The 144179-nt window shown below is 39.5% G+C and overlaps 11 protein-coding genes and 2 pseudogenes across 13 annotated transcripts in view; 8 read left to right on the top strand and 5 right to left on the bottom strand.

Moving 5' to 3' along the window:
- The window catches only part of LOC127635668 (GTPase IMAP family member 7-like), a 16212-nt gene extending 6354 nt beyond the window's left edge, over positions 1-9858 (top strand). Inside the window, exon 3 of the mRNA XM_052115855.1 lies at positions 8924-9858. The gene's annotated coding sequence lies outside the window, so the exon portion shown is untranslated. The remainder of the gene's footprint in view (positions 1-8923) is intronic.
- On the top strand, positions 6956-8959 carry LOC127635667 (GTPase IMAP family member 7-like). Its single transcript, XM_052115853.1, has 2 exons — positions 6956-7136; positions 8098-8959. Exons 1-2 carry the CDS (start codon positions 7076-7078, stop codon positions 8880-8882), a joined length of 846 nt encoding a protein of 281 aa, XP_051971813.1. The 5' UTR covers positions 6956-7075; the 3' UTR covers positions 8883-8959.
- A 16185-nt stretch (positions 9859-26043) lies between the features above and the next one.
- Positions 26044-27041, top strand: LOC127635762 (trace amine-associated receptor 13c-like; annotated as a pseudogene).
- An 11337-nt stretch (positions 27042-38378) lies between these two features.
- Positions 38379-39416, bottom strand: LOC127635672 (trace amine-associated receptor 13c-like). The gene has a single exon (XM_052115860.1). It carries the CDS (start codon positions 39396-39398, stop codon positions 38379-38381), a length of 1020 nt encoding a protein of 339 aa, XP_051971820.1. The 5' UTR covers positions 39399-39416.
- Positions 39417-44802: 5386 nt separating this feature from the next.
- On the top strand, positions 44803-45503 carry LOC127635761 (trace amine-associated receptor 13c-like; annotated as a pseudogene).
- Positions 45504-47459: 1956 nt separating this feature from the next.
- On the bottom strand, positions 47460-49148 carry LOC127635664 (trace amine-associated receptor 13c-like). Its single transcript, XM_052115851.1, has one exon. It carries the CDS (start codon positions 49045-49047, stop codon positions 48052-48054), a length of 996 nt encoding a protein of 331 aa, XP_051971811.1. The 5' UTR covers positions 49048-49148; the 3' UTR covers positions 47460-48051.
- A 5735-nt stretch (positions 49149-54883) lies between these two features.
- On the top strand, positions 54884-59586 carry LOC127635760 (trace amine-associated receptor 13c-like). The gene is made up of 4 exons (XM_052115986.1): positions 54884-54947; positions 55963-56117; positions 56577-56656; positions 58605-59586. Exons 1-4 carry the CDS (start codon positions 54884-54886, stop codon positions 59584-59586), a joined length of 1281 nt encoding a protein of 426 aa, XP_051971946.1.
- Positions 59587-68774: 9188 nt separating this feature from the next.
- Positions 68775-69749, top strand: LOC127635666 (trace amine-associated receptor 13c-like). The gene has a single exon (XM_052115852.1). The coding sequence runs from the start codon at positions 68775-68777 to the stop codon at positions 69747-69749; it is 975 nt and encodes a 324-aa protein (XP_051971812.1).
- A 10929-nt stretch (positions 69750-80678) lies between these two features.
- LOC127635663 (trace amine-associated receptor 6-like) lies at positions 80679-81677 on the bottom strand. The gene has a single exon (XM_052115850.1). It carries the CDS (start codon positions 81675-81677, stop codon positions 80679-80681), a length of 999 nt encoding a protein of 332 aa, XP_051971810.1.
- A 9313-nt stretch (positions 81678-90990) lies between these two features.
- LOC127635671 (trace amine-associated receptor 13c-like) lies at positions 90991-92045 on the top strand. The gene has a single exon (XM_052115859.1). It carries the CDS (start codon positions 90996-90998, stop codon positions 92043-92045), a length of 1050 nt encoding a protein of 349 aa, XP_051971819.1. The 5' UTR covers positions 90991-90995.
- A 5056-nt stretch (positions 92046-97101) lies between these two features.
- LOC127635759 (trace amine-associated receptor 13c-like) lies at positions 97102-101429 on the top strand. Its single transcript, XM_052115985.1, has 2 exons — positions 97102-97114; positions 100375-101429. The coding sequence occupies exon 2, from the start codon at positions 100416-100418 to the stop codon at positions 101427-101429; it is 1014 nt and encodes a 337-aa protein (XP_051971945.1). The 5' UTR covers positions 97102-97114; positions 100375-100415.
- Positions 101430-104170: 2741 nt separating this feature from the next.
- LOC127635650 (ARF GTPase-activating protein GIT2-like) lies at positions 104171-126077 on the bottom strand. 3 transcript variants are annotated; one of them, XM_052115835.1, is made up of 21 exons: positions 125909-126042; positions 124764-124859; positions 124289-124422; positions 123648-123760; positions 123448-123553; positions 123207-123293; positions 122781-122911; positions 119230-119324; positions 119101-119146; positions 118849-118900; positions 118608-118680; positions 117040-117137; positions 116816-116927; positions 116142-116284; positions 115583-115735; positions 114237-114446; positions 113351-113440; positions 112331-112413; positions 110843-111016; positions 106150-106213; positions 104171-106010 (listed from the first exon to the last, which is right to left on the bottom strand). In XM_052115835.1, exons 4-21 carry the CDS (start codon positions 123758-123760, stop codon positions 105831-105833), a joined length of 2010 nt encoding a protein of 669 aa, XP_051971795.1. In that variant the 5' UTR covers positions 124289-124422; positions 124764-124859; positions 125909-126042; the 3' UTR covers positions 104171-105830. The 3 variants fall into 3 exon arrangements, with proteins under 3 accessions (XP_051971795.1, XP_051971793.1, XP_051971794.1); XM_052115833.1 differs by lacking the exon at positions 124764-124859 and having other exon boundaries at positions 125909-126077; XM_052115834.1 differs by lacking the exons at positions 113351-113440; positions 124764-124859 and having other exon boundaries at positions 125909-126077.
- A 4513-nt stretch (positions 126078-130590) lies between these two features.
- Positions 130591-144179, bottom strand: part of LOC127635649 (protein Aster-B-like) — a 62722-nt gene continuing 49133 nt past the window's right edge. The window contains exons 14-21 of the mRNA XM_052115832.1: positions 143789-143907; positions 143267-143409; positions 143008-143111; positions 142414-142617; positions 142057-142147; positions 139131-139238; positions 137189-137309; positions 130591-137073 (exon numbers count right to left, since the gene is read on the bottom strand). Of these exons, the coding sequence (XP_051971792.1) occupies positions 136987-137073; positions 137189-137309; positions 139131-139238; positions 142057-142147; positions 142414-142617; positions 143008-143111; positions 143267-143409; positions 143789-143907 (977 nt within the window). The 3' untranslated portion in view covers positions 130591-136986. The remainder of the gene's footprint in view (positions 137074-137188; positions 137310-139130; positions 139239-142056; positions 142148-142413; positions 142618-143007; positions 143112-143266; positions 143410-143788; positions 143908-144179) is intronic.

The following is a 144179-nucleotide window of genomic DNA, read 5'->3' as shown; positions in this document are numbered from 1 at the left end:
AGTCAACCAAGTGGGCACAGTTATTGGCAGATGCATTTACATTTATGCATTTGGCAGACGCTTTGATCCAAAGCAACTTACAGTGCAATTATTACAGGGACAATCCCCCAGAACAACCTGGAGTTAAGTGCCTTGCTCAAGGACACCATGGTGGTGGCCGTGGGGTTAGAACCTGTGACCTTCTGATTAACAGCCCTATGCCACCACCATACATACAATACAATGCATAATCACTATAAAAAATAAATAAATAAAAAAAAGCATTAAGTAATGGAAAGAACAGGAAAAATTTGTGCATAATGTTGCTCAGAAGGAAGAAATTCTTTAATATGTTTCTCAGAAGAAAGATGTTATTTGATTATAGGCTCATTACTGCTTACATTCTCTTGTCATGACACACATCAAAAAGTATGTATCCTTGTAAGACCACATTTTCCAGATTGCTATGCTTACAACATGAAAATGACATTTTGATATGCAAATGATATCATTTTTTTAAGTAATTATATACTTCATAAATATACAATTTGATTGTTTAACAATGTTTTTGTTTTCTTTGTTTACTTCTGATGAAATGAATTAAATTAACATGTGATTTTTTTTTTCAAGAAAACACAAACTCTTAAAATGTACTTCATAGTTTCCCCTGAGGAAGGGGCCTTCTTTCTCAGGGACGGGGCACCCTCTGGTATCCACGCCCAGACCTTTGGAACCTCCACGTCTGGCCCTTGGACAGGATGCGGAAGATCTAAGTGGTGTACCTCTCCTTGAAGACGGCCCTCCTGATTGCACTCACTTCCATCAAGAGGGTCGGGGACCTGCAAGCGTTCTCTGTCAGCGACACTTGCCTGGAGTTCGGTCTGGCAGATTCTCACATCATCCTGAGACCCTGACCGGGCTATGTGCTATGTATATACTAAATTGATTGTAGCAAATTAATATATTTTTTAAACTGCAGGTAGAGGACAAAATTCAATAAATCAGCTTTGAACATGGCACTATTATCACAGTAATATGCCAAAATATACTAGATTCTGCTATTGCAATCTCATTTCTCTGATACCTTTTTATTTGGGTAATTTTCTATGATTTTTTTCTCTTTATTTAAAAAAATCATCTTTTTAATTCAACTAATGCATTCAATGACATTATGTGTACAGTGCACTAAATTTTATGCAGTGTACTGTAGTTTCATGCATTTAAATGCACACAATTCACCCACAAAAATATGGTGTAACAGTAGATGTAAAAGTATTTTGTTTTATTTTACCATTCTTTCTCCCTGATATACAAATTAAATCATGCACATTAACAGTTCAACATATTCATTTTAAACATATGATCAGTCACACTGGGGATATACCATGCGTAATTTGTAAAGTAGGGAACAACAGATTTGTCACATTCACAGTTGTCTTTTGTTTGTTTACTTTTATTTTGAAATTCTTGTTAAAGTTCCTGTTCCCCAGTCATGTGATTTCCTTTTTTCCCTCCGTGTTCATGTGTCTTGCTTTCATTGGTTCATTGCTTCATTACTTTGTTATCAGTTCTAGTTTATAATTGGTTTTAGTTAATTGTCTTGTTATTTTGTTTAGAGTTATGTTTGTTCATTGGCTTTTGTTACCCATGTCTGTGTATTTAAGCCCTCATGTTTGCCATTGTCTTTTGTCGATGGGTGTAATGCCACTGGGAATGAGAAGGATTAAGTTAAGAATGAGATACTGGGCAAACATAAAAGGTCAATCGGAAAATCATCCAGTTAAGAATGTTTTAAGTGATTGTTGGGAATATAACTATAAAAAACTAACAAGTTTTGGATGGTTTATTAATGAGGAGGCAAGAGAAGTAATTAAAGATGTTATTATTGCCAATTGTGTGGTTCTGCCAGCAATTCCTCCTTGGTTTTTTACAATACCTTCTATAGATATTCAGTTACATAAAGACAAACATAATGAGGAGAATATCCTGGATAGAGTAAAGGTACAAGATTACATAGATCAAATATATTATAGTGCCATCCAGATATATACTGATGGCTCAAAAGATCCAGATTCTGGTATAACATCTGCAGCAGTATTCATACCGCAATTTAAAGTTAACATTTTGAAAAGAACTTCAGATCACATCTCAGTATTTACATCAGAATTAATAGCAATTATTTTAGCATTACAGTGGGTCGAAGAAGTTCAGCCAATCAGATCAGTTATATGCACTGACTCTTTATCTGCAATTGAAAGTCTAGCAAGTGGTACTTTGTAGAATCAGACACTTGAGAATCATTATTCAGTTTCTTTGGATACCAGCTCATATGGAGGTGGCAGGAAATGAAGAGGTGGATAGTTTAGCCAAACAGGCCATAAAATTTCAAGAAGTTGATATTAAAATTGCATTGAGTATGAAGAAAAGGAAATTATGAAGAAATGGCAGAAGGAGTGGGATAGTGGAAATATGGGTCGACATTTATACAAAATTCAAGAAACAGTTGGTTTAGAAAGGAAACATTTTGGAAATAGGAGGAAGGATGTTATAATTTCAAGAATGCGCATTGGCCATTGTCTACTAAATCAAAGTATGGTCAGGATTGGGAAACACCAGACTGGGTATTGTGACAAATGTAGTTCCGAAAATATGGAAACAGTAGAACATGTATAATTAAAATGTGAGGCTTATGCAAGAGAAAGATTTAAATTATTTCAAGCATTAAGAAAAATGGAAATAGAAGTTTTTTCTATCCAAGCATTATTAGGTAATGGCCCAAAGCAATTTAAAATATATGAAGAAGTATTTAAATTTTTAATAGACACTCATTTAAGTAACAGGATTTAGGTCAATACTACCATAACGTTATCCATACTCCAATCCAGTAGGTGGCGGGAATGCACCATTAAAATTTGGTTTGCCAACCGCCATTAAACGTGAAAGAAGAAGAAGAAGATTGTCTTTTGTCAGGTATTGTACATGTAACCTTGTTGTTTTGCCAAAGTGTAGTCTAGCCAGTGTGCATGTAACGTTTTTGTTTTGTTTTTGTTTTGTTTTTACCTTAGTCTAGCCTTGTCATGTTTAGTTAGGTCCATGGTTTCTTGTTTTTGTTTCACTTTCATTTAGTTAGGGATACTGGTTTCCACGTTTGAAGAATAAACTGCACTTGGGTTCATCTTAACTTCATCATCATCATCGCCTCTGCCACTGGAGCCTTCCATGGCTCTGCCCCCCGGAGCCTCCCATGGCTCCGCCTGCCTCTATTCTGCCCCCGGAGCCTGCCTCTGCTCTGCCCCCGGAGTCTTCCACGGCTCCGCCCCAGAGACCTTTCCTCACGCGGCTCCGCCCGCTCCCCCAGAGGCCATTCCTCCCATAGCACCTTCTGACCGGGTCCCTGTCCTGTGGCCTCCTCCTGACCCAGTCCCTGTCCTGTGGACTCCTCCCTGGCCTCCTAACCCAGTCCCTGTCCTGTGGCCACATCCCAGGCCCCCTGACCCAGTCCCTGTCCTACAGCCGCCTTCCAGGCCCCCTGACCCAGTCTCGGCCCTGCGGCTGCCTCCCTGACCTCCCGTTCCCCACCTTGAGGCCATTCCCTTGGTCTCCTGGCTGCCCATCTGGTTTGTTCTAGTCTCCTGGCCGTCCCCCGGATCTGCTCTTGTCCCCTTGGTCTCCTAGCCACCCGTCTAATCAGCTCTGGTTTCCTTAATCTCCTGGCCGCCCGCCTGATCTGCTCTGGTCTCCTGGCCACCCGCCTGATCTGCTAAGTTCTCCCTGACCTTGCCTTGTTTCTCTGCTCCCCTTGTGACCCCTTGAACTGCCTGTTTGCCCCTGGTGCCCCCTTGAACTGCCTGTTTGCCCCTTGTGCCTCCCTGAACCACATCTGTTCCCCTACAATTTGCCTTTTTATTGTATTTTTATTTTTATGGAGCGTCTGGTATCCGCTCCTTTAAGGGGGGGCTCCTGTCACATTCACAGTTGTCTTTAGTTTGTGTACTTTTATTTTGAAATTCTTGTTAAATTTCCTGTTCCCCAGTCATGTTATTTCCTTTTTTCCCTCTGTTCATGTGTCTTGCGTTCATTGGTTCATTGCTTTATTGCTTTGTTATCAGTTCTAGTTTATCATTGGTTTTAGTTAATTGTCTTGTTATCATCTTTAGAGTTCTGTTTGGCCATTTATCTTTTGTCAGGTATTGTACATGTAACCTTTGTTCAGTGTATCCAGTGTAAATGTAACCTTGTTGTCTAGTCTAGCCATAGTCATGTCAAGTTTAGTTTTGTAATGTTTAGTTAGGTCCATGGTTTCTTGTTTTTGTTTCACTCACATTTGTAGTTAGGATACTGGTTTCCACGTTTGAAGAATAAACTGCACTTGGGTTCATCTTAACTTCATCATCATCTCTGCCTGTATGTCAGCAACGTTACAAGATTCTTATATCACTGAGCTAAAATGTGTTAAAAGGCATTTTAACCCATTTAACATTAAATGGGTTGTGGGGGGTTACCCCCCCACAAAATGTTACTTTACATCTGATTGTCAACATACACTGCTAAATTTTCCTGATCCATGAGATCATGGCATGTATCTAAAGTTTGATTTTGAGGTCATTTGATCTAATTGTTGATCAAATATTTTACTGATGCAAATTGATGTAACAATGAAAATCCCTACAAATATTGCATGACAAAAAAATACTTATTTGTAATTTTCAGATTTATTTAAGGTGATTAAGGTTTTTCCCATAAAAAGGTCCCCATAAAACACATTGTTTTCTTAAGTGGGACGAATAGATTTATTATGGAACATGTTCAAATTGGGCTCACAAAAACCAATCTAAACACAATGGAGAGGAATTTGTTTATAAAAAATACAGATGTTATGAAATGGCAAATTTCATTGAAATGAACAGAAAATGAATGAAAAGCATTGTGCTGTCTCAAAAGTATTTGTGGAAGTTGACAACTTTGCCCTATAACTATTGTCAATATATATATATTCAATCTTGATACACTGTGTTCAGAAAAAAAAAGCAAATGTTCCTTAAGGTGTGCCTTTAGCCCTGTTGTACCCTATTTGGAACAATTACATTTTATAATAATTTTCTATTAGATCTATATAATTTGTTTTTTTTTTCTAACATGCTTTGTGATGGTCTATAAGATTCTGCAGTCTTCGTTCTTGTTTATCTTTTTATCACGGCAAATTTTGTTATTGAAATGTTTCTGTCTCTCTGCATGTCCAAAATTAGGGGCATACGTTTTTTCACCTGATGATGGCTTTTGTCGTTGTTGTTAAATGCATGACATTTTGATTTACAGACTTTTATCAGCTCTTGAAGCTCTGGGTTTGTTTTACTGATGTAATCATCTAAAGTCATGTCCTTCAGCTTCTCTTTACAAGTGAAAAGAATCAAAGTGTTCACAAGTACATCCTCACCAAACTCTCTTTTCAAGTGTGGGAGAATCTCTCTCTCTCCATCTGTGAATCGGCCGAGCTGCATGACCAGCAAATACACAACAGGCCCTGTCAGAGTGAGCACTTTACATATCTTAATCTGTTTATTCTGGTTTTTATGTCTTTATTAAAGAAATATGTGGTGTCTGCACGACCTCCTGATCTTCCACACAGAGTTAAAGCTGACTTTGAAGAGAGGACTTCTCATGGGTGTGTGAACCGTAGAGAGTAGAGAGCTTTCTCGGGACATCAATTCCCGAGCTTCCTTGGGCCTCACAAGGCATGGACCTGGCAGTCAGCGGAGCGACCAGACCAAGCACGTGCAGCTAGAAGAGAGGAAGTACATCTCCAATATTGTGCTCAAAGTGCTGGTGTATTAATTAAATAATTTGGGTAATCCAATAGCAAATCGATGTAAACTCAAAGAAGGATAAATATTTTGTTTCTTGTTGTGAACACAAATTCTCTTTCAACACTCATTCAGAACCAATTTGAAGTTCTCATCAGCTTGATCATATTGCTGTATTTTTTCTCTTCATTGTTAACAAGCACAACAATTGTGTTTTCTACCATTTCTCTTCCAAATCTCTGTTTGAGTTGGGTGAACATCTCCATTTCTTCCTGTGAGATCTTGTTATCCTGCAGAACCAGGAGGAACACACGTGTTTCTGGGTATGATGGATTCAGCTCCTCTATATTATTAACTTCTTGATCTGGGCTTGGTGTTTGGAAAAGGCCTGGAGTGTTAATAATACAGAACACCTGACCAGCTTCTTTTCCCTCAGCCTTCTCAAAAGTGACCTTTTCTGATTGAAAGTGATTGTTCCTGATAAGTGCGTTCCCAATCAGACACTTGTCCTTGCTGTTCTTTCCCAGCAGCACCACAGTGATCATGTTGTGATCTTCACTAAATTGCTTTATTATTGCACTTCCCACTATAAAAAAAATTAATAAATGACAGTGATAATTCAGTCATATGAAAACTGAGCTTTACATTTTGATGGCCGAGGGTTTACGCATAGTTTTTTCATGATGAAAATGCCAAACCACAAATATTTTAGAAAGAATCTCCTCTGTCATCTTGCCATTATTGATACCATTACCATGAGCAACTTATTGTAAATCATAAGAAAAAATGAAAAACTTAAATTAATGCAATTCATTGATGCATTGATGTTGCTCATGCAGTCATTTCCAGATGGCTAGACATTCACACTCTCCCCTAAGAAAAATTAAATATAAGAATTAAAATGACTATAATCCATTATTAGGCAAACCTACAAGTCAATATAAATTCAAAATGAAACTCTTTCTTAAACATTCCTGGTCTTATTGTGCACAAATCAATACATAGGCTACAAATCTCCTCAAGCAGGAAGGTATTCGCATCTACGGAAAGATCTGAAGTGTTGTCATAAAACCAAATTAAGAGTTAAAGTTTAACTTGGCATGTTCAAATTCCAGTTTATTCACCAGGTTACAAGAAACACCTCTGATCTATCTGTTAGGCAGGTAAGTAAAAATGAAAGTAAAACAAGATTTGTAAAAAACTGAGCAGGGGTGTCGCATGAAAAGCTGGTACTCGTACAGTCACACAACCAAATTCACAGTTCAGATACCGCTGTTGAGGTAATCACGAGCAAAATGGCCTGTCTAAGAAGGTGCTGTTGTTCGTGTTGTTCCCGCTGTGGTTCTACTCAACAAGGTAAGTTTTCACTTTGACTGGTTGTCTAGCAAGATTTATAATAAACTGCATTCATTAAACCTCATGACTTAATTACTTGAAATTTTCTGCTGATACAGCAAAAGTTTCATACTATAAAAAGCCAAAATTGACAAAAGTTCAGATTACTTTTTCAGAACTTTTATTTTTTCTAATCCTTGAAAAAGTCAGTATATATATTTAATTGTTTTATTATGTGGTTAGTTCTGGTTTGGTGCTGGTCTAGCTGGTGGTCTAGCAGGGACATACAAAATGTAACAAGTGAAGCTAGTCAGTATGGGTTTTCTGGAAGTTTTGCATGTTAAGCTAGTCATAAAAGCCTTTTATGCTGCACGCTCAGTGAGGTTCATGCTTGAAACATATTTATTGAGTCATAAATTCAAAGGAAATGTGAAATACATACATGTATATATAAGTAAAATGATCTCAAATCTTCTCCTAAATAGTGTAATAGAATTTGAGCAAACATGTTAAGATTTTACAAGTTCCCAGCATGCATTGATTCGGAGATCTTTATGTTATTTTTCTCCATTAATCAACATCTTATGGAGTTTTGAGTTCCTTGCCACAGTCGCCTTCAGCTTGCACACTGGGGTTATTAATACAATTATTATTGAATTACTTATTTTTAAACACAATTAACAATCGTATTTTATCTAATTACACAATGATGATTCATCGACATTATAGACATTACAGTTTTATCGTCTGTTAATGCCTGATCTTCTGTAAAGCTGCTTTGAAGCGACGTGTGTTGTGAAAGGCGCTATACAAATAACATTGACTTGACTTGTTTTGTGACTTTATGCTGTTTTTACTGTACTGTTAACATGTTCAGTTCAGGGTCTGTGTTTCTTGTTGAATGCAGATGATGTACAGTATGTTATGCCTTTTAAGAGACAAATGCCTTGTTGAGATACACTATGTTTTGTTGTTTTAATAGGCCGAACGCTTCGCATAGTAATGATTGGAAAAACTGGAGTTGGAAAAAGCGCTGTGGGAAACACCATCCTTGGTAAAGAGGTTTTTGAATCAGCCCCTGATGCAAACTCTGTCACTCGCAAGTGCCAAAAAAACATGGTTCATGACCAAAGAGACATTTATGTGATTGACACACCTGGAATCTTGGACACTAACTTGGATGAAAGAGAGAAAATCAAAAAAGAAATTGTGAGATGCATTCAGGTTTCAGCACCAGGCCCTCATGTGTTCCTGCTGGTGATGCAGATTGGCCGTTTCACACCTGAGGAGCATAATTCAGTCAAAGCCCTGCAAGAGATCTTCGGTGACGAAGCTTCTAAATACATGATAGTAGTCTTTACCCATGTAGATTCCCTCAAGAGTCAAACAATAGAAGACTATGTTGAAAAAGGTCACAAAGAACTCCGTAAAGTAATCCAGAGTTGCGGTTCTCGATATGTTGCCTTTGATAACAATAAAATAAAAAATCGAGCTCAAGTGAAGAAATTAATTGAGAAGATTGATGAAATGGTGGCAGCCAATGGGGGAGATTGCTTCACACAGGATATGTACAAAGAAGCTGAAGAGAAAATTCAGCAACAGGACATGGAGAGAGAGGAGGCAGAGCTTCTGGATTATGACTTTACATTTGTCAGACATCTCGATCAGAAAGTCATTTTGTTTCAACAAATACTGATGGAAGGTCTTGAAAAGGATGCTAAAAATAATGGCATTTATGCTCAGAAACAGAGAATACACCGTTCATGAGCATCTTAATTCAGATATCACGGATACAATCTAAGGAAGAGATTTTTTTTTCTAACTTTATTTACTCATTTATGTGATTTTTTTTGACAGTATAAACATTTATTAAATATATCACTACAGCAACAGAACATGGAAAGCGAGATGACAAAGCTTCTGAAATATGAATTTATCTTGCTTCAGATCCTTTATGATAAAACTTCTTTTTTTGTTCTTAAAACCTGCTGATTGGAAACTTTATCTAGTTTGAAGTAGAGTTTGAATGTTATCATGGAAATGTTATGAAATCCAGCCTACAGTATATACTGTGTAATTAAAAAGGAGCTGCTTAGATTGTGTAAATAATAACATACCTTAAGGGAGTGTGCAGCCAAAGTATGTTTGAAATAATTTATATTCTTTTTTTAATGGAGCATAATTCTAAAAATAGACGTTTACATTTATTTTTCAACTATAGACAATTTATCTTAGTGACATGTTGCTTTTAACATTAACCTATTGACAAATTACTCCTGTAGTCGTGGAACAAAATCTTATTTAAAATGTTTTCATTTGATTTTGCAACACATAGCAGAGTGAGAAAATAATGGAAATGTCATTTTTTTTCTGAAGGCACTGTAATTATGTAGCACATGTTTTCTTGTAGTTTGTTATTTTCAGATCATTTGATTTCACTAATGCATTAAGTCATGCAATTTTGCACTAAATATGTCATTTTATGTCCCAATTTGATGTCATATTTATCCACTAGGATAAGCTGTCTATAGTTTAATAACAAATGTAAATATCTATTTCTTTACCATTCTTTATCCCTCAAGGCCACACACTCCAAAAATAAATTATGTAGATTTACAGTTCACCACAATCATTTTAAAATTATGATCAGACACAGTGGGAACATACCATGTGTACTTTGTAAATTAGAAAGAAGCGAATTCGTATATCACCACTATCTTCTGAGCTATTAGAGATTTTATCCTATACAGATCAGTTTATATTCTAATGCAAAGTAAAAAATTAAAGTGCAAATAAGATTGCCTGCATGTGTTTTCTTTATCTATTTAAATTTTACATAATTTTCTAAAATAGTTTTCAGGTATCATTTTACAAAGAAAACTATGTACTGTGTCTGTGTCACTTTCGTCTTACTGTCTTTTAACAGGGCAAAGCAAAATATTATCTTCTGAGTTATCTGCTACAGATTTTGTCTGTTTCAAGTAAGCTTATAATTTAAATGCAAAGTAAAATTAAAGTACAAATATGCTCTGAAAATAAGATGTTGGCATGCGTTGTTTTAATCTAATCTGTACTCAGATTTGACCCTTACTTATTGACAAGCTGACTACATTTGTCTTAATATCTATTAAAAGAACAAATCACAAACCACATCCCTAATTAAATAATTATTTAGATTTAGAGTATTATTTTTTTTAATGGCTTATGACAATAGGGAGGCAGATAACCAATATTTACATAATTCAATTTATAGTAAATTAGACAAATTGCTAAAAATCAAACGAATGCTTCTTTTATAGAATAGTGTAGCATTCAAAACACAACATACTGTTTTGTTTTTTGTTTTTCAGGAGGGTGAAGGAAGCTCAAAGAAAGAATAAATTTGGCAAGTTCCGAACAAATCCCAGTTACCATTACCAATTTATGTGGGGAAAACAAGAAATGTGTTGACTGGTGATTTATAAATAATAATAAAAATAAAATAAAGAAAAAGGATTGCATCAGCATTGGTGCTGATTTGTATCCACACGTTTGCACTGCCTATTTGGTTTACCTGTTTACACGTTCATAACGTGCGTTTTGTCCGACTCAAATCGCACGTATTCGACTCCCATTTTGTTAGGATAAACATTGTTACATGTTTTCGGTGACCCCAAACCGCACGTCGAGAATGCGCGTGTTTTAATGGTAAATCACTCGTCCAGGACGCACGTTTTGCTGTCAAAGCGAGCGCACGCTCATGAAGGGTCAGTGTGCAATCAGACGCCCCATCATCAGTGTTTGATGGCTGATGGTGAAGCAGATATAGAGAGCATGGTGCAACTGACTAATTTATACATACCTTTTAATTACAGTAAATTAGATGTACATAAATTGCTGAAAGAACAAGAATACTTGTTTAGAACAATATTTTCTCAAAATCTAAAATGGTTTTCATGACAAGCTCTTGGTAGATTCTGGAACTGTTAGCCTACAAGCGGATCTGTACTGTTAATCAGCCAAGTTGGCATAGTAAAATTCTAAAATATCTCCTGATGAATTGGCCTGGCTGATGTGCCATTTACTGTTCTACATACAATGCAATGCACACAATTTACACTTTTACAAAAAAATTAAAAAAAATTATAATAATTAAAAACAAAATTGGTTCTGCATAATGTTTCTCACAAGGAAGACATTCTTAAATCGTTTCTCAGAAGGAAGAAATTCTTAAAATATTTCTCAGAAGGAAGAAATTCTTAAAATTTTTCTCAGAAGGAAGAAACTATTTAATTATAAGCTCATTACTGCTTAGATTATCACGCTATGAAACATGGTAGGCTACAAGGCATGATGTAATGGTGTAGCTTTTGACAACGCTATGCCACTACCATGTCAAAAATACAGCTTAAATACTGAAAAGCTTCTTGATTTAATAACTAGCAATGCTACCGTGTCACTACTCAGAAACGTAGTTAGGCTATTAGCTTCGCTATTTGTAAAATATGGCTGTATGGTACCGATACTTCACAGAGTCTAAATGGATATTTTTTATTGACAATGAGCTGACATGATACAATGGTCCGAGGTTCCCTTATGAGAGGTTCTCTCGTATTGCGTAAGCTAGCTTACGCTACGGGAAAGATTAATCTTTTTTGAGATATTGAAGCCAAAAAATTAGCCTTAATTTTTGTATCCATTATCAACGCAGTGCGGCAGCTGCAGACCTTGAGCGGGCTAGCTAGCGAGCTCATAGGTTGCTCTGCGGCAACTGCTGCAGCCTATAGACGAGCTTGGGCGAACTCGCATCCAATGAGAGACGTCCGTGCGCTCACTGCATCAAAGCCCGCCAAAATGGGCGTGACTTGAGTGCACATAAGCGTAGTTCGTAGGCTGGAACCCTGATTTTCATCTTTTCAGCGAAGCTCTTCGCATCGCTGACCTGGAAGCCGCGTCGCCGTTCGAGGGGCATCAAGCAAGCGTGGACAGCGCTAGAAGAAGCCGGCCGTCTCAGCCACCTTCAGCCATCCTGCGAGCTACGCAATCCGATGACGTATCCTTTTATTCAGCAAGCTAGTTCTCACAAACTATTCACAAAAGAGTACGAGCGTCTTTTTCAAGATGCCTCGCTCCACTTGCGCCTCATGTCGCGCCCTTCTCAGCACAGGAGACCGCCACATCATCTGCGCTCTCTGCCTGGGACTGGGGCACGCAGAGCTCGCCCTCACTGAGGGCGGATGCGATTTCTGCGAGGAGCTACCGATGTCGACCCTGCGGGCTCGACTCGAAGTGCTCAAAGCAGAAACCGCCGTGCCGCCTTACCTTCAGCCACGCAGGAAGAAGCGCCGCTCACAAAGGCTGCCGGAAACTGTGGTTGAAGCGACTGCCTCGCCGGAGCCTCTCCCTCGAGAATCGCTTTCACCCTCCCCGCCCCCCGGGACACGCAGTTGCCGCCGAGCGGCCGCACTGCTGCCATCTCGGATGACGAGGCGGAGGATAAGGGCCGCTGTTCCATCATGGCTTCGGACAGCGAGGAGTGGTCAGGCTCCCAAGCCTCCTCCTCGGCCCAGGAATCCAGCAGGACCCGCGCCGGAGTCAAAGGGGAGTTAACACGCCTCCTCACACAGGCCGTCGACCGCCTCAGGCTCGAGTGGTCACCGCCCCCTGAGCAGGCACCCAACAGACTCGACGGCTGCTTTCTTCAAAGCCATCGCCGCTCTACACCCGCGGCCCGGGCCGCTCCCTTCCTGCCGGAATTACACACGGAGCTTGCAAAGTCGTGGAACGCTCCTTTATCAGCCAGGTCCCGTTCCCACGTCTCCACCTCTCTCGCGTCGGTGGACGGCGCCACTGAGAGAGGCTACTCCTCCATCCCCCCGGTCGAGGACTCGGTAGCAGCACACCTTTGTCCGCCCTCCGCGAGATGGCATTCCAAGCCTGTGCTCCCGTCTAAGGCCTGCAGAGCGACTTCCGCCTATGTTGGCCGCGCCTATTCTGCCGCCGGCCAAGCCGCATCTGCTCTGCACTCAATGGCCGTTTTACAGATCCTACAAGCAGACCTTCTTCGGGAGTGGGATGAGAAAGGCAGGCACCCAGAGGCTGTTACTGATCTACGGCGCTGACAGACCTCGCCCTTCAGGCTACCAAAGCTGCAGCCCAAGCTCTAGGGAAGTGCATGGCCTCGCTGACTGTGACCGAGAGACACTTATGGCTAACACTAGCCGACATGGGAGAAGCAGAGCGCTCCACGTTCCTCAACGCACCGCTCTCTCCGACCGGTCTCTTCGGCTCCGCGGTGAGTGGCATTGTTGACCGCTTCTCAGAAGTCCAGAAAGCCACCCAAGCCATGAACCTCTTCCTGCCGCGTCGCGCTAGCTCCTCTGCAGGCCGCTCACATGATCAGCCTCCTGCACGAGCCTCTTCACAGCGCCCAGTTCAACAAACTCAGACTTCTCAGCGTCGACAGGGCGACCGCCCTCGATCGCGCTCAGACAGCCGCCGCAGACCGCCGCCCCCCCCGCGGGCCTCGATCTAAGGTAATGCTGAAACCCGAGCAGCCGAAGTCTTCCTAACTGTGTTGAACAAACGACAGCTCAGTCCCGGCGCGGCCGGACCATCTTCAAAGCTTCGCCCCCTGTCAGTCCCCTTCTCTCAGGCTACTGCAGTGGTGAATTTAGCAGCCAACAAGCCGGTGACACTGCCCGCTTGCCTGCACTCAAACGCCGTTTTCACGGCGACCCAAATAAATCTTGTAAAGAGCAAACATGTCTTATGTGTAGAAAATGTGCCCACAACCCAGTGTTCACCCCTACACACAAGCATAACACATCCCGTGCCCCTATCAGAGCACGCTCTCATAAAGAGGTTACGAACCGCTCGAGCGCTAGAGTCAATAAAGGTGCCCACGAATACGTGCGCGCGCCCATTCTCTGCCCGCTCTGTTACACGGCCAGCAAACATTCCTCTGTGTGTAAGTCACGTGCCCATGATAATGCTTGTGCATCACGTAACAGATGTGACTCTTTTCCCATTCATTCCAATCGGGAAGTCACTCACAAAACAGCCTGTTCATGCTGTCTGCGAGCAATCATGCATAAACACACTAAACTCGCTCACACATTTTGTTCAGCGCTCTGTGTGCGGCAATCAGAGCGAATTGGCCATTCACCCTCTAGCGTTACGCTTCAAAGCGTGGGAAACTATTCCAGGGATATCCAAGTGGGTGTTAAGCACAATACAACGGGGCTATTTGCTACAGTTCGATCGCCGCCCTCCTCGCTTCAGAGCGTGGCTCGAAACCACTGTGAACACGGAAGCAGCATGCATGCTTCGTTCAGAAATAGCAAGCCTTCTGTGCAAAAGGGCCACAGAGAAAGTGCCACCCTCTCTGATTGAGTCGGGGCTTTACAGCCGTTATTTTCTTGTTCCCAAGAAAGACAGCGGCCTCAGACCCATATTAGATCTCAGGGTTTTGAACAAGGTGCTTGCAAAAAGACCGTTCAAAATGCGTACAATCAGGAAACTCCTCGCGCATGTGCGCCAGGTGGACTGGTTTGATGCATACTTTCAGATTCAGATAAATCCCCGTCACAGGCCATTCTTGAGATTCGCCTTCGACGGCCAGGTTTATCAATACACCGTCCTTCCGTTCGGCCTGTCCTTAGCACCCCGTACTTTCACGAAGTGCATGGATGCGGCGCTCGCACCCCTGCGGAGTCAGGGTTTGCGAATTTTGAACTATTTGGACGACTGGCTGATTATGGCACAGTCACATATGGAGCTTCTGTCTCACAGAGCAGTTCTCCTCAGCCATCTGAACAGTTTGGGTCTTGCAGTCAATTGGACCAAGAGCTCACTACAGCCCAGTCAGACAATTTCCTTCCTTGGAATAGAACTAGACTCCGTGGCAATGACGGCTCGCTTATCTACACAGCCGAAAAATCATCTCGACAGATGCGTCCAACACGGGTTGGGGCGCGGTCTGCGAGGGCTCTCCGGTTTTCGGCCTATGGTCAGTTCAGGAAAAGCTCCTTCACATAAATTGTCTGGAAATGATAGCGGTCGAGTACGCGCTCGTGCGCTTTCTCCCGGTCATTCAGGGTCACCACGTCCTGGTCCGTTTGGACAACAGATCTGTGGTATCCTACCTAAACCGTCAGGGCGTTGTCAGATCCAGGAACCTATTCCATCTGACGAAACGCATACTGAGTTGGTCCCAGTGCCACCTGCGTTCGCTGAGGGCGACGTACGTGCCAGGCCACCTGAACGACGGCCCGGACAGACTGTCCAGAGACAATATTCTCCCAGGCGAATGGTCCCTGCATGCTCAAACAGTCCAGACGTTATGGCACCTATTCGGCAGAGCAGAGATAGACCTCTTTGCGTCCAAAGAGAACTCTCACTGCCCAATATTTTTCTAGAAAAGAGAGGGACTCGCTGGCCCAGGACTGGCCCAGACGCCACTTTACGCCTTTCCTCCCGTCTCGCTATTGCCACAGGTAATGCAGAGGATCAGGGAAACGCGTTACTTGGTGCTCCTCATAGCCCCGCATTGGGAGAATCAGACATGGTTCCCGGAGCTTACGTAGCTGTCACTGACAGCGCCGTGGCCCATCCCAGTGAGAGCAGATCTCCTCTCTCAAGCTCGCGGCACAATCTGGCATCCCCACCCAGAGCTGGGGCTGCATGCGTGGGTGATCAACGACTACCCGTCGCTCTGCCAGAAGGAGTAATAAACACCATCATGCACGCTAGAGCCCCTTCCACGAGAAGACTCTATGCGTCAAAATGGTCTGTGTTCTCAAAATGGTGCACCGACAGAGACCTGGACCCTCGGACATGTGGGGTGTCGTCGCTGCTCGTACTTCTACAAGAGCTGCTGGATAAGGGCAGATCCCCATCCACGTTCAAAGTGTATGTGGCGGCCGTTGTGGCGTTCGCTGAACCCCTGCACGGCCAGTCATGGGGTAAAAACGAGCTGGTCATCCGCCTCCTCAGGGGAGCTAGAAGGATGAACCCCCCGCGCCCCCCATCGGTTCCTATCTGGGATCTTTATATAGTTCTCGAAACTATGAAAGCCCCCCCTTTCGAACCACTTCAATCCGTGGATTTGAAATACCTTTCACTCAAAACCGTTTTTCTAACTGCCCTGTCATCAGTCAAACGTGTGGGAGACCTTCACGCGCTGTCTGTCAGCGCTGTGTGTCTTGAGTTTGGACCAAGTGACTCCAAGGTCATTTTAAAGCCTAGACACGGCTATGTTCCCAAGGTGATCGGTACTCCTTTCAGAGCACAGGTCATTTCCCTATCGGCGCTGCCAGCACCCGATAGCGAACGCGATGCCAATCTCCTTTGCCCGGTCAGAGCACTGAGATTGTATACTGCGCGCTCCGCCGCGTTCAGACGCTCTGAGCAGCTTTTCGTTTCGTTCGGAGGGTGCACCAAAGGTCTCGCCTCCTCGAAACAGACACTATCTAGATGGATAGTGGACACTATTGCTGCTGCATACGCGTCAAAAGACCTGCCATGCCCGTTGGGCATTAGGGCTCACTCCACTAGAGGCATGGCATCCTCGTGGGCATGGTCCAGCGGGATTTCCATTCACGACATATGTGTGGCAGCGGGATGGACTTCCCCCTCCACCTTTGTCAGATTTTACAATATGGAAGTGCCCGCTCTGCAGGCAAAACTACTAGCGGTTTAATACGCTACAGCTCCCCTGGTGAGCTGCACTGATGGGACACATTCCACACAGACCTGCACCGCCGCTCTGTCGTTCCCTTCCCACTATGTGCTTATGTATTACACAATCAATGACCCGCATTCTTGCCGGCCAAATATTATTTCCCCACTCATAAGGGCTCCCCGGGTCCCCCTTAATTCCCTGGGGCTCATACAGTGGATGCTTGGCGCGCACGGCGTTGACAATGGGTTCCCGTAGCGTAAGCTAGCTTATGCAATACGAGAGAACCTCTCGTAAGAGAACGTATCGGTTACCTAACGTAACCTCGGTTCTCTCTAGATGAGGGAACGAGTATTGCGTAGCTGGCCGTGCTCGCTCCACGAGCGACTTTTCGCTTCAGTCAATGAAAACCAGGGTTCCAGCCTACGAACTACGCTTATATGCACTCAAGTCACGCCCATTTTGGCAGGCTTTGATGCAGTGAGCGCGCGGACGCCTCTCATTGGATGCGAGTTCGCCCAAGCTCGTCTATAGGCTGCAGCAGTTGCCGCAGAGCAACCTATGAGCTCGCTAGCTAGCCCGCTCAAGGTCTGCAGCTGCCGCACTGCGTTGACAATGGATACAAAAATTAAGGATAATTTTTTGGCTTCAATATCTCAGAAAAGATTAATCTTTCCCGTAGCGTAAGCTAGCTTATGCAATACTCGTTCCCTCATCTAGAGAGAACCGAGGTTACGTTAGGTAACCGATACGTTAGCTACTGTTGTTATGTTGTGGCGGCCAACAACAGCACAAGTTGAGCCGGAAATTAATTTTTACTCCAAGAAAACGTAAATGGTTGTTGCTCTCCGTCTGTAGGCCTATCGCTCGTTTTGGTAGTTTTTGCCTTGCCTCTCCAGACCAGAAATGGAAAAAAGGCAATTATAATCATCATGGCGCTGTCCAGTGGTTACTCGGGATAGGCAAATGCATTTCAAATACCGGTAGACTAATCAAGAGTCCAAACTACTCACAATTAGCCTAATTTAAAAGAAATTATGCGATACCGAAATGTTTTGCAAGCATTTATTTATTTTCAAATTTAAATGTTATAAATAATTCTGTAGATGGAACTAAAGGGAAAGACAAGGGAACATTTTGTTGTGATGCTGTAAACTCCAGTGTTGACTAGTTTTCTAGATACATTAATTTAAATGAAATAAGCATGAAACATAAAGAAAACGTTCGCTAAGATTTACTATGCTAAACTAAAAGAGAAATATAAGAAGGCTACTGTAAAGAATAACAGCTTTTTCTAGGCCACTGATATAACTGGAGTGTTCCTATTATATGTATTGTAATACATTTTTTAAACGTGTTTTAAACTTTTTTTTTAAGTACTATTAATTTCCTAATATTTCAAAATGTTTTAACAATGGAAAAATATTTTGGGCACCTTTAACTCATCAGCTTAATTTGTTGATTAGTTAAGTCTGTCTGGGCGGAGCGCTCGCGACAGTTTACCTCGAGAGCAACATCCCTGATGGAAAAATCACCCCAGCGCTTGATTGACTAACAATCTTCCATGGTAAAACACACAGTTCTTTTGAACATGTTTACAATGTCTTATGAATAAATGGTAGTGAATTTTGGACATTTACGTTGAATTGTTTCATTTAAAGCCATCAGACAGACTGTTAAAGCTCTTCTAACTCTATGAAGAGTCCCTGCACCTCAGGTAGAACTCCGTATGCAAATATGTTTAACATTCAATTCATTTTTTAAATCTTAAGGTTCATTTATTTACATTTTCACTAGTATATTTGCATATTCAAGCTGGGGAATATGAAGCTGTGTTGGAGTGTTTATAAGTTAAAGGTATATTAACAGTTAATATAATACTATAATGAGAGAAATATACTAGTTACCTGTTTAAACAGGAATTGAAATAAAAACAACATTCCATACACATACACCTTTGCCTAATCAAGAACATATTTATTGTTGTATATTTATAGATTATTTTTTTGTGTGCATTATTGAAATTCTGGTTGAGGGTCTGTCTGATTTATTAATATTGTGGTGCTTTTTTTTTCTGTTTTAGGGGTGGAACAAAAGCCCTTGGTCACATTGTCTTTGGAAAAAAAGCTTCAAGATGACATGACACAGGTCTTGAGTAATGTCACAACACAGAAGGCCTGTGAGTGAGACTCCAGTGAGTGATCCACCACCACACCTACCAAAGAACCAAGTAAGAGCAAAGTAAATTTTTTTATATGTAAGGTGATGTATGTAACGACTGTTCCACTTGTGACTCCATAAGTATTGTCTCCTAGCATATTTATAATCACTCCTACTTCACCCTTCAGGCACATCCTCCATCTTTCATTTTGTTTTGGACAAACTGGTAGTCCCATTCTTAACTTGGAGTACTGAGTAGAGACTCTGACACCATGCTAAAACCTTTTCCTTCTTTCTTTTTCATTTTTTTGAGTTGTTGTAATATTCAGCATTGTCCAAGAATGTTAATTTCTATGAACTTTAACTTGTAGCTTTGCACCTGCCTTCCTTTTAGATGTGCGTATATTACCTCTAAACCATTTTTAACTCAGGCTATTGGTTGAGCCACAGTGTTTGTTCTCTTTGGTAACTTTATTATCTCTGTACAATAAACTCATAAAAAGGAACATATTTTAACTTTTTTTTTTTTTTTTTAATTACACCATCTTTAATATGCATGTTGTGTTTGGAGTACCCTACCTAAGTAAAAAAAGGTCATATAAACCTACAAGTTCTTCATCATCATGAGGAAACTCCTTGAATTAACCAAAACATTTAATTCAACAAGTATATGTTTAAAGGGGAAATAAAAGAGAGAGATTCAAAGTTCAGTTTAGTCACCAGTGTCCTTTACGCTTTGCAAATGATGCAATTTTGTGTTAAACTCTTTTGTGACCAATCAACACTTTCACCATGTTATTTAACTCTCCAGAGTGTCTGTTAGCACTTTGGCATATGGGAATGATGTCTCATTAAACTTGCTGTTGAATCAAAGTTGTTAGACAAACAGACTTGTGCTGATGCAACCAGAGCTGTTGGATCCATTTCCCTTGGGAGTGGGTTAATCATCATTACTCCAAAACACTTCAAACTTCACAAAACTTTGCATGAAACAAACAAATGCATTGCTTTAATACAAATGATTTGTAGACAGATATTCTATATTTCTAATTGACGCATGTAGAGTTTCTATGGTCACTAACATATTGTGATAACTGATATATGCATAATAAATAAGATTAGATTAGATTCAACTTTATTGTCATTGGGCAGAGTACAAGTACAAAGACAAAGAAATGCAGTTTGCGTCCAACCAGAAGTGCAAAAAAGCAGAAAAGTGCAATGTGATAATCAAGTATAGACAGGTGGTGCATAGGCAGGACAAGAAACATAGCCATATTTATTCTGCTCAGTGTTATAAGAGCAGAATAAATATGGCTATGTAATATGAGCAGTGTATGAACATGTACAGATATGTTCATGAACAATAAATACATGAACAGCCATTCAAGGCAGTAGTTTCAGACAGTTCCTGCTGCAAGTAGTAAATGTAATGTCTATTAAGCAAAATATTTTTAGTATTAAACCACTGATTTTAATTATTTCTTTTAATTATTTCTTTTATTTGGAGAGTATCACTAATTATCTTCCAGTTAGCTGGTCAGATAATGCTGGTTGCTGCAATATTTGACCAGTACTGTATGCTTTCTGTTTTCAATATGCCTCTATGTGTCTGTGTTTGTTGTCTGCTTATGCGCCTGCCATTGACAGTACTAAAGGCGTATCACAAAGTGGTCAGTCACACAGGCCCATATGGATTTGTGGTCAAAAGAGTATTCTTTAAAAAGCTGTGTGCTCGACTCTGCATGGGACGCAACAGCATGCAGTAAAATATTAAATATACCCTAGCCTTTAATGTCTGCTTCTCTGGCAGATCATCTATCCATTGTCTGTCAAATTGGTGACTGTTGCAGTTGCAGTTTTTCTCTCAAGCAGCTATATGCATACAGGAGAGAGTGTGTTGAGCATGCTTCTCTGGCCTGAGCTCCTTGTTACTGTCAGTGCTCTTAACCACCATCATCCTGATAGTCTGCTAATTTCAACCTTTGGGTTGGTGCCAAATTAGATGAGTGCATTGAGTGGTCTGCTGGAACCAATTCTGCAGCTGGTACAGCAGGGCCCTATAAATTCCATTTTATTTTTTCCCAAATTCCGTTTTTTCCGTTTTAATTTTTGCGAATTCAGTTTTTTTACCCTTTTACTGTTATTTCAGTCGTAAAAAGAGTGTGCTTTTAATGTTAATGATTAAAATGTACACAAATAAAACAGGAATGACCTTAAATTTATTGAGGTAACAAACATCACATTTACTCAGTACTTTTACTGCATGATGCAACATAACACTGCACTCTAAGTACTAACAAAATATTAATGGTTATGAACCAATGGTTATAAATAAAAGTGCTCCATTAGCTTTTTCTTTCAAGTAAAAAAATAGGACCTCTCAATTTCAGAATTATAAAGTATTTCATAAAGAATCATCTGTTCTAATCTTGCACTCAGGCCTCTCCAGTAGTTTGCAAGCTCCATATCAGTTGGCGGGGGGTCCCTGGAAACACATTGCTGATAGCAAACCTGTACTCAGGGCTTAGCGTCGTGTTTCTCAACTTTTTCGCCGAAAGCGGAGCTGTGGAGAGCCGCTTCGCCATTTTTTCATTGTTTTGATGGGGGGAGGGTGAGGGGGAGCTGAAATGACGGCGCGGGAGGGGTTGTGTCGCCCAGATTTGCGTCCCCCGGTGTGCATTTCCCCCAGACGTACGTTCTTCTCCCACACAAAAACAGAATTTCATTTCAAATGTAGAAATGCCGCGTTTACACCGGATTCCGCGTTAATTTGCCAATTCCGCCCGCGATTCCGTGATCGCGGAAATTATAGGGCCCTAGAACAGCCACCCCACACTGAGTACTTCAGATGTTGACTTTCATGGGATTCCATGTATGTGTTTCTGTGCATTTAAAAAAACAATGCACTTTTAAATAAACTCAACTAAAAAGAAACTTCCTCTCACTTTCAACTGCTTTTATATTCAGCAAACTTGTGTTAATATTTGTATGAACATAAAAATATTCAACAACTTGGACATAAACTGAACAAGTTTCACAGACATGTGACTAACTGAAATAGAATAATGTGTCTCTGAACAAAAGGGGGGTCAGTATCTGGTGTGGCCACCAGCTGCATTATGTACTGCAGTGCATCTCCTTCTCATGGACTGCACCAGATTTGCCAGTTCTTGCTGTGAGATGTTACCCCTCTCTTCCACCAAGGCACTTGCAATTTCCTGGACATTTTTGGGGGGAATGACCCTAGCCCTCACCCACCGATCCAACAGGTCCCAGATGTGCTAAATGGGATTGAGATCTGGGCTCTTCACTGGCCATGGCATAACACTGACGTGGTGTAACGCTCATTCACGGTGTAATAATTGTCAATAAATGGCCCTGGTGAGACAAAAACCGCGACTAATCAGTGAAGAGCACTTTTTGCCAGTCCTGTCTGGTCCAGCGAAGGTGAGTTTGTGCCATTGTTTCTGGTGATATCTGGTAAGGACCTGCCTTACAACAGGTCTACAAGCCCTCAGTCCAGCATCTCTTAGCCAATTGCGGACAGTCTGAGCACTGATGGAATGATTGTGCGTTCCTGGTGTAACTCAGACAGTTGTTGTTGCCATCCTGTTCCTGTCCTGCAGGTGTGATATTTGGATGTACCGATCCTGTGCAGGTGTTGTTGCTCGTGGTCTGCCACTGCGAGGACGATCAGCTGTCCTTCCTGTCTCCCTGTAACGCTGTCTTAAGCGTCTCACAGTACGGATTTGCAATTTATTGCCCTGGCCACATCTGCAGTCCTCATGCCCTCGCTACGCAGGTCACCACGTTCTGGACCCCAGATTGATTCAATCTTGACTGCAAGACATCATGACAACGGTTACGCCCTCTCATCGTCACTAGTGAGCAGCACGACAAAACAACAGTGCCGGTTACATCATATCTGATCTTTCTGAACCGTATTCTTGAATATTTTTCTCTAGCACTGAAACACGCTTCACTGTTGCTGCTTCCTCTTTTCCCCACATGTGAGTAAACATGAGGTGCGTGTTTCCAGAGCACCTTTAGACCATAACGTTTTTTCTTTCTAAATTTAGTTTTATTAATCAGCATGTTCCAAGCCTTTAATAATAAACAAATAGATTTCAGTTCTAATTTTGTGAAATTATTCAGATTTCATCATCTCTGACAAGGATCAAAGACAACACAATTACAAGTTTGTAGCCTAGCCTTTCTCACTTTAATGAAAATAGAAAAATGGTCCATTCAGACTTTTACATTTTCAAAGTTTTCTCTCTGGAGATACCCCTGAACCCCTATACAGTATCATTCTTCAGTCAAAAGGGATTCTATGCTCCCATACTTGGATATCTGTATATGGAGTGGTGGTGGTGGTGTAGTGGTCTAAAGCACATAACTGGTAATCAGAAGGTTGTAGGTTTGATCCCCACAGCCACCACTATTGTGTCCTTGAGCAAGGCACTTAACTCCAGGTTGCTCCGGGGGGATTGTCCCTGTAATAAGGGCACTGTAAGTCGCTTTGTATAAAAGTGTCTGCCAAATACATAAATGTAAATGTAAAATGTATGTAAAGAAATATGAAAATAATTTTAATGTAAAAAAAAATATATATATATAGATATTATATACCTTCATTATGATTCAAAATGAACAGATCATCTTATAACATTCATATCCAACTGCACTCAATTGATAAACTATCAAATATTTTAATATTTTCATAGAAGCTCCCTCAGACACCACTGCATTGGCTGTGTCTGGGCCCCCAATGCAGTTTTATAAAGACTATTTAGACTGTTTAGGATTTTGTTTTCTGTTCTTTTTTGGAAATTAAAAAAATGTGCAATGCGCAAATGTGATTGAATATTGTTATAAATATCGGTATCGAATGATATGCAAAAATATCATGATAATATTTTTTGCCATATTGCCCAGCCCTACGTATTAGTGTGTACATGGCCTTAACATGAGAAAGTTAACTGGCTACATGCAGAGATGACACATACTCTCATGGGCCGCTTGAATCTGAACTCCCACCTAGTATCAGCTTTGACTGAGTACTACATACTACTACTACTACAGATTACTACTATAATTTATTTTTGTGTATCTGCTAGGTGACCAACGCATATCATTAGGGACTTTAAGCAACAACTGTTGAGAGGTTGGCTATGGCGGTCTGTTGTGTTACCATCTACTACAGGAGAATTATTACTTTGCCGTAGTTAATATTATGTCACAGGTGAGTAAATGTAATGAGATGATGCAACAGAACGTAGCCTAAACATTCTCTTCAAATCTGTATGTTGAATTTTTTACCCACAGTTAGGGCTGGGCGAAAAAACAATATCGATATATATCACGATAAAGAAAATCCACGATAAGCTTATCGATATTTACTGCGTGTCGCTAAAACGCAAGCAGTTCGGCTTTCTCAGGCTGCGTTTCTACTGGGGCGGACGAAATCCACTCAAAGGCTCTCACAGCACTAGGAGAGAGCTTGCTCCGCACCGCTGCCGATCCTACGATCCACCTTGCAAGCATGACGCTCGGCTTTCATAGGAATTAATTGAAAACGCTCTCGGCTTTGCTCACAATGTGCCAGCGGTAACGTAGGGTCAGACTGGATGAACTTGATAATGCTAGCTGCCTTGCTAACAATTAAGTTACGTTGGACACCAGATTGATTCCATCCGCACCACAAGACTTCATGACAATGGTTGCGCCCTCTCGTCATCTCTAGTGAAGAGCGCGACAGAACAACAGTGATCTGGACAACAGCTCTGATCTTTCTGTGCTGTAATCTTGAATATTGTTCACTAGCAACAAAAATGCATAATTTCTGCCCTGTCCCACTCCACACTCGTTGCCTCTTTTCCCTGCATGTGTTTAGACATGACGCGCCATGAGTTAACGTGGTTTCAAAGCACCTTTTAGACCATAATGTTTTTCCCTTCTAAATGTATCTTTATTAATCGGCTAATTAATTTATTAATGTTACGAGCCTTTAATAATAAACAAATCGAATAAACAAATCGATTTCTGTTCTAATTTTGTGAAAATGAATTCGATGTCTGGAATGGATAAGGAAAGACTAAAATTACTAGTTGGTAGACTAGTCTCTCACTTTAATGAAAATATACAAACGTTTTCTAAATTTCTCTCGGGACACCCCTGAACCCACATTCAGCATCATTCCACAGTCACAAGGGCTTCTATGCCCCATACTTGGGTATCTGAGTCTAAAGAAATATAACAAATATTTCATTTTAATGTAAAAATATTCCAACATACACTGGACTGCTGTCACTATGCTTTAGAACAAACAGATGATCTTTTAACAAAAATTTTCAATTGATAAACGGTAAAAGACGGTCGCTATTGCCTTTCATATTTTATTTTAGCCCGCTGTCTCAGCAACCATCTGAAACTTCCTTTTGATACCCTGCCTACTTGTGACATGCACTGTTCTCACAGGTGTAATGTACTGCAGTCTGTTGGTATTTTGTCTTCTGCAGTTTGTTTGTTTGTGGCGACTATAATTTAGTATTTTTTTCTGCCTCAGTAAATTTCATGTTTAATTTACAGCAAATATAATTTTTAAAGACTTGTTGGCTAGACCTATAGTGGTAATGTAATTAAATAGTTTAAATAAATTCAGCTTCCAGCTTTGCATTTTATTGTATATTTACACGTATAACTGAATAGAATGGATGAAAGTGGATTTGAGTAATTGTTCTAATTGCGCTCTACTTTTGATAAATATACTACATCGCTACACGTTATGTAATGTTAAAAATGTAGGAAAAGTGTAAAAGAAGCTCTGAGCCATACTCTTATGAAAGGTTTTTTGGATTCACTTATTCACTCGAGTGTAGATCAGAATAATCAAGTCTATGACTATTTAGCTAGTGGGTGGGTTGAAAGCTGAATTATCGAATTGCTTGTTGAGTGGGGTGGTCCTTGCTCTCTCTGCAAGTATAAAACTGAGCCATCTCAGTAACGAGAACTAGGAGGCCAAAAAGAAAGGCATCCTCACACAAATTAAGAAAAGTTCTCTGAAGCACAGAGTTTGCTCTTCAAGATCGATTCATTGTGGAAATGTTTAACTGGGGAGTGACGGATGCATATAATCAAACAATCCAATACTGCTTTCCAAACAATAATTTGTCATGTACCAAAAATGCTAAGCCTGGAGTTGAGTACATTATTGTGTACGTTTTCATTTCTGCTGTGTCCATGTTCACTGTGTTTCTAAACTTGCTTGTGATCATCTCAATCTCTCATTTCAAGCAGCTCCACACTCCTACCAATGCGCTGATCTTCTCTCTGGCAGTGGCTGATCTGATTGTGGGATTGATTCTTATGCCAGTACAGGGCATCAAATTAATTGAGCCATGCTGGTACTTTGGAGAAATATTTTGCTCAATATTTCCTCTGATTTTCTATGTGGTTGTCACAGCATCTCTTGGTAATTTGACTATTATATCGGTTGATCGGTACATTGCTGTGAATGACCCTTTGCGATATCCAATGAGGGTCAATAATAACGGAGCTGTTTTATCTATTGTTGTGAACTGGTTGTTTTCCTGCATATATTCTTTTATTATCTTGTATGATTCCTTATTCTATCCAGAGGGAAAACCCGCATGTATTGGAGAATGTAAACTTTTTATTAAGTTGGGATATATAATAACAGATGTCTTAGTTACTTTAGTGACCCCTTGTTGTGTAATTGTTTCTTTATATTTGAAAATATGCTTTGTGGCAAAACATCAAGCTAAACATTTAAATTCAGTCACAGACAAAAGGCTAGATCAGAAAAAAAGGCTGCAAGAACCTTAGGGGTTGTGGTAATCGTTTATCTTCTTTGTTGGATACCGTACTATATAGCTGCTCTTACTCTTGGTCAAGACTCTGGTGACTCTCTTATAATTAATATAATGTATTGGATTTTATGCTTGAATTCCTGCATGAATCCACTCATCTATGCAATGTTTTATCGATGGTTCAGGATATCAGCAAAATACATTTTGACTCTGAAAATATTTGAACCTTCATCAGAATACTTTAATCTGTTTCCAGAAGACAAATTATGACTTAATGCAATTGCATGACTGCAAAGCCTCTGAAAACGCACACATTTAATAAAAATCTGTCTCCAAATGTAGTTGTACAGTTTATTGTGTTAAATACTACTTTGTAATATTGTAATAATATATAATCCTGATGTTGACATACACTACTTTTAATGTTTTTCTATATGCAGAAATTATAATTAACCAACATTTAATAAATGCTGTTAAAGTATTTTCATTGTTTGTTCATGTTACCTTTTGCATTACATAATGTTAAGACATTCAGCCTTATTGCAAAGAGTAACCTAAATATAATCTTACTGACGTCTCTGTAACAATTACATTTATATGTTTAATTATTGTTTATAATGACTAGATCTGTTCACAGTGGAGCATTATGAGTGACACTATGTCCACCTCAATTTGATCTCTTAAAGACCTTAAATGTCTAACATCATTAGATCAACTTAAGGCTAAATCATACTGAAAAACTGATGTTATTGGGATTCTCACTTTCAGCTACATTTCCAGTTACAAAAGTTTGGTTTGGTCAGGTGGTCTTGAACCTGCAAACATAGCATAACAAATGAGAAAAAAAAATTCTTCACTGATGGAGGACAAAGGTTGAGTCATGTTAGTACTATTTCAGAGATGATCATTGATCTGAAGTGAAAGAAGTTTCTTTAGTAAAAAAATAAAAACTAGACCTGGGCTAATGGCATTAGTGATGCGTGTGTGTGTGTGTGTGTGTGTATATATATATATATATATATATATATATATATATATATATATATATATATATATATATATATATATATTAGTCAGACGTTTACATACCAAAATACATTTAAAACTCCATTTTTTAGAGAGGAAACATGATGCCGCAGTACCTTGGGAAGGTGACTGACATGAGCATACCACAAGTGAGTGACCATGTTGTGCCAGGAGGGGAATACTCACAATGAATAAATGAACTATAGTAATACAGTATAAATTAACCCATTTACGAACCCTGTCAGGATGGAAGTTATTTATAATGAAAATGGTTGTGACTTTATGGTAAATTACAACAGCCTGATGCTTGGTGCTTAGTGTGCTCCATTCAGGGGCCACACATGCAGGTTCTACAGCTTGTGCTGGGGATGCCAGATTGTGCCTTGTGTCTGAGAGAAGAGATCCCTCCTCAGCGGTATTTCCCATGATGATCTGTATAACATCTCTACTCTCTTCCGAAAACCATGGCTGATTGGGCCATTTCAGTGCAATTAACAGAAATGTTTCCATGTCCATCTGAACTTGCGTTTGACAAAATGGAGGCGCACTGAGGGAAGCGCATACTTGTGTTTCGCTGACCATACATGGGCCAGCATGTTATGGCAACATATATATATATAATATATATATGCCACTACTGTTGTTTTGTCCAAATGAATCAGAATATGGTGATTCACAATATCGGAATGAAAAGCTCTCAAAGCTAGAAAGACAGTAGCGCTAGGCGGTTGACATATCACGGCCGTTTCACAATGGTTTCCAGGTGTTGAAAGTCGGGCGTCCATTACACACCGTGCCCCAACCTGTGTTGGATGCATTTGTGGTCAGCATTGTGCACGCAACACTGGCATATGGTTTGGTCAGACCACAGATTGTGCTCGATTGTTGTATAAACCAGCTCTGACACGTCCCTGAGGACAGCAGGAGGACAGCAGGCTTATTAATTCATGCAACTTCTATCGTGTTCTTTGAGGGAAGATTGTGTATTTAAGCTCTTAACACTGGGCCGTCTTCGGACAGTATGTGGAAGAACACTGTTGAAACGGGGCCGCTAGTGTGCAAATTGAATCCGTATCACCATGTTTGATAGTTTTTTAGCACCTAGAGCTCAGTGGCGGCTGCTGGTCTTTCAAAGAGGGGAAGCTCATTTTCGGCCTACATTATAAACTTATTTAAAAGTAAATTCTGCCCTACGTTCCTTTTCGAGAAAATGCACTGTGACTCTGTCACGAACGAACGAACGAACGCTCTAAAACAAAATATATTAAACTTGGTAAAACTGAAACAAGGAATGTGGTGTATAATTGTGTGAAATGTATTATGCAAATTGACTAGCAATTTCGCCAAACAAATATAAAGAAATAGGTTGCAGCAGTTTGTCTTTCGACTACACTTGAGAAATCCGCGATGGGACTGAGCGCAAAATAGCTTCAGTGACTTCTTATAGTACAGATTCGCTGTCAATCAAAAGGAGATGCAGTCTTTCGACAGATCCTCCAATCATCACGCGGAAGCACGGAGTCCGGGCCAGCCCACTCCTCATTCACCCCCAGAGACGCTGAGCGTCCGTGGGCGGGACATAATCGCAGCATTTATCCAATGACCGTCTATTTTCGGAGCACTGAATAAAAACTGTTCAGAGCAGCCCCATTGAAGTCAATGGACGCTGGGCTTCAACAGGGAAATGCACTGGCGCTTCACGGGAATGTATGAGAAGTAAATCGAGTCAGCCGACCTGCTATATGTAATGTAGCTGATTCTGAACGAACTCGTCTTCGAGATGAACGTGTTCTAACGCATTTTTAGTCAATAAATTGTTTACACAATAGTACATATTTGACCATTATTTTTTTGACATTATAGGGGAAGCTGAGCTTCCCTTGCAGTCTTAAAGAAATCCCCACTGCTAGAGCTGTATGTGTCTGCATAACGGGACAGAGGGCAATTTGGTATATTCATGACATGATATAACGCTCACCATTCTGTTGTGCATAATGTGAGGCTTTGAAGTGGGAAAGCCCTTTATTGGGAGCATCTCGTGCAAGTGCTGTACCCTTTACAATCTTTGTATTTATTTAATAAATTATATAATGCGCTGCTCACCATCAATAGTATCCAGCTGCAGACCCGCAGCACCACCAGTTTCAGAACCCCAGCGCCAGAACCCCAGCGCCAGAACCGGAAGTGAGGGGCGGAGATTACGTTCTAAACCGAGTAGCGCCACCTAACGTTTTGGAGAGTAGGCTACACCACCAGTTTCAGAACCCCAGCGCCAGAACCTGAAGTGAGGGGCGGAGCTTACGTTCGAAACCGAGTAGCGCCACCTAACGTTTTGGAGAGTACTTTGCTTTTATTACAAATGAAACATCATACGTATAAAGTATGTTATAATGATTCTTTAAGGTACAGTACAATAAGCATTTTAAAACATTGATCTTGTGTAATATAATTGTATATAGTTATCCGTTTCATTGTATTATGAGAGTTACTTCCTGATCATGATGGTGAAAAATAATGCTTGAAACTTATGGGCATTTTATATAAAATATACTTTATTTCACAAGAACATGTGCAGCATGCATTTTTCTTTATGTAAAATAAAACATGTCAAAAAACTAAAAAAGAGAGAAAATTAAGCATCATTTTAAAAGAAACAATAAAAATATATACAACAAATGACCAATTCACCCCTAGGCCCATTTTATCATGACAATCCTGTAGAAATTAAACTTAAAATGTATCAAATGAGGCATTCACTCTCAGGCCCATTTTGTCCTTACATTCTTGTAAAAATAACTCCATGTCATCCCTGAACACAAAATGAAATAGAAAGGGCTCTCTGGAAGCTTCTGACTGTTCCAGGAGATTGTTATGGGCCTTTTCCTTGTCGTCTTCATTCATTCGAATGAAAAGAGGCGCTCCACTGGACCCCTGAGCAGATGGCTGTTGGAATGGAGCCATTTCACAGCTTCTTTCATGTGCCGGATTATTGGGAGCTCCTTCATTACAGAATATTAAAGGAAAATGTAACTTTATAAATGTGACATATAAATTTATTATATGTTATTAGATTATATATATATATACAGTGAGGAAAATAAGTATTTGAACACCCTGCTATTTTGCAAGTTCTCCCACTTGGAAATCATGGAGGGGTCTGAAATTGTCATCGTAGGTTCATGTCCACTGTGAGAGACATAATCTAAAAAAAAAAATCCAGAAATCACAATGTATGATTTTTTTAACTATTTATTTGTATGATACAGCTGCAAATAAGTATTTGAACACCTGTCTATCAGCTAGAATTCTGACCCTCAAAGAACTGTTAGTCTGCCTTTAAAATGTCCACCTCCACTCCATTTATTATCCTAAATTAGATGCACCTGTTTGAGGCCGTTAGCTGCATAAAGACACCTGTCCACCCCATACAATCAGTAAGAATCCAACTACTAACATGGCCAAGACCAAAGAGCTGTCCAAAGACACTAGAGACAAAATTGTACACCTCCACAAGGCTGGAAAGGGCTATGGGGTAATTGCCAAGCAGCTTGGTGAAAAAAGGTCCACTGTTGGAGCAATCATTAGAAAATGGAAGAAGCTAAACATGACTGTCAATCTCCCTCGGACTGGGGCTCCATGCAAGATCTCACCTCGTGGGGTCTCAATGATCCTAAGAAAGGTGAGAAATCAGCCCAGAACTACACGGGAGGAGCTGGTCAATGACCTGAAAAGAGCTGGGACCACCGTTTCCAAGGTTACTGTTGGTAATACACTAAGACGTCATGGTTTGAAATCATGCATGGCACGGAAGGTTCCCCTGCTTAAACCAGCACATGTCAAGGCCCGTCTTAAGTTTGCCAATGACCATTTGGATGATCCAGAGGAGTCATGGGAGAAAGTCATGTGGTCAGATGAGACCAAAATAGAAGTTTTTGGACATAATTCCACTAACCGTGTTTGGAGGAAGAAGAATGATGAGTACCATCCCAAGAACACCATCCCTACTGTGAAGCATGGGGGTGGTAGCATCATGCTTTGGGGGTGTTTTTCTGCACATGGGACAGGGCTGACTGCACTGTATTAAGGAGAGGATGACCGGGGCCATGTATTGCGAGATTTTGGGGAACAACCTCCTTCCCTCAGTTAGAGCATTGAAGATGGGTCGAGGCTGGGTCTTCCAACATGACAATGACCCGAAGCACACAGCCAGGATAACCAAGGAGTGGCTCTGTAAGAAGCATATCAAGGTTCTGGCGTGGCCTAGCCAGTCTCCAGACCTAAACCCAATAGAGAATCTTTGGAGGGAGCTCAAACTCCGTGTTTCTCAGCGACAGCCCAGAAACCTGACTGATCTAGAGAAGATCTGTGTGGAGGAGTGGGCCAAAATCCCTCCTGCAGTGTGTGCAAACCTGGCTGAAAAACTACAGGAAACGTTTGACCTCTGTAATTGCAAACAAAGGCTACTGTACCAAATATTAACATTGATTTTCTCAGGTGTTCAAATACTTATTTGCAGCTGTATCATACAAATAAATAGTTAAAAAATCATACATTGTGATTTCTGGATTTTTTTTTTAGATTATGTCTCTCACAGTGGACATGAACCTACGATGACAATTTCAGACCCCTCCATGATTTCTAAGTGGGAGAACTTGCAAAATAGCAGGGTGTTCAAATACTTATTTTCCTCACTGTATATATATATATATATATATATATATATATATATATATATATATACACACACACCGCCTCACTGCTGCTAAGCGTAGCTTGTTCTTCACATGGAAGGGACTCTTGTAGGGTTTCTGCACTGGAATATATATATCTTGGTTAATTTAAAATTAATCAGAAGAGGGTGCAAATGTAACGGTGGGCTGGAGTAAATGTCCAGTATCTACCTTTCAGAGAAAACCCCAAAGTTCTCCAGAAGAATAAGAGTCCACCATCTCCGTATGTTTGGAAAGTCGCACTGGAAGACAAAAATAGAGAAATCTTGATATTTCAACTGCTACAACATCATAAAGGTCAATTACTTGAACTGGTAATTACTTACAGATGTAAAATCAAAGGGTGCTCCCAAGACAAGATGTAGAGCATACTGGAAAACAGCAAAAATTAAGGAACATTATCTCTGTAAACGTCAAATTAAAAAAAATCTTCCTTGTTCCGTATTTAACAACTTAAAAAATTAAAATAAAAACACCACCACACCAATCATTGGTTTAATTATATCAAAACAATGTCTCACCATCAACATGAAGACTCCACAGTCTACATCACCAATCTGTTGGGGGATATCCTAAAAAAAAAAAAAAAGCACGAGTTTATTAAGGGTTTGACACTTCAGCACTCCCAACTTTAGCAGACTTCTTTATAACAACCTTGTTTTTCAGTAGCATCCATGTGCCAGGTGCAATTTTGGCTGTCATCTTTCTGCAACAAAAATACAAAAATAATAAAACAGATTTGTTAATATGAAGTTACATTGTGCAGCACACAGTTTGAAGCTCTGAATCCATGCAAAAACACAGTCAACAGTATTTGGGTCTTTCTTGTAAAAACTGTCACAGCATGCAAAATCAGAACATCATGCAAGTTTATTAAACTCTTGAACGGCAAAACTTGAACACACACATTGAATTTTTCACCACATGATGTCAAAAACTTTAGACAACGTTACACAACTCACCATGCTCTCCGCCATGCTTGTCTCATTGTCAATAACTCCGCCCCTCACTTCAGGTTCTGGCGCTGGCGTTCTGAAACTGGGGTTCTGAAACTGGTGGTGCTGCGGGTCTGCAGCTGGATATGTCTCCTCACCATTGGGAAGCAGTTCTGCAAAATGTGCACCTTAATTGTGAGACATAGAAAACAACATGTTGAACAACATTTCAAACAACAATATTCCTTTCCCAACAAACAGTAGTGGGGAAAAAGGGAACAGTGTTATGTGTCGGGAGCGCTTTGCTGGGGGGGTTGTCTTGCGTGGCTTTACCAGTGGCTAAACCATTTTCTTTTCCGTGATCCACATTAGAGAGGATGTAATCGATGAGTGGATAAACTGAATGGGGTGCACATCAGGATTTTGACACTTCTTTATGAACTTCAGGGAAGAACGGGGCAGATCTACGAGAGGCGGTTGTTGATTGTGTTCGGACTGCAGGAACCATTCATCATGGCGAGATTGTGTAGGTTCCTCTGGAGGAGACCACTCGATAGCAAGCTCTTTGACTGCCCTTGAAAGTATGTGAAGCATCTCCTTAACAGTGGCATGTATACACTCATCACTCTCGCTGGGGGGAGGGGCGGTAGCATCCACTGACCACTCGCCTGATGCAGTGAGACATGACATCGTTATCATCCCCAGGGTCAGAACTGCCGAACGAGACAAGGCCGAGCGTAGAACCTTGAAACATTGCTATTCTATTTTCCGGGATGGCTACAAATCCCTCCCCCGCCCACCATTTGGCAAATCAGACCACTCTTCCGTTCTGCTTCTGCCCGCTTCAGGCAGAAACTGAAACCCACCCTCAGAATGATCCAGTGCTGGTCGGACCAATCAGACTCTATACTACAAGACTGGTTTGATCATACGGACTGGGAGATGTTCCTCTCTGCCTCTGATGACGACTTCGAGGTTAATGCTGATAGCGTAACGTGTTTCATCAGGAAGTGCGTAGAGGACATTCTTCCGACCAAAACAATACAGATCTACCCCAAACAGAAACCATGGGTTAACAGCGACGTTTGCGCGGAACTTAATACGCGGACCTTCGCTTTTAATTCCAGGAACGCGGAGGAGCATAAACAAGCCAGTTATAACATTATCAGAGCAGCCAAACGCCAGTACAGGCACAAAATTGAAGGACAGTTAAACATCATCAACTCTAGAAGTATGTGGCAGGAAATTAACATCACAGACTACAAAGGGAATCAAATCTCGGCCCTGAACACCGCTGCCTCACTCCCAGATGAGCTTAATACATTTTATGCTCGTTTCGAGGAAAAAAACACCACCCTCGCGGAGAGAGCACTTGCGGTCAACGCTACAGAGGATAGTTCACTCTCCGTCTCTGTTGCGGATGTAACCCGATCCTTCCTACTGGTCAACATCCGTAAAGCCACGGGTCCAGACGGCATTCCGGGCTGCGTCATCAGAGCGTGCACGAACCAACTGGCTGGTGATTTTACGGACATTTTCAACCTGTCCCTCTCCTTGTCTGTAGTCCCCACATGCTTCAAAACATCCACCATTGTGCCTGTACAAAGCAATCAAAAATCACTTGTTTAAATGACTGGTGTCCTGTTTTCTGACCCCCATCATCAGCAAATGCTTTGAGAGGCTATTCAGAGATCACATCTGCTCTGTGCTGCCCACCTCACTGGACCCATTGCAGTTTGCCTACTGCAACAACCGCTCCACTGATGATGCCATTGCATCTACAATACACACTGTTCTCTCCCACCTGGAAAAAAGGAACACATATGTGAGAATGCTGTTTGTAGACTACAGCTCAAGCTTGATGTGAAACTCTGGGCTTACAGCTCACTGTGCAGCTGGATCCTGGACTTCCTGTCAGGCAGGCGTCAGGAGGTTAGAATGGGCAGCAACATCTCATCACTGACCCTCAACACTGGAGCCCCGCAGGGCTGTGTTCTCAGCCCACTCCTGTATTCCCTATACACACACATGACTGTGTGGCAACACATAGCTCCAATGCCATCATTAAGTTTGCTGACGATACGACGGTGGTAGGTCTGATCACTGACAATGATGAAACGCCCTACAGAGAGGAGGTGCACACTCTGACAAACTGGTGTCAGAAGCACAACCTCTCCCTCAACGTCAGTAAGACCAAGGAGCTTGTAGTGGACTTCAGGAGGAAAGACAGAGTACACAGCCCCATCACCATTAATGGAGTACCGGTGGAGAGAGTCAGCAGCATCAAGTTCCTTGGTTTCCACATCACTGAGGCAATTGAGAAGAAGAATCACCAGCACCTCTTCTTCCTGAGATGGCTGAGAAAGTTTGGAATGAACCACCACATCCTCACACGGTTCTACACCAGCACTGTAGAGAGCATCCTGACTGGCTGCATCACCGCCTGGTACGGCAATAGCACCACCACAACCGCAAAGCCCTGCAAAGAGTGGAACTGCCAGACACAACATCGGAGGTGAGCTTCCCTCCCTCCAGGACCTCTAAAACAGGCGGTGTGTGAAAAAAGCTTGGAGGATCATCAGAGACTCCAGCCACCCGAGCCGTGGGCTGCTCTCATTGCTACCCTCAGGCAGGTGGTATCGCAGCATCAGAACCCGCACCAGCCGACTACATGACAGCTTCTTCCCCCAAGCAATCTGACTTTTGAACACTTGATCTCTCACGATCAATATACATCAGCACTGCACTTTATTAATCTTACTATCTCACACTGGACTGTCATAATTATATTCTCCACAATACAACTACAGTATATATATATTTTTATATACTTTTTATTTGTATTGTATATGCATTCTATATTGTGTTTACTGTACATTGTATATTATTATTGTGTTGTGTAATTATGTGTACATTTTACATGTAAATTGTGTTGTGTAAATATGTTGTTTATTGTAAATTGGTATAGGTCTCGTCACTGTCATGATTGCTATGTTGCTCAGAACTGCACACAAGATTTTCACTCACTGTTGGACTTGTGTATATGGTCGTGTGACAAAGTGATTTGATTTGATTTTGATTGTGTATCACATAGGGCTGCACAATTAATCGAAATAAAATCGAAACCGCGATATGACCTTGTGCGGTTATTAAACTGGAAGGGCTGCGATTTATTAAATGAATAAATATTCTGCTCTATGTAAAGTTTATTTTGGCTGCAGTCTATATTAAGTTAGAGCATTGTTGGTGTTTTCAGAGCGGTTCTGCACTCCACAACTCCCTCTCATGCTTGGAGTAACAGAAGTGCTCAGAGTTCAGTTCCATTTGCTTACGTGCGCTAAACATATGAAGGCATTATTGGGGCAAATCAAATGAGTGCCTGTGACAGTGTTATTTGTAGTTGTAGAGATTAGCCACACATGTGTATCAGTGAATTTGAAGTCACAGAGAAATTTATTTTAAGAGTTGCAAGCTTGTAGATTTTTTCTCTCTCCCACAAACACAACACAACAATTACACCTTCTCAAATTCTTCATTGCAGGTGCACAAATCCTTTTCTACGAATCACAAATTAAGAAACTCATACGCTCACATTTTTGCTACAGTTGTTCCAGTAAATATGGTGCAAAACACATTCACAAACCTGCATCAAAAAATTGAAGTCACAGACAGATTTTGCTCATCCGCAAATCAGTATGTGAATTCACCCAACGAGAGTTGCACACTTGTAGAATATTTTCGGACAAATTATTTTATTTTTATTTTTTTTCTCTCGCACAAACAAGGACACAATGGTTGTGACTGTGGGGATCGAACCAGCGACCTTCTGATTAACAGTTAACAGTTATGTGCTTTAGCCCACTACGCCACCACCACTCCATATGTGTGTGTATGTGTATATATATAAAAATATATATTTGACATTTAAATTACTATATTGCAAGTTCAAATGGGTTATTGATTACAACAGACCAAAATATTTTTATTTATATATTTTTTTTAAACAAAATCTTTTTATCTTTTACAAATTAGGTATCTGTCTTGATGCTTTGGATCTTCCTTTTACACTGCAAATTATGGATTTCTTAAATAGCAGAAAGGCTGTTTTCTGCCCTCTTGTTAGGACACTGGCTATGGTTCACCTGCACCAGCTCTCTTGATTTTCATTAGGAAGTGAAGGCCCTGTTTTGTCAAGGTTGATGTTTATGATGACAATATAAAGCATCATCATACCATGAATACTGGAGTCTACAAACAGCTTGTGGACTGATGTCAGAACAATTATCTTATTTTTCTTACATTGAAGGAGACGTTGTCTTTGAGGAAGGCCTGAAGAGTTTCCCCTCAACAGTTGTGCACCCAATGTTGTTTTGCATATGATAAATTACCTCATATATTCCCACAAAAGCCATTTCTATATCCTGTATTATAAGGTCTTAGCCCCCTTTATTAACGTGAAATGTTGTGACTCAGATAAATATTTATTGCTGTAGCGGATCTTGTTTGGATAAATTTCATAAACATTTCCCCAACATTATTGTTTTGGACTGAATTGTTTTGAGTGTCACTCTCCAGCTTGGCTTAAATATAATATTGCTTTTTTTTTTAATAAGGCTTAGAAATGCTTATGTCTTGTTAAAAATGTGTATTCCTTTAGTTTCCAGTGATAATAACACTCACAGTTCTCTGTTTGCTGTGACAGTTACATTTACAGTAAATCAAGGGAGCTGTGATGTTTAATATTAGTTTTTTCTTAAGTCATTAATCTCCACTGGAAAGAGTGGATGGACAACAAAACATCAACATACACTGTTAAAAATGGATCTGAATTACAAAAAAATCAAAACAATTGTCAAACACTATTTATAGTGTCTCTCACATCTGGAATTAAACTATCAACCCCACCCTCACAACAATTATGAATGATAATCTGTAAAAACGTCCACCAGAGAAGATGCTGGTTGAAATATTTTAAGAGTTAGAATATGTTTAACTGACATTTTAAACCAGGGGTAAAAGAAAGCATAGATAAGAGGATTCAGAGCGGAGTTAACATACAATAGCCATACAATAATGGTTGTGGTTGAAGAAATTTCTACATTTTCTGTGTTTTCTGATAGAGACAAAAGAAAATATGGAATCCAACAAAGCAGATAAACGGTCACAATGAGACCTAAGGTTAGAGTAACCTTGCTTTCAGATTTCCTCCTCACAGAACCTTCATTTATAACTTTTCCTGTCTTCGCCAAAGAATTTATGATTTTGATTTGCTTTCGTGCAACATAGAATATCCTCAAATATAAAGTTATCATCACAGTACATGGAAACAGTAAGGAAAAGCACATATCAGTGACTTTCCAGGCAAAACTAATCACCAATGTGCACTTTCCATAACACACATCTATTCTGCGTGAGTCAAAATATGTCCTGCTGCCCGCAAGAGCAGTATTGTAAGCTGAAGAGCAAAACCAGCAGAGACAGATACTCGCTAGAGTTCTAGTTGTTGTTATTTTCTGTGGGTACTGTAAAGGGTAGCACACAGCCATATAACGATCAATAGCAATTAATACTAAATTACTAAGAGATGCTGAAAGGAGCAGCCCCAAGATAAGTAAAAACAGTCTACAGAAAGTGTCTCCAAAGTACCAGCACATGTCAGTTAGGTTGATGGCCTCCAAGGGCATGACAATAAGTCCAATAAGTAGGTCAGCCACTGACAGAGAGAGAATGAGCATGTTGGTTGGAGTGTGGAGCTTCTTGAAGTGAGAGATGGAGATGATCACAAGCAGGTTCAGAAACACAGTAGATACTGACAGCAATGAAAAAAACACATACATGATATTATATTCATATTTAGAGCGCCTTCCCTTGAGACACGATGTGTTAATGGCAGGAAAGCAGAATTGAGTCTCATGATCCTCTGTCTCATAGGCCATGATTAAGTCTCTTCTTTTTCCTGTCCTTTCATTTATATAGTGTCTTGCCAACCCATCTACTGCCCTTTCTGATGCAACATGTTGCATCATATAATACATTTTAAATTTGTTACAGCATTTTGCCAAAAAAAACTATTGGCAAACCGGAGGCAATTTAAACTTACATTTCAACTGAAATTTAGAACAAGAGTTGCCCAAACCTCACATTATGTGTGACTTACGTACTTCTGTGGAACATAATGAATATTAAATGAATATTTAATTCAAATGGCAGTGGAAAATGTGGGGAAATCCTCATTTGTTCTTTATACATTTAGTAATTATCATGTAATGATCTTGACACATTTTCTGTGGAAGGCCAAATTACTCAAAATTAAATCAATATTAATAAATAAATCATAGTGAATTAATTTAATGCTTATTTTAATAAATATTTAAACATTTAAGTTAAATAAATAATGAAAACATAGTGAATTAATTACATGCCAAATTAAATGATTAAATATTTTAAATATATCTTTATACTAGGGCTGCATCTAACGATTATTTTTGTTGTTGATTAATCTATCGATTATTTCTTCGATTAGTCGACTAATCTAACGATTATTTTTCCGATTAATCTAATGCATATTTTTGGGATTAGCCGATTTATCCATTGGCAAACTTTCCAATAAATAATAAGTACAACTTCTACATTAGTATTTCAAACTTTTATTAATTCATTTTCTGAAATTTTTTTTGTATCTGTCCCTATTCAAATAAACAATAAATAAATAAATACACTAGATTACAGCATAGGCTACTGTTAATATGTAAATATAACATTATTGTTTGTTTTTAAAGTCTACATTAGAGACATGCACGGGACGGATTTCTCCCTTAATAATTCCTAAAAAGCGGACATCTCTGTTATTATCAATGAAACTGACTGCACAATGAATCTTTCATTATATCGATTTGCCAGTATGCAGAATTCAGCACTGAACAAAAGTCCATTTTGAGCGGTGAGGAGATTCCATCTTAAATGCTTCTGATTGGCCATTGCGTTCAAGAAATCAACACATATGTCTGTGATTGGCTACATTGTTAAACGCTGCAACATGTTATACATAGAAGCGATTTACAGGCCAGGGTCTATCTATTTCGTTTTAGTTGTTCTTGTTGCTTTTGTGCAACAGATGAATGACAATTTATTTGTTTTGAGATGTTCAATTTATAGATTTCTATTTTGCGGGAGTCCCGTGAATCGTTTTATTCTCCGCAACCAGCACACACACGAGTGCATTACGCCGCGTGCCCGGCCATCAGATCCCGTGCCGCACTCTGTTGTGTTGGGTCCGCGGGAGTGCATGTCTCTAGTCTACATGTGCATACACAACTTTTAAAAGCGGGCAATTTAAATGCACTGAAGGCTTCGTTGACAGATTTAAGTTGAAGTTATAAATGAAAGTCCATTTTATTGTCGCCGAATGGGCCAATAAATTACATCTGCACCGTTAGCAATTAACACTATTAACTAGCACACAAGCTGTAATAGCTGAAAAAAGAAGGTATGACCGCAACAACAACTCCAAAAACTCACTGTAATAAAGCCTACTACTACCCAGCTGGCTCGTCGTTTTGAGTTCGCAGAGTCACAAGATGTTTCCTTTTAAGATGCTCGTTCATAGCAGTTGTGCTGCCATGGTATGACATTTCCGCTTTGCATAGTGAACAAAGCACCTTTCTGTTCGGCTGTAGTTTAAAGTATTCCCATACTTTGGATGATCGTGGTCTGGCTTTATGTGATAAAGCCAGATTGTCATTTTCACCATGAGCTGGAGCAGAAGCCGCCATTACTCGATATTTAAACGTAAATAATGAATGTGACGCGTCGACGCATTTCATTCGTGTCGACGTATTTTCATAGTCGACGTAATCGATGACGTCGACGCGTCGTTGCGGCCCTACTTTATACATAATAAAATTGTAAAAAAAAACATTGTAACAACTATACAAATATTATGTTAATGATTTAATTGTTAAATAAATCTATAAATGTCCCTTATATTTTAATATGGAACTTTTTTGTGTCAATGTTTACACATTTACACATTAGCTGCCTGTCTTTTTAATTTTAAGGGTTATTTCATCTGCACGTCACTCAGTGGACACCCACTTTTGAAAATCGTTTTCTTTTGACTTTCTGGCTAGTTTAGACTAACTTTTCTTCACACTACAACTATGAGATTTCTTGTTGACTCTTGCATATGAAGTTGCTAACAAAAAAGTTGAGAATGATAGCTTCTGTCACTGTTTCTGTCACTCTCTAATACTTTGGACTGCTGACATTGTGAGCAGGAGTGATTTAAATAATTATTTGTTTAATGATGCAATTTAATTTAATTTTGAGAACTTAGGCCCTCTATAATTTTCAGGTAATAATTATAATTGTATTGCTGCTGTAGATGATTGGCCATTTTACCTGACATCACCCAAATGTAGGTTGAGCAGGTGCAAACATTCATGTGTTGGGTTATTAAAAAATAATTGTAATCATTTTTTTATTTTTTTATTTTTATTTATTTATTTATATGATTATCAAATTGTCTTCAATTTTGCTGTGGTTACAATAGTGAATTTGTGAAGGGTAAATATTTTAAGATGCCAAATTGCAATAAAGAAAGTGATCACTACACATAAATTTTTTTTTTTTTTACAATACAATTGAAGCATCTGGACCAATCAGACACACAATTCATTATTTAATTAATAATCCATCAGATGTCTCAAGACTGTAACAAGCAAAGGTCCAAGTAGGCCAGAGCAGACTGTGAGATGTCCCTTTGCTGACCCTGTTCCAGCAACTAGTGGACCTCAGAGACATCCCAGGTGGGGGAGGGTAGCCACAAGGTACTTGGGGAGAGTAATTCACTCCATTCCCCCAGAGGAAAGACACACAAAGCCCATTAAACAGACTTCATAAATTTTTAGACAAACTGCTCTATAAATGAACATGCATTTTCCCAGGATGTTTGACTCTGTATGATTATTACTGTCTGGTATAGTGTCTTTTGTACTGTAAACTATTTTATGCATGCTTTATGACAGAACCGTTAGATAATGTAAAATGATAGGTATCATGCTTCCTATCAAATTAATCCTTGTGTGATGCCCTGCACATTGGTGTATATCAACTCCTTATATCATGCATTGTATGCTTGTTATATTAATCAGAGCATAAAGGGTCATAAACTGCCAGCTTACTCCAATCATACAAATGGGTCAGCATCCAAACAAAGGAACTTTTCCCTCTGGAAAATTGCACCTTTCTCACTGGTCAAGCCAAACTCGAGAGGAGTGACCACCCTCAGGATTTAAAGGGAACTGTCGGATTGACCCCCCTCTCTCCTCTCTTCCTCCTCCTGATCATGTGGGACAGGAAACACCTGGTCCGACCGTGAGGTCACTGGCCGGCAAGCCTCAACACAACTAGCCATGTGTAACCTCCTCGACCATAATGGAGTCAAACTAACACAGCAAGTTCATCATAATTTCTTCATTCAACGTGAAAGAAATTGATTGCAAATTCAACACCATCGACTCCAGGAACAATCAAGACTTTCTCCTGAGACTACATCCAGGCGCTCTCTCAACATCCAAGGCATTGCAAGTATTGTACAATTAACTAACTAAACAGAGGTTTTGTATAATATGTGAACCCCTTTGTTAACAAAGGTGCTTTGAAGCAAGAAACTGATGGTTCTTTCAGATGGTTAAATGACTCTTCATGAAATGACGCTTCATTTCCCTTCTCTTTTCCGGTTTCATTAACTTTTCCATTTCCCATGCATGCGTGATTTGTGTGAATGTGTTTTGTTTATATTAGTTATGTGTTCATGATTTAGTTAAAGCTTTTGTGTACATTCTTGTGAGTTGATGCCTAAATATATGTAATATTAGTTTCAATAAGCCATGAGAATAATATTACTCCAATAAGAGAATTAATAATAATTCCCTTATTAAAGTTAATTCCTTACAATAGAAATTGTGAGCGAATACAACAAGATGTTGTATTACGATTTTAATGGTGGATAATTTTTATTCAGACAAATAATCTATTTATTTGTCATTTATCTAATTTATAATGTTTGTCGAATGCTACTAATTCCATAATATATTTCCTTACATAATAATGTATAATAAGGACAGTTTTAATTCCGAGCTCACACATACTGTTTCCCTACATATAATGGTGGAGGTATGCTGGTACTTTAACCCATTCCGTGTACATTTATACTTCCAAATTATTCCGAGTTATTTGTTGTTTTATACACAGTCATTCTTTTCTTTGAATCCAGAAACAGAACAGAGAAACGTCCTGGTTACTTTCGAAGATAATGAGTCTACAAGATGTTGTGTCGATGTAGTTACACTAGGGGTTGTCCTTGGGAGCCCCAAACACATCTGATCTTTGAGATAAGGCCAATGGGAATTGGCGAGTGGAATTTTCATCCCACTCTGTCGGACATACGGGTATAAAAGGAGCTGGCTTGCAACCACTCATTCAGGTTTTGTGCTGAGGAGCTGAGACAAGGTCCCAGCCATTTCAGCGGGTAGATCAGTGTTGTGGTAGGAGGGACACAATGTCTCATTCCCTCCATCAGGGAATGGAGGTTACGATAGTAACTGAGACGTTCCCCTTCTGTCACTCACTCGACATAGTGTCGATTTAGTGACACTAGGGGTCCCTATACAAAACACCACGACTAACGATGTGAGATGGGCAGAACTACCCTTGTGCAGTTCTCTCAGCACCTCGGCTTGGTGCACTTGCAGGAGAGCTGTGGCGTGCAGGGTGGAGGTGGCCTGTCCAGCGGCACCATAGGCCTCAGCCGCCAGTAATGACATAAGCCCACAGGGGGACGGGAGTCTTGGACGGGTCCACCAGGTGGCGGCGCTCTGTGGGCACAGTTGCACTGCATCCGCCTGATCCACTTAGGGAATCACCGAATACACCCTGGCAGGCCCACCATCAAGGGTAGTGAGCGGAGAATCTGGTCCGGGCAGTAAAAGTGCCCGCCATGATCTCTTGAGCTCGTCATGCACCTCTGGGAAGAAAGGAACTGGGGCGAGGCCCAGGAGGGTTCCACTCCAGCCTGACGCTCGCAGCCGCCTGGGCAAGCATGGCCGTCAGACTGAACCAGCCCGCTCTTCGATGCTGTAATTGAAAGCTCATCCACTTCGCGAGCCGCGAATGAAATCGCCCTGAAACAAGCCGGCAGTTCCATCGCAGAACTCGCTGGGGCAAACAAGCGTGCTGGGGAAGGGTGGTCCATGGGGGGGCTACCCGGCGGAGCGGCTCCCATTGATATCCCCAAGTCGCTCCCAGTGCTAACCGACACGGCCTCAAACCCATAGGTAGATGGACCGCGGCGGTGATCCGCTGGGATCACCCCTCTGGGGAAAGCCACGAACGCAACGTTGCCATAATCATGCTCTCGCAGTGAGAACATGGCCCATCAACAGATGCCGTCCCGACGTAGTTATCGTGACAGGCCTACTCCACACTCCAACCAGCCTGCTCATTCTATCTCTGGCTGTGAGCGACCTGCTTATTAATGTAATACCTGTGGAAGGCATCAGTCTAATTAAGATGTGCTAGTACTTTGGAAATTATTTTTGTGGACTTTTTACAGTCACCCTTATGTGCTCATCTCAACATCTCTCAGTAATTTAGTTTTCATTTCTGTCGATCGTTATACGGCTGTTTGTCACCCTTAACTGTACACACAGACAATAACCATGGCAAAAAGTTCAATAATTATCTTTCTCTGCTGGTTCTGTTCTTTATTTTACAATATTTATGTGAGTAGCAATGGACATTTTGACAAAACAGTTCTGTGTGTTGGACAGTGCTACTCAATTATGAGTTTTGCCTGGAGAGTGACAGATCTGTTTTTGACCTTCCTGTTTCGTTGTACTCTTACCATAACTTTATATATGAAGATATTCTATGTTGTACAACAACAAGTAAAAGGTATAAACTCTCTAAATTGTGTAAATTGTGAGACGGAAGGTTCTGTGAGGAGAAAACTTGAGAGAAAGATTGCTCTCACTCAATAATTTTGACAGCTTGGCTGGATTCTGTCCCTCATCTCAAACTGATAAAGCACAAAGGCAATCCCTGATGTAATGTCCTATAGCCCTTATTGCATATGGCCAATATGAGAAACAACATTTTCATGAACTGACATTATATTTCACATTATTTTTATTGTGAAAATATTTTTAATTTAAATCTTTGAACACACTATGGCATTTATATCTCAAGATGGAAACAATCAAATAATAATAAAAAAAAAAAAGATTAAAACGAAATTACTGATAGATGCTGAGAAGAGCAGCAAATCCGTGTTCTTATTACAGTAAATCATGTTTATAAATGTTATATGTTTATTGTAATAATATCATGTTTATTCATAAAAAGCCATTCAATATTATTTAAAATACTGACTCCTTTTTAGTAATTAAAATAATGTAGACTTTTATTGGACTTCCTCCTTGTACACACAGCAGGCACTGAATGAAGCATTACATAACTCTTTCAAATGAAAAATATTTCTGGTTATTTTATGTAAAATTCATTCATCTGTCTATCTGAATTACACTTTGTCTGCAATAAAGAAAACTGATGTAGGTTCAGCACACGGCGGGGAGCACAAATTGTCCGCCTTGACGGCTCTCTTTTCAACTCCTCCCCTGACTGCAACTGGCAAATCTCGCCAATCGCTAAAACAAGATGCAGTTCAAGTTGAACACACATATTCATAACAGTAGGCATTTACTGTCAAGTCTTAAAGGAGAAGCCTCACCAAAACTTAGTGTATATGATAGAGGGCCAGAATGAGGGTGGAAAATGATCATGTTTTACAAATAAATGATTATATTATAAGGGAACCTCAAGGGACAATTTTTTTAAAAGGTACATTTTTTATGTAAATCATGTTTTTAAATTTTCAACAACTTCAGATGCAGCCTGCATCTGTGGCAGTGCCCATAATATTGAAAAATTATGGTCTATTTATTTAAAATTAATTTAAAATACTTCATCTAAACAGACCCACATCACCTTCCAGTCATTAATCAGAGATGAAGAAAGGAAGAAAAACTGTTTATAAAATTAAATGCTATAGATGCTATAGATTTTAAAGTGAAGTACATTTTTGAGTTGGCAGCATTTCTCAGAATATAACTATGATTTTTTTTTTTAATCCAAGTAAATAGTAAAAACTAAAGCACACATTGGACATTAAAGAGCATTATAACTAGACGGGTCACAAATAAAACCAAAAAAAAACCTTACATTATGATTAAATATGTACAGAGTAAGATCAAGGATCACATTGATTTTATGTCCTTTTCAATATAATCCCTAGGTATGTTAAATGATCCATTTAAAAATGTTAAAATAATAGAATACTTCTATTCCAGAGTCCGATTACAGACAATAGCTGGTTTAATCGTTTTAAACATTGACTAATATCCTCCCAGTTTGAATGTGATGATGGAGTAAGCATTCACTGGTGATCACATATGTACAGCAAGTAGTCAGATTTGAATACAATGTAAATATGTTTAAAAAAAAAAAAGGGATGAAAATATCACGTGTCAACTGCATTATATTAATAATATAAATGGGAGATCAACATTGAAAACAATAACATTATAAGCAATATCTCTTCAGACTTGAGTTGAACACATTAAACCTCTGGGATAAGCCTGAACAGTGTGCAGGTCCTCGTGATCTGGGAAAACTTTGCCCTGATAATCGCCTAAGATACTATTGTACACTACAATGGAAGATGGCACACACAGTAAAATGCTGTCAAGCTAAAGAAACATTTTAAACTGTTATTGTCAAGTGAATCTACATTAGTTTAATTGATCAAAACTGACAATCATCCAATATAGAACTGTAGGCAGAGATTTGATAACGCTAATATTCAGAACTGGATGTAAAGACACGCAGATTGTGATAAAGCATGCTCTATGGGACTGCTGTTTTTGTGACTGAGTAAATCCACCTGAATGTCTGAGACATGTTAGTTGAGGCATTTATTAAATGCAACACAGAGACAACCCTGTTACATTGGTACTGGTAATTGTTTAGCATTTGTTTTGCTCTCTGTGTTTTCATTTATGTCCTGCTGCCTTATCCATTAAATGCCCGTTCTGATGTACTTTAATTCAGCAAATATTTAATTATTATTTTCTCAAGTATTCCACTCAACTCAAGTATTCCACTGCCAATGGTTCAGTCTGTCTCAACTCTCCCACGTCATCACCTTCAACTAATAAATCATTTATTTTAAAGTACTTTTTTTTTTTTTACTCATTACAACAGTGTGGGCCTCTCAGAAAGAAATATCAGGTGGACTGTTTTGTCATAGATGCAGTGACAAGTGTGTTTGTTCATTTGACCTCTTTTTCTGTACTAACAGAATCAGAAAGAAATACACAGTCTGATCCATCGATTACATAACATTTTGAAGTTAAATTATAGTCATTTTTTAATTTATTTTGGATATGTACACTTGGGGATCCTATTAATATCTGTGCAGCATGCAGACTTACCCATTTGTGATTAAACAATGGCAGTAATTCCAAAACCCTAATTGTTATTATAGGCAAGTCCAACAAATGATGCTGTCTTAAATATTCTAAGAGTTAGAATATGTTTAACAGACATTTTAAACCATGGGTAAAATAAAGCATAGATAAGAGGATTCAGACCTGAATTAATATACAAAAGCCATAATAGAGCATAGGCCGTAGTGGAAGCCATTTCTGTTTGCTGTGTAAGAGACAAAATAAAGAATGGGATCCAACAAAACAGATAAACTATCACAATGATTCCTAATGTTAGAGCAGCCTTGCTCTCAGATTTTCTACAGACAGAACCTTCTGTTACACATTTTCCAGCCTTCACCAGAGAGTTTATAACTTTCACTTGTTGAAGTGCAACATAGAATATCCTCAAATATAACGTTATTATCACGGTACAGGGAAACAAGAAAGAAAAGAAAAGATCAGTGACTGCCCAGGCAAAAGTAATGATAATTGTACATTCTCCATAACATGCAAATTTCCTGTTTGACATACTGAAAACAATTGCAATGTTATAAGCTGAAGAGCAAAACCAGCAAACACAGATGGTAATTAATGTTCTAGTTGTGGTGATTTTCTGTGGGTACAGTAAAGGGTAGCACACAGCCACAAAACGATCAATGGCAATTAAAACCAAGTTACTTAGAGATGCTGAAAAGAGCAGCCCCATTATTAATAAAAACAGTCTACAGAAAGTGTCTCCAAAATACCAACATGTCTCAATGAGCCTGATCACCTCAAGGGGCATGACAACAAGTCCAACAAGCAGGTCGGCCACAGCCAGAGAGAGAATGAGCATGTTGGTTGGAGTGTGGAGCATCTTGAAGTGAGAGATGGAGATGATCACCAGCAGGTTCAGAAACACAGTCCATGCTGACAGCAATGAAAAAAACATATACATGATATTATATTCATGTATGGAGCGTTTTCCCTTGATACATGATGAGTTAATGGCAGGAAAGCAGTATTGAGTATCCTGATCGTCCGTCTCATAGGCCATGAGTAAGTCTCCTTCTGTTAGGAGTTTGTTCTGCTCTCATTCTTGTCCTTTCATTTATAAAGTCTCTGGCCCACCCATGTACTACCCACTCTGATGTTGAATAATGGCATACATTTTCTTTTCTTCCTCCTCTTCTTTTTTTGCATTCATGTCTTTCTTGCTTGCTTATTATCAGTTGAGACTGACCTGAAACTGTTATTTTACTGTCATTTACCGTGTGTATAGGTGGACTACTCGCACTGTTAATTCGGTGATAGGAGGGCAAAAGTTTTGCAGGTCAAATTGGACTTTGCTTACCGATATTCTAACCACTGCACCAGTATCCAAATTTGGAAGTGTTGTTGACCCTTTACCAGGTAAATTGTCCACAGAAGTTATACAGTAATACAGTCAACAGGAATGCATATGATTAACTTTTATGGACTCTAGCCCCAAACACAAACCTCAACCCTAAAATAACTGTCAGTGCTGTGAAAATTAAATTTTTGTCTGAAAATGCAACCTCTGAATCTCATCCACCATTGTTTTTTTGTCTTGGTGACTGCTTTCACAACATACTGTTGGTAGCGCCACAGGGAAAGGTGAACATATCTGAATAACTACTGTATGTCATTGCATTTCAGTTGTTGAGGTAGCAGTAAAATATGACCTCATGATGTCTGTCCTGCATCTGCCACATGTCCAGATGGCTTGAGAAGATTTTAATGGAATTAGTTAATGGTAATAGGCCTTTATCTCACTTCCACAGTTTCACAACATGTTAAAGCTGAAGTATGTAACTTTTTCTGTGTTAAAATACTTTCTCTTATCCCAGTTTAACATGTAGAGACAACTATATGGAAGCCATTTGTAGGTTAATTTTCTCAAAAACTGTAAACACTGGCTACATTCACACAGTCAGCGTTTGGGATTAACAACCATATTTACTTACATGTGAGTCTTGAAATGCCTGTGATACAACAGCTTGCCATAGCAGTTTGAATGTTGTCTGTATGAATGGACAACCAAAGTCACAACCATATTCTAACAGCTGTAACCATAGTGACAGTGACTAAAAGATGGCGGCGTCCATAACTACGGCATGTCTTATCACAATTGCTGCCAACAATTATGTATAAAACTGTGTATAAATTTGAAATAGAATGATAATAAATAAACATGTAACAAAAAGAGATGAAAATGTTGCAGTGTCAACAACTACATTATATATTATATTATGTAGTGAAAACAATAACTTTACAAGCAAGATTGGTTTCAGTGCTGTCTCTTCAGACTTGAGCCTGAACATTGTGCTCCTCCCCATGAATGGGGAAAACTTTGCCCTGATAATAGACTCACTCGGATACTGTTGTACATTTAAAATGGAAAATTACACAGTGAAGTGTTGTGTCTAAAGCAGATGGCTCATTCACTTTCTACTCTCCCTCACATAGGTGTTGCTAGACCCTATTTAGGGGGCTTCAGCAATCAGCATGCACATCTGAAATTGGCCATTGTGAGCTCCACTTTGAAGTTCGAGACTGCTTTTGTTAATTTTCTTGCCTGTAAAGACTGACTTTAGTGGGATCCAATAGCATTCAAGTGAGGTCTGTAAAGGAGCATGTAATTGGTTTGACACTGAACAAATACGTCCCTTAATTTTAGTGAAAAATTGTGGATCAGGATCTGTTGACTGACTGAAGGAGAGGAGGAATAGCATTTGTTTAGTTTGGTTATCTTGTTTAACTAGGAGAGAAAGAGGCTGGATGAATTATCAGTAACTGAAGACATTACAATGACTTCAGGATGTAATTGACTCACTTATAATTATTTGTTGGCTAATATTGTTGTCTTCCTGTATATACATGCATAGCAGTTCACAAAATGATGAAAACATACTTTTTAGTAATTTGTGGGGACAACGCTTATGATTCTTTAAATGTTTCTTCTTTCGTCTGCTCCTATTAGGGATCCCCACAGTGTGAAGTGTGAAGTTGTGAAATGGTTGATTCATGTTCTGTAAGTTTTGTTAATAATTGGAGAATGAAAACAAAATGTCATGAAAGTTTAAGCATGCCAAGTGCCTCAAAAACACCCAAATGTAGGCAGAAAGGAATAATAACAATTAATGTTTTACAATGGCAACATTATTTAATATATCAAATATCCATTGACAATTTTACATCAGCAGTGCCTTGACATTATTCTAAAGAATTTTGAGGCAATTAATTTAAACAAAATAGGGCTTTTTCAAAGTCTGTTGAAAGTGCCATACTTCCTGCTGCCAGTTGGTGGCACCATGACCATGACCCATAATAGCCGCATCCATTTGCTCAGCCACCATTGCCAAAAATTCAGCTGAATTTTTATCAAAATCACACAAATGCACACAGAAGCCAGTCACATGAATCTCCTACGAGGAGTATTTAAAAGTTCAGAGCCTGCAATTTTCAGAAAATCCAAAATGTCAGACTTTCTGCATGCTAATGTCTGTAAGTATGAAAGTTTTCGGTTTTATGAGAACTACATATTTACCAATTTTGGTCACTGTAGGTGAAAATGTGGGTGCTACAGAGCCCCCCTTACATGCCCATTTTCAAGGGGGTGCTACAGAGCCCCCCTGCAATAAACACAACTGCTTTCAGTGCTTGGGCCCTGATGATGATGATGATAATAATAATAATAATAATAATAATAATCAAAATAATAATCCTTAGAAGAACTATAGGGCTTCTGCACATTCAGTGCTTCAGCCCTAAATAATAACAATCCTTAGAACATTAGGGCATCTGCATTTTCAGTGCTTGGGCCCTAATAATAATAATCCTTAGAAGAACAAGAGGGCCGCTGCACTTTCAGTGCTTTTGCCCTAATAATAATAATCCTTAGAAGAACAAGAGGGCCTCCGCACTTTCAGTGCTTGGGCCCTAATAAAAATGCTTAGAACAATGATAGGGTCTCTGCACTTTCAGTGTTTGGGCACTAATTATATAAGATAAAGAGCAAAGCCAGCAATACATATAATAATTAAGGTTCTAGTTGTGTTTATTGTCTTTGGGTATAGTAACGGGTAACACACAGCCATATAAAGATCAACAGAAGTTAAAACTAAATAACTGAGAGATGCTGAGAAGCATACTAAAAAGATTGTTGAAATCACTCTACAGAAAGTGTTTCCAAAATACCAACGTGTCTCAAACAGCCTGATGGCCTCTAGTGTATTTTGTTACTTTCTTTTGCTTTCTTCCTGTGAAAAGATCACTCCTTCCTTCCTTGTGCTGCTCCTTTCGAAATTACAGAGAGGTGTAGAGTTAATCTCTGGTTTGTTCTGTCATTGGGATCTGATGTAATGCCCAATAACCTTTATTCATTTATTCTATGATTCTTTTAGTTTCAGTTATTATGTCACTGCATTGCAGTTATTACGGTAGCTGTGAAAGTCACCTGACTTCATGACCACTGGCCTTCATTTACCACATTTGCAGATGGCCTTCCTGTAAGATCTGCCCATTGGCAGATATTTCCTGTAAATGCATATGAACCTATCTATGCTTCAAGAATACATTATCAGATCACCTGTGTCCTCAATGCTGCTGCATGAACAAGGTGCTCATGATTTCAAGCAGGGGTCTGTAAGATTTTTGACAATAACCGCTTTTTCACCATTGAGCCAAACTGTTATGTACATTTGACCGATTTCACTGCACCACAGTGGAAATAGAAAGCGCAACTGCATCAACCAGTCCAGATCGGCATGGAGCGTTATGGTTTTGCGACAAGATCTGTTCGACCCAATGGTTAAAAAGCAGCTATTGTGCTGCGTGGCCATTACTGATTCACACATCAGTAGGTCACGGAAGTAAACTGATCTACTCTAAGCTGTCCAGTGGGTCATGCTGCATGGTTCAGTTGGGTTTTGTGTCATCAAACTTGGAGTGCTTGGCCTTCTCATATATCTCAAAACTAAATAAAACTGCCTAGGAAGGATTACTACAAGTTGTGCAGGTTCATAGAATGTCATAATTTCTGAAATGAATAAATAAAGCATTTAATATTCCTCTCTATTTGTTATCGCTCAGTGTCAATGATATCCCTTCTTTGTGCCAGTGGTACGTTTTTAAGAAATAACTTTAATCTTAAATATAGCCTGGGGTTAAAACCATTTAATCAACCAGGGTTTTCATCTTGTTATGTGTGATTGAACAAAGATCAGTCAAATTCTTTACCATTAGGCTACAAAATTAGGCTACATTAGTGATACTTTGATGTAAATGCAATGGGCTTTGCTAATGACAGCATGTAACTTTGATTTGTTATAGATGCAGTGACAAGTGTGTTAGTTGTTTATTTTCTCCTATCAGACAGAAATGAACCATCGGAGAAATCAAAACAGTAAACTCTGAAGTCCAATTATAGACATTATGCTTTGTTATTTAGGAAAAATGCACCTGAGGGTCCTGTTAACACATATGCAGCATGCACAGATGATCCTCCAATGAACCGTTCATTAGAGGTGTGAAACAAACAAAGGCAAGCACACACAATACACTGATGCAAAAACTGCAAATTTTTACTTAGGGTAACGTACTGCTTTATTTTTATGTCTTTTGAAGAATACATCATTTAATACATTAATTTATCCATCCATTAATCCAAAGGTCAAATGCAATGCAACATTCTCTAGGAACATCAAACCTGCTGACTGAGACAAGAGACTAACATTAGCCATGCTATGTCCACATTGTGCTCTGTTAAAATTGCTCATCTGATAATCTGTGACACCCTTTGAGATACACAAAGGTCACAAATAATAAAGTAATTTTTGTTTAATTATGAACTGACTATGTTCAACCACATATTCTGTCATCACCTTATCCAATACTTTGTTCTATCCAGAGACACAAGACGGATGTTACAGAGACTGTAACTCTTGACTCCCTTTGACTCCCCTTCTGTCACTCATTTGACTTTCATTTGTCGATGTAGTGAGAGCCTTGAGAGCCCCAAAATACCTCATATATTTAAAAATATATATACTCTCCCCTGGATATATGAGCTGGAATGCAGAGTTCATTCAGATGTTTTCTTTGGAGCTGAGCAGTTGTGTATCAGTGAGCTGAATTCCACTGCTGTTCCATTCACCTCCTTCAAGAAGCATTTGCTGTTGGATATTCGGCGCTTTCCAGCGGCTTTCTCTCCATCTGCACGCTCAGGGCAGAGTACATCCCTCGGTGCTTTGACAGCGCTTAAAGAGTGTATTTCTCCTCTAAAAAGTATATTTCCTCTATTAGAGCAAACACATTGACGTTGAACATCTTTTTAAAGATGACTTTCCGTCTCTGTGTAATTCCTGGGTGCAGTTGTTACCTCTCCGCCTCTGACGGTTCTCACTGTGAGAACATGACCATGGTAACATTGCGGTTGCGGCTTACCTATGGCTATGACACCACCACGGTTGATGCTGAAGGCAATTCGGGGACTTCAATGGATACGGTTCCGCCGGATAATCCCCCACAGACCCCTCATTTCCTGACATGCTCGTTTGCTCCCATCCATCCTCTTGGCCCCGGCATATAGCCCCACACAGGAAAGCGATGCCCCCCTGCCTCTCGACCCGCTCTAAGACCCAAAGAGGGCTCCTAAGCGCCCCTGAGATGGGTGACCCAAGGAAGGAGATGACTGCTGGAACAAGGGAGCTGGTGAACAGACCACTTCGTCCCCCAGTAGAGGGCTGGGAGGAGAATCAAGACATGTGTCTTGTGCTTTCAAAGCCGTCCGCTGGTTGGCCAGAACCATCCGACTCGGCTATGTTATTCAATTCGCCAGGCGACCGCCCTGGTTCTGCGCTGTTCACTTCATGGCGGTGAAGGGCGAGACCGGCACCGTCCTACGTGCAGAGATCGCATTCCTTCTGCAGAAGGGTGCGATAGAGCCTGTCCCTTACTTACTTCATCGTTCCGAAGAAGGGCGGTGGGTTGCGGCTAATCCTGGACCATACCTTACACAGACTCCCGTTCAAGATGCTGACGCAGAAGCACATTTTGACCTGCATCCGGCATCAAGATTGGTTTGCGGCGATAGATCTGAAGGACGCGTACTTTTGTGCGGTTTGTGTTCGACGGTCTGGAGTATCCTCCCCTTTGGACTGTCCCTGTCCCCTTGCATCTTCACGAAGGTCGCTGAGGTAGCCATTGCCCCATTAAGAGAAGTGAGCATTCGCATACTCAAATACCTCAGCGACTTGCTGATTTTGGCGCACCCTCGAGAGTTTCTGTGTGCACAAAGGTACCTGGTGCTCACACACCTCAGCCATTTAGGGCTTTGGGTCAACTGAGAAAAGAGCAAGCTTTCCCCAGTTCCAAGCATCTCTCTTCTTGGCATGAAATTAGACTGTTCTCAATGTCAGCGCACCTTGCGAGCACACGCAGTCAGTGCTGAACTGCCTGAATTTATCCAGGCGGAGAACGGCAGTCTCGCTGAAATAATTTCAGAGGCTTCTGGGGAATATGGCATGCTCAGCGGGTTGATTACATACGAGACCGCTACAGCACTAGCTTCAGACTCGAGTCCCAAGGTACGCATGGCGCTGCAGCACATTTTGAATGGCTATCACGCCGGCCTGTCACCGCCTCTTCAGCCCTTGGACAGACCATGCATTCTTGGGGGCCGCAGTCTCCCTACAGCAAGTGACCATGAGTGTCATGGTTATGACAGACGAATCCAACTCTGGCTGGGGCTCCGTTTGCTATGGGCAAGCAGCTGCCGGTTCCTGGACAGGACCCCGTTTGTGTTGGCACATCAACTGCCTCGAGGTGCTGGCAGTACATCTAGCCCTTAGGAGGCTCTTGCCATTGATCCAGGGCAAGCATGTTTTGGTCCAAATGGCCAAGGCGGTTTAAGCTCTCATTGCAACTCGCCTGTCACCACCTCCTCTAGAGTCAACGGTGACTCAGACCACTGCATGCCATTCAATCCCCGGCAACCTCAACGCCACAGCAGATGCACTGTCGTGGCAGGAGATGCTCAGGGGAGAGTGGAGACTCCACCCACAGGTGCTCCAGCTGATCTGGAGTCGATTTGGCAGGGCAAAGGTAGACCTGTTCGCCTCCCGAGAATCCCCCCACTGCCCGCTCTGGTATGCTCTGACGGGAGCCCCCTCGGCACATACGCCCTGGCACACAGCTGGCCCCGGGGGCTGCGCAAATACACGTTCCCCCCACTGAGCCTACTTGCACAGACCCTGTGCAAGATCAGGGATGCCAAGGAACAAGTCACCCTTGTGGCGCCCTATTTACCCACCCAGACATGGTTCTTGGACCTCACGCTCCCTGGAAAATTCCCCTCAGGAAGGACCTTCTCTCTCAGGGACGGGGCACCATCTGGCACCCAATCCCAGACCTCTGGAACCTCCATGTCTGGTCTCTGGACGAGAAATGGTCTACCACCCACAGTGGTTAACACGATCACTCAGGCCAGGGCTTCTTCCACAATGCAGCTGTATTCCCTGAAGTGGCGTGTGTTCGCTAAGTGGTGTTCTTCCTGTATTGAAGACTCCCAGAGATAAGCAGTCGGGTCAGTGCTTTCCTTCCTACAAGAGAAGCTGGAGGGGCGGATGTCGTTGCTGTGTCTGGTGCGTGCTTTGAGCATCTACTTGGATCACACGCAGAGCTTTAGACACTCTGAGCAGCTCTTTGTCTGCTTTGGTGGGCAGCGGAAAGGGAATGCTGTCTCCAAACAGAGGATTGCCCACTGGACCGTGGACGCTATTGTATTGGCCTACCAGAACCCACTTGCCAGTTAGAGCACACTCTACAAGGAGTGTGGAATCCTTGTGTGCACTGGCCAATCCTTTCATTTATGCACTGTTTTTATAGATGCTCTATAAAATCAGCTAAACACATTCTGACTCTAAAATTATTTAAACCATCATCAGAATACTTAAACCTGTTTCCAGAGGATCAATGAGCAGTTTATAATTCAAATAAAATATAATCAATTTGTGTCCATTTGTTTAATCACTGAACAAAGAGTCACCACTGGGAACACATGTTTTCATTTGCAGTCACTCTTAAAGGCAGTTTGACCACTTGTGTACACTGTAGTTCCTAAGAACATATTCTGGTGAGTCTGTCATGGATAATCTAGGGCAGTTGTTCTCAACCCTGTTCCTGTTGTTATTATTCCTTTCTTCCTATATTTCGGTGTTTTGAGGCACTTGGAATGCTCAATTTCATGAAATGTTACACACACATCAGAGTCATCGGCTATTTGGGCTGGGTAAAAGTTGGGGTTGGGGGGGGCTCTGTAGCGCTCCCTTGAAAATGGGCATGTAAGATTCCTGAGTCTGTCACATAATTTTGGCAACATTATGCCAAGACACTGAAGATGCTAAATTGTGAACAGTTTTTGATATATCGAACACCGTTGCCATGGCGAGGTATTAAATTAATGGCGAAAAATGGGACACAGGAAGTGTCTCATATCTTCTGTATGCAATATCTGATTTAGATCAAACTGGAGATGTATGTTTAGTCTTGGGGGCTAATCACATTGATGTGACTATTTTAGGTCACAGTTATAGTCATAGCGCCACCACATGGCAGCAGTTAGTGTGGCTTTTACAACAGACTTTAAAATAGTCCCCAAATTGCTTCAAATTTTTTTAGAATAATTTAAAATGCCAAATGCATGTGTCCACCTTGCATTTTTTTCCGAAAGCCACTGAGTTGAAATGGACCAGTTGTGCTTGGGGCCCATCATCGCTGCTTGCAGCTATATTTTATTTTATAATTATTTTTTTTTTTACCAGACGAAGCTAAATATGTAGGCTATATAAACTGTGGATTATGCTGTTAACTATTGATTCTCCTTGTATTTCTGATCATTGTTTTGGCTCAAACTGAATTTTGATTTATACAGTGTATTTTAAATTAAAATACAAATATGAGATGAGAATAAATTAATAGCCTACAAACAGCTAAACGCAAAGTCGATGGAGTCAAGTCTGCGGCCATCTGCTTTGAAATCACACTGTGCACCTTTTCATTTATAAAGTTTACACTTTGGCTTTACAGACTCATTATTTTCTTCTACATTTTGGATATGTTTATTTAAAGTATCACTTTATCCTTATGCTTCTTGGATAAACAGTCTAAATCATATTTTTTCTATTATTCGGTTTATTTCATTATTAATTTTGAAGTCATTATTCGTGTCTTTCAGATTTAGGCACTTCGCCACTTTTATCGATTGGTTGGCGACAAAAACAGATGTGATTACATCAATTACATTATTTTAGTACATATATATATATATATATATATACACACACACACACACACACACTCATGACTGTTACATTGCACATCATTTTATTAAATATGTAAATTGTGGGTGGGTTTAATGTAATGTATTCAAACTTCACACTGAATGGGATGAACTATATTTTCAGTAGATATAAAAATCAGAGTCTAGTCAGTCAAGGAAGGCATAAAGCCAAACTGAAAACTTGAACATTAAACACATGGAGTGAACAACATGGACAGACTACATATAAAGATATAATCGACTGTAAAAAGTTTGAGAATGGAGGACAACAGCCGAGAAATCCATTACTGCTTTCCAAACAACAATTTGTCATGTATCAGACAATTTAAACCTAAAGTGGAGTACATTGTTTTGTACATTTTTGTTTTTTCACTCTCAGCGTTCACTGTGTTTCTGAACCTGCTGGTGATCATCTCCATCTCTCACTTCAAGCAGCTCCACACTCCAACCAACATGCTCATTCTCTCTCTGGCTGTTGCTGATCTGATTGTGGGACTGATTGTTATACCACTAATGGGCGTCAGATTCATAGAATCATGCTGGTACTTTGGAGAGGCCTTTTGTCTTGTATATTCATTTCTTGTTTTTACGGTTGTTCAAGCTTCTCTTGGTACTTTAGTTTTTATATCTGTAGATCGTTACATTGCTGTGACAGACCCTTTGAGATACACAGTAAGGGTCACAAATAATAAAGTTATTTTTTGTTTAATTATAAACTGGCTATGTTCAACCACATATACTGTCATTATTTTTTGTGATGCTTTGTTCTATCCAGAGACACAAGACAGATGTTATGGAGAATGTACACTTACTTTCAAGTATGAATATGCCATCACAGATCTCATTGTCACTTTAGTTGCCCCCTGTTCTGTAATCATGTCTTTATATGTGAAAATCTTCTGTGTTGCGAAATATCAGGCCAAGTTTGTAAATTCTGTTACTGGAGTCAGCAGGTCACAAAGAAAGGCAGCAAAAACTTTGGGGATTGTGGTAGTGGTTTTCTTTATGTGTTGGATACCGTACTACATTGTGATCCTGTTGGAAGGGTACCAGTCAACAGAATCGGTTGAATTTAATATAACATGTTGGATTGTGTACATGAATTCCTGTATGAATCCTCTCATTTATGCACTATTTTATAGATGGTTTAGAAAATCAGCTAAACACATTCTGACTCTAAAAATATTTAAACCATCATCAGAATACTTAAATCTGTTTCCAGAGGAAAACTGATCAGTTTATAATTAAAATAAAATGTTATGAAATTCTGTCCATTTGATTAATCAGTAAACAGTGTCACCACTTGGAAAACAAATTTTCATTTGCAGTAACTCTTTAAGCATATTTGCCATTTTACCATTTATGTTCACTGTTGTTCAGAACATATTCTGGTGAATCCATCATGGTTCATCTAGGGCATGAATAACCAATTATTTCTATAAAACAATTTTTTTTAAATAAATGTTGAAACTATACAATTTTCATTTAGTAACCTGTGATATTTTTTAGTAAGTGTGATGATGTACTTTAAAAATTTGATGTGATTGACATTGGCATTTGGCCAATTTTCTATTTTCATCGTTAGTGCTGTTGAGAATGGGCCAGGGCTCTTCAACTACTATATTTACTAGGGGGCCAGATTATTCAGATAATCTCGAAGGGGACTAAAAATACTTTTATGTATTTATCTTAGCTAGCGCTTCCAACAAAACTAAAACCCTAATTACTGTGCATTCATTTACATTAGAATAGTCAAGGATATTGTCAGTTAACAATTTTAAATGTTTGGCTGTTTATTTCTTCTAAAGGTCTGGCTGAAGAACAAACATGACTTCACTCCCTCAACTAACAAATAGGTTTTGATCAACTTGCAGGCTCAGTAGCACTTTAAGCAAGCACTTTTTATGCAAATGCAGACCCTGAACAGATGAGACAAATGTTTCTTAACTTTTTTCTCTTCTATGTTAGGTTTTCATCATCGATTTATCATTTATTTGCCAAGATGTGCATTTGAGCTGACACCACTCCTGTAACAGCTGTGGTGATGGTATATTTTGTAATTTCTGTCAATTTTAACACACTCCAAGCTAATCTATTTGCATAAATACATTGGCAGCCAAAGGTTTGGAATTGGTACCTTAATTCACCAAAATGGCATTCAATCAGAGGTGGACAAAGTTCACAACTCCATTACTTGAGTGAAATTACAGATACAACTGGTCAAATAATACTCCATTACAAGTGAAAGTTGTAAAGACAGATATTTCTTAAGTAAAAGTACTGAAGTACTTGGTTTTAAAAGTACTTAAGTATCAAAAGTAAATTTCCTTTTTTAATGTCAACGCATTGTTTTATTATTTTTGCATTGTATGTAATACTTACAATACCTTATGCCTCAAAGTAACCTACTGAATACACTGACTAGCTTGTGGAATAAAGAGCTTTTAGAATGTTACAAAAACTATTGAAATGAAACAACTGAAAAGACAGCTGACAAAAAAGTCTGCCATAATCATCTTCATTTTTTATTTATCACTCCTACCCACCCCAACAAAAGCAGCATGGTAGTGTTCTCACACAGCTCTGGCAGTGTGCACACATCTATGTACAATATATACATTCATCCACATTTGAATCAAGCAGACTATGAAATTGCTGTAAATACAGACATGACCACGCACATTGGCTGTAAATACAGGACTAGAAAAGACTCTTTATGAAGCTGTTTCATACCTAGTCATTATAACTGCTCTCTCTGGCTCAGCAGCAGCACCAAAGCAGATTTGAATGCTTCAGTATGATTTTTGACAAAGGTTTAAGGCATTTCGTTATTCTACCCGCTCAACACCAGTTTCATGTACAACAGTAAATAGAAGACTCACAGGTGCAGGCCTTATGGGAAGAATTGCAAAGAAAAAGCTACTTTTGAAACAGAAGGGGGAAAAAAGGTTAGCGTGGGTAAAGAAACACAAACATTGGACAACAGATAATTGGAAGAATGCGTTATGGATCTTAACTCCATTGAGCTTTTGTAGCCCGACAAGACAGCCACACCTATGGTAAGTTCTACAGGAAGAGTGGGGTGAAATGTCACCTGAGTATCTGGACAAACTGACAACTAGAATGCCAAGGATCTGCAAAGCTGTCATTGCTTCCATTTGAGGATTTTTTTTAGGAGAAGTCTTTGAAGTAGTTTAAGAAGTTCTGATTGTAATAGTAATTATCCAAATTTTAATGACCTGACTATATGTTGTGATCAGTTGAATGCCACTTTGGTGAATAAAAGTACCAATTTCTATCTATAAGAGCAAAATCTGTACATTTATTCCAAACCAGTGTACATGTGTTTGAATAAGATGCAATCAAATGCTCACCTACTTACATGGCCTGGTCAATGTTTTACAAAGCAGTGTAACTGAACTATGGACAGAAAAAACCTAAATGTGTGCTTTGGTCAGTCCACACCACTGAATGCTGTTGCACACCCCACTTAGTGTTCTTGAACTCAGCGCTGAATGCAGTTTTGTGTGCCTCCTGAATATTGTTAAACTCACCATTGACATTTGCACAGAATGTGCTCTGGTGTTGCAGCCTGCAAGGTGATATCAAAATCAGTCAGACTGAGGGCCAGATAAAGATGATTGGCTGGCTGTATTTGTCCCACGAGCTGCCAGTTGACTAGCTCTGATCTAGGTGTTTGGGATGTTTGAATTCATAGTGCTTTAAAGCACAAAATTAGCAGTAGAATTAAATTGGGTCACATACGTTTTGAGGTATCCTTCGAGATATTGAGGTAAGCCCATTTGATTTGCAAAAGAACCATGTTCTTTTCATAAAGAGAAGGGAAATGAGGTTCGGCCATAACAGTGGCTTGATTCAGTGTCATGGCCGGCAGGACACAACGTCTCGTTCCCTCCATCAGGGAATGGAGGTTACAATAGTAATCTAGACATTCCCTGTCTGTCGCGCACTTCAACGTTGTGTCGAAGAAGTGACACTAGGGGTCCGTATTTAATTATGGCATGCACTGAACAGTGTACGTGTGCTGCTGGCGCAGGTACCGGCAGGCATTTGCGTGCCAAAGCGTCAGGCCGTGTCAGACTGCACGTACCCTTCCCCGATGCCCCATAAAATTGTCATAACCTTCTGATTCCCTACACCCTGAAGGGGGGAACACGGCAACGTGCCAAGTACCGGTAGTGTTGTTACGGTACCAAAATTTCAGTAGTCGGTACCAATACCAGTGAAATTTCACGGTACTCAATACCATTTTCGGTACCAAAGCAAAAACAGGTTACTAAACAACACTCTTTTATTAACAAAGTCTACAAAACATTAGCAGCAGAACTAAGAACAAAAATATGCCATTGAGCAACACTTTAATTGAAATATATAATTTTTTAATTATAAAAAAAACTGAACAATGTATGCTTAAAGTATTTTTGAACACTTATATAAGATTTGCATAACTTTTGCAACTTTTAATTTAAGTTTTTACCAAGTACTAAAAAAAGGCCTAAATAAACAAGCATACAATAGAATTAATAAAAAACGATTTCCAAACTAATGTGCAAAGTGCTCCCTTATTAATAAAGCTGCATATTGTAAATTTTCTTCATGATAAGAAAACATATATTATGTTTAAATAAGTCGCAAGCAATCGCGTTCTAATTTAGCTGCATTTAGCGTGCGCGGGATGAGTTCCCCGAGGTAGAGTCTCTCTCAGCTATGGCAAGCGTTTGAACTTTTATTAATTTCCATGATATGAATCCTTGATATCAACAATTCAGTTTTCACTAGTTAAAATGATAGTTATTGATATCAGGAATTCGATATCTACTAGTAACAAGGGCAATTTTTGATATCAGAAATTACATTTCCACTAGTAACAACGCTAATTCTTGATATCAACAATTACATTTTTACTAGTTAACATGCTCATTCTAGATATCAAGAATTGTATTTCAACTAGTAAGAACTATAATTGATATCTGTAATTGTATTTTCACTAGTGAAATATCACCATAGGCTGCCATTCAAAATCAGTTGTTGATATCAAGAATAGACATTTCAGCTAGTGACAATTGAATTCTTGATATCAAAAATAAAGGTTTTTACTAGTATGAATTGTATTTCTGATATGTGAAATTGGAATTTCAACAAGAAATCAATTCTTAATATCAACAATTGATTTTGAATGGCAGCCTATGGTGACAATTCAAATATGGTGAAAATACAATTACAGATATCAAGAATTATAGTTTTTACTAGTTGAAATACAATTCTTGATATCTAGAATGAGCATTTTAACTAGTAAAAATGTAATTGTTGATATCAAGAATTAGCATTGTTTCTAGTGGAAATGTAATTTCTGATATCAAAAATTGCCATTGTTACTAGTAGATATTGAATTCCTGATATCAATAACTATCATTTTAACTAGTGAAAATTGAATTGTTGATATCAAGAATTCATATCCTGGAAATGAATAAAAGTTAAAACGGCTTGCCATACTCAGCCGGGTGAAGTTTCAATATCTCCCCCTTAGATCAGGACATTCGCGCAACTCATAGAAGAGGCACCGAACACACAGAGAAATGCCAGTTTCTGACTTTATGACCTGCTGCTGTGTTATTTGAACTTTAATAAAGAAATTTTACAGCATTTAAGATGTTACGCCAGGATGCTTCCTTAAAGAGCTCCGCCTCCGCTTAGGCTATTCCACAATGGTACATGCTTCTGAATTTTTATTTTTTTTTAATCATTCCCTAATACTTTGGGATCTACATAAAATAAACTGTGAAAGTTTGGAGTGCATCTGGACTGATCTGTGTAATTCTTCCTCCATCAGACGTGAACTGCTGCTCTCACGCGATATCGTTAAAGTTTAATGTGATTTCATGTTATGTTAAATGAGATCAAATGACTATTCGACAAGATAATTTTTCTCATCAATTTAGTTTTTTCGACAATGTCGATAATGTCGACTAAACGTTTCAGCCCTAGTGCAAATGATAATATGCTTTTCAACTCACCTGCTTTATTTGCTTGAATAAATCCGTGTGTCTGTCTTTATTAAGTTTGACGTGTTTCCTCCTTTCGTCAGAAAATTGCGAAAGCAGCGTTTACAAACAGGTTTTTGCTGATCTATGATGTTTCCCTTTTCATCAGCCTCAAATGCAAATAATTTCCAAACCTGGCTTTTTCCACTTTTCATTTCGACGTGATTTGCCGCAATCTTTTGCTTGTTGTGAGCGTTCGAAAGTTCCCGCCTCTGCGTGGGTACCGGGTAGACCCAGTACTCGGTACCTTTAGAAATTCTGGTATCGTAAATAGCCACGCCTTTTCTCTCTCTATGTTTCTCGCATAGTTTAAAGTGGCTAGGGCCATCTTAATGCTATCACACCCATTGGGGAAGGCGTTCTTTTCCAATTCCTATTCTTTCAGGCTAGGGGAGGTAAAGAGTGGTGAAATATATCACTTGGGGTTTCAGGCCATGTGGAGAATGGTACGGTGGTAGATCCTACCTATTGAGAGGGAGGAGTTGCTACAAACACTGAGACCGGGGGACAGCGGGGACTGTCCAAGGGAGACGCAGGTCCGCTCGCAAGGGGACCATACTGCAGAAAGTCCACACGGGGGGGCCCATCCTGTGGAGCACCTATTCCAGTAGAGGGGAAAGGCGCTAGATGCAAGCGGTACACCCGGTCAGTTGTTTCTGCGTTTACTGAGTTCTACTGGCTCGGAACTGAAGAACACGGGATGAAGCCGACTCAACCCTGAGATTGTAAAATCTTGTAAAGTTGAGTGTTGCCCAACCCGCTGCTCTGCATATGTCTGCTAGGGAGGTGCCATTGGCCAGTGCCCACGAGGATGCCACACTTCTCGTTGAGTGTGCTCGAACCTGCAATATCTAATTGGCCTACCACCTGCCGTCGTAGACAAGATCAACCAAGCCAGAACTTCCTCTACCAGGCAAATTGGTGTTCTTCCCGGTCTGAAGACCCGCAGAGATGCGCAGTTCATTCAGTGCTTTCATCCCTGCAAAAGAGGTTGGAGGGGAGGCTGTCCCCCTCCACCTTGAAGGTGTATGTAGCCACTATCAAAGCCCACCACGACGCAGTGGATGGCAAGTCCTTAGAGGCGCCGGAGGTTGAATCCTCCCTGGCAAAGCCTGTTCCACTCCTGTGATCTCTCAGTGGTCCTCTCGGCCTTTAGAGACCCCCATTCGAGCCGCTTGACTCATATGCCCCAGGAGCCTCTGGAAATGTTTTTATAGGAATTGCCGTGCCTGGCTTGAACAATGTGAGGCATTTCAGCACTGAATGCGCACGCTCGTTGGTGAGGCGTGCTGCCATTGAGACTGAGTCTAACTCCATGCCAAGAAAAGAGATGCTCTGTACCCTAGGCGGCTGAGGTGCCTGAGCACCTGGTCCCCGTGGGTGCATATTAACTCACGGGAGTGGGCCAGGATGAGCCAGTCGTCGAGGTAGTCGAGAATGCAGATGCCCACTTCCCCTGGTGGGGCAAGGGCTGCCTCTGCGACCTTCGTGAGGACGTGAGGGGACAAGGACATGCCAAAGGGGATGACCTTGTACTGATGCACCTGGCCGTCGACGCGAACTGTAGAAAGGGTCGGTGTCGAGGCAAGGTAGAGACATGGATGTACGTGTCCTTCAGGTCTTCCGCTACAAACCAATCTTGATGCCAGACACAAGTTAAAATGTGTCTTTGCGTGAGCATTTTGAATGGGAGTTTGTGCAAGGCCCGGTAGAAAACCCACAAGTCCAAGATCGGTCGTAAGCCGCCGTCTTTCTCAGGTATGATGAAGTAAGGGCTGTAGAGACCCTTCTTCATCTCGGCTGGAGGGACCGGCTCTAATTCGATGGACGGCTGGGGGGCAGTGGTCTTAGGTCCGGAGGCAGGGGGTCTGCGTCTGGTGTACCGGGACTGCTGAAGTCTGGCACCGGATTGTCGTGAGGACAGCATTTGCGGGCCAGGTGACCCAGGGAGAGAGGAAATTGCTCTATTATTGAGAATGTGAGAACCACAGCCCGAAGGGGGTGTAGCAAAGAAAATTGCTTTAACTGAAGGTTCTCCTCCCGGCTCTCCACCGAGGGACAGAGTGGTCTGCTTACCAGCTCCAGAGAAAACGCCTCATTCCCTGTGTCATCCGTCTCAGGAATGCTAGCTTTCCGGGCCCTCGAGGACATTCGGGAGATGGGGGCGTGCACTTCCCGCGGGGCGCTCAACGCTGCCGGCTGGGCATGATGTGGCCCCCATCGGTTTCTTCGCCGCTGAGAACTACTGGGCAAAGTCGTCAATGGTGTCGCCGAATAGACCGAGCTGGGTGACGGGGGTGTTTGAGGAAGCATGCTTTGTCTACCTCCCGTATCTCCACCAGGTCCAGCCATAGATGATGCTCCTGTACCACAAGGGTGGCCATCAACCGTCCGAGTGCTGGCGCTGTGACCTTCGTGGCCCGGGGGGCATGATCGGTCATCGAGCGCAGTTCCTGAAGCACATCATGAACAGGACTACCCAAGTGCAGATCTTCAAGTGCCTTGACCTGGTGGATTGCAGGGGGGGCATGGCATGCAGGACAGAGACAGAGTGTTTGGAGCTGCTCCATCGTCAAGGGTAGTGAGAGCAGAGGAGCGAGGAAGACAGTTTTGGGTAGTAAAAGGTGCCCTCTATGGCTTTGTCAACTCGTCATGCACCTCCGGGAAGAAAGGAACCGGGGGGACCCGGGAACCAATCCTTTAGCCGTGAGTGGTGGGGGGGATGGAGGGTTCCAGTCCTTCCCCACGCTCATGGCGGTCCGGGCAAGCATAGCGGACATCTGTGCATCAGGCTCACACTGGAAGTGCAGACCTGGAGGTGGCAGCCCAGTCGAGTCATCGGCATCAGACGCCGCTGTGACGCTCTCAGATGCAGCAGCAAAATCATCATCCATCTTGCAGGGCCTGAGGGAGTAAACAGACTAGCAGTGAATCGAGCCGCTCTCACCTCGAGCCCGGAAGGAAGCAAGCGAGCGTGCTGGGGAGCGGGTGGTTCGTGGGGTTCGTGGTTCTGTACGCCCCAAATCGCCTTCATCGGCAGCTGCGCTGGCCCCAATCCCATAGGAAGGAGGGGCTGAAGTGGCTTTCTCTCATGAGGAAAGAAAGCCGCAACCACAATGCCATGGCTATGTTCTCGCATGGAGAACATGAACCATTCATAAAACGCTACCTGCGTGTGATCGCAGCCCAGGCACACAAGGCAGCTCTTATGACCATCTTTATAGGAAGGGCATCTTTATAAAGACGCATCCTGAAATGGACGTTCAACGCAGCTGTGTATTGCTCTTTTAGAGAAACTCTTAGGAAAATATTCTCTTTTAAAAGCGCTGTCGAAGCGCCCAGGGACAAAGCTGCACTGCTGTTCCATTATAATTCATTACAAGCATTGAGTGAGGATGTGCTACCAGCATAACTATCAGATTTTGTGATTATGGTGTGAGGCTGTACTAAGCCCTAACCCTACCCCAAACCCTAAATCTATGCAAATTTAACGTTGGTAGCACATCCTGATAGGTAATATATATTTTTAGGACACCGTCCCTGAATACGTCTAATCAAACTCTTTCCCTCTCCCTTTTCCTTCCCCTAGTCTCTCCCAGGGCTCCAGAAAGGCAGGGAAGACCTGCCGGCAAGCACGGCTGGAAGGGCAGCGCCCGCCCTTCCAGGAAGGGAGGGGAGTGCATCATGCCGGGGGTTTCCCAAGCCTGAGTAGCTTGATGGAGGAGTGTGACGAGGAGGAGTGCGGGGCCGGGCCGTGGGGACATACTGAATCAGGCTAATCAGCCAGGAGGGGGAAAAAGACGAGCCGGAGGCACCCTTTCAAGAGAGAGAAAGACGGAAGCAGACGCATGTGTGTCTATTAGTTTATGTTTTATGTTGTTTTCAATCAATTTATATCATTAAACCTTTATGTTGACTGTTCGGCCAGTTCCCACCTCCTGCTCACCTGTTCTGATACTGTTACAATGCCATAATACATAATATAAATAATCAGTGTGCATATATGTATACTATAAATAAGTTATATCTGGATAGCTGTTAAGTTTGTATTTTATGAGAGATTTAAACACTCTTGACTGTTACATTTCACATCATTTTATTAATATCTGAATTTTATGAATATGTAAATAGTGGGTGGGATTAATGCAATATATTGAAACCTTACACTGAATGGGATGAACAGTGTTTTCAGTAGATATAAAAGTCAGTGTCGAGTCAGTCAAGGAAGGTAGAAAGCCAAACTGGAAACTAGAATATACCACAGAATCAAAGTGGTCTTTTGATGAAGCACCTGCAGTGAACAACTGGGACAGACTACATATGAGGATATAATTGATAGCGAAAATGTTTAAGAATGGCATGATATACGACAGCCGAGACATCCTGTATTGCTTTCCAAACAACAATTTTTCATGTATCAGAGAAGTCAAACCTGAAGTGGAGTACATAGTTTTGTACATTTTTGTTTTTTCACTCTCAGTGTTCACTGTGTTTCTGAACCTGCTGGTGATCATCTCCATCTCTCACTTCAAGCAGCTCCACACTCCAACCAACCTGCTCATTCTCTCTCTGGCTGTTGCTGATCTGATTGTGGGACTGATTGTTATACCACTAATGGGCATCAGATTTATAGAATCATGCTGGTACTTTGGAGAGGCATTTTGTTCTGTGTTTTTATTTTTTGTTTTTATGGTTGTTTCTGCATCTCTTGGTAATTTAGTTTTTATATCTGTAGATCGTTACATTGCTGTGACAGACCCTTTGAGATACACAGTAAGAGTCACAAATAATAAAGTTATTTTTTGTTTAATTATGAACTGGCTATGTTCAACCACATATTCTGTCATAATCTTATCCAATTCTTTGTTCTATCCAGAGACACAAGACAGATGTTACGGAGACTGTACAGTTTCTTTTAAATTTGAACATGTTGTCACAGATCTCATTGTCACTTTAGTTGCCCCCTGTTCTGTAATCATGTCTATATATGTGAAAATCTTCTGTGTTGCAAAATATCAGGCCAAGGTTGTAAATTATGTTACTGGAGTCAGCAGGTCACAAAGAAAGGCAGCAAAAACATTGGGGATTGTGGTAGTGGTTTACTTTATGTGTTGGCTACCGTACTACATTGTGATCCTTATTGAAGGAAATGAGTCAACAGAATCGGTTGAATTTAATATAACATGTTGGATTGTGTACATGAATTCCTGTATGAATCCTCTCATTTATGCACTATTTTATAGATGGTTTAGAAAATCAGCTAAACACATTCTGACTCTAAAAATATTTAAACCATCATCAGAATACTTAAATCTGTTTCCAGAAGATCTGTGATCAGTTTATAATGAATCTGTTCAAGAAATTATCTATACATTTATTGATGATAATATTGTTTGAGGCACAAATAGAGTACAAATGTGTGCCTTTTCATTGTAAGTTTGTCTAAATACCTGTATTTGCCATGTATGTTTTTTTTGACAAAATTTGCAGCCGCTCAAAGTGATTTTACTGTTCAACCACTTGTATTCACTGTTGTTACTCAGAGCATATTCTGGTGAAACCATCATTGTCATATCTTTAAAAAAAAATTGGATTCTGAGCTTAATTATTACAATAAATGCTGGCCTAATGTGCTATCACAGTACACAAAGTAATTCCGTGTTTATTCTTTTCTTTCTCCCATTAATCTTTCTAAACACTGTATATGACATTATTTATCACCAGAATAATGGCCAAGTGTCAGTGCTATGATCAGGTATTGGAGCTTTTTCATCCAACTGCTTATTTAAAAAAATCTAACTAAAAATACATCTTAATTTATCACACGATCAATGACTGGTTGGATTTATTTTCAAGACATTTACCAAACCTTGCAAAGGATGATTCCCCCTGTGAATGAGGCAACCTGGGGTTTAAGGAGCACTCAGTAAGTTTTTATTTATGCTGCATGCTCTGGCCTATATGACAGTGACCTTTGACGTACTGATGCAATTATGAAATGCCCTATTTAATGCAAGCGAAAATGTCCAATTGAGGGTACTGAGATTACATTTGCAGTATTGAGGTGGTGATCTAAATATGGCCCCCATGAAGCAAGCCTGTGACAAGGAGGAGGGTGTGACAGGCCGTGATGGAGCATGCATGACAGCATGCACCGTTTCTGAACCTGCTGGTGATCATCTCCATTTCTCACATTATGAAGCTCCACACTCCAACCAACCTGCTCATTCTCTTTCTGGCTGTGGCCGACCTGCTTATTGTACTTTTTGTCATGCCCTTCGATGGCATTAAGTTGATTGAGATGTGCTTGTACTTAGGAGATGCTGTCTGTGGACTGTTTGTAAAAATCACTGGTCTGCTTCTCTCAGCATTTTAGTAATTTAGTTTTTAATCAGCGTACGTCTGTCACCCTGTACTGTGCATAGAAAATAACCGCAACAAAAATTTTAATGATCATCTGTATTTGCTGATTTTGCTTGTCAGAATTCAATATTAGTTATGTAATTAGTAGCGCATATTTGGACATTTCAAACAGAACAGACATGTGTTATAATGTCTAACACATGTTTCTGATTGCATTAAGCACTGGGGAGAGAGATAAAAAGAGACCATGCCAGAAATGAGGAGAAGCGCTACCAGTCAGAGAGAGACTATACAAAACCTGAAGCTAATGAGTCTGATGCTGAAAAGCGATTTTGAGTTTGTTTATTAAAAGTTATACCTTTTGAATTGAAGCCCAAGTTTCCATGTCCTCCTCCCTCCTATCGCTGAACATTACATGGTGCATCTTGTTACTCCTGTGTGTTATCTTAATGGCATATCTCGCCATAAGGGGACACTGTTGTGGGAGCAGTGTGGAAGTAGCACCCCTCTTCGGGGGAGGGAGGAAGAGTTTTTTAGGTTGTGTGGTTGTTCCTGGGTTTGGGGGAAAGAGGCAATAAAAAAGTGTTTGAACTAAACGTGGAGTTATCTTTTGAGCTAACATTGGTAGCAGAGGATGGCTGCTAACTACAGGGTTCCACCAACGTTTGAAGAAGGAGAACCCTACGAAAGTTGGAAGAATGAAGTCAACATTTGGACCAGAGTTACCGATTTGGAAAAAAAAAAACAAGCTCTTGCCGTCGCCCTGGCGCTATCAGGAAGGGCGCGGGATACAGCGATGGAAATTCCGGTAGATGATCTAAATAAAGACACTGGAATGACCACTTTGTTAGTGAAACTGGATGCTTTGTTCCTTAAAGAGGAAAAGGACAGGATCTACGATGCTTACTCAGATTTCGACCGGATTATGAAAGAAGCGAACATGTCCATGGCGGACTATATTATTGATTTCGAACAGCGCTATTCTCGGATGAAAATGTACAACATGGAGCTACCCGACGCAGTTTTAGCTTTTAAGCTTTTGGATACTGCGTGTTTGGATACGACGGATAGGCAGTTGGCTCTAACTGCATGCACTGACTTAACTTATGCCTCGATGAAGTCCGCTCTGAAGAGAATATTTGCCGGAAAAACGAGCGCGGCAGCACAAAGTATTAGCCAGGAGTCCGTGTTTGTGACGGAGCAGCGACGGCAGAAAAGTAAGTCCTGGCAGCAAAGCGCTCACCAGAAAACTCCACAGCCCGGTACTAACCCGCTAGATAAGTACGGACGGCGATCGAAATGTGCAGTGTGCCAAAGTACATATCACTGGGTCAAAGATTGTCCGCATAAAGGTGAGAGTGTTAAGATTACAGAAGATAAAACTGACATGGAAGAGTGTAATATTACTCTGTACACCAAAGAATCACCGACAGATGCAGAAATATTCATGACCGAATGTTATGGCTCAGCAATAATAGACACTGCTTGTACTAGGACAGTCTGTGGACAAGAGTGGCTTGACAACTACAGTACTGTGTTACAGAAGAAAAGTGTAAAGATGATGAAAGAAACAGAAGCAGAAAGTCATAGGCCTTTCAAGTTTGGAGATGGAAAAGTAGTTTACTCAGGAAAAAGAGTCAAGATTCCTGCAAAGATTGGCAACATGAAGTGTAATATTGAAACAGAAGTGGTACCTGTAAACATCCCCCTGCTTTTGAGTAAGACATCATTAAAAAGGGCAGGGACCGTTCTGGACATGGAAAATGTAAAACTGTGCTGTCATGACAGCCGGTCAAACTAGACTTTACAAGCTCTGGACATTATTGTGTGAACATTGTGGACAATGAAAATAAAAATCCTGCTCACTCTGATCAGATATTAACTGTTGAAGATGAAATATTGTCAATCACAGACAAGATGAACACAAGTGAGAAGATGAAAGTTTTGGAAAAGCTTCATAAACAGTTTGGGCATGCCTCTGCAGACAAACTACTAAGACTGATGGATAATTCTGGCAACAAGGACGCAGAATGCCCCAGCCTGTTGCAAAAGATCATAAACCAATGTGAAGCATGTCAGAAATACTGTAGAACCAAACCAAAACCTGCTGTCGGATTACCACTGGCATCTACGTATAATGAAACAGTTGCTATAGATTTGCACGAGCTTGAGCCAGGGGTCTGGTACCTACACATTATTGACCAGTTTACTCGTTTTAGTGCTGGTAGTGTCCTCACCACCAAGAGGGCTTCTGAAATTGTCAAGCATTTTATCCACGATTGGATTAGTGTACATGGCCCACCGCAAAAGCTATTCAGTGACAATGGTGGCGAGTTTAATAATGAAGAAGTGAGAGACATGGCCGAGAACTTTAATATTGAAGTTAAGACAACACCTGCCTACAGCCCCTGGAGCAATGGACTGTTGGAGCGTCATAATCAAACCCTAACTGAGATCATTATGAAAGTGAAAGCTAGTACTGAATGTGACTGGAGCACTGCAATGGACTGGGCCTTGATGGCAAAGAACTGTATGCAAAGTGTCCATGGGTACAGTCCACATCAGCTGGTGTTCGGGCAGAATCCTAATCTGCCCTCAGTGTTAATAGACAAAGCACCGGCTCTAGAGGGGACTACCAAGAGTGAATGGGTTGCTAAGCACATTTCAGCCCTGCATGCTGCAAGAAAGGCTTTTACAGAAGCTGAATGTTCGGAGAGGATACGGAGAGCTCTAAAGAAACAGTTACGGCCCACTGACGAGCGATACTGAACCTGGAGATAAGGTTTATTACAAACGAGTGGACTGTCCAGAATGGAAAGGGCCTGGAGTGGTCATTGGACAGGATAGTGCAGTTGTTTTTGTCAGACATGGAGGCACCTGTGTCAGAGTGCACCAACTAAGGTTAAGAAAAGTTACTCATGAAAATGAAGAGCCTCAGATTGTCTCTGAGGAGAATAACCAAGGACAACGTACAGTGGACATCATTGAAGAAGAGACAAATGTAGAAAACGCAGAGAATGATCCTTTACCTGCTGTTGAAAATGCAGAAGCAGAGAGACCAGACATTGGAAACATTAACATAAAGACTGGACAAATTGTGACATTTAGAAACCAAGCAAGTGGTGTTTCACAAACAGCAAAGGTGCTAGGACGTGCTGGAAAAGCCAATGGAAAATATAAGAACTGGTATAACTTGGAGCTACTTGAGCCTGCGGAGGTAGCTGGTAACAGTGAATCAGCAGATCTGTCACAATTAGAGGATCTTCGTGTCCAGAAAGAGGCTTCAAATTCGGATACACACGAGGATGTTTTTGTGACTAAGGATGTGTCTTTTGATGAAGCAAAAGAAAAGGAAATACAAAATTGGAGACAGAACGAGGTGTTTGAAGAAGTTGAGGACAAAGGACAAAAGTGCGTCTCCACTCGATGGGTGTGCACTTTGAAAGAGACTGAAAATGGATTAGTTCCCAAAGCAAGACTTGTTGCACGAGGATTTGGGGAGCTACAAGTTTCTGAGCTGCAAAAGGACTCGCCGACTTGTGCCTCAGAGTCATTGAGACTTCTAGTGGCAGTGTTATGTCAAAGACAATGGGAACTTCACTCAATGGACATAAAATCTGCCTTCCTACAAGGCATGGAGCTGTCCAGAGACATTTTTATCAAACCACCACTGGAGGCCAATGGCACAGGGACACTTTGGAAACTAAGAAAATGTGTGTATGGTTTAGCTGATGCCTCATTGTATTGGTATAACAGAGTTAAAAGCATTATGACTGAAGCAGGAGGTATTGTGTCTAAGGTTGACCCTGCAGTTTTCTACTGGCTTGATGAGGACATGAAGGTAACTGGTGTACTTGCTTGTAACGTTGATGATTTCATATGGGGAGGTTCACAGCTGTTTTCAGAGAGTGTCATACCTTACCTTAGGTCAAAGTTCAATGTAGGTCGTGAAGTTCACAATAACTTTTCCTATGTGGGTGTGGATTTTGTGACTTTGGGTAAGAAGGTACAAATACACCAAATGACATACATTCAGCACCTACAGCCCATACATATCACACCTTCACGAGCAGCAGAGTCCGCTTCACCTCTCACAGAAGAGGAGAGAGAACAACTTAGGTCAAAGATAGGTCAACTTCTGTGGGTTGCTAGACAGAGCAGGCCTGATGTCATGTTTGATGCAAGTAATTTGGCATCTTGTCTCAAACAAGCTACAGTTCAGAACATTAATGAAGCTAACAGGGTAGTCTGTAAACTCAAGACCAAGTCAGTTCAGTTGAATTTTCAACAGCTTGGGAAAGACAGTAACTTAAAAATGGTTACATTCACTGATGCATCGTTTGCAAATCTTTCAGATGGGGGTACTCAAGGTGGGTACTTCATTGTTTTGATGGGTGAAAATGGGCAGTTCTCTCCAATTTCATGGCAATCTAAGAGAATTAAGAGAGTTGTCAGAAGCACTCTTGCAGGTGAAACGCTTGCTATGTCTGAGGGGATTGATAATGCAATTTTTTTGTCAACTCTGTTTTCTGAACTGAATGCTGGTTGTACTGTTTCTCCTGTACCCATAATCTGTGTCACCGATAATTTCTCTCTTGTAGATGCACTGAAGTCTACTAAGTTTGTTGCTGAGAAAAGACTGCGTTTGGAAATCAGTTCGATAAAAGAACTGATCCAAACTAAGAGGGTTGGTCAAGTGTTATGGTCTGAAACAAAAGATCAACTTGCAGACTGTCTTACAAAAAAGGGAGCTTCCTCAACCTCACTTCTTAAGGCTCTCTATGAAGGATGCTGGACTGTTAAATGAACTCAAGCATGAGTTTCCCCTCCCTTTACTAATAACCTTTTATGTTATATTGTTGTTCTTATTTAATACACCATGACAGGTTAGCTGGTCGTTTTTTTTGTTTGTTTTTTTCTCTTTAAAGAGAGGGAGATTGTTACACCTGTGTGTTATCTTAATGGCATATCTCGCCATAAGGGGGCACTGTTGTGGGAGCAGTGTGGAAGTAGCACCCCTCTTCGGGGGAGGGAGGAAGAGTTTTTTAGGTTGTGTGGTTGTTCCTGGGTTTGGGGGAAAGAGGCAATAAAAAAGTGTTTGAACTAAACGTGGAGTTATCTTTTGAGCTAACACATCTTATCACGTGGATTGTTGACCGTGTTACCATGGAGACATAGCACGTGTGGAGGCTTCACGCTACCCTCCACGGCATCCGCGAACAACATACCACGTGTCCCACCGAGAGCGGAAACAACATTATAGCAACCATGAGGAGGTTACCCGAAGTTTCCATGTCCTCCTCCCTCCCATCGCTGAACATTACATGGTGCATCTTATCACGTGGATTGTTGACCGTGTTACCACGGAGACATAGCACGTGTGGAGGCTTCACGCTACCCTCCACGGCATCAGCGCACAACATACCACGTGTCCCACTAAGAGCGAAAACAACATTATAGCAACCATGAGGAGGTTACCCCATGTGACTCTACTCTCCCTAGCAACCAGGCCAATTTGGTTGCTTAGGAGACCTGGCTGGAGTCACTCAGCACGCCCTGGATTCGAACTTGCGACTCCATGTGTAGTAGTCAGCGTCTTTACTCGCTGAGCTACCCAGGCTCTCCGAGAGTGCTTCTTTGGAATGCAAGTAAAGGAAAGTTCAGTGAAGAGGATATCTGAGAGCTGCTCTTATATTAGGAATTGTTGTGACAGTGTATCTGCTTTGCTAGATTCCATATGATACGTCTTCTATTGCAGAAAAATCTGTAATCTCCTCCACCGTGTCAAATTTTCTTACATGGACTTTGTAGGCTAATTTGCATCTGAATCTGCTTATCTATGCTTTGCTTTACAGCTGGTTAAAAATATCAGTCAAATATATATTGTCTCTTATAATTTCTAAGCCATTAATTATGATTTTTGTAAGTGTTGATTAATTTTTTTCCCTGAACTGATACAGTGAGGACAATTCCTGATATAACTCAACATTGTAAATATAGCATTGCACATGCCAAAGAATCAACAATCATTTTTATAGCTATATTTTTGTCAGTGTGTTTAGTGTCTAGCTCTATTATTTTTTATAGTGTGTATCGTGTATAACTGTGTATATTGTTTGTACTTCTACTCCTACACAAGAACAGGTTTGATGGTAAAACTTACTGCTGTCCTAATGTGGCTGTAAAAAGTGACTGCATTTTCTTTATGCTGTGTTTATATGAGTTACTGCAACCAAGGCCCCAAACATGTGACCTATGGCGAGAGAAAGATAGAGATGTATGTAAAACAGTTAAAGGATGGGCAAGGAGGTGGCGAGAACCGGCTTGTCAACATAAATAATAATTTAATAAGAAACTTAAAACACAACATAAACAAACACACATGCGGACATGCCCGTAATTCTCTCTCTCTCGAACCATCGTCACCGGCCGCCTTTATCCCTCGCGCGCCTCATCAGGCCGATTGGGGACCGGGCGCGCGATATTCCGACCCGGCCCCACCCCACACCCCTCCGCTCCACACTCCTCCCGGCGTTATCTCAGGACGGGGTTCCACTGGCATGACGTACACCCCCCCCCCATCCCTGGGGCAGGGTGTATCCCCGCCCTAGGAGGAGACAGGAGGGGGAAAAACAACAAAATAGGCGAGGGAAAAGGCCAACACGGTGCGAAAGGGAGAGAGAGAGGAGAGAGAGAAAAAGCTCACTCACCGGTTCTCTGATGTACCGTTGCGTGGTCCTCGAACACTCCTCCACACTCAGGCGCACGACAGCCACTCCAACCCCAGGCGAACCGGAGTGAAACCGTCGACCCCCAGCGGGTAGAACGCGCCTCCGCTTTTCTGGCGGCAAATGGGGACACTCCTCCGCCCCTGGCAGCGGCTCTACCGCTCCGGGTGGTCGGAGAGTTTCTTCCCTCCTCCCCTCGCGGACAGCAGTCTCCCTCGACCCCTCTGCGTCTCTGGGGACGGCAGGGCACTCCTCCGCCCCCGGCAGCGGCTCCCTCGCTCCAGGCGGTCGGGGTATCCAGTCCCCACTTGCCCCGCGGACGACGGCCGTAATAAGAAACTTAAAACACAACATAAACAAGGGGACATGCCCGTAATTCTCTCTCTCTCTCAAACCATCGTCACGGCCGCCTTTATCCCTCGCGCGCCTCATCAGGCCGATTGGGGACCGGCGCGCAATATTCCGACCCGGCCCCACACCCCTCCGCTCCACAATGCATTTCCAAACAAGTTGCAATTATTTAATAAAACAAATAACAAATACATCTATTTGTCAATTGGAAACACCATGAAACCCTCTCATATCACACCCATGTACTGAGACAACAAATAATTAGTCCTTAACAGAAGTCCTTAGAGTATCACGCATTTGTACATGAAAATGAAATATAATTTCAGCTTTAAAACGTCTCAGTCCCCTATGTTGCTCCTTATGAACTGCCTCAAATTAATATTCTAGATTTTTACAGGTGCTGATTGGTAAATTAATTGCATTGTCTCCAAAAATATAAAAGCTGAATCTCATGATAATTTTTCCTGACATCAGAGTAAATAAAAAGAAGAAAGACACTTATATGACAAGTTAAAATAACAACTTTTTGTTTGTGTGAGGCCAATCAAGTTTTTTTTCTTGTTTTTTTTTTGGGGGATTAATACTAGAATATTCAAGGCTGTTACTCCCTAAATGAACAGTGCAGTATCTCTTTGGTGCCAACCTGTTTGAGAACCCCTCTCTTCCTTTTAAAAACACCAGGCTGGGGCCCCTTTTGCCACATTGAAGGCCTATATGGTCTAATGGAGTACTAGTTGGGTGAATAAGGGCAAAGTAGGACATTTTTTGACTTTTTACATTTCCTTGTACTTTTAATTATTAACCAATTGCCAAATAATCTGATGGTATACCTTTATAGAAAGCTTGGAGTGTTTCCTACCTGAGTCAAAAGCTTTTGACCAGATCACTAATTCTGTTCAGCCAATACTGGTAAAGTGGGACACTTGTATCGTCAAAGTGGGATATTAACAAGCTAGGCATTGGTCTTTATTAATTTATTTTGTTTAAAAAATGGACTTATAGACATAAAGATTAAAAAGAAATCAACTTCTGCTTAAAATGTCCATTAAGTTTAACCCTTTGAAATGTTTTTAAATATTAGTGTGCAACATTTTGTAAACATGGGACAAAATTTCCTCTATAAAGACAAACATAGTTCAGTATTTAAATATAGGATAATTTTGCTCAACAGACCTGAGGCTGAAAGATTAATATAAAACCTCAGAAAGTATGCACAACATCAACACAAAGGTGCAGGTGCTCAGCTATCTTCATTTAACATCAAATTAGGAAACAAAAAAGTGAATTACTTCCCAAAGATTAGTTTAGGAATTGTTTAACCAAGGAAGTACATATAGATATAATGAGGATAAAGCTTATGTCCCACTTATATTCATCAAGTACTAATATTCATTTCCAAAAAATTTTATTGGCCTCTCCCAAACAGAAAGTCACTGTGTTAACTTGTCATAGTTGTCTTTTTTTTATTTAAATGTTTAATTTTATTTACTCTCATGTCAGGAACAATTACCATATGATTTGACTGTATTATGTTCATGATGAACATGCAATTAATTCAGGGCTTCATGCTATATTTTCATAGGGAAAATACTGTATGTAATGACATTGCTAATTGGCTGGTAGCACCAAAAAATACAATAAAATAAAATAAAAAGATGTACAGTCCCAAAGCCTTCAAGACAAAAATGTTTTATGTTTAAGCAAGGCTTTGAAGAGACCCCAGAAATTGGTCACTGGTAGCACATATTCTTTAAAAGAAAAAATGTGAATGGTGTTTTTATCTTAATGTAGTAAAACAATTGTCTAAATTTACAAAAACATTTAAAAAGACATGCGCAAATGTATGCTTTCCTTTAAATCTTAACCAGATAATAGGTTTTCAGTTCACAATTGATTTTTTTATTTTATTTTACATTTCAGTTTCTTTATGTACTAAGTCCTGTTCCTTACATAGGACATTAGGTAAAATATGGATCCTAAATAATAATTAATGCAGCAAACACAAAGTAAAAAAAATATAAATGCTGAATATTCTTTGGTTCTTAGAATGATTTTGGCATTACGAGATAAAGACCTGTAATATTCTGTGTGTTTTGGCATAAACTGTAATAGATAAAAACTTAGGAGCAGTAATATTGGACATTTGCAAAAGACATTTCATTCACTGGTCACAGAAAAACATCATATAAACCAGACGTTATTATTGAAGATGCTCAGTCACACTTAGATCCTTGTGCTGTTTGTTAGAAAAACACTCCACCTCTTTTGCTCCCTAGCGCTTGCTACGGCAGTCACTTGGTTGTCTGTCAGCATGCCACATAATATTAAACTAATTATTGGGAAAAGGATACATGCAAAGCTTTATAATAACTTTTATTATAGATATCTTCTAGCACCACATTTACTTGTGTACAATTGTTTTTGTTAAAGTATAACAGTATATTGTCTTTAAAGGTTTTATCATACAGCTGTTAATGGTATTGTAACTGATAGAAAAGGTTTGGATTGTGACACCCCATTTTTAGGGTTTTCGGTGCAACATGAAAATAATAGTGACTAATGACTAGATGCAAAAAGGCAGAAATTTTAGTAACTGATTTAGTATTAAAATAGTTGCGATTGAGTTCCAGGCCAGGCCATGCCAAAATAACAAACATAAAGCAAACTACATCACCAAATCAGTAATCTTTTAATTTATTTGTATATATTTGCACAAACTTACAGTAAGTACTCTCGTCTCCCACCTGTTTTGTCTCCCATCTCATTGCAGTTTAAAAGTAACTTAGTGAAATCTTTGTCATGGCTTTGGAGTTACAGATAATCACTTATCATTTACCTCTGGAAACAGACTTAAATATTGAGATGATGATTCAAATATTTTCAGAGACAGAATGTGTTTAGCTGATATTCTGAACCATTGATAAAACAATGCGTAGATAAGGGGATTCATACAGGAATTCATGTACATAATCCAACACATAACGTTCATTATAGCTGATTCATTTGAGTTAAACCCTGGAACAAGAGAGACTATGTAATATGGGATCCAACACAAAAGATATACTGTAATCACAATCCCTAATGTTTTTGCTGCCTTTTTTTCTGACCTGCTGACATTTGTGACAGAGTTTATAAGCCGAGCTTGATATTTTGCCACACAGAAAATCTTCCCATATAAAGATATGATTACAGAACAAGGGGCCAATAAAGAAACAATTAGGTCTGTTATAACATATTCAAATTTGACAGTAACAATACAGTCCCCGTAACAGATGCTTTGGTTGTCTGAATAGAAGATAGCTTCATATAGCATAATAACAGAATAAATGGCAGAACATAGCCAGTTAATAATGATACAAAAAACAGCTTTTTTGGTCGTGACTTTTGTTGAATATTGCAGAGGATCTTTCACAGCAATAAAACGATCTATAGATATGAAAACTAAATTACCAAGAGATGCTGAAACAACAGTATATATAATAAATGGAAATAAGGAGCAAAATGTCTCTCCAAAGAACCAACATGTCTCAATATATCTGATGCCCATTAGTGGTATTACAGTCAGTCCTACGATTAAGTCAGCCACAGCCAGAGAGAGAATGAGCAGGTTGGTTGGAGTGTGGAGCTGCTTGAAGTGAGAGATGGAGATTATCACCAGCAGGTTCAGAAACACAGTAAAAACGGATGCGAATGAAATGAAGATGTACAAAACAAAGTATTCCGCTCGTGGCTTGATTTCTTTGATGCACGACGAGTTGTTGTTTGGATAGCAGTAATCAATTCCTTGATTGTCTGCATCTGCCATTCCCATGTTAAACATTATAATTATCAGAAAGTCTTCAAAATGATATAGAGTCTTCAGAGGAACATTTTAAAGCTGGTTGTTGTTGATGTTCAAGCTTGTTATATTGGTATCTGCTCATAACTGGCAGAATTGTAGATTCATTTATATTAAGGAAAACTGCCATTACCTAGAAGGTTTATTAATATTGGAGCATTAGACCTGCCCATAAACTAAATATTCATAAGCATTGAAAGGCTGATTGTATAGTGTATAATATTTAAAGTTACAAATGGCAAAAAGTTAAATGGTTAAATCTTATGCTTTCATTTCCAATACACTAGGAATGGGCATTATTGAGTAATTTTGTACTCTACAACTCTAACACACACACAACAAAGAGTAATTTATTACACATAAATAAAATGTAAGTTAAAATTAACGAGTGTGACATGAATGTGAAATTAAAATTTTGTTTTATTTACAAACGTTACCAAGAACGATTTCAAGATAATCTAACTTCAGCAAACTACTGTATGTTTTCCTTTCAGGAAAAAATAATAAACAATGTGCAATAACAAATATAGAAAAAAATAGCAAAACATCTTAACTTACCCAGAGCTTACATAGAAACGTATACTGACGGCATTAAGGTATTGCACATGTATATTGATGTATCTACATCAAGACTATAACATTTTCATAATTTCACATGTTATATTATTCAGAAGAGCAAGTGGGGAATGTTGGCTTTTTATGAATTACACTGTGTTTTCATGTACATAAACACATTCTGGTCTGAAAAGCTTCCAATTTTCTTGTACCGCTTCATATTTTCTTTCCACCATAAAAGAAGATCCTTGTCTGCTTTCGACCTTAACATACATTTTCCTCTCAAGGCCTGGTTCTTGATTCAGAGTAATATAGGGCTCTATTTTCGAGAGTGCGCAAAGTGCAGCACTACTCTTAACGACCATGCACAATGTCTTATCGTTTTTATCTTATATCTTATAATTTTCGTGCCAGCGTAAAGCACACGTGGCTGTTGGTGGGAGTGTTTGTGTTATTGTGGGTGTATGCGCGCAAACTGTGGGTGTATTGTAAGTTCACGAAGTGGCACAAAGCACAATTTGCTATTTTCCTGAGAAATAGGCAGGGTTGGGGAGTAATGAAATATATGTTATGGGATTATGTATTTAAAATACAAAATATAAGTAACTGTATTCCAATACATTGGTATTTAGAATACAGTTACTTTAAAAGAGTATTTTGATTACTGTATAAGAGATTACTTTGCATTTTATTTTCATTTGTTTCATTTAATATTTAGTCCTTTCAAATGGAAAACATTTATACATATAAATGATGCGATCCAAACTGTATTTAAACAGTGGTGAGACACTTTCTTATGATGTGTTACATTCATACGAGCAGACAGAGAGGTAAGTTTGAAGTAAGTTTGGAGCAGAAAAATTAGAAATAAACCTTGTGTAAATTGTTAGCTTTACGCTTAGCTAAAATGCTATTTCTAGCCATTTTTACATGCACGTTACCAGACACAATCATATTTTTTAATCAAGAAAATTCACGTTGGATCATAATTAATTTTTTTCTAGTAAAACCTTTAGGCAAACCTTTAGGGCAAAAATGTTGTTCTTGATAATTATTTTTTGTATTTTTTTCCTGTTAAAATATCTAAAAATCCTTAAATATATATTTTAAAAACAACACTGCATAAGATATTTTGGTTTTTCAGAGAATGTATTTTTAACATAGGTATTTTGTCTTACTGTACTGGCAGTTTTTCTGGTCAAAACAAGTGAAAAAATCTACCAGTGCTGAAGAAGTAATCCAAAGTATTTAGAATACGTTACTGACCTTGAGTAACGAAATATGTTACAAATTACATTTTATAGCATGTGTTCTGTAATCTGTAATGGAAAACATTTCAAAAGTAACCCTCCCAACCCTGGAAATATGTAATTGCGCTAAGACGTTTGAAGATGGTCGCTTTGGCATGTAAAATACCTGCCCGCTCCTGTGTCAGCAGTAAACGTACATGGCTCAGTGCATGGCGTGATTTAAATTGGACCCATAGTGTCGCTTCTTCGATGGCTGGAGCCATCTTAACGCTATCATACGCATCGGGGAAGGCGATCTTTCCCAGTTTTCCTATTCTTTCAGGGGGGAAAGACCCTGCGGAGACCACACCTGCCCAGACTGGGGGAGGAAAAGAGTGGTGAAATGCATCACATGGACTTTTAGGTCACATGTGGAGAATGATGCGGTGGTAGATCCTACATCATTGGGAGGGAGGAGTTGCTACAAACACAGTGACCGGGGGTCCGTGAGGACTGCCCAAGGGAGACGTAGGTCCGCTCACAAAGGGACAGTACCGCGGAAAATACATACAGAGGGAAAAGTCCACGTGGGATCCCGTCCTGTGGAGCACCTATTCCAGTACAGAGTAAATTGAGTATCCGCATTGGTCTTGGTCGGCGAATTCCTCCGCTGAATTCGCAGACCAGAGGGCTAGGGAGAAGTCATCCAAGGAGCCGAGTTTGTGGGATCTCCTGGGGTAAAAGCGCACAGTATTACCTCAGTGGAGGGGAACGGCGCTAGGTGCAGGCGGTTCACCCTGTCAGTTTGTCAGCGTGTACCGAGTTCTACTGGCTCGGACCTGAGAAAACACAGGACGAAACCGACTCAACCCTGAAATTGTAAAATCTCGCAAAGGTATTGGGTGTTGCCCAACCCGCTGCTCTGCATATGTCTGCTAGGGAGGTGCTCCTGGCCAGTGCCCATGAGGATGCAACACTTCTTGTTGAGTGTGCTCGGACCCGCAAGTGGGGGGACACGGCTTGGGTGCGATAGGCCAACGTAATGGTGTCCACTACCCAGTGGGAAAGCCTCTGTTTGGTGACAGCGTTCCCTTTCCGCTGTCCACCAAAGCAGACAAAGAGCTGCTCAGAACGTCTAAAGCTCTGCGTGCGGTCCAAGTAGATATGCAAAGCATTTACCGGACACAGCAATGAAGGGGATGCCTCCTCCCGGGGCAGCGCTTGCAGGTTCAATACCTGGTCCCTGAAGGGAGTGCCTTGGGCGCGTAGCCCGGTCGTGGTCTTAGGATCGCATGAGTGTTTGCCGGACCGAACTCCAGGCAGGTGTCGCTGACAGAGATCGCTTGCAGGTCCCCAACCCTTTTGATGGAGGCGAGCGCGATCAGGAGGGCTGTCTTCAAGGAGAGGGCCCTGAGTCCGACTGATTCTAGCGGCTCGAAGGGGGGTCTCTGAAGGCCCGAGAGGACCACTGAGAGATCCCAGGAGGGGAACAGGCTTGGCTGGGAGGGATTTAACCTCCGGGTGCCTCTTAGAAACCTGATAATTAAGTTGTGCTTACCCAAAGTCCCTGTTTTTACTACGCTTTCAAAACAGTTTGCAAAGTGAAAATACATGGCCGTAAAGTCCCTATTGAAGTCTACCAGCAACAAGGTTAATCGAGTGCTGTATATTTTGACCAGTAGAGGGGATGCTCGCTATAGCAGCTTTAAGTCATTCATCTTCCTTTACTGATTACTTGTTCGTGCCAGTTTTGCCATTAAAACTGGACCAGGGATCAAGCGCAATTGAAAAGAATCTAGCAACAAGCAATGTTATAAAGAAGTTATATTGTTATGTATTATATAAAATTAATGCATTAAAAATATGAATACACCATTAATGACAAAAATAAATTAGATGTATAATAAAGTATGTGCAAAGAACAACAATAAATTTAAGTAAGCACATTACAGCTTAGATTACATTGTGCCTTGTTGGGAAACAAGTGACTAAAATAAAGCACCATGATGCATAAGTGTTGATCAAAATAAAAGGCATAATTAAGAAAAACATGTCCATAGGTGATACCATACCATCGATGCGCGAGGTCAACAAAGGCTATCCCATCTGGTCCGAACTAACAGAAGGGCTAGTGTGGCACAAATCACAGAAAATGTTAATGATGGTTATGGGAGAAATGTTTCACAGACCTGTCAGAGTGCTCATGATGGCCTCTGTTCAACGTCAAATGCACCTGGGCACACAACTGGACACTGGAGCAGTGGAAGTAGGTCGTCTGGTCCAGTGAATACCATTTTCTTTTACATCACATGGACGGCCATGTACGTGTGCGCCGTTTACCTGGGGAAGTGATGGCACCAGGATGTACTGTGAGAAGACGACAAGCCGGTGGAGGGAGTGTGATGCTCTGGCCAATGATCTGCTGGGAAACCCTGGATCCGGCCATTCACGTGGACATCAATTTAACATGTACCACCTACCTAAAAATTGTTGCAGACCAGGTACACCCCTTCATGGCAATGGTATTCCCTTATGGCAGTGGCCTCTTTCAGCACAATAATTTGCCCTGCCACACTGCACACATTGTTTGGGAATAGTTTGAGGAACATGATGAAGAGTTTAAGGTGTTGCCCTGGTCTCCAAATTCCCCAGATCTCTATTCCATTGAGCATCTGTGGGATGTGCTGGACCAACAAGTCCATTCCACAGTGGTTCCACCTCGCAACTTACACTTAGTAGTTTAAGAAAAGCGCTATATAAAATGTAACGTTAATTTATTCATTCATTCATTCAAGGGTCTTGTAGAGTCCATGCCTCGGCGAGTCAGCACTGTTTTAAGTCTTGTTTTTATCAGTTGAGGAACATTTCCAAGGTGAGACATGTTTTGAGTTTTAGGGATACAGAGAAGCTCACACATGCTTTTATTTAATCTCGCCTTATTATAATGCCCTGTTTTCAACTTTAAATCAATGCACTTTAGCTTTGCATTGGTTACCAATTCATTTTAGGGTTGATTTTAAGATTTCTTTAATTGAATACTGTATAAAGCAATACATGGTTTTGCACAAGAATATTTAGCAGAACTTTTAAGACCTTACGAAACAGTTAGACCTCTTAGATGTTCTTGTCGTGAACTGTTGGCTTTTCCAAGATCCAGATGCAAAACTAAAGGTGATAGAGTGTTTTTAGTGAAGGCCCCTTTATTATGGAACAGCCTGCCCTGGTATATTAGATCTATTGATTCTGTGTCTGTTTTTGAGTCTCTTTTAAAAAGTCATTTGTATAGACTTGCTTTTACTACATTGTGAATCTTAGGTTTTACCCTGTGTTTTACTGAAGGCGTTTTGTGAAGCTCTTTGAGCTAAATTACTAAATTATATTACAGTAAAGTTATTATTAACCCCTGTCTGAATCCCATTATATGTTCTCTTTCACCACCGTTTTAAAGTATGATGATTAAACCATATCTTAATTCTTAAAATATTGAAGCCAGCATCCTCTCTGGTCAACATTTTTACAGATAATTCGTGATTTTTAAAGAACCTCTGCTGTTTATTCTCTCTCTGGCTGGGGCCGACTTGCTTGTTGGACTTATTGTTATACCCACAGAGGCATGATCATTGTGTTTGTTGTGTGAGTAGTGGACGTTGTTGACACTTTAATTACACTTCCATTTGACTTTTGGATTACCGGTAGTTTAATGGAAAGACAAATGATTAAATTACTCGTTCATCAAAACAAAACAGAACATCAAAACCTCTGAAGAGAGAAAAAGCTATTGCATCAGTGTATTGTGTGTGTTTGCCTGTGTTTATTTGACACCTTTAATGAACAGTTCACACCTTTAATGGAAGGTTCAGTTTAGGATCACAGCATAACAAATCATTGCAATTATATTTAGGCCCTAGAGTTCTCACATGTTTTAAAACTTCATTAAGATTAAACAGCCTAAAGAAAAGACCCATGTGACTTTTCCTTGAGAGAGACCAAGCCCACATTTCTTCCAATAATATTAATTTCTTCCATTAAGGTGGTTTGGATGGCCAAACTAACTTTATTTGTTCAGGCCTTACCCCTACTTTTGCTGTACTGTGTGTAGCTCTATGGCAGGGGTCTTCTGGATAATCCACTTATCAGTACCCTCTTTTCCCTCAACTGTCCAGTTTGCTGAAGGGAAATGTTGGATGCTGGTGGCAAGCACAATGTCATTGTCATTACAAAACTAACTAAATTCAGCTGAATTGTACTGAATTGCAGGCCTTGCATGTCACTGAACAGTTCTTAGGAAGAAGAATGGCATTAGCCTATGTCCAAAAGAATATGTTGTGGCCATACTTTTTTTTAAAGGAATACTTCTCACCCTAAATGAAAATTCTGTGTAGATGCACTCACACTCATGTAGTGCATGCAAGTAATATGTTTATTTTGGATCAGACTTTGGTAACTTTATTTTAAGGGTCCACAATAATGTAGTAGTTAAGCATAAATAAGGCATTAATTAATAATGAATTGATTGTTTAGTAAGGCTATCTAAGCCATAAGTTACAACTTATTAAATGTTGAAAGATCCCACAATAATGCTCTAGTTAAGCATGAATAAGGCAGTAATTAAGAATAAACTGCATGCTTAGTAAGACGTCTAAGCCATCATTTACAACTAATTAAATATCCTATTTCTGTAGAGAAAGTCTTGTAGTTAATGCTTTCTGAGACCCATCAAATATCAAGTTTACTAACCAGTATAAAGCCAGTAAATCATGGTAAGTAGGACTGGCTTTACAAAGCTGTTACTTATAAATTGCTAATATCTTGTAATAAAGACAAAATGACTCTTGTCAAACAACTTGTTCTAAAGTGAAAGAAATACTTACTTGGTTTTGCATTTATTAGGTGGTAATTCAAGTATTTTACTAAGTTGTTACTAACAGGGCCGGCTCTGTAAATCTGGGGGCCCTAAGCAGGAAATTTTGGGGCCCTGCCTTGCAGTGAATAATGGAGTTTTGCCACCGCAAACCAGTAACTGTATACAATCTAACCCCAATTTAACAAATCTTCAATAAAGTTGTTGCATATACTACAGGTGTTGCTGGAGTCTCGATCTTTGAACTTCTTTTCCCTTTTCCACACTTTAAAAAGAGGGAGAAGTTAGACCAGTAATTTCTTTGCTTCCTTCTAAAGTGATTTAAACATACTTGCATTGATGTATCAAAGAGATTACAAATTCTACAAAAGATTCAAGTTTGAGTTGGTATTTATTTTTTTATATATTCCAACTACAAAAACACTATTTTCAGCTGAACAATCATTAGCCAAATAAATGTGCATATAAAATGCAATGAATGATAAATTAATTAATCAAATAAATAAGCAAATAATATAAATAAGAAAAAAGGAAGAAAATAAGTCTAAACCCCCAAAAAACACAAACTTTCACTTCACCCCATCTGCTTTTTATTCCCTGTTCCTTCTAATGAATTTTTCTCTCAGAATGTGTGTCTTCTTGCTTTTTGAGATGCAATACATTCTTACCTAAAATGTACCACAAATCCATTTTGCTTTTAGATATCTTGTATCGATCATCATTCAATAATGTTTCAGAGAGGACACAGAGTGTTTTAGCTTAACAATATATAAAATATTTCATATTAGTATATAGATTAATGTTTATTAATAATCTTTAATTACATATTCAATAAAGACCAGAAGAAAAAGCTTGTATTTAACCGCTTTATTTTAAACTTCATTTTGATTTTGACTGTCAGATTATTGCCCTTTCTCTTTTTTTTTACTTTTTTACCGGCGACTACCATCTGTAGTTAGGGGGCCCCCTAGTGGCGGCGGGGCCCTAAGCAGCCGCTTAGTTCGCTTATAGGGAGAGCCGGCTCTGGTTACTAATGAACTGCTAAAATGTTAAAATGAAGACAATGTTGCTTCCAGTTCTAAACTCAAACTTTTACTTGCACAAGTTATTGATTTGATTGACATGTTTTAGGTGATTACAATATTTTCAGTAAAGATTTGACTATTTTATAGATATTTATTATCCCTTAACCTTACCCCTAAACATAACAACCACAATTTAACAATAAAGTAAACATAAGCAGATTAATGTAGTGATCATTTTTGTTACAAAATACAAATGTATATATATTTTAGAGCTGCTTGTCCCACCCCTGCATCTAAATCTAACCTTAAAAATGTCTTAACCATATAAAAAATATAACAGTCAGATAAATGTAATCGCAAACTTTTATCAGAAAATGGCAAAATTCAGTACAAAAGTAGAACGACAATATGCTACATTCCAGGTTCTCCCTGATGGCATATATTAGCTTTGTGTGAGGTAAAGAGAGAGAAATGTAAGTTATTAATAGCTGAAAATCTTCTCCTGATGCACACCTTGAAGAGGCTGTCATATTTCATTCAAACCAAAACATCACGGAAGTGATAGAACACGGCAGGTCACGAAACACCTGAGAGCCAATGAGCATTCTACATCACTGCCGTTATAGTCATATCCATGTGATCAGCCCCCAATACCATACATAAATCAAAATTTTGATCTAAATCGCACTATGCATGCCGAAGATATGAGAGCACTTCCTCTTTTTCATTTTTCGCCATTAATTTATCGCCTTGCCATGGGAACACCCTTTGAAATATCAAAAATCTGTTCGCAATTTAGCATCTTCAATGTCTTGGCATGATGTTGGCCATGTTTGGTGCCTGACACATAAATCCCCTAGGAAGAGTATTTCTAATTCCAGAGCATGCATTTTTCAAACAATGCAACGTGGCAGACTTCCTGTTGGCAGAGCCTATGACTATGAGGGTAAAAGTTGTCCAGCTTGATGAGATCAATATGTGTACAATGTTTGGTGACTGTAGGTAAAAAGGAATGTGCTACAGAGCCTCCCAAAAATCCAGTTTCAAGAGGCCAGCAGAGAGCCCCCCCCTTGACCCCCCATGTGAACTTTTACCAAGCTCTAATGCCCGACGTTTTTGATGTGTGCACATTTATAGGAGTTTTTGAGCATGTTAAATGACCCAAAAGCCCCTGAAACCTTGAAAAGAAGAATGTTAACAGTAATCCTTAGGAAAACAATAGGGCCTCCACACTTACAGTGCTTGGGCCCTAAATATTGGAGATGCCTTTGAAAGATGGAGACAGCTTAAAGTCCAGAAATCCTTTAAAATGGATGCTGAATTGGCTAATTCTGGCAACCCGCATGAGCATGGATTCTGGGGCGGGGCAGACAACTCTCTCTATATTTTGAATTTGGACTGCAGTACCCATTTCAAACGCTTGTTGTCAATATCATATATAGCACTTTTAAGTTTTAAAATGTTCTTTATGTTAAAATAAAAAATATTCAACAGAAAACTGTTTTATTGATTTTTGTGTTAAATTATCACATAGAGGTTGGAACTATCAAAAGTCATTATGCAGCATCAGAGTGGGTGGTTGATGGGTTGTCCAGTCCAATTTAGGCACTGTATAAAAGAAAGGACAAGAATGAGAGCAGAACAAACTCCTAAAGAAGGAGACTTACACATGGCCTATGAGACGGAGGATCAGGAGACTCAATACTGCTTTCCTGCCATTAACTCATCATGTATCAAGGGAAAACGCTCCATACATGAATATAATTTTATGTACATGTTTTTGTCATTGCTGTCAGCATGGACTGTGTTTCTGAACCTGCTGGTGATCATCTCCATCTCTCACTTCAAGAAGCTCCACACTCCAACCAACATGCTCATTCTCTCTCTGGCTGTGGCCGACCTGCTTGTTGGACTTATTGTGATACCGATAGAGGGAATCAAACTAATTGAGACATGTTGGTTCTTTGGAGACACTTACTGTGGACTGTTTGTAACAATTAGTGGGCTGCTTCTCTCAGCATCTCTTGTTCATTTAATTTTAATTGCTGTTGATCGTTATGTGGCTGTGTGTTACCCTTTACTGTACCCTCAGAAAATAACCATTACTAAAACTTTAATGAGTATCTGTATCTGCTGGTTTTCCTGTTTAGTTTACAATTTTGCCATTGTCTTTAATAACAGATATTTTGATACCTCACACAGAACAGTGTGTTACGGCAAGTGTATTGTCATGTTCAGTCCTGCTTGGAGTTTGACTGATTTGACCTTGTCCTTCATATTTCCTTGTATTGTGATCATCACTTTATATTTGAGGATATTCTATGTTGTGCACAGGCAAGTAAAAGCTATAAACTCTCTGGTGAAGGGTAGAAAAAAGGTTTTGGAAAGTTCAGCAAGGAGGAAATCTGAGAGCAAAGCTGCTTTAACATTAGGAAATGTTGTAACAGTGTATCTGCTTTGCTGGATTCCATACTATATATTGTCTGTAACAGAACAAACTGTAATCTCTTCCACTACAATAACAATTCTAACATGGGCCTTGTATATTAACTCTGGTCTGAACCCCCTTATCTATGCTTTATTTTACAGCTGGTTTAAATTGTCAATTAAACACATCTTAACTCTTAAAATATTACAGTCAGCATCTTCTCTGCTGGATATTTTTGCAGATCATTCATGACATATGTATGCTGTTGAAACTGTTTTCATTTAAAATGTAAAATAAATTCTGACTAATCACCGATACTAATGCATCATATCTTGATCGTTATAGTCGTAGATTGTGTGTTTTTGTTTTTATTTTTCTGGTAGATGGTTTGCTGAGGTTATTCTTGCAAAGTTGGTTGACCTGTAATTCTGTTACTAAAAGTGTCAGTTCTGCCTTACTTGGTGCACTAGGCAAGATCCCACCCCTCCCCTTCCCTATGCTTTAAAACACAAAATATTTAAAAGGGATGGTTCAAACAAAAATAAAAATTCTCTCATCATTTACTTAACCTCGTGCCATCCCATATGTGTATACATTTGTTCTTTCTGCTGAACACAAGCATATCTCTTTTGCTGGCTTTGTAGGTCCATTCAATGCAAGTGAATGTTGGCCAGAACTTTGAAGCTCCAAAAATCACACAAATACAGCATAAAAGTAATCCATAAGACTCCTGTGTTTAAATCCATATCTTCAGAAGCGATATGATAGGTGTGGGTGAGAAACAGATCAATGTGTAAGTTCTTTTGTTATCTAAATCTCAACTTTCACATCTGAAAATCAGATGTGATGCCTGTTTAGTTTCACTTTCACATCTGACCGTGTAAGTGGAGATTTAGAGTAAACAATGACTTAAATATTGATCTGTTTCTCACCCACACCTATCATGTCACTTCTGAAGACATGGATTGAACTACCTGTGTCTTATGGGTTACTTTTATGAGGCCTGTATTTGCTTTTTGGAGCTTCAGCGTTCTGGCCAGCATTCACTTGCATTTTATGGACCTACAGAGCTGAGATATTCTTTTAAAAATCTTCATTTGTATTCTGCAAAAGAAAGAAAGCCATGTTTGGCATGAGGGTGAGTAAATGATGAGAGAATTTAAATTTTGGGGGTAAATTTTCCCTTTAAATAAAAATAACAAGACAAAGAATATAGAATTAAAGTACTGTATGTACACACACACACACACACACACACACATTAAAGGAAAATCAGATTAGCATGTAAATGTTTTATACATAACTTAAACTGAACAATTAAATGATATTCAATAATGAATATAACCCAATAGAAAATGGCAAAATACTTGTGCTATTACACCTAATTCCTTTTTTTAAATGTAATCCTCCCCTCCTAGTTTTCATTGAAGCCAAATCATCAATTATTTTGTCATCTCTGCCCAGCAATCACATGGTTGATCCGTGTCATGGTGTACCTACAGGTGAAACTCGAAAAATTAGAATAATTGTGCAAAAGTTCAATAATTTCAGTAATTCAACTTAAAAGGTGAAACTAATATATTATATAGACTCATTACAAGCAAAGTAAGATATTTCAAGCCTTTATTTGATATAATTTTGATGATTATGGCTTACAGCTATGAAAACCCCAAATTCAGAATCTCAGAAAATTAGAATATTGTGAAAAGGTTCAGTATTGTAGGCTCAAAGTGTCACACTCTAATCAGCTAAACACCTGCAAAGGGTTCCTGAGCCTTTAAATGGTCTCTCAGTCTGGTTCAGTTGAATTCACAATCATGGGGAAGACTGCTGACCTGACAGTTGTGCAGAAAACCATCATTGACACCCTCCACAAGGAGGGAAAGCCTCAAAAGGTAATTGCAAAAGAAGTTGGATGTTCTCAAAGTGCTGTATCAAAGCACATTGATAGAAAGTTAAGTGGAAGGGAAAAGTGTGGAAGAAAAAGGTGCTCAAGCAGCAGGGATGACCGTAGCCTGGAGAGGATTGTCAGGAAAAGGCCATTCAAATGTGTGGGGAGCTTCACAAGGAGTGGACTGAGGCTGGAGTTACTGCATCAAGAGCCACCACACACAGACGGGTCCTGGACATGGGCTTCAAATGTCAAACGTCTTACCTGGGCTAAAGAAAAAAAGAACTGGTCTGTTGCTCAGTGGTCCAAAGTCCTCTTTTCTGATGAGAGCAAATTTTGCATCTCATTTGGAAACCAAGGTCCTAGAGTCTGGAGGAAGAATGGAGAGGCACACAATCCAAGATGCTTGAAGTCCAGTGTGAAGTTTCCACAGTCTGTGTTGGTTTGGGGAGCCATGTCATCGGCTGGTGTTGGTCCACTGTGCTTTATTAAGTCCAGAGTCAACGCAGCCGTCTACCGGGACATTTTAGAGCACTTCATGCTTCCTTCAGCAGACAAGCTTTATGGAGATGCTGACTTCATTTTCCAGCAGGACTTGGCACCTGCCCACACTGCCAAAAGTACCAAAACCTGGTTCAGTGACCATGGTATTACTGTGCTTGATTGGCCAGCAAACTCGCCTGACCTGAACCCCATAGAGAATCTATGGGGCATTGCCAATAGAAAGATGAGAGGCATGAGACCAAACAATGCAGAAGAGCTGAAGGCTGCTATTGAAGCATCTTGGTCTTCCATAACACCTCAGCAGTGCCACAGGCTGATAGCATCCATGCCACGCCGCATTGAGGCAGTAATTAATGCAAAAGGGGCCCAAACCAAGTACTGAGTACATATGCATGATTATACTTTTCAGAGGGCCGACATTTCTGTATTTAAAATCCTTTTTTTATTGATTTCATGTAATATTCTAATTTTCTGAGATTCTGAATTTGGGGTTTTCATAAGATGTAAGCCATAATCATCAAAATTATATCAAATAAAGGCTTGAAATATCTTACTTTGCTTGTAATGAGTCTATATAATATATTAGTTTCACCTTTTAAGTTGAATTACTGAAATTAATGAACTTTTGCACGATATTCTAATTTTTCGAGTTTCACCTGTATACTGATGATAATGGTTATCTTATGTTTGTTCAGAATATAAGAATGCATTATGAATATCCATCATGGGGCAGGGCGGCACAATTCGGGACACCTTTCTCCCATCGCGATCTTGCAGGCTCTGTGCAGGGGCATACGATCAGGTACCCTGTCATGCCGCCCTAGGCGGCTGCCTTTATCGCCTATTCCAGGATCTGCTAGTAGTTACTAATAAAATCGACTCGGTTACTAACGTAACCTCGGTTCCCTGAGAGGAGGGAACGAGTATTGCGTAAGTAGCTTACGCTATGGGAAAACTCAGTTTCTCGAGAAATATTGAAGTCTTTATGTAAAACGCAGTGCAGCTGCACAGCAGACAGTAATGAGAGAGGCAGCTCGGTCATTGGCTGTGCTGCGGCAACTTGCTCGAACCAATGACGGGGCAACTCTGAACGCGCAACCAATGAGCGCGCTTCGCGCTCGCGCGCTCAGAGCCCGCCAAGATGGGCGTGGCTAAGGCTATATATTAGGCGCCCCGTCATGAGAGTTCTTTAGGTTCAATCGACTGAAGTGACTGACCAAGCACAAGCACGGCAGCTTACGCAATACTCGTTCCCTCCTCTCACGTTAGTAACCGAGTCGTTCCCTCTCGAGAGGTCTCTCCTATTGCGTAAGTAGCTTACGCTATGGGAACACCATGCAAAACGTGCTGACTTCGCTCTATAAAGCCAGAGGCAGATGCCTGAGCCTTAAAGCAAAGTGATTATTCAACGAGCCGGCCAACGGCGAGCTATATAATGGAATAATACAGAGCGCCTTTGCCCCAAGGTGGCCCATGGTGGGGCGCTCATTGTAAAAACACAAGCACATATCTTATGTACTGATTTTTCTATTTACTGATATGCATAAAAAACCCTCTAAGTCAGTCAGAGACGGACCTTATAAGGGAGGAGATAATGCTCAGCATATACATACTCCAGTCCATACTACAGTCAGGCTGATAGAATGTTGGAATGCAATGAGGGGACCTGTAGGTTATAAAACCTGATAAATGTCAAAGGCGAGGCCCAGCCTGCCGTCGCACAAATATCCTCAATGGGTATCCCACTCGACCACGCCCATGAGGAGGCCATGCTCCTCGTAGAGTGAGCTCTGAAGCCTAAGGGGCATTGAAGGCCCTTGGCTTCATAAGCCAGCGCTATAGTATCTACTATCCAGCTGATATTCTTTGCTTTGAAACTGCGAGACCTTTAGTGCGGCCGCCAAAGCATACTGAATAATTGTTCCGTCTGTCTGAACGAGGCAGAACGTTCCAAGTATACTCTGAGCGCCCTGACCGGGCAGAGTAAATTAGCGTCGCTTCGTCTGCTGGAGACGATAGGCTGCCAGGGATATCACCTGTACTCTGAAGGGTGTGGAGAGCACTTTAGGAATATACCCGTGCTTTGGCCTAAGGACAACTCTGCAGTCGTTAGGTCCAAATTCCAAGCAAGCAGCTTGATGACAGCGCGTGCAGGTACGCCCACTCTCTTGACTGAGGCAAGTGCCAGCAAGAGCGCAGTTTTGAGCGAGAGCTGTTTAAGGTGCACGGTTCGGAGAGGTTCGAACGGGGCACTCTTGAGTGCGTCCAAGACCGTGGCCAGGTCCCAGATCGGTACCGAGGGGGGCGAGGAGGGTTCATCCTCCTAAGCCTCTTAGGAAACGAATGATTAGGTCATTTTTCCCTAATGAGCGTTCTTTATCAGGATTGTGTGACGCTGCTATGGCAGCCACATAGACTTTGAGCGTGGAGGGTGTGCGGCCCGCCTCCAGCAGCTCTTGCAAAAGGCGAGTACACTTGGTATCTCGCGACGATTTGGGGTTCAAGCTCTTGGTATCACACCAGTCACTGAACACTTTCCACTTTTGGGCATATAAGCCTCGTAGAGGCGCCACGCCTCAGTGATGGTTCTCAACACTCCGCTGGGGAGGTTCTCTGGAACCCGTTGAGGGGCCGTGCATGAAGGGCCCACAGATCGGGGCGGGGATGAAGAATCATCCCGTTGGCCTGCCTGAGGAGGTCCAGCCTCAACGGAATCGGCCATGGGGCAGATTGCATCATCTGGATTAGTTCTGGAAACCACGTCTGGTTCTTCCAGAGTGGGGCTACCAGGAGCACTGCACATTTCACCTCCCTGATCCGATAATCCAAGATCTGTGCGTCGTTAACTGACTCTCTGATTGTGCTAGGATTAGCTAATCGTCGAGGTAATTCAGTATTCGCACTCCCCGCTGTCTCAGGGGGGAAAGTGCTGTGTCCATACATTTCGTGAATGTACGGGGGGGCCAATGATAGGCCGAATGGTAGTACTGTGTACTGGTATGACTGTCCCTCAAGCTGAATCTCAGAAATGGCCTGTGATGAGGCGCTATCGAATGTGAAAGTAAGCGTCTTTCAAATCCACTGATAGAAACCAATCCCGGGCTGAACTTGCGCGATTATATGTTTGGTCATTAACATTCTGAACGAGCGAATCATTAAAGCTTTGTTCAGATGTCTGAGATCTAGGATGGGGCGGAGGCCACCATCCTTTTCGACGAGAAAGTGGCTGTAAAAACCCGCCACGCTCATAGAGGGAGGAACAGTTTCTATAGCGCCCTTCTCTATCAGTTTGAGCACCTCTGTGCGTAGAACATGTGAAACATCTTTCCTCACTTTCGTCTCGACCACCGCTGAAAAGCAGGGTGGTCTGCGAGCGAATTGAAGCAAGTAACCGTGTTTTATTATGTTCAAAACCCATTTCGCCATGTCGGGGATTTTTTTCCCAGGCTTTTGCTCGCACAGATATGGGCTGAATGCTGGCTGGGGGCGTGTCGTAGTGACGTATGGGCCCTGCCGGCGAATTGCCTTGTGCTAACACTGAGCTTACAGCTCTCAGAGGCGCGGGAGCGCGCTGAGCAGCTTTGTTGAGTGCCGAGTGCAGGGGTGCGTGTGAGATTACAGGCACGCGCGCTATCTCCGTAATGCTCGCAGCATGAGCTGGAGAAATGTTTGAAACTTTATAGATAGTGTTTACAGGTGGGGGTGCATACATTGTAATAGGCACGTGCGCCACTTTCATAAAGCTTCCCATTCTTAGCGGGGAGTTTCTTGGCTCGCGCGTCGCATCTGTGATGCTCGCGGCATGAGCCAGAGAACTGTTTGAAACTGTATGGGCAGCGCTTATGGGTGGGGGTGCATATACCGTAGTAGGCACGCGTGCCATTTTCATAAAGCCTCCCGCTCGCGGCGGGGGGTTTTTGGGCATGCATACAGTGTTTGTGTGTAGGGGTGCATGCATGACAGCAGGCACGCGCGCTACCTTTATAGTATTTCCCGCTTTTACTGGGGAAGTGTTTATAACTGTGGGAACAGTGCTTGTGTGTAGTGGTGCATACATGACAATAGGCACACGATCCACATTTATGGGGCGTCCAGCTTGAGCTGGGGAAGTATTCGGCACTCTTTGGACAGTATTGATATGTGGGAATGCACACTTTAGTGTGGACACGTGACCCCTTAGTGACACAGGCAGAAAATGACTCTTTTTGTGATTTCTGTGTGTTGCCGTTAAAACGGCGTTTGATTGCAGGTGAGCGAGTTCTGTGACTGGCCCTTTGACTGCTGTACAGACATTTCCAGCCGCCTGTAAGGGGACTGGGTAATGCCTTGCAGGAACCACTCGTCCAGCCGGCTGCGGGCGGGTTCTTCCGGAGAAGACCAGTCGAGCCCGAGGTCTTCCACGGCTTTGGACAGGATGCGGACGATCTCTGAGTCCATGCTGGTGCTCCTGCTCGTGTCCGCTAATGTCGATGGCACGGGGTCGAAGGCCGAGCCCGGCCAGTCGTCGGATGCAGCGTCAATGGAAAGGCATTTTTGTGAAACTCCTTACATTTATTTGTGGATCTCATTCAATTTATTTGTGAACCAACTTTCTATTTGTGAATCTCTTTCCATTTGTATGTTATATAATATGCAACATTTCCATCTCAAAGCATTTTATTTCAGTAGTGGCCACACAATGAGTTGGATGCAGCAGCGAAAGGTTTGAGTGAGTGACTTGAGACGAACGCTCTTGCGAGTTGTTATATCCCTCACTGATAGTCAGTGGCAGTCCAGCATAGAAATAAGAAATAAGGTGCTTGAAAGCTTTGGAAAGCTGCTCAGAAAATGTTTCAGTAAGAGTTATGGCCAGAATGGAGAGTGGGCGTTATCAAATGAAGGGCGATGGAAGAGTGCAGCACACATCTGTGAGGGGAGAGTTGTGAGGTCTTGTGCTCTGAGGCGTGCTAGACAAGGATAACCAGTTTAAATCTATTACTGACGAACACTTACAATTCTCGATTCAAAAATCATATTTCAGGATTGATGCATATGAATTGGGAAGATTAGTAATCGCTGCATCCAGAAAACGAGTTAAATGGGTTGTGACATGCTCTTTTTTTATTATTTTATTATCTTCCCTGAGGTCCACTTAGAAGGTCAGTAGAGTGTTTTTTGCACCAAAACATACATAATTTAATAATTGATCATTTTCCAAGCTGTCTCTGTACCTCTGCCTGAAACGCTCAGTTTTAAGCTACCTGGCCCTTTAAGACTTCAATGTAAATGCCTACTGTTCTGATTGGCTAACTTCTTGCAGCCCCTCAAATACAGCTATATTTGAGACTCAGTCAGAAAGAAAATGAACAAGCTGCACATTATAATTTGTAAAAATACATTTTGGGGTCTGAATATACAAACGTAATACAAACCACATTGATGCTGGTTGCTTCAACAGGCCAAAGCAGAGATTCTGGTCTTCACAGGAGCGACATCTCACATCTTCCATGTTTGTTTACATACAGAATGGCATGTGTTTTTTCCAGTCATTGGCAGCAGCAGAATGAGACGTGTTTTTAAAGTTGCGATTGTACCAAAATTAAGTCTTTAAGAAATATAATGTTCACTAAAATTAAAATGTATATAGAGAATAATAAAAAAATACAATCAAAATATGCATATTTATAAATGCCCAAGGAGACTTAAAAACCAAAAATCTGAAAAATCCCATAGACATACATTGAAAAAAAGTTCAAATGGACCAACAGAATGCAAATTAATGTAAAATCTTGTCAAAAATTTTTATGTAAAAACCCCCCACAAAAAGGCCTTGATCTGCTTTAAGTTGTGTTCTCTCTCTCTCAGTTTCAATTCAATTCAATTCAATTCAATGGGCTTTATTGGCATGAAAGTTTCATAAACAATGTTGCCAAAGCAACACACTCTCTCTCTCTCTCTCTCTCTCTCTCTGTCTGTCTGTCTATCTAATGGTTTATCTGTCTATTTGTATGTGACAGTCTGTCTGACTAGTTGGCTCTTTGGCTTACTGTAATGTCTGTTTGAGCTTCAAACTTTTAAGACTAGTTTAAACTCCCAGACAAGACTTGTCAAGTCAATAAAACCTATAGTTATGTCATCATGTTGCATCAGAGTGGGTGGTTGATGGGTTGGCCAGTCTGATCAAGATACTATAAAAGTAAGGACAAGAATGAGAGCAGAACAAACTCCTAACAGAAGGAGACTTCCTCATGGCCTATGAGACAGAGGATCATGAGACTCAATACTGCTTTCCTGTCATTAACTCATCATGTATCAAGGGAAGGCGCTCTAAATATGAATATAATATAATGTATGTGTTTGTATCATTGCTGTCAGCATGGACTGTGTTTCTGAACCTGCTTGTGATCATCTCCATCTCTCACTTCAAGAAGCTCCACACTCCAACCAACATGCTCATTCTCTCTCTGGCTGTGACTGACCTGCTTGTTGGACTTTTTGTAATACCTTTGGAGGGCATTAAAATAATCGAGACTTGCTGGTACTTTGGAGACAATTTCTGTGGAATGTTTATATTAACCATTGCACTGCTCTTCTCTGCATCCCTTAGTAATTTAGTTTGTATTGCTGTTGATCGTTTTATAGCTGTGTGCTACCCTTTATTGTACCCACAAAAAATAACCATGACTAAAACAATACTTATCATCTGTCTCTGCTGGTTTTGCTCCTTAACATATAACATTACCATAGTGATAAGTAATGGATATTTTGACAAATCAAACCAAACGGATATATGTTATGGACAGTGCTCCATAGTGGCAAATTTTGCCTGGCGGGTCACTGATCTGTTTTTGTCCTTCGTGTTTCCATGTATTGGGATCATAACTTTATATTTAAGGGTATTTTATATTGTGCATCAACAAGTAAAAGTTATAAACTCTCTGGTGAAATTTGGAAAGTGTGTAATAGAAAGTTCTGTGAGAAGGAAATCTGAGAGCAAGGCTGCTCTGACATTAGGAATCATTGTGATAGTTTATCTGCTATGCTGGATTCCATACTATATTTTGTCTGTAACATATAATGGTACACATGCTTTCACAATAGTGAATTTTCTAACATGGGCCTTGTATATTAACTCTGGTCTGAACCCCCTTATCTATGCTTTATTTTACAGCTGGTTTAAACTGTCAATTAAATACATCTTAACTCTCAGAATATGTCAGCCAGCATCATCTCTGCTGGACATTTTTACAGATGTTGCATGATTTTTGTGGAGTTTGATTTATTGTTATGTTGTTTTTATAAACTCACAAAGGACAGACTCTGAGATCTTTAGTCTTTGTTTTTAGACTTGATGTGAACACACTTTATTCATGTTTCACATCTGTGGTTTAAATAAACCTTGTCACATTCTTCAACAGTGCATTTTTAATTATATGGATTTATAATTAATATATTAATAAAGTTTCAATAACATACTGGCAAGCATGTCAAATTAATGCAGCTGCTTAAAAACAAGCTCTGAAGTGACGCTTGAGTGAGCAGGACATTTTATTTTACAGTTTATTTTACTGCATTTAATCTGTCTTGCTTCGATTCCTCTGTCCTCATTTCCTTTCCTTACATCTGTTCCTTGTTTCCTAAGAGGGCAGAGAAAGAAAGGAAATGAGGACACACTATTTCAGTAATGTGAAGCACCCCATGAGATTAACCTGCCAGAGAGCAGTGCCAAAACACGACTGACAAAGTACTCTTCTGCAAATTTCTTACAATTTTATGTTTCAACCACAGATGTTGCTAGAGAACACAAAGTTATATAGTGCCACTTTAAACTGCAGTGCATCCAATTAAGAAGACAGTAAGTCTATCCCTCACAGCCTTGTTGCCATTCCCATAAAAAAATCAAAGATGGTGCTGCTGTAAATAAGGTCTTTGAAAGATCCCATTAAAAACAGTGAGTGGAGAAGGTACATTGTTGTGTGTTAGCAATCTTTTTCCAATCAGTTTTACCAGGGATGAACTGCTGAACATTTGGCAGCACATATCAGACGATATTATCCTGGTTTTTGACTCTTTGCTGGACACTTTAGTTAAGAGGCACAGCTGTGTTGTTTAAGAGACACAGGCGAGGGAAACGAGCTGGCGCTCTGGTCAGGCTTCGTCAGTGTGGCTTTCGAACACTTCTGCTGAGTATTCATTTAGCGAATCTCGCTCAAAGTAGGCCATTGCTTATCGAGGCTTAGTGCCTTGAACGTTGAAGTTAATCAATGTAGAAAGCATATATGTAAAGTAGGTGTGTCCAAATTTTGATACTGTAAAAATATGTTCTGCATTTGATGAAAAACATACTTCTTTATAAAAAAAATAATTTGGGTACACTCAAAAAAATATTTGAGCCAATTTTTAAGATTTACCCATTTCATTAGAATTCCATCAACAATGAAAAGTGCAATTTGTAACTAAAAGTAAATAATAAATATTGTGGATTTTTTAATTTATTTAAAGATTACTCCATTCAAATTGATGGAATTTTGTTATGATATTGAAATGCATAAATCTTTATTTATTTATTTATTGTGTATATGCAAGAGTGGTAGTATGAATACAGTCCCAGATATACTTAATTTGGATATGTGGGCATTGACTATGACCCCAAACATATGACTTAGTAACAACAATGTAAAAAAAAAACTATAGGTTTGTTCAACATATACATACTAAACATAAGAAACAACGTTCTTGGTAATAAACAGCAATTGGAGTTGAAAAGAGACGCCCAACTCGTGGTTCTTCACCATTTTTTATTTTTTCAGCATTTTCAATATGATTTCTCCTTGGCTCCGGGGAGATTATGGGTTGGTAAAGTGTCCAGTTGGTGCACTCTTCAGTATCTCACAGGATGTGGTACAGGATGTGGTACAGGATGTGGTACTATTTATATATATATTTTTTTTACAGTTCCTAATACCTTTCAGGCTGCAACTATAGAGGACTATGTGTGTTGCTTAAAAAAAATCATAATACATGTTTGATATAATAAATAATACATTAATAAATGTTTTTAACTGCAACCTTAAAGTTGCCTTTAAAAATACAAATCACTTTTGTTTTTCAATTTGCCAACTCCTTTTCAGTTTAAAAAGGCCATTGGACAGTTGATCATGTTAAAGAAACCAATGAACGTCGACTGAATTTTAATGAATTGTAAAGTGTACTATACTTGCTAATAATATTCAGAAACATTATATTAAGCTGCACTGCTACAGTGACACGTTTATATGCTATTAAAATTTCACCTGCAGAATGTTACAATGTTTTGGACAAATAAATGAAAAAAATATATATTACGACCAAGCTGATGATTTGTTAACTGGATGATCTACTTAATGTAGGCATCATTAGTTGTAGGTTTTTTTCACTCCATGCAATGGAAGTGAATGGTGAACAGGCTGTGTGCCTGTTGTTGAGATGGCAGGTTATGTATGATCTTCTCATGGTGCAATAATCCCAATCCATTAGTTATAAGGTCATTTGGCACCGCTATGAGGACGAAAGCGGTGTTGATGACTATATTTACTCCTTGCTGAAAGAGAATAATAGGCCTGTCTGTTTTGTCCACTTAATATTTAATAACCTCCACGTTGCTTATGACACAGTTTCGTACAATTAATACACCAGAAGTCCAATTAAATCTAATGTGTGAAAAGCAATGCCATTGAGAAAGTCTTGGATTCATGAATTGCTTCCACTGGATTCTCATGGGTACTTAATTTATTGTGTCTACTTCAAATGAATCCATCCATCAAAAACTTGTAGAAAGAAATTCATATAAAGGCACAATTTATATTTCTGTACAAAAACAATTTCATCAAAAGCATTAACAGCTTCAAAACATTTTGATCTTATATATAAGCTTCACGTTGGACGTCAATGAACAATATGGAAAATACCTTTCAGAATGTTGCATTACTGTTCAAGGTTTTTAAATGCATTAAAAGCACACAGGTTTTTGCAGTTAAAATGCGGTTTTATTATATTTAGTAACAAGACCAATGGAAGCAGCATCAACTGCATGATGTTTATCCCATATGAAGGCCATAGTAGCCTTCAACATTGAGCAGGAAGATGCATGAGTACATATCCACCAGCTACAAGTGCAAGAAATACAAGGAAAAGATTAGGCATACATAATTGACAACCAGCATCTTACATGTGTGATAACTTGAAAATAAATATAATACAATGTGTTAAAAGCAATACCACATAAACCCATAATCACTAGCACAGCAACTGGCAGCTGTTTGGCTATTGTTTGTGTTATTGGTGTTTTTTTCTTCCTTTCAGACAACACAAGAACACATTCTTTGGACAATGTAACCACTGATTTATCAATTAAATATCACAGTTTATTAATGGGCTTTTGTTGTCCAGTTAACAATGAATAAACTGCCATAAGAGGACGTTTTACTGCCAAGTTCAAAAAAAAAAAAATACGAGGATTTCGAGAATTAAACATTGAAGTCTTAATGTTATGAAAATAATCTCATAATCTGCGAAAGTAACGTCCCATTATGAGATTATTTTCAAAACATTTATTCTCGTAATGTTACAAAATCTTGGATTTTTATATTTATTTTAACTTGGCACTAAAACACTGTCATACTTTCAGTCTTCAATGAGCTGAATGAATACAAATCTTCACAGAGAAACCTGGGATTAAACAAATGACATAGAACCCATAATCTGGAATGGATAGCAATGATAATTGTTTTTGTAAAAGCATTATTTATAGTGAAAATATTTATAAATAAATGAAACATGTTTCCAGCCCAAAGTTGGTGCACTACATATCACATTCCAGAGTGTCGCGTGAGGGAGTATATATTTTAAGTTTATAATTAAAACCCAAACACACATATAAATTATGTATAACAGTTCACATAAAGCACTCCATAATATGACTATACACTCTGAATACTTATTACAGTGGTAACAACAGGAAGGGTAAGGTAGCTTTTTGCAGCAAGGCTTAAAAGGTATTTATTGCACAGGAAATTAGGCATTTTGCACCCTTACATCTACATCACGGTCACATTCTGAGTAAGCTGTTTTTCAAGATGGCACACTAACTTCACCAGCTGATTTTTGACAGCAGCCCAGTCCAATGGCAAAGAACCAGGCAATGATTTTCTTGTCAAACTGAAACTTTTTTTTTAAATGTGCAGGTAGTAAATGTTTATCCACACACAATCAAAACAGACATTGTAAGGAATAATAATAATAATAAAACAATTTTATAAAGCACTTTTCAAGGTACTCAAAGACGCTTTACATTAATTAAAAAAATAATAATAAAAGAATACAGTGAAACCTGTAACACTCATCTGTTAATTAGCACCATGGAAGCAAATACAATATTGGTTTCATTTAAAATGTTTTTATTTGGGACAAAAAGTAGGCCATTGCTTATCGAGGCTTAGTGCCTTAAACGTTGAAGTTAATCAATGTAGAAAGCATATATGTAAAAAATTTAATTAAAGTTTTTTTAATTCACAAAACAAACTGTTTTATGCAGGAACATAACACAATCAATAACACTGTTGCCATAAAACAGGAACGAAGCAAATTAAGAAAATGAACAGGAAAGGTTTTCAAAAACTCATAAGTCAGTTACTGTCTTTGGTGGTTACAGTAACTAGCTGCTTAGCAGCCTTTGCAATGTCATAGGCACACTGAATAACCTGCTGGGAGTCGTGTGGTGTGGCCTTTTGACATTCACCCTGCAAACGACTGGCACTGGAGGTCAGCAGACGCAAGGACCCACGGACCATCTCGGAACTCGGCCTCTGTAACGGGAGACATTGGAAAGGTGTATTTCAGAGCACTTTGTTACCCAAATAATTAGTCGATGCAAAACTAACACAGAATATGAAGGGTTATGTTCCCCATTATGGCAAAATATTTACTCATAAGGTGAAGACTGACCTTAGGAAATAACGTAGCCATTTCTGTAACTGCAACAAGAATTCTCTCTGAACACGGGACAAAGCTGGGGCAAAGAAAGACAATGAATGTTATGCTGTGGGGACTAAAATGCAGGTAAGACCAAGAAAAATCAAATGTGTCTGATGGGTCGATGAAATGCTTAATTTAAAATAACTAAATAAATAAAAAAAATTGAAATGTAGGCATGTAAAAGAAAACATTGGTCTAATCATCCACACAAAAGCTAAATACACACTACAATGGCCTCAAGTTAAGCAGCTTGAAAGCAAAAACAATATAAGTACAATATACCAATATGCACATACCAATTTAAAGAATATTCCAGGTTTAATTCAAATTAAGCTCAATTGACAGCATAATGTTATGTGGTAAATAACTGTCACGTCCCTCGTAAATAAATAAGAAGCACAGTAATAGCTTGAATGGTAATTTTACTCTCTGGCCTAGAAAACATGACAGCTTTTTTTCCAAAAATGATTTGATATGAAGACTCTTCAGACCACAAATCATGATACCACAGTTCAACTTTCCATCTCAGACGAGACTGAGAAGTCGGCGGCACTTCTGGACAGTGATGATGTATGGCGTTGCCTTTGTATAGTAAAGCCAAAACTTGCATCTGTAGATGCAGTGGCGAATGGTGTTGAATGACAAAAAGGTTAACCGATATATTCCCGAGCCCAAGTCATAATATCCATTGCAAAAGAATTATGTTTGTAAGATGTCACGCGCATACAGAAGAGGTTTTCCTGCAGGACAATGCCAAACCATATGGTTCATTATGAAGTGCAAAATACGGCAACAAAGGCCCCGTTCAACCAGCATAAATGGATTAGGGGAAAATTCTGCTTGCTAAACTTAACCAACTTGTGTCTTCAGTCCCAAAACACGTATTAAATGTTATTAGAAGAAATGGTAATGTTATACATGGGTAAACACTCGACTATCCCAAGTTTTTTGTAGTGTGTTGCAATCATCCGATTTGATCAGATTCTTTTTATTTGCAATTTAAAACATAATATAATGTGTAAATGTAGTGCATTCAAAATAGCACGTGGTGAAAAGAATTAGCAAATCGCTCCTTTTTGTTTTGTTTTTATTAGCATTTTCCATACAGTCCCAACTTTTTCAGAATTGGGGTTGTATGATGGAATTGAATGGGGCCAGCCCATAACCATTCAAATACACAGTTTCAAAAGTATAGCCACAAGATGTAAACATTAAAATCATGCCTTTATGTGTAAAGTTATATTCAAAACTACAACTTTTTGTCATGACGACGTGCAGTAACACTATGCTAATAAACCATGTAATCTGGTAACTACTGTAACACTAATAAATCCTTGATTTTATCACACTAAAATATAATTTTATGTCTTGTGGGGTTATCTTTTTGAAACTGAGTCTTACGTGAACCATGATTTTTGCACTTTAACTAAATGGGCAAAAAGTCCACATTTTTGGAACCTAGAACATTCCTTTAAAACAGCGTTTCTCAACGGGGGCGGTACCGCCCCCTAGGGGGCGTTTGGACAGTGTTGTGGGGCGGTGTGAACGAGGCAGCAGAGAGGGGGGCGCTCAGGCACAAATGGGGGGCGTTACTCAGAGGTACTCAACAGGCGGCCTGCGCAAAAATCTTTTCAGCTCTTCTCCTTAGCCTATGTCTTTGTCTTGCTCGGATTACTGCTGCCACTTCACCAGGAGGATATGCCAGGAGAGCCGCTTCCTAAGTTACACATGCTTTTAAGAGGCGGAGAATTTTCTGCGCAAAATAGAGGCGCGCTTTCACCGGCTTTTTCTGTACATAACGCGGAATACATAATTAGGCGCATAATTAGTGCTCAGGGCTCACACTAATGACCGTAATTAATTACAAAAAGTGGCTGTTTTTGACGTCGTTTTTTCTTCGGTTCAGTTCAGGTGGCCGAGCTGTTGTCGTCTTTGTTCGTCATTTGAAATCAAATGACCGTTTGTAGGCTATTCAAATTTGAAGCCTAGTATATATTGCCTAATTGAGTGCGCGAACGACCGCTGCTTTTTCATTGGCCATTTAGGTTAGTTACGTTATTGTTCATGTGATTGGTTCATCTTAAAAAAATTGGTGTGTGAGCCTGAATTTGTTTGAATTTCTAAATACATTTGCAATACCTTTCAAACAATCCATGTGTTTTTGCATTTTTTTTCAAAACACAATATTACTCAACTTGAGGCTTTTACATGTAGTTTAAATACAATAAGAAACTTCTGTTTCAGTTTTTTTTTTTTTTTACCAAAAACTTAGGCTTCAGGTATCAGTGTTGCAATTGTTTGGCTGTAATAGTATTTCAGAAGTGTTTTTGTTTTTTTTTTTGGGGGGGGGTGGGGGGCGTGAAGAGGATCATGAAGAGGTCAGGGGGGCGTTTGTTCAAAAAAGGTTGAGAACCACTGCTTTAAAACAAATGCAACAAGCAAAAGCATCATCATTCCTCATTCTTGGGGTTAAGGACCTGATCCACCCTCAAGCACACCATGTCAACCATCCACAATACTCCAGCAGTGTGGCAATAAGTTTTGCATGGGCAAGCTGCACTCAAATTTGAACCCGAAATTGTTAAATTCTTGTATTGAGATTACCATTCACCATCGGGAAACCACAAAAAGCACAGTGATCACTAACCTTTTCACTATATTTTACCCTCTGATAAGACATCATCAAGAATTTATAAGTTTCACGTAGCCATTAAACTGGAAGCGTATTAAGTCTGGGTGAGCTGAAATGCTAACCTGCGGTATCGTTCTACCATGAATGGATAATGATTGTTACTGATCCGAGACTGAACACAAGCATAAGCCAAGCAATAAAGACTCATTGTTCAGAGCACTGAATCTAAATAACGGTCCATTCAGTGACATACTGTTCTATATCCTAATGGTGCCGATCTGAATATTAAATAGACTTAATGGGTGTACATTTTTTTAATTTAATGATAAAACACTTTCTCCGATCCCAGTTTATTATGAATATGCAACAATAAATAAGCTGTTTGTAGGCTATTTCAAAAGATTACACATCCCGACCAACCTGACACAGCAACATTGGCTCAACCAATGGTGTGCCTTTTGGGGCAAGGCTATCTGTTTGCCCAACCAGTAAAAGACTGGGGTGTTTTGAGAAAAGCTGTTTGAAAGTCAATCTTTTAGAAATTCCACTCTGTGATGCAAGTGGTGCAGAAATTACACACGTCAGCTTTAATCTAGTGGCTTTGGCTATTTTTAACACAACCATGTAGAATATCAACCTATACATTTTAGGGATGCACCAACACCACCTTTTCTCATCCTAAGCTGATACCAGTGTTGTTTTTTTTTGCATAATCAGTTTAGAATATCTTTACATTATTGTGTGGACCTAATTGGGAGTACTCTTTAATATGTAAAGAAACACAAACCTCTAACTACACATTATTTCAATATAAATGTATAACTTAAGGAACACTTTATTATTAACTAGTATACTGGATAATGTAGCAGCAAAATTAACAGTAATTCCAGTCTTCAAGTCTTCAGTAGAAAAGAAATCAGTGACTTTTTTCTTTTATTTTTTTTCAACTTGCATCTGGACTTTAAAGGATTCAGATCTATTTTTGTTCAATTTAGTTGTAAGACATCAGTCAACTTTTCATTCATACATGACAATATAACAATAATAATAAATCGTTATTAATATTATTGACTTTTAATTTTAAATCGTGCACTTTTTAAACCTATATATTGACCTCAGGCTTTTATTTTGACATTCTAAACTTTCCAGGAAGTCCTGTATGTGTGTTTTTGTGGGCATGTTCACAGTAGTTTAATTCGCTTCTTATTCAAATTCTGGTCAAATGCACCTCTGGTGCCATTCTAAATGCATATAATAAGTGAACCGAACTACTGAGCATCTACATCTGAGATGCAGTTCTTGAGTAGCGCTCAAAAATCGCACACCACTGTAAAGGCTAAAAATAGCCACGAGTGCATCACCAGCCTGTGCGTGAATTTGTGTCAACAGAGCAGAACCACTCACTACCGCACTGCGCATACTATATACTTATTTATTGAACACAGCCTTTTATGTGGCATTGAATAAAATGCACGAGTCATATAAACTGCTTTAATGGTATTTTAATGGTTCTTTTATGTAATTTTTGGAGCTTGACAGTAACAAATATGACTAACACACAGTATCGGATTTGGATCAGGTTTATCGGATCAATACCCAATTTGACTAAAAGCTTCAGTATTGGAGCCGATACCGATCCAGTGTATCGGAGCATCCCTAATAAATATGATTACATGCATCACTGCGAAGTAAATGTTGAAAAAAAAATCATACATAGAAAATCATACTGTCCCACCTACAAAGAAGATAAGGTAAATTCACTAAACTCAACCTTAAGAAACAAAATATTAGCCTATCAGGCAATAATGAATCTACATAAGTGTCTTTCCATCTTAGAAATGTGTTGTTTCAGATCCCAGCTGTGTTTGGCACAAACCAATCACTTGGCAAACAGACAAAACAGATACTGTATCAGGAGGACTGCGTATCATCAGAATACTGGGCTTATTGGAGACCTTTCACCCATTTCAGTGTCGCACCATGCCACTACCCAGGCTGCTTGAACACAAACCACTGACTAACTTTCCTTACCTCTCATGATTATTCTCCTGTGCAACTCTCAGTAATTCCTGGATGTTCTTTGTGATCAGCTCTGTTTTGCTGATGACATCCTCCGTACATGGTAAATTAGAGTCACACTCAACCTCAGATGGGTTTTCTGATTGTGGGACTGTTCCATCGCCCAACCAGCTGCTCCCTCTTCCCCTGTGGGGAAAATGTCAAGAACCAGCCATCAGTTTATAGTCTTAAATGTGTTTTTATTCATTTGTTAAATTAGAATAGTGGTTCTCAACTGGTGAGTCACAACCCAAAATAATGGATCACATGTCTGTTCAAAAAGGATCATGCACAGAAGGAAAAAAAACTTTGCAAAATGCAAATAAAATAATTAGGGTTGTTGATTTAACCAGTTAATTTAGCGCAATTAATTATATTAAAGTACACGTTAAAACAATTCAGGCAATTAATCGTGCCTCCTGACCCGCATGTTTAATGATCGGTATATTCAAGCTTTAAGTACATATAACTTTGTGTTTTTATGAGCCGTATCAGCAGGGGGCAGTCGGTTGCCCCAACAAACCTCACGAGCAACGCAGCCACAGAATGAGAGTCGGTCACACAGGACGCGTTCTTGACAGCTGGACGAAGCGCAGCAGAATGCAGGGATCTCAAGATGCGATTTTCAACACAGTGTCCTAAAAATGCCGAAAAAATGCTGAAAAGGGTCCGTCTGAAGCACATGCACATACAAAAATATTAGAACGCATCCTGTGAGAACAGGACATGTTGACGAACTGAATTGCAAAATGGACTGCAGTCGACTTTAGGTTTATGTTGTGGAATGATATGGGAATAAAACAAACAAATAGAGTATATTGACTCTAATTGATGCTTACTTGTCTGCCACAATAATGCAATATATTTCAATCGGAATTGTATTATTTATATAGTTAACTTTATTTGGGGGCCTTTCTTTAGAAAATATTGAAATATGTGATTAACCGCAATTAATTCGATTAATTAATCGGCATGTCTTGTAATTAACTTGATTGAAATTTGTAATGGCTTGACATGCCTAAATATAAATGCAACTAACCAAACAATTGTGCAAACTTAGGGTAGCAAAAAGGTCTTTTAAAATGGAAGAGAAAACACTTCCCATATCTGTTGTTGTCGACATCAAAGGCCGTACATCCAAACAAACTCTACCGTATATTGGCGCATATTCACCTGTCATTTAGCAAAAACAAGTCAAATTACCATAGACATATGCCAACATGGATAAGTTGCATGATATTCCCTCATGAGCAATACTATGCAGGGTAAAACAAAAATTCCAGTGTTTGATTATAAAGCTATTTGTTTACTTTTGTACGATGAGCAATAGTGGGATAGGTTGCCACTCACCACATTATGTTCAATACGGAGTTTGGCTCCAGAAGCGAAACCAGTTGAGAACTACTGAATCGCATTAGAATACACATGGTTTTTCAACCAATGAGAAGTGAAAAGACAAACCTAGGATCTTCCAATGTGACATGGTTAAGTGTTTTGTCGTAGTCACTCTCTGGCATGTTTCTCTGGGCATCTAGGCTGCAGCCCTGAAAGAATACAGCCAAAATGAACTTTCTACAGAAGCAAAAGGGCAACCTGCTTCTGACAATCAGTGCTTTCTCACCAAAGCTTGAAGACACAGCAAACCTTCATGCTTTTGGTGTAGAATCAAAACATCAACGTAACAGAGCTGTAAAGAAAGGCTAGAAACATTCTCTACTTATATGCAAGCCTGCGATTATGTTCTAAATAATGTGCTACGTTGCGTTACAGAGATGGTAACAAACCTCAATACTCAAGAGGGCGATAGATGTTGCTTCAAACGTCTGTATCATTAAACTAGATGTGTTATTATTCAGATAGCTAGCTACCTATAAACATGTCAACATGTTACATTACATAACATTTATGCATTTGGCAGATGCTTTTATCCAAAGCAGCATATGGTGCGTTCATGCACATGTAAATGTTTTCAATCAGTACATTTGCGTGCACTTTAATTTTATTTCAGTCGAACTAAAACATTCATTTGTTTAATGTCATATAAATGCTTTAGACCGAATTAAATACAACTAGTCTGATTTGTCGGACTAACAGACCTAGATAATGCAAATGTAGCTCGGCTTTGTCCAGTGTGTACTCAGAATATAAACGTAGTGACAATGTGTTCACTGGGAGTTTGTGTAACTAGAAGGAACTGCGTTTGCATACTTGTGCATAGTATGTTTCAAGCCTAAGATATCAGAGCGCCAGGGACTGCTTCACACATCCAGCAAAGTGATGAGTAATGTTAATGGCTGCTGTCTCTCAATATGCAGGTCAATCTAGTTTAAGGTTAGTAGTCCAGCAAAGGAACAAGGAGGGACATGTTGTCCATTGGTTGCAGCTGTTGGATAGATCTGAGGTTCATGCACCCATGAGTGAATGGGGGACAGGTAGAAGAGAAGCCCTATAAACAGCCTGTTCACTGAGCAGGTACTTCACCCTTTGGGTTCTCTCATCCCACGACCAGGACAGAGATGAGGGGAACGAGGGAAGGGATGAGAAGGCGGTCGCGGAAGGACCCTTCCCAATCTAGAAAGGGTTCAGATTACGTTTTAAGTGGACAAAGGGATTTGTTTCATATGAATGCATAAAACGAGAGTAAAAGAGGCTAGTAAAACATACCTGAAGTGATGATTCAATGGTTTACCAGCTGAGCTAACAGATTAAATTGGTAGTTTACCCAAATATGAAAATGCGGTCATAATTTACTCACCCTCATTTTGTTCCATGGCCCTATGACTTTTTTATAAGTGGAGCAAGAAAGGAGATCGGGAAATTTAAGTAATTTTTCAGTGTATATATCAATGTCTTTTCACGTTCTTGAGCACTATGAGCACGACTGTAAAAAAGTTTCCTTCTAGTACTCATGAATTGTGTTTTTCATCTCAAACAAAGATATTTAAATGGAGAAATTATGTCTGTTTGTCCATACAATGTAAGTGAATTGTGACCAAATTTTCAAGCTCCAAAAAGGACATTAATTAGAACTATTCCTGTAAATTTCAGGCCGTTTTATAACTAAACCAATTGTATGCCTTCAGAAGACTTGGAATATGATGCACGGACCACATTGACTACTTTATTAAGTGAGGCACCATCCACTTCCATAGTATTAATAAGACGGTCAGCAATATCATTTAAATAGAAAAAAAATCTCCTTTGTCTTCCGTATTAGAAAAAAAGTCATATGGGTTTGGAACGACGTGAGGGTGAGTTAATGATGACAATTTTCATTTTAGGGTGAACTACTCCTTTCAAAACAAAGCCCACTTTTGAAATCGGAACTCCTCAAAGAATTCCAACCATTTTTTTAGTTTTTACTTACATTCGATGGCAATGGTTGAAGAGTAAGGGTTGTGTCAGGACGGACGGTCTCTCCTCTAGGGTGGTACTGCCTTAAACCGGAGCCAGTCTCATACATTGACATGGCTCTGCAGCCACGTGGAGGCGCCCTGTGTGGGAGGTCCTGCGGCCTTCCCAGACTGTTAGGAGTCTGCCATTTCAGAGTGCTGTTCTCACTCTGAAGGGAGTTCAACTGAAACAAACCACACAATCAGATTTCACTGCAGAAAGTCTCTATCAGCTATTTGAGCATCTAGCTTTTAAGATCAGAGTACATATCAAAATGCGTTTCCAAGTTAAACAAAACAATGATGCATGATAACGTGGGAGACAGCGATGACTGTTCTGCCTCGACCAGGCCCGGTAATTGGCCGATATGTGTCAATTTTAAGACTAGTGTTATTGGTGGAAGACCATGCCCACTTTGCCGTGGTAGCAGTAGCTTCCACTTACATTTACGTTTTCACACCAAACGAACCAAACTGCTGTGCATTATCATTTTAGAATTGTTAGTGTACATCTCATTTGCTACTATTAAAGGAATAGTTCACCCAAAAATGAAAATTTGCTCGATTTCCCAGATGTAATCTAAAATAAATATTTCAGCACTGTAGGTCTATACAATGCAAGTGAATAGTGGCCAGAACGTTAAATCTTCTAAATAACATAAAGGACACATAAAAGTAATCCATAAAACTCCAGTGTTTTAATTCATGTCTTCAGAAGTAATATGATAGGTGTGGGTGAGCAACAGATCAATATACAAGTCCTCTTTTTACCATAAATCTTCACTTTCACTTTCTTCTTTTGTTTTTTTGTCATTCCACATTCTTCATGCATAATCAACACCTATTGGTCGGGGCTGGTCAAAGGTGGAGATTTATAATAAAACATTATTTAAATATTGATCATAGTGCTTGAAATTATTCGGATTTGTCCACTGAAGTCTTATGGTTTACTTTGATTCTGCCTTTGTGTGATTTTTGAAGATTCAAATTTCTGGTCACCATTCACTTGCATTGTATGGATCAACAGAGCTGAAATATTGTTCAAAAAATCTTTATTTATGTTCTGCAGAAGAATGAAAGTCATACACATCTAGGATGGTATGAGGGTGAGTAAATGATGAGAGAATTCTCATTTTTGGGTGATTGTATTAAACATTGGCATTATATCAATGTGGCATATATATACATGCATCTTGGTCAACCTGAAAATATCATACCTACTCAGCAAATAAGTAAGAAATTCCTAGTTAATGGAGAATGTATAAGTGCTGATGATGTGTGGTGGATGTGATGTAATGTAATGGCTCAACAAACTTCCTACCTTGCTCTGCATGAGTCTCAGCTCCTCACTAAGATGACAATTGACTTTGAGGAGCTGCTGGATCTTTGCCTCAGAGGCATTGAGTGCACTTTTCACCTCCATGAACTCCTGCACAGTGATGGGGTTGTCTGACAAGTCTGAAGATTCAGAGCTCTGAGAAGGGAGATCACAGTTAGACATTAACTGGAGCATGATTTTTCATTTAAATTAACCCTATTTACTTGAAAACACGTTCCTGGTTTTATTGCGCATGATTCAGCGATGCACGTTACTCCAAAGAAAAATGTTATTGTCTTCATAATCTTTCATATGAACTTCATTTTCTTCTTCATGAGACACACCAGTCCCATTCACAGTCCACCTCTCCCCACCAACCACCTGATTACATTCTGCTATGCATTGCCAACTTTTCACAATTCAATCAATTCCCAATGGATAAAATCAAGTCCACATGGAATTTCCTGTTCTACTCATAAATTATTCTACTCATGAAAATAAAAATGGGTTGCAAATGCAGTTACTTAAAGCAAATCCAAACAACAGGAACTCAAAGATGTACCTTGGTCCGCTCGTCTTTTCCCGATGTTAAATCCAGCTCTGTATCGTCATCTGAAGCCACACTGTCATAATCCGGTTGTTCAATCTCTGGACTTCCACTGCCGTGCCGGTTGCTAATATCCTTCAGAATTAACTCTACATTATCTGGGTGAAATAAATTACCCACACAATTTAACTTTATTGGTCATTCAAGGAATAGTACAATTTGTTATAAAATAGTAAAACATTCTGTCCTTATTTACTGCAAAATATAAATGACACACACACACACACACACACACACACACACACACACACACACACACACACACACACACACACACACACACACAGGGGTCAATAATACTCACACAAACCTATTGTATAGCTTCAGAAACTTTGTAATACAGTGTATAGCAAATATGTAATAAGTTGAATGGACTACTGTTGCTTTTGTGGTACATTTTTGTCCTTTTTGGAGCTTGACAGCCTATGGTCACTATGACCTGCTGCTGTATGGAAAATATCTATGTGAAAATTCTTCATAATTCTCCTTTGTGTTTCGCAGAAGAAGAAAAAACAGCACACATGTTTAAAACAAAATGGGTGTGAGTAAATAATGAGAATTATAATTGTTGGGTGAACTATTCTTTTCAGTTAATGAGGTAAAAAGGCAAAACCAAGACCGTTCATCACCTTTGAAATTATCAGGAGAATTTCCTTGCTGACGGCGTTTGGCATCAGTTAAAATATCAATAACCAACGTTGCAAACTCATGTGCATTGAATCTTGCAAGCTTCTGCCGGCCCTGCAATATATTTAAAAACAAATGCCATAAACAGATAAGAACTAACTGATATCTTGCCAGTGACGGGTAGCGTGTGGTTTTAGGAAGTGTGTGCACATCTAGGTCTATGTACCTGATTCCTAGTAGCAGAATATTCAGGGTTGACAGGGAGGAAAGGTACCACTGTAGTGTCAGTGACCAAAGTGCTGTGGTTCTGAGTTGCAAGCCACACTAAAATAGCACAGAAATTACATAATTTAAGGAATATTCCGGGTTCAATACAAGTTGAGCTCAATCGATAGCATTTGTGGCATAATGTTGATTAACACAAAAATGTAATTTGACTTGCCTCTCCTTTTCTTTAAAAAAATAACTAATCTGTGTTACAGTAAGGCACTTACAATGGAAGTAAATAGGGCCAATTTGTTTGTTCAGATACTCACTTTTTCAAAAGTACTGCCACAAGACATAAACAATATGCATATAAACATAATTTTAGAGAGATATAATCACTAATCTTTTCTGTGTAAAGTTATAGCCAATTTTACAACTTCGTTGCCATGACAACGTAATGTCAACAAACCCTAAAACAACTGTACAAATGACCATTTATACAACTTTACAGTTCAAATAATACATGAGTTTAAACAGAAGAATTACAGTAATGCAAGTGCTTTTATAAAATTATAAGCTTCACATTTCTGTCTTTAAACCCCCCCAATCAATTCTATTGTAAGTGCCTCGCTGTAACCTTGACTTATACTTTTTTTTTTTTAGAAAAGAAGGGATGAGTCAAAAAAATTTTTGGTGATAAATCAACAGTAAGCCACAAATGCTGTCGATTGAGCTAACATCTTTCTAGTAAGTCAGCCCACTGTTGGCCATTTTTGGAACACTCCCGGGAGAATATTTCCAGTCATGACAGTTCAGCTCCTATCTACTTGGATGGAGGAACACCAAACTGCTTTCCAAGCTTATGTTTAAACAACATATTTACAATCAGCAGTAAAATCTGTCAACACTTTTATCATAAATTGTGTTTAACACATATTTCGCAAAAAAGCCATATTATTCCCGGCTTGTATAGCTAATGCGCATGCAAGTTCTCGAACTGATTGACAGGTGATGTCTGTATCTAAAAGGTGATTGGCTCTTTTACCTGTAAGGCGGGACTTCCTTTTTACATCTGTTGACTGTTGGATGTTAGAGCTCTTTGGTTGGGCGTTCCAGTTTCTTCCATTAATTTTAATAGAAGTGGCCCATCTCTCATAAATAAATAGTCTCTGATTGAGCTTAACTTGCAATATTCATTTAAAAACCATAAAGGTAAAAGCAGTATTTCAATACTTAATGACCAATGAATTTCCATGACTTCTCCAGTCATCTGAAGAGTTTTAACATTCAATTTCTGAAAGTTTTGATAATGAATCATTCAGACAAATTTGTGAATCAGTTCAACGGATAATGAACTCAAAAGAACATGTTATATTCATGAGAAATGCAAATTCAATCTAGAAATTCCCATGACTTAATTTACCTCCATGGCTTTTCCAGGCCCAATTTAATATTGCCTGGTCTTCCCAGGATTTATATGACAGTGGGAACCTTGTATTTCAAATGTCTTTGTAGTAAAAAAAAAACAAAAAGGAGATACAGTGTAGTAAGAAGTGTAAAGGCAGCAGGTTATTATTCATCTCTAACCTGCATCTGTTTCTCTTCTGTCAACTTCATCGTAAACATCCATGGCTAGTTCTTCAAACTGATGATTACTGAGCTGAGAACAACAAAACATGGTGTCATGGTGTAATGAATACGATTTCATAATGCTCTAATGAGATCAAAACATTTTTAAATAATCTTTTGTGTGGAGCGTTTGCCTTTATATCGATTTTACAAACGAAGGTATGACTGTAAAAAAAATGAATAGTAAACTACAACTTACAGATTGAAGTTTCTTCTTAGCTGCTTTGGCCAATTCTGACAAATCAAGACTGCTGTATATAAAATATATGTAAGAAACAGTTACTAAATTCTCATAAAACAATTTAAGAAATCGATCAATCACATGCATTTCCATACTTACACATTTCTTATCCATATGGAGCCAGCAAATAAAACAAATTGTATAATTAAGGATTATAAAAAAAAAAAATGCATTAAATAATCTGCATGCAAAAAAAAGATCTTATCCTACCTATCTGCTACTTGAGGGATTAGAAAGTGTTGACCGTTTTTATGATCTAAGAAAAATAAAGCAACACTGAGCATTTTCAACATCTAGATAACGATGAATTCATATGTAAAACATACTACACATACTGACCTGGCTTTCTTCCACACAGATAGAAAGCTATTCTGTCTGTCAGCTCAAACTGTATCTCCACCAGCCTGTCAGCAAGGTCCTGGTGTCCTGCTTGCCTGTAGCATGCCATAACAGAACACAATACAAAGCACATATTAGAATTTAAATGTTAAATATTTATATTGGGGCTGTTGATTTAATGCGCTAATTCGTTGCGATAATTTACCCGTTAAAAAAAGCTAATAATCATGTCCCTGGACTGCAATAAGAAAAATGAATAACGTTGGAGCAATTCAAGCTTGAAGTACCACCTGTTTTCAGCAGGGGGCAGTAAGCACAACTCCAGCTGTATAGCCAATGCTCAGCTGTACAGAGAACACACTCAGGCTTGCTCGAATGCATTCTTGCATTCAAACACAGCTGTATAGAGTGTAATTCCAAATGCAGGGATCTTGAGATGTGTTTTTCTAAGTTTCTAACTTATTTTGATTTCATGTGTATGACGCAACCAAAGTGACATGCACCAAAAACATCAGTCTGACACATCTGTACATTTACGAAACCTTAGATAAACACTTATAATACATCTGTCTCGGACAGATTGATGAATTCAATTGCAAAATGGATTTCTGTGGACTGTAGGCCAATGACAGACTTATGTTCAGTAATATGTAAATAAACATTATATTGCCTTCTAAAGCCACATTTGTATTGTCTTATCAGTGCTTAATTTGTCTGCCAATTTTCAGTAGTTGGTATACAAACACCAATACCAGTGAAATTTCACAGTTCTCGATACCAATTTTGATACCACAGGAAAGAAATATGAAAATGTGCTACTGAACACAAGTTTAGTTATTTTTTATAATTATTTTAATAATTATCCAGCCGTGGCCAAAAGTATTGGCAGTGACATACATTTTGTGTTTCGCAAAGTTTTCAGTTTCAGTTGTTGTGGTGTTGATTCACATCGTTTCTAGATTAGATGCATTTTAAATAATTGCGAACTTTATCACAAAAACCCAAATTTCACAGTTTTTTGGCCCTGGCACAAAATGACCAGCTAACATCATTTCACTAATCATATCAGCAGCACCTGGGAAAGTGTGAATGAGTACTAGTGGGGTGAAATCACTATCATTCTGATTGGATTATAAGAGCAGACTGTTTGCTATAAAAGGAGGGAAGAAGTGCTTCCAATCATTGTGTTCTTTTTCGCAAGCGAAGAACACAAAAGAAAGAAAGACATGCAGCCATCATCGCTTTGCATCAAAATGGCCTCACATGCAAGGAATTTGCTGCAAAGAATATTGCACCTGAAAGAACCATTAACCGGATCATCAAGAACTTCAAGGATAGAGGTTCAACTGCAGTGAAGAAGGCTTCAGGGCATCCCAGAGTGTCCAGCAAGCGCCAGGACCGTCTCCTCCTGAGGAGTCAACTATGGAATCATGTCACCACCAGTGCAGAGCTTGCTCAATATTGGCAGCAGATTGGTGTTAGTGCATCTGCACACACGGTGAGGGGAAGACATATGGACAATGGCCTGGTGTCAAGAAGGGCAGCAAAGAAGCCATTTCTCTCCAAGAAAAGCATCAAGTACAGACTGAAATTCTGCTGGAAGTACAAGGATTGGACAGCAGAAGACTGGTGCAAATGTATTCTCTCTGATGAAGCTCCATTCCGACTGTTTGGGACATCTGGAAAATCGATAGTCCGGAGAAGAAAAGGTGAACATTACCATGAGTCCTGTGTCGTGCCAACAGTGAAGCATCCTGAGACCATCCATGTGTGGGGTTTCTTTTCATCCAAGGGAGTGGGCTCTCTCACAATTCTGCCCCAAAAGACTGCCATGAATAAAGAATGTTATCAAAACATCCTGCAAGAGCAACTTCTCCCAAAGGTCCAGGAGCAATTTGGTGATGATCCACGCATTTTCCATTATGATGGAGCACCATGTCACAAGGCAAGTGTGATAATTAAGTGGCGCGGAGATCATTACATTGAAATTTTGGATCTGTGGCAGGCAACTCCCCGGATTTTAATCCCATAGAAAACCTGTGGTCAATCCTCAAAAGGCGAGTGGACAAGCAGAAGCCCACAAATTGCGATCAACTCCAAGCACTAAGAAGGCAAGCATGGATCGCCATCAGTCAGGATTTGGCCCAGAAGCTGATATCCAGCATGCCGGAGCGAATTTCAGAGGTTATGAAGAACAAGGGTCAACACTGTAAATATTGACTCTTTGCATATATTGAATGTTTTAGCCAATAAAAGCCTTTAAAACTTAAGAAATGCTTATCAGTGTTTTCCAGTATACAACAGAATCATGTGAAATAATTATCTACAAATACTGAAGCAGCAAACTTTGCAAAACACAAAATTTATGTCACTGCCAATACTTTTGGCCACGGCTGTAGTTTAATAATTATTATTATTTTCCAGAACATGTTTTAAGTTTAATTTAAATCATCAAAATTGTTTCTACTCAATTCTTAAAACTTTTAATAAGCGAAAATATGTCATTGCAACTTTTATTCAACAGCTGTCTTGTTTCTGATAAATGTATTAATTATTGTTATTATTATTACATTTTACTATAGAGTTGTAATATATATTTTTTGAGTTTAAAATTTTTTTTATTAAGTTTTATTTAATTTCAAGCATCTAGCTTTTATTTTGAATCATGCTTTTGAAGCATTACTTTTCTGGATAAATAGTTCACGACATGGCCCAGTGTGATCATTGAAGACTTTTAAGTCATGTCTTAAATATAATCTGTTAATATTGTCCTTTGAGTCTGACAAATGATATGTAGGACACAGTTTTGGAGTATTTGTATTTTAGACTACTGGTGCTTGTGTATGTGGTAATTTTTAAATGTTATGTTTTAAATGTTATTACTGTAAAGCACTTTGGTCAACTCTGTTGTTTTAAATGCAATATAAATAAAGTTGAGATTAGTGCAGATGCTGTGATTTAATTATATAAAGTTCACATGTGCTGCGTGGTTCACAGTAGATTAGTGCTCTGCTTTGTCATCTCATACAACGTGAATGATTTTCAATGTCTGTGGAGTTTCCAGAGTATGAGCGGTCGGATTTATACATTCATTTAAAATACGCAGCTAATCCACAATAAGACTGCAGCCTTTAGCGGTTTAATATATCACACTATGACGTCACTTGGATTAACGGTCCATTTCAGTAGTAAAATGAGTAACAGAGAACACATTCAAATTAAGCCTGTAAGCATTATAAAGCCATCGTGAGTCAGTCATATTGTGCATTGGTACCGGACAGAGTCAGTGCTCTCGGTTCTGCAGAAACACTATTATCATTACATCCTTTTTATTTTAGTACTGACTTGGTATTGAAGTACCAGTTCTTTTGACAACACTAGCCACAATAATGCAATTTATGATTATAATTATATAATCATTATTATTATTTGGTGGCTTTCTTTGCAATTATTTATATAGGCAAATTACAAATTTTAATTGAGTGACAGCCCTACTTTTTATAGATTTTTTTTCAGGTTTGGTGTCTTGTTCTGCCATATATTTCCTTCACCTTGCGTAGTCAATTGGAGTATTTCCAGAACTATCCAGTGCTCCTGGATCTGCCCCGTACACCGTAAGCAGCTCTGCCTGTAACAGCTGGCCTGCTTTAGCTGCCACATGTAATGGAGTATTTCCTTTCTCCTTAAGAAAACAAATATATACATACATATTGGAATAATTCAAGACTGCAAACTCACCCTGTGTTGTCCATGGCTATCTAAAACTCCTGCTACGCATGTTCTCTTACAAAGTTTCTGCCACTCAACTGGCCTGCAAACTAATAAACAACTTTAAACTTAGAAAGCAATTCTATTTTATTCTAAACTAAGTGGATAAATACAGAGAGCTCTATCTATATTCCACAAAGATGCATTATATTTAACTACATACTGCATTATCACAACACAACAAATTATTTATTGGATTTTAAACTTACTGGATGGAAAAAGTTAGCCTGCGCTCCCAATGACAAGAGCCTTAGACATGTTTCCAAATTGCCGGTTCTCACACTTGAGTGAAGTTGCTGAAAACAAGGGTGAAGTGACGGTCATCAACACATTTTATATGCATTATTTTGCATATAATGCATTTTTATGTTCATCATTCATTGTATGAAAGATGTTTTTAACAACACTTTTTTTTAATTGCATATTAAGTTACATTCCAGATTCTCTTACCTTGCTGAGGTCTTTAGCAGTGACACTATCATCTTCTCGACACGGCATTCGATGAACAAAAGCCAGCATTTGATATTTAGCCTTTATGAAATCTGTTTTGTTGGGGCTGAGTGAGAGAAAGTAAACACAATGTGAGAATGGTTATTTGGAGAGACTCACTTGGCTCTAGATGTAATGATACATGAGACTCTATAACTCACTGGACTCTGTCCTGAGGGTTTGCTTTACGCTTTCCACTCATGATGGAAGATGGATCCAGAAGACTGTGTTCCCAGATTGAATTTGCTCCATTATTGTATAAAGATTTCACCATCTGTGGATAAACATCAAGCAAAATTAAATAAATCGAACTAGTTTAGCGTGTCTGTCTTTTAAGCTCAACCACTTTCAAGATGCTGAAATATTTGAAATAAGTAATAATGTTGTTATTGCATACACATACAGTGGACCCATGAAGTATTTGGACAGTTTAGGACACCTGAGAAGGTATGAATGTCATTACATTAGACAACAAAATATCAAACCATGTTTAATTTGCAAGCAAATGTTGCTAGAGCTCTTTTTTATCCTCACTGTGAACAATATAGCCTAACTACTAACCAGCAGAAGCCAGCAGCAGGTCTAAATTGTATTAGAAAACCAACAAAGAATCAGAATGTATGCATTCCAAAATCTATATTCATGACAACTGTGAAGCCACCAAATAAAAAAAGAAGAATAGGAGGGAAGCTACACAGACCACTGTGTTCTATTTCTGTTTGAGGAACTAAGACACAATGCAGCATTTCCTCTTAATCAAACCCCCTATACTTGCAAAGTGCAAGAGTGTAGCATGCATCACCTGTAGCTGAGATGGGGGCCACAGAGTTTGGGTCAGGTGCCGGACCTGAGAACTGTGGCGACCTAGACCTCGGTGAACACTGCAGCATTCATCACAAATCAAAATGCCACGATTGATTGAAGCCCAACGAGCATCTGAGGAAAAGAATGCAAAAAAGAAAAGAAAACAATGATTAAAATTGACTATGGTAACCAGTTTCTGCCAAAATATAAATGAGTCTTATTTACTTTTTTATTCAGGTTTTATTTATTTTGCATCTAATTTTATGATATAAATTAATTGCATCATAAAAATCTTTCATTCTTTAAAAAAAAAAATGTGATTGACCAAAGTGTAAAGATTATTTAATATATATATATATATTAGGGCTGTCGATTTAAAAAAAAAAAAAACTATACAATTAATAGCAATGCCCCCGGACCGTAATAAGGAAGATTCCTGAGAAATGCATGCTTGAGTAGGTGGCGGTATGCACCTTAGATGTTGTTTGCGATCCGCCAAAAAACGAAGAGAAGAATGCATGCTTGTAGTACCACCTGTTTACTCCAGAGTGCGGTAAGTGGAACTTCAGCTGTATGGGCAACGCGCAGTTTATACAGTGAACAAAACAACCCTTCAGCAGACAGCACAACACAAACATGCGTTACGTTCTTGCATTCAAAACACTTAAGAGCGCAAATTCAAAATAAGGGATCTCAAGATGTGTTCTAAGTATTAAACTGCATTTAACTTAACCTGACCTAAAAATTTTATGTTTATGATGCAACACACCAGATGAACTATACAAGCATGTCTGACGCAGGTGTAGATTGACGGGCCCTTAAACAAGCCCTCATAATAAATCTTGAACTGATTGATAAATTCACTTGTGAAATTGATTGCTGTGAACTGTGTGCCAATGATTGTCTTATGATCAATAATATGGTAGTAAACAATACATTGTATTCTAAAGCCGCTTTTTGTATAACTCTTCTGCCACAAGAATGAAATGCATTTTAATTATCTGAATATTTTTTTATTTTATATATATATATATTTTTTTTTTTGAAGATAATTATTTAATCATTATATAATTTAATATAAATTAATTGCGATGAATTAATCGACACCATGTAATAAATTCAATTAAATTCGATAAACCCTAAGAGAGATATATATATATATCTCTATAGGGTATATACACACACACACACACACACACACACACCTACACAAACAATTATTAAAATATATCATTTATTTTATATATTATTGTATAAATTACAGCTCGATGACTAATACACAAGAACTTCTGCAAATAGGCCTGCACATAATGAGTGAACAATATTTGGCCTCTTTCTGTCTTATCCAAACCTAAATTATCCGAATAATGGGAATTATCACTGTGTTTGCCAGGAAAACTATCTCGGATAAATTCCGTGTATAAACATCTGGCTGAAAAAACTCCAGCAAGATGTTACCAACACAATAAATAAACATCGGAGCGAATTCAACAGCTACGCTTTTTATTAATTACCTTCCCTAATATAAACAGCGACGCTACTAATGAATGATTAAACCAATTTCCTGTGATAAAAGTAACGGATTGTGTCTCTGTTTGTTTTGCTTTTTTAATCTTACCGGGAGCGCTGCAGTCGGCGCAGATCTCTCTGTTTCGTGCTCTTATTGACATCATATAACTGCGCTGCACGCCAGTCTGGATGATAATCTACAACAATGATAATGATGCGTTTAACGCATTAATGCGGGAAACGCGACAGCTGTGAGGAGGTCCTGTTTTCGCCTTGATCCTCCTTGTTTGACGCTTTTTTTTTTTACTTCCTGGAAGAGGAGGAGATTAGGAGTGATGGGCGGAGAAATCAAGATCGCGACGAGACCAGCTAGAACGCTTCCATTAACATCAATGGATTAGTTGTACGTATGTTTGTAGCGTAGCGTCACTAGCGGAGTAGATTGTGTAACGATAAATAATGGAATGAAACACCAACTAAAGTGGTTAGTTGTAATGTTAACACGGTATACAACAGGAGCAACTGTTCTTCTTTTCAGGTTGTTCGGAAAACACATTTTAACGAATGTATTCGGTAAAATAATAATTTGGAGGAACAGTAGTGTGCTATGGTGAATGAAAAACATCTTTGAGGGGTTTGATGTTTAAAGGTTATAGTCTACATGCAAGTCTGTGCTTCTGGCATCAAAGGACAGTGCTGGTGAAAACTATTTTATATTCTGTTCTCATCTGGAAATTGAAACGACCTTTTCTGGACTTCCTTCTGATATTGACCTAATCTTGTACAGTATGTAGGCCCTGCATGATACTAAATGCTGCCCTTCATTTTGATCTTGACCTCATTCCTGTTTTAGAAAGATTGTTTATCATCTGTAGCAACCTTTTTTATTAGTGAGTCACAGGAGTTATACTTCTTAAACTGCAGTGCTTAAAAGATCAAGAACCTTGCAGATATTCTAGCATATGCCTTCTTGTATTAAACTGTATAAAATCAGCTGAGTCTTGTCTTTCCCTTTTCGACTTCAAAGGAAAAGTAACCTAAAAATAAACATTCTGTCATCATGTACTCACCCTCATGTCATTCAACATGTGTCTGACTTTCTTTCTTCTGCTCAACACAAATGAAGATTTTTAGAAGAATATTTCATCTCTCTTGGTCCATACAAAGCAAGTAAATGGTGACCAAAACTTTGAAACTCCAAAAAGCACATAAAGGCAGCACAAAAGTACAACTCAGATACAAACTCAGGGGTTAACTCTGTATCTTCAGTGATATAGATGTGGGCTTTAAAGAGATCAATATTTAAGTCCTTTTTACTATAAATGTCCACCTTTGACCAGCCCTGATTAGTAGGTGGTGATATGCACGAAGAATGCAAATCACTAAAAATCATAAAATTAAAGAATGTGGAAGTGAAAGTGAAAGTAGAAATTTATAGTAAACAAGGACTTAAAAATTGGTCTGTTACTCACTTATATCACTTCTGAAGACATGGGTTTAACCACTTGAGTCATATGGATTTCTTTTATGCTGTCTTTATATGCTTTTTGGAGCTTTTGGTCACCATTTGCTTTCACTGTATGGGCCAACTGAGCTGAGACGTTCTTCTAAAAATCTTCATTTGTGTTTTACAGAAGAAAGAAAGTGGGATGGCCCGAGGGTGAGTATGATGACAGAATTTCTATTTCTGTATGGACGATTCCTTTAAAGGGTAACTTAACCCCTGCTCAGAGTCTGACTCCACCCACTAGCAATATTTGAAAAATGCCGGAAAAGTGGGCAGACCCCAGCGGGGATAGAGGGGACGAAATGAGGGTGGGGCTGAGCGGGGGGGGGCGTGCACCTGAGACCCGTAGTGACGGATTAGTTGACAGCTGCTGTCAGACTCTAAAATGGAGAGTGACTGGAGTGACGCAAGTAGCTTTGCCACGGAGCGGTCTTTTGAAGTCGAGGACCTTTCTCCCCCACCTTCACCTGAAGTGGAGGAGGGTGAATTGTATTACTATTATGTTATTATTATTCCTCACACGGTCGCAAGACGACATGTACATGAATCTGATGAGTTTTATCGAGTTGATGGCAATAGCGCGCGCTCTGTAGGCATATTCATATTTTGCCGCTATGTGAAAAAATCCAGCAAAATGCGTTTGTCGACCCCAGAGGATTAACTTTAGCCTAACCATAAATTGTGATTCAAATATACACTCACCTAAAGGATTATTAGGAACACCATACTATTACTGTGTTTGACCCCCTTTCGCCTTCAGAACTGCCTTAATTCTACGTGGCATTGATTCAACAAGGTGCTGAAAGCATTCTTTAGAAATGTTGGCCCATATTGATAGGATAGCATCTTGCAGTTGATGGAGATTTGTGGGATGCACATCCAGGGCACGAAGCTCCCGTTCCACCACATCCCAAAGATGCTCTATTGGGTTGAGATCTGGTGACTGTGGGGGCCATTTTAGTACAGTGAACTCATTGTCATGTTCAAGAAACCAATTTGAAATGATTCGAGCTTTGTGACATGGTGCATTATCCTGCTGGAAGTAGCCATCAGAGGATGGGTACATGGTGGCCATAAAGGGATGGCCATGGTCAGAAACAATGCTCAGGTAGGCCGTGGCATTTAAACGATGCCCAATTGGCACTAAGGGGCCTAAAGTGTGCCAAGAAAACATCCCCCACACCATTACACCACCACCACCAGCCTGCACAGTGGTAACAAGGCATGATGGATCCATGTTCTCAATCTGTTTACGCCAAATTCTGACTCTACCATCTGAATGTCTCAACAGAAATCGAGACTCATCAGACCAGGCAACATTTTTCCAGTCTTCAACTGTCCAATTTTGGTGAGCTCTTGCAAATTGTAGCCTCTTTTTCCTATTTGTAGTGGAGATGAGTGGTACCCGGTGGGGTCTTCTGCTGTTGTAGCCCATCCGCCTCAAGGTTGTGCGTGTTGTGGCTTCACAAATGCTTTGCTGCATACCTCGGTTGTAACGAGTGGTTATTTCAGGCAAAGTTGCTCTTCTATCAGCTTGAATCAGTCGGCCCATTCTCCTCTGACCTCTAGCATCAACAAGGCATTTTCAGCCCACAGGACTGCCGCATACTGGATGTTTTTCCCTTTTCACACCATTCTTTGTAAACCCTAGAAATGGTTGTGCGTGAAAATCCCAGTAACTGAGCAGATTGTGAAATACTCAGACCGGCCCGTCTGGCACCAACAACCATGCCACGCTCAAAATTGTTTAAATCACCTTTCTTTCCCATTATGACATTCAGTTTGGAGTTCAGGAGATTGTCTTGACCAGGACCACACCCCTAAATGCATTGAAGCAACTGCCATGTGATTGGTTGATTAGATAATTGCATTAATGAGAAATTGAACAGGTGTTCCTAATAATCCTTTAGGTGAGTGTATATGATGACTCACCTCAAGACGCCGCTGCGGTGGTGGAGTCCATGCAGGAGGAGCAGCGTTTGGCACTGCGTCGCTTTTCAGCGCGAGCTGTTTGGAGAAGCCCATTTCCACCTCCATTGCGTTGGAGAAGCAATCCCACGTAAAATGCAGTTTGCACACTCCTCCAGCTATAGGCGGGAACTAAAGGTCTTCCAGGCCAAGGACATGCAACCACTGGCGCCTAATTTCCAAGTCTATATGGAAAGCAATACAGTCCAGCAGTGCTGTTGCAACCAGAAACACTACACCAACGTACCATCCTGACCACTGTACTAAATACAGATAATCTACGCTAACTTGAAGATATCCTAACTGACGCAATACTATGCTGCTAACTAACTATGCTTCTAACAATACTACACTAACAAATATGCTAATTAACTACCTAGGCTACACGAAATAATCTAAATAACTATATAAATGCTATGCTAAATAGATGCTAAAATACTCTATCCTGATCATTTTCAATACGCGCAATTCCAACTCCTGACTCGCTACAGTGGTTTTGACGAAACGAGATGGTTTTTATACTGCCATGGGCATGGTAGCTGGTACCAAGGGCGTGGTGAGCTGGAACCTGCTTACGTCAGCTGTCACCGCTTAAGTCATGAAGTACCGCAAACAGCCAATAGGAAAATTCAACTGCAGTAGCCACCGTTCAACCTGAAGAGGGCAGCACTCAGACGTTTTTACACCATATATTGTAGAATTAAAACACTTTATACACAAATGTCAAAAAAATTACTTGAATCAATGACCAGTACTAATAAAGCCCCATGCTTACAGATCATTAACTAAAAAAAGTTGGTTTAGGGTTTAGTTACCCTTTAAAGAGATTTAAAGTGCCTTTATTTCAAAATGAATTGTATTCATGTGTGAACATGCCTCCTGTCTTCTCCTACATATTTCTAACCCAACCATTACAGTTTATCCACTAGCTTTTACTCATATTATTTGACTTTGTGTTTGTTTGACAGATTATATTATTGTTCACGTTATCTTGCTACTGTCTCCTATTCTTATTCTGTTCAGCTGCATATCCTCATAAAAAACAATTATTTATATAAAAAACTTATTTAAAGCTGCAGTATCTTCTATCAGCCTCAGGTAAAAGTAAATAAAAAAAATAACACAATGTTATAATCTGCTGTAAAAGCTCAACTTCTTAAAATTATGTGTAAATATCTTTTCTAGTAATCTCTTACACATTAATATATTATACAAATATTAGCCTCCAACTGACTATTATGTCATTACATATTGCGAACAATAGAAAACAGTGTGGATAATGAGAAATAAATAGCATGAAGAAAACATCTCTTAGATACTTTTATTTTTAATCATGCCGCCTATTTCTTGACAACACAAATTGTTTAGTTATATTTCCTCAGAAATATTTCCAGGGATCCCACACAGTGCTGCCAGCGCATGTAGGATATGCACTGTACACAACATATACATCCATTGCAATATACTCATGTGTATATACATTTTGAATAGAGATATTTAAATAATACAAAACAAAGCATTTTTAAACCCTTATAAATTACAATGCTAAAATTATTGTAATATATTTTTCTTTTAAAAATTTGATGCAGTTCTTTAGCAACAATTCCTTCTTTCCAGGGCTGGAAACTACTTTTATAAAATGTGTATGGTACCAGATAGATTTTCCTTTGGAAACAAAACCATTAGCATACCAAACATTGAACTTAACGAGTTTGATTTCTGGAATTAGTGAACTTCAAAGTCATTTTATGATTTTATTTGATCATGAGAAAATATTTACAGTGCTTTGAGGGAAAAACAGAGTATACTTATCCTGTGTGTTCCTTAGTGCTTTGCACCGACCTTGACATGATTTTTGGCTAAGATCGTTTAGAAATTATAATGAAATAAATTAACATATAAATAAAAATGAGACAATCAATTCAAATAAGTATGCACCATAGCAGTCATGGCCATAGAAAAGCAATCATCCTGTCTCTCCAGATACTGTAGTATACAGAACAGAAAAATAATAGGCCTATTTTTAGGGCCAGACAGTATGCATTGTTGCACTATTGTTGCACTATAGCCTCCAATTGTTTGACATCAAAAGATGTTATGCAATTACATACAAATAAAGGTTACATTTTCATCAAGAAAATACATTCACACAGAGGCTGTTCATGTGTGGATTGATAATGTACACACAGTACTTGAACACACAGCCATCGCACATTAAGTGCATACTGGTTTAAAAGATGAGATTGTACATGGAGGTAGATAGAAAAATATAAACAGCCTGTTCCCTGCTTGGATATTTTTTTTTTACAGCATCAGACTCAACATGAAAAATACTTTGTGAAAGGACAAGTCCGAGTCATGGAACCCTCGGGAAAGTCAATGACGTGTGTGAATGAGAGGAGAATGCTGTGACTCTGGTCTCTGTTGATATTTTGTGGGTGGTCGGGTTGGAACCAATAATGCAGTATCAAAGCTGGCTTTGTCTGTTTATTCTTAAAGGGATAGTTCACCCTAAAAGGACACTTTGTTGTCATTTCCTCACCCTCATGTTGCTCTAAACCATACTTCCTTCCATTAGCTTTTTTGCATCTTTTTTTAAACAATTAAAGTGACTGAGATTGAACTTTCTGCCCATCATATATATATTTTTGGTTCCACAGAGGAAAGAAAGTCATACAAGTTGGGAACAACATGAGGGATAGTAAACAATGACATAATTTTCATTTTTGTGTGGACTATTCCTTTAACTGGTATGGATAAAAGACAAGCAAGGATTAAAGGAATATTCTGGGTTCAATACAAGTTGAAAACATTTGTGGGATAATGAAGATAACCACAAAAAATTATTTCGTCCCTCCTTTTCTTTAAAAAAGAAAAATACGAACAAAGAATCGAGGGTACAGTGAGGCATTTTCAATGGAAGTAAATGGAGCCAATCTGTAACTGTTTAAATACTCACTTTTTCAAAAGTATTGCCACGAGACGTACATTATGTGCATGTAAATATGAGTTTAGTGTGATTAAATCACATACTAACCTTTTCTGTGTTAAATTATATCCAACTCTGCAAGCGGTAAACCCTGTAATCCCAAAAATAATATGATTTAAACAACATTAAAGCTCAAATAAGAATTAATGTATGTGCTTTCATAAAATTATAAGTTTTGCATTTCTACCTTTAAATCCTTCAAAAATTGTCCCCATTCACTTCCATTTGAAAGTGCCTCACTGTAATCTTGATTTTTGCTTATTTCATTTTTTTTAAGAAAAGGAGGTACGATTCTGAATAAATTATTGAGGTAATCAACATTATGCCGCAAATGCTGTCGAACGAACTTAACTTCTACTAAACCTGGAATATTCCTTTAAGATCCAGTTGACCTTGAGCGACCCCACCAGTGAGAGACTGAAATATCAAATCAGTCCAGCCACATGATTTCAGCTTTTTATCAGCTTTTAACATGGCAGGACACAAAAACAAGGACTAATGTATGAGGCAATACAGAAATTAATGAGACAGTCAACTGCCTAACAGAACACATTTCTGGAATCTACATCAATCATAAACTGGACAACAGTGCTGTGAAATACGTGGAAGACTTCAAAAAAGTTTAATTACACAAATCAGGTTACCATTAATAGATTGTGAAATACTTGCTTATCAATATATCCAATCCAGTAAATGCATTTTCTTCTTGTATTTTTTGACCTTTTTGCCACTTTTATAGATAGAGATAAAAAAGACTGATAGAAAATGATGGGTAGAAAAACGAGAGAACGTGATCAAGAAATGACAGGAGCTGGACTCGAACCTGTGTCACCCATAAGAGCATCAAGGCTCAGTGTGTCAGTGGCCTTGAGTTTGAGATTTTGTTATTACACACTTTTGGGCTTTTGTGTTTGGGTTTCATACAAGACACAACTTTACTTGTGGCACCTCAAGACCTTTTAAGGAAGTTGAATGATTAAACTGTAATTATATTACTAGAGGCTCTGAATATTGATCTGTTTAAATTCAAGCATAATTGGAATTATTCACAGTTTAGTCTTAAACAAAGAAAAAAAAGAAATCATTTTTAAGAAAGAATTAATAAAATAATGCTGTCCAGCTTCATTGCAACAGACCAAACCACATTCAATATGTTCTCACATGAGCAATGTGCATCTGTCACTCGTCCAGCAGCTATTTCAGCATAAAAATCTCCCTCAAAACACAGAGACAACATAAAACGTGGAACAAAAGTCATGGAATGGCTTTAAAATAAAAACACATTTGAAAAGCTTAGCAATATGAAGTTGTTTACATCTGCCCGCAGGATATAAATGAACCCCGAGGCAATACAGAAGCATTCTTGCAACAATAACTCATTCACAAGTGAATGGATGCTTATTGGTGAACATGCAGTTTTTATGGTTAACTACTGATACTCCACCGTAACAGCTTGAGAGGTTTGGTTGACCTCAGGCTTGTATTATGGCTGCATCCCAATTTGCATAATTAAAAAGGATTGGTATGTCTGAAATCATTAAATGAATATTCAATCATTTCTGAAATCATATATTGCATTGGAAATATTATGCCAAAAGTGCCTGAAAGTGTACAATTTCCATTTATATTCAATGCATGAATTTTCAAAATATGCATTCATGAATGCTTGTCTGTGGGGCTTGGTATTGGTACAGACTCCAAAAGATAGATAGAATATATATATATATATTCCTGTTTGTGCACAGCTTCCCTGTCAAACAAATATAGTTATTGAATAAAAAATCAAAACATCAGGTCGGGATATGAGACTTTGTCGAGTTCCGGTGCCTTCCCTCTCTCTCTCCCTCCGCGTCTCCACGCAGCAGTGCAGCACACACATCGGCACATCAGACACACACACAGACAGGCAGGCAGCAGCCCCTCCCAGCTCCTATCCCAGTTGTGTTTTTCTTGGCTTGTGTGGAGGTGAGTGGTGATGAACAAAAGACTAAGCTACCAGTCGACTTTACAGCTAATTAGCCAAAAGCCAAGTATAGTTAACTTGTGTCTTGCTAACATGCATGAATCATGAGCTACTAATGTAATAAGTTAGCTAAATATATATCATGACCATACAGGCTAATGTACTGTACTTAATGGAGACACTACAGGTGAATACAGTAAAAGTTGTGTCTAATAACGTCATCACAATCGCCACATTGATATGAAAATTAGGCGTTTGCATTCATTGAAGTGTTATGTATTCCAATAACACCAAAATAATTAAAATTATTTATTGCTTTGTGCAAAATAAACAAATGATTAGTGAAACTATGTCCCTCTCCTTGGTGCAGTCATTTATTCTAAATATATACATGAAACTAGTGGGATAGAAAACACATTGTGGCATAGTTTCCTTTGCTGTTTCCTGCTCTTGTGATAAACCTAGTGAATACTAAAGAAGACCATGGTCTCTGTGTGAACTGATTATTTTGTATGAGTATGAAACAATTGCATGAGTGTGAGGAAATTAAAATAAATTGGTAAGGAAGTCAGAGTTGAGTTAATATATTTAATGTTTTGTTTAAAATAATTTTTAAAATAAATAATTACGAAAAATGCCCTTTTTTCCACCAGAGCCCCTGCCCCCCAAATTGTCTGTGCACGTCCCTGTTGGTACAGATTTCTCGATAAGATTCATAAGCTCTTCCGATTTTGATTTGGTTAGGTTCGATTCAAACAGTATGTGTATATTTCCATTTACAATACAGTTTAAAATGTCAATTTTGCTTACATATGAAAGAAATTCTCTTCCAGCTAATGCTGTACATTATACAAGGGACATTCTAACTAGGTACATTAAGAAAATATTAATTTTATTAATTATATTTGATTAGTTTTTCACCATTTTGGTCACATTTTAGCTTTAAAAAAAGAAAAAAGAAAATAATAATAATAATAAATCCATGCATTCAATGATATTATAACACATCTATTCTATAATGTATTGATTGCATGCATCATTTATACTCTTTACAAGTATTTTGAGTACAATGATTTGTTAAACGTGCTGAAAACCAGTACTATGTCTTTAAGAAAACCAGCTGTTCTTTATAGAGCGCCTATCAATTAGCGCATTTTCGAGAGAGAGGACTCTAAAGGCTTTATCCATGTGTAAAATGTGTGATTAAAATAATAATAATACATGTTTCTTTTTTGTAGTTTTTGATCACAACTGACTGTAAAGAACTGAAAGGGTATTAAAAGAGATGTTATTCATGACAAATGGGTTGAGTGGATCTTGTCTTTGGACACCCATTACATGGAACGCTTGCTGCTAAACTCACTGGTTTTTAGTCACATAGCGCAAAATTTGGTTGCAAATGCAAGTGATTTTCTCTCATTGTAGTACATGGTTGCGCATAGAGTACAAGATCGAATTGGGGATTTAAGAATCAATATCAATAAGTCCTACATTGCAGTAAATGTTGCCTACAGCTCCAGTGGAAGACAAGGGGTTTGTGGTGCTTCTCTATTGACTATTTAATTATCGAAAACTGATAAGGAATGTGAGACGCTGCCACAGCAGTTTTAAAATATATGAACCTAAAAGTGAAGTGTATTCCTGCACCATTAGCGTAGCATAGCACCACTAAATGGAATTTCATGGAAATAATGATAATTTATCATTCATTTATCATGTTTGGGAAAGTTTACCCAAACACTCCCACACGAATTCCATTGGTTGGGGAAAAAGCTAGTCCTGCCCCAAGCTCATGCCATTGGTTGAGTCAGAAGAAAGGAAGTCATATGGGTTTGGAACAACATGAGGTTGAGTAAATTATGACAGAATTTTCCTTTTATGTGTGAACTATTCCTTTAAATGGATGTATTTTCCCATCACAATTTTAGTGCATAGTAGAAGTATGCAGATTGGAATGCAGCCAGTGACAAACAGTCAGTGATTCTACCATCTTTCAACCTCAAAAGTGACCGTTGCTCATTTGCCATTACAAATCAACCAATCAGGGGAAGTATGTAACTCCTCCACAGGGGAGGGAAATAAGTTGCATATAGATGATGCACCATGGAAAGGAACCAGCCTTGATTCTCCATGGAAGCCTGTTATAAATTAACAAATATAACTCTACTTACAAATAATACTGTATATTTTCATGTGTATTTATAATATACTTCAATTCCATAATTTCTTAATAAATAAACGTATGCATGACCAAGTAACACTTGTTGATAATAACTACATATTTTTTTGGTCCCAGACTCCAAAAGATTTTAAAAAGGGATGCTGTTGCATTTAAACATCCAATTTAGTCTTTTAAGTGTTTAAACCAGAGAGTCAGTGTCCGTTTTGTTGTTACAGTTGAATTGTTTTGGTTTGTTGGTTTGTTTTAGCCCTAGGTGATGATTTCACAATTGGGTTTTCACATGGGGCTCCGATTTCATGCCGTCCTTTTTCGGCTCTCTCATCGTCGGAATCCAGAACATCCCAGAATGAAAAGATGGAAAAAAACGAGAAAGAGAAGACAGAGATGATAGTACAGGGTTTCCTTTGGTGTCTGCCGTCTGACGACACTTCGAGGTATTGCAGCCAGAGAGTGAGAACTGTTCAGTTGGATCCCCCCACTTCATTCGCCCTGCCCTATCTAGCCCCACCCGGCCCAGCTCGTCAAATCTCTTCTAAGTGGAGATGTTCCTTACGTTTGCTGAGCCGGGATTCTGTTTGTCAGTGATGCCGTGTTCTCTCCTCACTATCGGATTCCTGGTCTCGTATTCCAACACCTTTCTGTAACTTCATTAAAGACTCTCTCATCTGTGAACAAACAAATACACTTCTGAAATCCCAGTGATAAGTTCTTAATGTCTGTGTTTCTTTCTTCTCCATTAACTGACATTTGATAAGGGTTATGAAAGTTTCAAGATCTTACCTCGTCTAACAACAGCACAGACGACTTTATTATTTCCCTCCATTTCTCTAGCTCATTTTCATGGTAAAGCTGCTGAGATTCCAAAAGTTGGGCCCATTCAATCTGTGTCTGCGGAAGTTTACTGTAACAAACACACACAGAGAATGAAAAACATTCATAACACCAAACTGTAAAGAGAACTAGATTTTTTTAATTTAATATTCTTTTAAGAGAAACAATGAGTTGTGCTTGCCCATGCAAAACTCTTTACCAAGATGCTAGGGGGTTGTGACTGGTTGGCAGGGTGTTGCTATGGGTTTCTAGGGAATTACTAAGAGGTTACTTACAGGCCCAAGTTTAAAGAGCCCATCCCAAGTTCCTATTATTTTCTGGTCCCACAAAATAGCTTAATATACTTTACAATTTAAGTCAATTTTATTTATTTACCCATTTATTGTCCGCCAAGGAAAAATGATGTGTCAATTAATAGTTCACCCAAACATTATTTTTACTCTCTTATTTTACTCACCCTCATCAAGGCTGCAGACTAAATTATGGAGTGATTGGCCCCTAAAATTTAACATTTATATTAGGATATTTATTTATTATTTTTAATTTTATCCCTTTTCTCCTAGTTTGGAATGCCACTACTTAGTAGGTCCTCGTGGTGGCATGGTTCATTCGTTGGAGGACAAGTCTCAATTGCCTCAGCGTCGTATCACGTGGCTCGCTGTGCATGACACCGCGGAGACTCACAACATGTCTAACATGAATAGCTCATGCTATTCTCATAACTTACCACGTGCCCCATTGAGAGCGAGAACCCCTAATTTCGACCTAGAGGAGGTTACCCCATGTGACTCTACCCTCCCTAGCAACCGGGCCAATTTGGTTGCTTAGGAGACCTGGCTGGATTCAGTCAGTACGCCCTGGATTCGAACTCATGACTCCAGGGGTGGTAGTCAGCATCAATACTCACTGAGCTACCCAGGCCCCCATTTATATTAGGTTATTAAGAAGAAGCAAGTTAGAAAGCTGAAGAGAGAAAGCTGATAACCAATTAACCGGAAATGAAATCCCAGGTGCAGTTTATTGTGCAAACAAAATACCAATAATAGCTAGAAAAAAATACCAAAAAATTAAATCATTTGGTGCATAATGTGGAACTTTTCATTATAAACTAGCCCAAACACTGGATACTACTGCTATCACCACATAGTGAACATTAACATATAACAGGCTAACAATAACAATATGTAATATTCATTATGCTCTACAATAATCAGTAATGTTTTTGTAATATACTGGAATCTTCAAGAAAACTAATTTCTGAATATTTATCTTCACACAAATCGGACATCTTGGATCGCGATGTGTTTGTCGTGTACAGCGAGCTCATCTCAAAGGCTAAATAGAGGCAAGAGACAATGGAGCGCACTCTAAAAATGTAATTCAGTAACTCACAAGATGACATCTGACTAAACCTAATACGGTATATCTTAAAACGCAAACAAAGTGTTCCCGACTGTTGCCAATGGCAATTCGATTTTAACTTATTGTCACAATTATTTTTGGTCACACTCTGCAGCAGTACTAATGTTATTCCAAGCCCATATTACTTTTTTTATCATTATTATTTAAGGAGATGTTAGATAAATATACATTCTTAGTCACAATTCACATTCATTGTATGGGAAAAAAAAGCCGCAATCACAGTTAATGGTGACTGAGGCTATCAGACCCTAAAATTCACCCTAATATCGCCTTTGGTGCTCAATGGGGAGAAATAAAATGTCATAGAGGTTTGAAACAACATGAGGGTGAGTAAATGATGACAAATTTTTCATTTTTTAAGTGTTTGTTCAGATCTCTAACCAAAGTATGACTCATAGTGACAAATGAACAAAGAACCTCATTCATCTAAAAAAACAAACACATAAATATAGTAAATGCGTGTAGTTACCTTTCACGAGACCTGAGGCCATGCCAGGAGGTCAAACTCTGGGCCGTGTATTCCAGCATCCAGAGCTTATAAAACAGCATCATATTCAAAAATACCAGCAGCACCAGACTGAAAAACAACAGAAGACAAACACAAATCAATTATCTAGCTCACTCTATAACAGTGTATCACATAGATCAAATTTCTTCCTCAGAGTTGAATATGCTTTGACTAAATCCTACAATCATACAGATGAAAACAATGAATACCTTACACAAATCCTGCAGGATGCAATGCAAATAGGAGAGAGAAAAGACATGAAGCCAAAGAACAACACAGACAGTAATGATTCTGATGTTTACATGCACTAATTGTCATCAATCCGAATAAATTAAATCCAATTGCAGATTCCGAATATACTGTTTATATGTCCCCTAAACTTTGCAATCTGATACAAATATTCAGAAGAAGCGGAGAAAGGCTGAGAAAGTGAGAATGGCACCAAAGTCCGTAATTGATATTTTTGCTTTGTTGAGATATCTAAAAAAAAAAATGCCAGAAAAGCTTTCTTCTTATGTTACTCACTCTATTCAGCAAACAAAGAATTAGAAGCAGCGTCTAATATCTTGTCTGAATTTATGTATTTGGCTCATGCCCATTGCTCCTCTAATTTAATCGCAGGCATCTCTGGATGCAAGTACGAAGTAAAAACAGTGGGTGGAAAGTAAATAATAGGGACTTTAACAGAGGCAAAAATCACTAAGCAATAATGACGATGGAATGTAGCATTTTATCATTCAAGACAAAAAAAGGTAGGCTATTTAAAACAGCAAGAGAAGTGATGCTTGAGTGTTTAATAACTGTCAGAGGAAGAGTTTTACTCTTCTGGGAAATAAATAGCCTATGTCTAAAACCTAGATATTATTATTAATATGCTACCAACCGTACTCCGGGTAGGGAAGGAGGTATTGCCCCAAGTGAAGGAGTTCAAGTACCTCGGGGCCTTGTTCACGAGTGAGGGGACAATGGAGCGGGAGGATGGCCGGAGAATCGGTGCAGCGAGGGCGGTATTGCACTCGCTCTATCGCACTGTTGTCACAAAAAGAGCGCTGAGCCGGAAGGCAAAGCTCTCGATCTACCGGTCAATTTTCGTTCCTACCCTCACCTATGCTCATGAAGGTTGGGTCATGACTGAAAGAACTAGGTTGCGAGTGCAAGTGGCCAAATGGGCTTCCTCAGAAGGGTGGCGGGCTTCTCCCTTAGAGATAAGGTGAGCTCAGTCATCCGCGAGGAGCTCGGAGTAGAGCCGCTGCTCCTTTGCGTCGAAAGGAGCCAGTTGAGGTGGTTTGGGCATCTGGTAAGGATGCCCCCTGGGCACCTCCCTAGGGAGGTATTTCAGGCACGTCCAGCTGGGAGGTGGCCTCGGGGAAGATCCAGGACTAGGTGGAGAGATTACATCTCCACACTGGTCTGGGAACGCCTCAGGGTCCCCAGTCACAGCTGGTTAATGTGGCTTGGGATAGGGAAGTTTGGGGCCGCCTGCTGGAGCTGCTCCTGTGACCCGACATCGGTTAAGTGGTTGAAGATGGATGGATGGATGGATGGATGGATGCTACCAATATTTTTTTGTTTTTTTATTCAAAGCCTATAACGGTGTGTAATTTAACATGTGTTTTGAGGAGGACGTTTAGGTTATTTACTGTGTTCACTTTGCATCATCTCTTGTAAATCATATTCTAACATTTACTTTCCTAATCTGTCACTATGGCAAAGAAGAAATGCTTTGGAAATGATGGTTTCGACGTCAGCAAGTGAGTGAAGTTGCGTACACGCAATGGAAGACAGAATGTCGTAAACGCACCTGCTGCTTAAAGTCCCTATTGAGAATGACACAATGTTCTTTTTTGCTTTAAGTGATGCCATGAAAGAAAATATGTGCCCTACAGAATATTCAGTGTGAGCTCGCGTTTTGTCATTGCTTTGTATAAGTTAGGTTCCAGTGAAGAGTATCGTGTATAAACATACTTGCGCACCACATCTCTGCACATGAGCGCAAGTTATTTTAGAATACGATTGGGAAAGTAGTCGGATTCAAACGTTTACATGGCTAATATTTTATTTTAATCTGATTATTTTAGGTCTACACCACCCCTTTCAATCGGATGGAAATTTATTTCGGATCCAGCTCAATCGGATAATTTTTGGTGTTTACACGAAGGCTGATTGAGCTATTAGTCAGATTCTAAACGTATTATTTGGTTGCAAAACACCCTTTTAAATTCTATCGTGGTGTAATGGATAATGGATATTGCCGTCCAGACCGGTAGAGGGAGCTGCTTGCTCACACAGTACTGACTGAAGCGCTGACTGAAGCACTGAAATGCATACTCCATTTTAAAACACAGCCTTTAAAGTTTTAGAAATCGTGCAAGACCATATTGTGATTTTAATCTTATCTCAATCAATCGTGCAGACTCAATGGATACCATACACATGTCTCAGAAGTCAAAGTGAGTCAAAGCGTTTCGGATGGTTTCCCTCATCATGTATAGGTAAGTGCTACTTTAACAACTGTCACGTCTGTAATGCAAGTTTGTGCTCATTAATGTGAGAACAAGAAAGAAAAAATTTGGTTTAAATTGGTCAATAATTGGCCGATAGATACATCGGTACATTCTTATATACTGTATAAATGACCTTTTGATTGCCTAATATAGGTCATGCTATTATTCATCAAAGCTGGCCATCATGTGCACTATTTATACTAATATATACACGACTGTGACATCACAAATATAAAAATTTTTATTTACGTTTTAACTTTTAAAAAGGACAAAATCTGTATTCCATGATGTGGCTGCTTCAAATGAGCCGCATGTGAGTTTGTTCATTAATTCCTAGGTGTGATTTGTTGGTCTGATTCTGGTCTCTCATTGAAAATACTCACACAGAACTGATGATGAGCAGGAGTTTGGAAAAACTGTAGAGAGCCAGGCCCTCAGATCTGTGTTCCGGGATGTGTCTGGTCTGCGTGGATCCTGTGGAGTGGGTGACATTGTATAGAATGCTTAATGAAGGAATAGAGAACACATTAAACAAAATATTGCTGTGCTCAGAAACATACACTATATGAAGTACAGTATCTCATTGGGATGGATAAAAAAACATACATAGAATTGTTATTTTTTTCTTTATAAAGTACAAATGGGTAAAATGTGTAAAGCAAGGCTCATTTAAGACAGGACAAGCACATAATCCTTAGTGGATCTGAGTCTTTCAGGAAGAAGTCTGGTTGATGTCTCACCTGCCACGTGTTTGATGCGGTGGACGACACTCTCCTCGTCTTCAGGTGTGGTGACGGGACTGAGCGCCTCATCCAGGTTCTGCTGTCTCATGTGCGTCAGGGGGCGTTTCCGACGCCTCATTGTAGCTGTGCGTAATGCTTTGGAGTTGGGAGACTGTTTGTGAGGTTCAGAAAGCAGCAGCTGTACCTTACTTAACTCCAACTCTACACACACACACATACACAGAAAAAAAAAAAGATTGTTTGCACACTTAGTTTTTAGACAATTACTAGCATATTTAGTTTTATATTTCATCTTCACTTCCTTCTTAATAAATCATATCTATTATTATTTAATCATTGTGTCACTTTGTTTATTCCGTTATAATTTATGGCTTAATTTATCATAATTTAAATGATGTGTTATTACTTGTTTACTCCATTTGTGCTATTGTTATTTTATATTATGTATTTCTGCACTATTTTCATAGTACACTGTAAGGTTCAAACACTTGGCAATGCAAAATAATATATTTTTTTTAATTATTGAATTTCAATTGAAAACTTTAATCTGCAGTGTTTTTATTGTGTTATCCCTGCCATGTCAGAACTCACCTAAATACCTGAAATATTCATCTAGGCCACTCCAGAAGTTTCTCTCTATAAAGCCCTTGACCAATCCCCATGGCTGCTTCCTGTAGCGCAGTTCAGCCGATATCCTTCCAAGTTAATTAACACAAGAGTGCTTTCTAACTTTTACATTATATATATACTGTAATGTTTGAATTTAACTTTGTATAGCACACAGGGCACATTATTGACAACATTCAAATGAAATTATAATTGGATTATAATATTATTGTGTGGAGTTTACCTGAGGCGGCACTTGTTCTTGGCTACTCTAGTGAGCATGTAACGGTTGAGCGTGTAAAAGTAATCGTGATACGGGACATCATGAGCGATGACTTCAGCATCGATGATGTAACACTCGCTCACCTGACTGGCCTTATGTAACGTCTAGAAGGAAAAAACAAAGAAACTACAGCTTTTTATAGCATCATAACGACAGAAACTACACTAAACATGTCCCACATACAGTATAAATAGGGCTGAGCAATTCGTCAAATAAATAATCGAGATTACGAGATTTCAATAGTTAAAAGTGTCATTTACAGCATACATTGTGGTCTATTTCTTTTGCACAATTTACAATGTGTTCTTTGCAGTAATGGAGCATTAATCAATCACAGACAAGTCCGTTGCTCGATTTTTGTGCGTATTTTTGTCAAAAATGTAATAACAATTTTGTACGTCATGCCGCAAAGAGGGCAAATGTGAACTTCACCGTTTAGGCTCTGTCTTGTTAATCTGTTCTGGGGGACTGGGGTAAGCTCACCTGTGTCTCTGTGACTGTGGCTGTCTTTGGGGCAAGCGGGTTGGAGAGGGAGATGGTGTACATGATCTCTCTAGTCTGATTACCCGTTTCCTCCTTCCTCCAGGGGTGATAAACCACATCTACGAGAGAGAGAGAGAGAGAGAGAGAGAGAGAGAGAGAGAGAGAGAGAGAGACGGTGGTAGTGGTAAATCAGTAAAAATAAGAAATATCAGTAAAACCTGCATTCTCTTGTGGGATCACTACAAGCAAGTGATAGACCAAAATATCACTGAGAGTGATTAGTCCATTTTGAGATGATCAGCCTATATCTGTGCCCAGTTGGTGATTTAAGAGGTAGTTTCCTTTGCATCAGTTTCAAAACTGTCAATAAATTGTATTATATCTATATGAT

The sequence above is a fragment of the Xyrauchen texanus genome, chromosome 43, assembly GCF_025860055.1.
Source record: "Xyrauchen texanus isolate HMW12.3.18 chromosome 43, RBS_HiC_50CHRs, whole genome shotgun sequence".
Classification (NCBI taxonomy): Eukaryota; Metazoa; Chordata; class Actinopteri; order Cypriniformes; family Catostomidae; genus Xyrauchen; species Xyrauchen texanus.
Note: the sequence above shows the minus strand (reverse complement) of the source record. Positions and strands in the feature narration are given on the sequence as shown.

What these genes read in the sequence shown, in the direction of transcription:
- LOC127635667 (XM_052115853.1), top strand. Translation starts at nt 7,076, where the DNA reads ATGGCCTGTCTAAGAAGGTGCTGTTGTTCGTGTTGTTCCCGCTGTGGT. An exon ending in CTGTGGTTCTACTCAACAAG is followed by an intron (nt 7,137 to 8,097) that starts GTAAGTTTTCAC and finishes TTGTTTTAATAG; the next exon opens with GCCGAACGCTTCGCATAGTA.
- LOC127635672 (XM_052115860.1), bottom strand. Translation starts at nt 39,398, where the DNA reads ATGGCCTATGAGACAGAGGATCATGAGACTCAATTCTGCTTTCCTGCC.
- LOC127635664 (XM_052115851.1), bottom strand. Translation starts at nt 49,047, where the DNA reads ATGGCCTATGAGACGGACGATCAGGATACTCAATACTGCTTTCCTGCC.
- LOC127635760 (XM_052115986.1), top strand. Translation starts at nt 54,884, where the DNA reads ATGGCGGTGAAGGGCGAGACCGGCACCGTCCTACGTGCAGAGATCGCA. An exon ending in CGCATTCCTTCTGCAGAAGG is followed by an intron (nt 54,948 to 55,962) that starts GTGCGATAGAGC and finishes CACCTCCTCTAG; the next exon opens with AGTCAACGGTGACTCAGACC. An exon ending in GTCGATTTGGCAGGGCAAAG is followed by an intron (nt 56,118 to 56,576) that starts GTAGACCTGTTC and finishes CCTGTATTGAAG; the next exon opens with ACTCCCAGAGATAAGCAGTC.
- LOC127635666 (XM_052115852.1), top strand. Translation starts at nt 68,775, where the DNA reads ATGATATACGACAGCCGAGACATCCTGTATTGCTTTCCAAACAACAAT.
- LOC127635663 (XM_052115850.1), bottom strand. Translation starts at nt 81,677, where the DNA reads ATGTTTAACATGGGAATGGCAGATGCAGACAATCAAGGAATTGATTAC.
- LOC127635671 (XM_052115859.1), top strand. Translation starts at nt 90,996, where the DNA reads ATGAGAGCAGAACAAACTCCTAAAGAAGGAGACTTACACATGGCCTAT.
- LOC127635759 (XM_052115985.1), top strand. Translation starts at nt 100,416, where the DNA reads ATGGCCTATGAGACAGAGGATCATGAGACTCAATACTGCTTTCCTGTC.
- LOC127635650 (XM_052115833.1), bottom strand. Translation starts at nt 125,963, where the DNA reads ATGATGTCAATAAGAGCACGAAACAGAGAGATCTGCGCCGACTGCAGC. An exon ending in CGCCGACTGCAGCGCTCCCG is followed by an intron (nt 124,423 to 125,908) that starts GTAAGATTAAAA and finishes TCTTTTCCTCAG; the next exon opens with ATGCTCGTTGGGCTTCAATC. An exon ending in AGGCTAACTTTTTCCATCCA is followed by an intron (nt 122,912 to 123,206) that starts GTAAGTTTAAAA and finishes TGTTTTCTTAAG; the next exon opens with GAGAAAGGAAATACTCCATT.